The sequence below is a fragment of the Camarhynchus parvulus genome, chromosome 21 (assembly GCF_901933205.1).
Source record: "Camarhynchus parvulus chromosome 21, STF_HiC, whole genome shotgun sequence".
NCBI lineage: Eukaryota > Metazoa > Chordata > Aves > Passeriformes > Thraupidae > Camarhynchus > Camarhynchus parvulus.
This window is the reverse complement of record NC_044591.1, coordinates 5,626,932-5,769,944: the sequence shown is the minus strand read 5'-3', so window position 1 is coordinate 5,769,944 and position 143,013 is coordinate 5,626,932. Positions and strand designations below refer to the sequence as shown.

The window sequence follows — 143,013 nt, the reverse complement described above, 5'->3', positions numbered from 1 at the left end:
GGAAGGCAGAGTGTAGAATAGGATCTGTTCTTGGGCTTGCCCCTTTGCACAAGACGATATTTTCTGTTTCCTCCACTGCATGGAAATCCTATTGCTTCTTGCTTGATTTTGGGTCTTGCTAATTTAATAATTAGAATGTTTAGTGGTCGTAGGGAAAAAGTTCTCCTAGAAATGCAGAAAGTAGTCTTTATCATAATCAGCCTTGACTGGATTTGAGCCAGTGGTCAAGGGATTTGAGCTTGTGGAAGCCAGAATGCTCCTACAGATTATCTGCAGGGATTTCCTTGTAAATGGAGTGCCAGCGTGTGTAGTTATCTCTTCCCCGTTGAGTCTCATCAAGCTGCACACGCTTAATCTTTACTTACATGGTCCCTGATTCTTGCTGTAAAGTGGGCCTCAGTTTTAACTTTTGCTCTCAGGAAGAAGGGCCTATTATAACAAATTCTAATCCTTTTGCAGTTCCACAATCACTAAAGCCTATAAATTGCCTGCCAAACAAACCAAGTGATCTTTTCCTGGGCTGAGGGAAAGAGGAGAGTGTAAAACGCAGGTGCCAGCATTTGCTGGGGAAGAACTGGTACATTATCAACTAATCCGCCTTCTGCTATTTCTGATTTCCTCCCCAACAGCTGCAGCATTGAATGAGAGCTTCTGCATTTGGGAAGAATTAGAAAGCTTGGTAATGCAGGGTCTCTATTACAGATACAACAGCTCACAGACAGGGAGGAGATTTTTGCTGCCGGTGTAGAATTTGGAGTGCTAGGCATTTTATAGCCTGGAAAAATTGTAATTTTCAGCTGTTGTTATGGAGTAATCAATGAAGAAGAGATGCCACAGTTTCTGCTGGGTTTCTCTCAGAGCCTGATGTCATTGCATGCAGGAGCTATTATTTTTTTTAATGTGCCACTTTGAGGCTGAAGCACATACAGTTTTTATTAAAACTTGTTTTTTTATGACGACTGATGCTCGCTGATAGTTTTAGACCTTCTGAAATATCATTTCTTCTGTAGTGATAGCTCCAGTATCAGATAAAAATGTTCAGAAGAAATTGTTCCTTGCTAGACCATTGAAATATTATTATATTTTAATTATTTTATCTAACCAATGCTTAGCTTGGGAGTACATGTTGATAATTTTTTGTCCTTGTCAAATACTCTGTGACTTCACTCAAGGATGAGCGTGGCCATTCTGCTAAATGTAATAAAGGACAATGTCCCCAAAGAGATCACAGTGTGCAGAGCAGAGCAGCAGGGAAAGCTGCTGCAGCAAATGTCCCACAGCTAAAATGCTCCACTCTAATGTCACAGTGTGTCCCCTAAATAGCCAGTGGCAGCAATTGCAGCCCTGGAAAGAGTAACTCAGCAAACTGACCCGCTCAGTCCAGTGCTAATCACTGGCTGTGGTGAAATGGGAAAGTCTGACTCTTTACATTAATGTGATGTGTTACAGTTAAACCACAAAATGAGGAGAGCTGGGTAAGACTGGCTTAGTCAGGAGAATAAAATGACGTGCATTTCAGTTTGGGAAGTGCAGGCTCATTGCTGCTTCCAGAGAAAGTCAGTTGAGTGGAGACAGTTTTGAGGGTTCTCCTTAATTTTAGTTGCAGGAGACATTCTCTTCCCCACAAAAAGTCACTGCCTTTGAAACCTGCTCCCTCTGGTAGCACACCAGAGCTGAATTTGCCAACGTGCAGCACCCAGTGCACGACTCATCCCTTCAATTCAGCTTTTCCAAATGCAAGGACAGATCAGCACCTGTGTGGCTGGAGATGGAAAACCCAGCCTTGTGACATTTATATGCCAAGATGGGAAGACCTAAAAAGAGGACTAGGGAGACTAGCATGGCATTTGCGGGTACCAGGTTGCCAAGGAGGCATATTGTATTGAAACAGTTGCCTGGGAAACATTTAAAAATACATTGAATGGAAAAGCATATGTGATGTGCCCACAAGTGTTCTGTGTGAATGAAATGCCATGGCTGATGATGGCACCAAGAGACTGTTACTATTACATGTAAAAATGCTGCAAGTGATGTGTGGTTTTTTCCCTTTTGTGGTGTTTTCCTACCCTGTTTGCAGGAGGTGCACCGAGGGAAGGTTGTTTTGCTCTTGGCTGATGGATTAATGTGAATGTGGGGAAGGTGGAACACACAGGCAGCAGCAGCAGCTGGGGGATGGCAAGAGCAATTTGGCTTCATTTAGGCAACCTAAACCAATTGACAAGGAGCCTGCACAATTCCCCCTCAAAAGTAATAACAGCACTGCTCAAACTCCTACAGAATAAAGATAAATGGTTCTCTGAGCATTGCTCTTTAATTGGTGCTAAAATGGGTATTGGGAAGCTCTGATGTCATTGCAGTGGGACTTATATGTAAACATCATGGAAAATGCAGGGAGTTTGATCAAAGGTTGGACAACATATATGAAAAAGTCTCTCACTGACCTTATATTTGTTTAGGGCACTAAAATAGAGGGAGATGATAGGATAAAGTTTTGAAAGACAGTTACCTGCTCTAGTCCTTCCTCAGATTAGAGGCAATTACTGAGGGATGGTGCTAAAAAAAAAGAATTATGTCACTAGAACCAAAACAAACAATCATATTCACTGTTTGTCTCACAGAAAAACCCTCTTATTTTCCTATGCAGCCAAGAAACAAGGGACCTAGGAACTGTAATCTTTGATACCCTACCTTGGACAAAGAGGTTCATCTGCTAGCAACTTCCAGATACTAAAATGTGTCTCTCCTTGACTAAGAATGAGTGACAGGTGTGAGGCTGGTTAGGATTATGGCCACCCTGCCTAATCCTCCTTTGGAGATTTAGAAACAAATATCCTACTCTTGATTTGCTAGAGGCTTAGGAAGCCTGTTTGGGAGCCAGCAGATTTAGCTTGGTCCAGGCTTTATGTGGTACAGTAAATTTTTTGGATGACAGATGCAGTGGAGAGGAGTTCAGTTGGAAGAAGGAAGGTCTGGAGGCATTTTTGTTGGTGGTAGCTGTGCAAAGAGGGCACCAGGGCCTTGGTTCCTGGGAGATGTTGCCTGTTTGGGGCTGAGAGGTTGCTGCCTGTCTGGTGAGTGCAGTTCTCCAGGGAGGAGGAGACTCTGCTGACTCTGCTGTCAGTTTGGCCAGTGAGGAGAAGCTTTTTGGCATTCTGGTTATCTCTTCATTTCAGCACAATCTGCTCAGGAGTCTGAGGTGATGCAATGATCACGTTGGAAAGCCATGAATCAGATGAAGTCTCCCTGGTGTCAGTCAAGTCCCAGGATCACTCATCATTTTTCTGGCCCAGTGTGTGTTTGGTTAAATCAAGTCCTGCTGTTTCTAGGCCCTGGGGTTAGTGTAAGAGAGGAGGAGAATCTGCCTTTCATCCTCTCAGAATTTTGCAATGTGACTGAAAACTTGGAGAGAATGTGTCAGATCTCAAACAAAGATTAGGTTTGATGGCATGGAGCCGTGGGTTCTGCAACCCAGCCCAGAATTCTGCTGAGGGAGTTGTATCATCTCCCCATACTTTAAAGGATTTGGACTCTGAGTTTAGGATGAAATATGGCTTGAAGTTTTCATAATTATTTCTTGCTTGCTTTCTTAGTTCTTGGGTTGGTTTTTGTTGTTTTTTTATTTAATTCCAAATATATCTCACAAATTATAGCCAATAGAAGTCTGAGTTCCTCTTCTTTGCTTCATTTGAAATCAACATACTAAGGAGCTCCACAAAAAAAAAAATCCATAAATCACTTGTTTATGGGCATGAAACCACAAAACAGTGGGACAAAATTACCCTACTAGTTAATGTGGTGTGATTTTATCCATAACTGCAATGGTGTATAAAATCAACATAAAATAGAATGTAATTCAACAGATGAGTATGTCTTTATTGCTTCAATAAATGTGGGTAGTAGGTTTAGTTAGTTTTGCAATTTTTTTAAGGCCTGACTAGTGTTTTAGAAGGAAAATAGGGTAAGTCTGAAGGAATAATCCAAGTTATGGAGGCAAATAGAAATCTTTTCACTGAGGGGGGTGTATTTTCGTATTCATCCTCCCTTTGTCATTAATGCTTTGATAAAAGAAATATAAAATGTCATTAATTTAGACTCCTGACAGTAAAATACAGGAGAGCTCTAGTTTCTTTTTTTCCAGGTGTCATTTATTTAATTGTATCAGACATGGGCTGAGTTTGGTTTATTTACATTTTCTTGGGCTGATTTTGGAGGATTTTCCCCAGCAGAACCTCTCCTGCTCCCCAAATCCATTCTGCTGTTTCTTCAATCCCACTGTCCTGCTCTCATAGAAATATTTGGTTGTTCCCTTTTGATCAGTGGGAAGTGCTCTGAGGGAGATGTGTGGTAGCTAAACCAAGATATTGTGGTGCTGGCTGAGGACAGGAAACATGTTCAGTTAGCTGAAGTGCTTGCTCTGGTTTGTACCACAGTCTGGTTCCATCATTAGCCGTTTTTATGAGTCTGTCCTCCCATACTGGAATCAGATGTTTTATCAGAGCACTCTGAGGAAAAGCAGCAGCCTCACAGCTCTCCGTGACTGTGCTGTACCCTGCAGAAAATGAGTTGTTTAACTTAAAGCCACATCCCACCAGGGAAGAGGCAACATCACAAAGAGCTGCAAAAATATTCGCACCATCAAAACTCAGTATCAAAGGAAGAGATGAATCCGGGTCTTCCAAGAAGCTGTTTGGGCCTAATTGGGTTGGCTGGGCATGATGAGATGCAATCTATGACCAGTGCAGCTTTGTAAGCAGAAATGTCAAATATAGATGCATTTAAGTGAGAGCTGCCTCCTATTCCCTGTCCAGGCAAATGAGATTTGGAGGAGCCTGCTCACTGCAGGGTTCACAGGACAGCAGGGATCAGCAGGGAATTGTCGTCAGTGTTTCTGGGACTGGGGTTTGGGTTTTGCAATTACAGAGAAACGAGAATTGACATCCTCATTTGCTGGTCCCATTATTTAGTAAGGGATGGTTGTTTTTCTGAAATGTTTACCTGTTCAGTGATGATTTAATTTAGGAATTAATTTGGGGAATTTCTACTGCCTGTAGTGTGGTGCAGTAAGTCAGAATACTTAATTATGACGTGCCCTCTGCCTTAAAGTAGCCCTTTCTTACCTAATTTCATGTTGGTGCCTGTTTATGAGATGGAACACGGGTGCACAAAAATTGGGGACATTGCCTGTGGTAACACAAGACCTGGGAACTGAACTCTGGCCTGATCACTGGGTCTTTCACAGGCATAAGACTGATCTTCCTTTCAAGCCTTGTTTTACTCCCAAGGGCTTCCAACACAGCATCTTTCATCAGCTTTGAGTTCACTGGAAAGAAATAAAAAGCTGGGACATCTTTCTGAAAGTCTCTGCCTAATGGCTTGTGTTTTCCAGGGTATTGATAAACCCCAGTGCAAATCCTGAGCCTCCCCTGCCCCAGAAACGTGCTTTGGCTTCAGTACCACATTTAATGACAAACAGTCACCTAGTTTACCATATGCATTCTTTTATCTTAGCTTCTCTCCGTGCATACTAGGAGATTTATTTCTCCTCATAATGCATTTCATGTGTGTTAGTTGTAAATATTGTGCTCATAAATCAGCCTGGAGCATCCAGCCCCGAGGATGGAGACAGCTCACAATAGGTCTGTCTGCTTCACATTGTGAGCCTGAGCTGCCTCTCTGCTTTTTCCATTGCTGGGCTCTGCAAGTGGCGTGTTGCCAGTCTCCTGCCTCACATTAACAGGAATACTGTATATTTCTAAATTCAAAGTGTTTTTCCTTCAGGACTAGGAGAATGTAATGGAGCATGCATCTGGCAGCAGGACACCGTGGCTGTGCAGGGATCACCCCCAGGGCTCCCTGCTTCAGTCACCAGGGCTGGGGACACCTTATGGCAGGGGCTGCATGCAGATAGATGCAATGTGTCATGAAAAACTGATTCTTCTCCCTTCCCGGAGCCAGATTCTCTAAATTCAATACCACAAAATTAGCAAGTCTGGTGTGTAATCCCCAGAACTCCATTTTTTATGCCACTCTAGAGCCAGCTCCATCTGTATTCACACCTACTGACCTCACTTTTTTCATCTAGGAGATGGGAACTTTTTTTCTTGTTTCATAAGAAGTTGTTGTGAGAATGAATTAGTGTGTTCTGTGTATGCATGAGGACACGCCAGTGCTACAGAGGTGCATACCAAACTGCCCCAAAACTGGGGTTGTTACTCCCTATTTTTGGGTAATGTCATTTGGCTTCCTCTCCATCTGTCCTTTTTATTGGGAAGTTTGTCTGCCTGGTGGAACTGCAAGTACTTTGTGCAGTGCTCCTGATAAATTACTGCCCTTTTACTGATTTTAAGGATGTTGTGCTCTCAAAATTCCTGTGTTTACATGAACCAAGGCTACGTTACATTGCATGGTCTAAAGCAATTAATATTCTGTAAGCTTTTGGTGTTTTAATTGGCTTGTATTTGGAAGTCTGAGATGGGCTGAGCTGCAGGACTAAAACTAAACAGAGTCTGTCACACCAAAAATACTCTGAAGGAGTGTATTTCTTCATGGTAGTGCAGCTGAAAACACCCCGTTTACTGTAATTAGTTCATCTCACTCTTGTGACTAGGCTTCCCACCTAATTTATACATATTCAAATATGTTTCTAGGTATCTGATTCTTGGAGACCATGTTAAACCAGTGCCTTCTGTTGGTTATTCTGATCTAGGGAGATTTTGATTTGCCTCATTCAGCACATCCCAGAACTATAACCCTTGGTTTGCCTCACCCAGTACATCCCACAACTCTGACCCTACATGCAGAAACTGTTCCCCAGAACAGTCTGTAACCATGATGCTCATCTCATGATGCATTTCAGGAGAGCAGGAGAGGAGAATGGTGTCATCACCTGAGGGGAAACACAAAGCAGAAAGAAACGAGGAGGGGAAATTTCGGTGCTTATTTTTAGACTCCGTGGGTGAGTATTATTTTCAGCCTTATCTCTATTAATTTCTGCAGAACATGGTGTTAACGTGTGATTAGAAGAAAGTATTGTAGTTTCTAGCTCAGGCTAAAGTAATCCCTCCCTGGCAATCCCTGGAGAGTCAATACACCCCTTTGTACCAAGGTAAGGCAGCAAAGACATGGCTGCAGGCATGGATGTGTCTGAGACAGCTCTAAGCTGTTGAGAAATAAACCTTACATGTGCATTTATGCTTAGTGAACTCACAGAATTGTCCCTGACACTGGGTCAGTCCTCCCTGTAGCTGCAAACACTCTGTTAGGGAGTTGGTTTAAAGCTAAATTTCAGTACGTTGACGGGGAGCTGTTCTCACACTCATCATCACATACCTTCAGCATCTTCTGTATTTAGCACAAGACTACACACTCATACGTTTCATTGAAGAACATGCTGCCTGTTAATCAGCACTTTATTGTCTCAGTATGCTTAAAATAAGCATTTTGTCACTTTCAAGAAGAAGGAACTTTATTGGTTTGCATTCTGGCACTGTGCTCCATGTTGTCAAGTGCTGTCAGTTGGCTTCTTTCTGTAACTTATGAGATTGAAACATTCTGGTAACAATTTTCACCAGATACATATTGGATGTGTTACAGAAGTATCTCTAATGTTCCAGAGAAAAGAGATTTAGTGGGTAACAGTTTGATCTGGAGTGCCAGAGGTCCCCTTTAGAGCCTCTGATTGCTGTATGGGACAGGGAACACAAAACTGAAATTCCCCTGTTGATCAGAGAATGCAGTGAGAGGAAGGAAAGAAGATAACATCTTATCAAGGGATCTTCTTGTTTCCTTTATGAACAGCTAAAAAGCAGCATTAGCCCTTCCCTCACTCAGTATTAAGCAGAGGACCTTTGAGGGAATAGTGGCTGCCAGGCTACCAAAATTCAGCTTGACTGTCTGAGACTGTGTCTGGAGTCTGAGGAGCACTAAAAACTCATACTGCCTTCAAGCCAGATGTTTTGAGTTAGGCTGCAGTGCTGTCTTTTCATTTGGTGTAGAGGCAGAAAAGTACAATGGGGTCTGATGTGTGCTTTGAGAGACCTGTCAGTAGCCCTGAGCCTTTCAGCCAGCTCTGAGCCATTCCAGCTCTGCAGCACTCCCAGTCCAGCACCAGCACGAGGAGCAGGGTTGTTCTTGACACAAAGAATCTTATTTGAGAAGATTAGATATCGCTGTCATTAAATTTAATAATTTGCAGAATTGTCCATTTCTGGTTTATATTCTAAGTGGAGCATCAGAAAAGGCAGCAGACTGAATGGAGACAGGGAGAGCCAACCCCTGAAATTATAAACTCATAATGCCCAAACCAGTCTGTGGGACCATAAAGCATATGAATTCCTAAATTCCAATAATCTGTGAAAACTTTTGAGGCTTGACTGTGGCAAAATAGCCCAAAAGTTTGGGAAGAATTGAGTTGAGCAATGTCCTGTGCAGAAGGCCACAAATAGCTTTAGAAAAAGACTTGTGTAAGCCTATTAAATCTGGATATTTCCTGTTGTAAATAGATATGCTTGGGGCCCTTATTCAAGGCTATATGTAAGAGAGTTTAATTATGGTTATATCTTTTTAGCCTGTTACAAAACTTTGCAGCTCTTTTTGAGAAAAAAACCCAAAAAACCAAAGCAAAGTTTCTTAGGGCACATGAACACAAAAGAAATACATGAGATTTTTGTCTTGGAAATTGCAGCAGATTGCAGCTAACCTTGAACTCTCTTATTAGGAAGAAAAGCTGTGAGAACTTAACAAAATGCTATAATTATCCATGTTTCTAATGGGGTTTTTGGGTTATTAATTGAGTTTTATTGTGCAGCAGCTTTTCCAGAAATCGTGGGGGCCAGGAGCATACCATTAAAGTCTTGTTTTGAATCACCCAACTAAGAAAAAAAAGTCTAGAAAAAATAAGTTCTTTGGATTACAAAATGTAAGAAGCATATTGATATAATTATCCTTAAAAGGAGATACTGTAGGAAATAGGATGGATTGAGTTATTACAAACATTCATGGAGTAAAAACACTATTAAAGCATTACAAGATTCAGACAACCAGTGAACCAAAAGTGTAAAAACAATGCTTTGGAAATTAATATTTTCCCAAGAAATGTTTCCAGTAAGAACCTGGGAAACTGCACTTTCTCTTGTGGGTGAAAAAAGTCACATTCTGACTTTAAAGGGACAGTGCTTCTGGAGAGTTTAGACATTCAGGATGTTCTCCAGCTCCATAAAACTGTGAAAAAAGAAATTTAAGGGCATCTTCTGGGGTTTTTTTCCCAGTGTGTACTCATCAGTCTTTTTGTGTGTTTTTCCATGTGGACGGTAAAAGTAGAAGGGACAATTTCACAACTGCTTCCATTTCTTTTTCTGACTCCTGGGTACTTGTGGCATTGCTGCTAGTGGAAAATACTAATAAAATCCCTCTGGGGAGCAGAGTGCCCAGCATATTTTGGTGACATTTATGGTGCCCCGGGTAACCCTTTCCCTCCCCCAGCTCTGTGAGCCTGCTCTCAGGGAGAGCTGCTGTGCTTTGCTCACAGGCTCTCTGCTAAGGAAACCAGAAACTTTGATTGCATTTCAAATCCAGTCCGTGCCAGTAGCAATTCCCTGGTTGTTTTCCATAGGGTTATTTTCAAGTGGCCCATAAATAAACAGGGACATGGTCCCCGATGTGTTCTGGCCTAAATGATGAACAGGATTGATCTTAATTGGTTTCCTTGGTAGTTCTCAGAAAGAGCTCTCGAAAGAGAGAACCTTGACTGGTTATTTAGCCTCAATATTGCTCATTCCTGACTTTTGCTGGTGGTTCCTGGAAATTTCTCAAGGCATTGTTGATTGAAATATACTGCTGAAACAGTGTCCAAGTGAAGTCCCAGCCTCCTGCTGTCAGAACTGGACCTTTTGTGGAGACAAAGGACTGCAGACTCCAGGGCTGTCATGTCTGATATCCTTCACTGGGAACAAATGCACAGGGAAAGGGAGAGAGCAGAGGCAGACCCTGCTTCAGCTCCCTTCTGTGTGGAGGCACAGACTTGTAACATGTACTGTGAAGCATAAATACATATATTTATATCTGTATTTTTAACTGTGTACTGCTGGCTGTGCAGCTGAGAGTGTGGAAGGATTCAGGAATGATGGGATATTTGTATGGTGCAAAACCCCCAGATTTGTTTCAGTAATGATCTTTAAAAAAAAAAAAACAGCAGAGAGGGGACAAGAGAACCCTTTTAACTCTTACTGGTGAAGGGTGGAGTTCTTTTTTTTTTTGATTGATACCTCTTGAAGTGTCTTAAAGTTTTGTGTGAAGCAGCTTTTCGTGGCCAGTGTCAGGGAAAGGATAGTGGGCACTGCATGGGATCCATTGCAGCAATTCCACTGCTGAAAATAACATCAACAGCAGTTTAGTGTCAAGAAACAAAGGCTTTGTCCCAAAATTATTATAGATCAGAGGAGTAAGCTTTGGAGAATGGAATGAAAAAAAAAAGAAAAATAAGGCCTGATTAAAGACTTTTAAAAATGCTTATTCCTGTGGGATTTTTGACAGTGTCATTCTAGCAGCATAAATTCATTTTAATCCAGCAGTGGCCATCCTCCTCGCCGCCTCTTTTCTTCTTCTTTTTTTTTTTTTTTTGTTATTTTGGCTTAGCTAACTGTACAAATTACTCAGTTTTCCTGTGTAGAAATTCAAACACAGAAAAAATAATCCAATCCCTGGATTTCTAAATTCAAGCAGCTTTCAAATCAGAAATAGTTTTGAGGCAAGAACAATAATCTTTCTGGTAGTGGGTGGCATAAAAAGACTGTTTTTTTCCATTCATGGCTTTTTCTTTTAAATGTATTTGATTTAGATTGATTTAGCCTGGTGTGGGAATTGAAAGTCTGACTGAAACTTCCTGTTCTGAGTTGTGGCTTGAGTGAGTTGCTGGGTGAAGGTGTCGGAGCAGCCCTGTATCCTCTCTCTTGCATAATGATCCTTGGTTCTGGTGAGTTTCCATCACCTGCGTGGGCTTGATGAGGCAGAGCCCTCTTGACTGGTTAAAAGCACAGGAAATCTGTGCTTCTCTCCAGACCTGCTCTGGTTTTTGAGAAAATTGCTTCATTCCTTTCTCTTGTCTCAGTTTGTCAGTACAGTGTAACTTTTCTAAGTGCTCTGAAACGCTGTGGAGGACTTGTTGAAGTCCTGGGGTGGAGGTTACACATGATAGTTCTTTACTGAGGTGCTAAATAACCTCAGCCCTGTCAGTGGAAATAGTCCAACTTGCCTTTTCTTCCTAGAAGCCACTTCCCTGTACTTTCAGTGAATTGCTACTTTTCCTGTTTGTTGTAGGATGTGTGTGGCAGCTCAGACCTTGTCCTGCACTGAGACCCGAGCAGGTTGGCACCAGAGGTTTCCTCTGAGTTAAGGCACATGGGAAGCAGTTCTGTCCTTCCAGGCTGTGCAGGGAAAGCCTTTAAGTTACAGCAACACCTACAGATGTTTCCCCTCTTCTGAGTACTCCAGTCAACAGGAAATGGCCAATAAGCAGAGTGGCTTCCAAACTGCAGACTCCTGCAAGAGGTACAGACTGCGGTGGAAGTGCTGGTTCTCTCCAGCTCAGGGAGAGGTTCCTGGGCTCAGGAGCTTTGTGAGATATTTATGGTGCCCACTGACCTTGAGCAGGGTTTTTTTTTGGTGTTGTGAGCCACAGCCCATTCCCACAGGGCATTTTATGCTCAGCCATCCTGATCTGGAGGTGGGTCACTTGATGTACTGGGGCATGAAACACTCCCCCAGAACAGCTCAGACCTTTTGGGGTGGCAGCACAGACCTGTGCTCAGGATCTGAAATATAGGGGAAAACAGGTAGTTTGTGTTGATTGTACGATCCCATTCACAACAGGTTGTGTATTGAAGCCCATGCCCTAAACACTTGTAGGTTTTTTTAAATGCTCAACTGATTCCTTACTTACACTGAACAGTTACTACTTTCTTATGTTTTTTTGGAAATTTTCCCCTTCTTTCCCTGCATCAATTAATATAAACTAGAGGTCAGAGCAGCTCTTCATTATGAAAATGTGCTAGTTTTAATCTGTTCTGTGACTCATTTTTCGTGAAGAAAATCAAGAAGGAAAGAGTCTTTGAATCTTTTAGTGTGATGAAAAGTACATAAAAATGATTCCTTTATGTGCTCAAGTGTATGATGTTTTCAAGGTTCTGTTTTTGAAGAAAATTTTCAGAATCTTACTGATCATGTTGACCTGCTGGATTTCTTTCTGCACTTCACATTTCTAGGGAGTGATACGTGGGAGCACTAAGTTGAAATCATCTGAGGCAAATCTTTATGCTTTTCAAAGAGTACAACTTGCTATCCAAATCCAGTGTCTGAGAAACACCATCATAAAAATTCAAATGTCAGTGAAGACAATTAGCATGGGTTTAGTGAGTACAAAACTGAACTTTGGAAGATAAAGGAGATAACCTTTGACTTACTACAGAGCATCAGCCACAGAGCCTCTGCTGAGATTTGAGTTCTTGGTGCTCAAGCACTGATGTGTGTGTGGTTGGCTGTTCTGTGTCCAGTTTGGCACCACCTCTGTGCAGTGCCACCCTTGCAGAGATTGTACATTCCCTCTGAGTATGTGGTGCCCAACCAGCCAATTGTTTTTCTCCTTAGTCCCCCTTCCATGGCTGTGAAATATTTGCAGGACCTGTATTTCATGACTGGCCCAGTTACTGATTTATCTGCTGTACTGTTTATCCCACTGGGACCATGTTATTTTTTTCAGAGCTGACCTCCCTTGCTCACAAACCACAGCTAATTTAGGTTTATTTTCCTCCCTGCCCCCTCCTCCTGGCATGCTAACAGTCATTCCAACTGGCTGTTGACTTCCACTCAGGAATTGTCACCAGATCTTTCCAAGTTAAATCTTGCAAATGAAAATCACAATATGCTTGGCACTGCCTTCACTTGGAGGTGCAGTCTGCCCTTAGGAGGTGATGGTCATTACCAAATGTCAGCTCTGGGGAGAACCAACAGATGGCAATGCTCTGGTTTACATGAACTGCCCATGTATTTTGTTTAGACAGATTCAGGGGCATTTCTGATGCCTTTGGAAGCCAGAATTTCAGTGCAAACACTGGAAAGGAAGGGAAACATGGAGATGGAAGGAAGTGCTTGAGGTGCACATAAAATGCTTTCAAGTAAGATTTTGCAATTGCACAAACAGTGCATACTCCTATTTGTTTAAACAGTGTGTCAGCAAAATCCATTAAAAATAAATCTGGATGGGCATTCCCTCAGGTGGCTGAGACCCATGCACAGAGCTCAGCTCATGGCCCACCTCTGGGCACCAGAACAACCTCCTGGACACCAGGAACAGACCTGAACACCAGGAACAACCTCCTGGCCACCCCATTATTGACAGATGTCTGTGGGAACCAAGTGTCAGCAACAGTAGCTGAAGCTTTTTAGAAGCAATCTTTTCTTGCTTGCTTTTCCTAGAACTAAAATAAAATGAGAACAGAATCTGTGGCCTGGCCTATCTCCAGAGAAATTTCATGGACTTTATTAATCAATTATGTAAGGAAGATCATTGGGCAATGGGCAGAAATGACAAAGCATCTCTGTGAACTTGCTGAGTTTTTCTAAGCAGCCCTTTTTAGGACCTCATTGTTTGTCCTGCTGAGGGAGAAGAGTCTCTCTTCACAGAGGCAATTTAAGGCAATAGCTCCTTGTGATCAGAAGGAATGGAAACATGGCATGAAAAGTTGGGTTTGGTAGGTAACACAGCAGGTCATGACAAAATTTTCTCATTCCTGGTGCTAAACATGACCCTCTCCACTGTTTGCTCTCGTAACACACTGCTCTTGGTATAGCCCATGTACAGCTCTGCTAAAGGAAATCGTGCTGGTTTGACTTGTTAAAAATGGCCTTTCCAACCTGGGGAGTAACCAGGGATTCAGTTCTGAACTTACACAAATCCATCATTCCACGTGACTTTGTAATTGTAACTGATCAAAATGTCAATGATCTGTGTAGAGTAAGCAGGCAAGCAGGGCATGGAAAAGATTGAATATGGATAAACTGCAGGTGAATTCTAAACATACACAACTCCAGTGTGGGTAAGACTGAACATCTAAAAGAAACATTAGTGGTATCATTAGTCACGGAGCTTTTCTAGGTATGAGCAAAAATGAAAGGCAGCACAAATCTGTGTCACACACCTCTTATTTGCATGTCTTCTTTAACCTGGATGTGTTCCCCATGGAGCTTCTGTAGACTAGCCCAAAATAATCTGCATGGATCCAAACAGTCTTAATTTTCTGTGTGTAAGGAGACTCAACTTGGCATTTCTGAATCTTACTAAGCTTTTCTTTTTAGGCTTAAACACAGGAAAGACTTCAAACCTCATTTCTCAGCTTATCGTGCAAATAATATTCTGAATCTTGCAGGATCATAACTTTTTGTATAAAGCTTTCCAGCTGTTTTCTGTTGATAAAAGACTTTAGCTGGGCACCAGGAGATAAGACTGTGGGACTGAGAAATTGCTGACTTAGTCTTGTAATCTTCCAGCAGGGCATTCCCACAGGGAAGTTATGGATAGGTGTAACTCTGCACAAGTTAATGTTCTAATCCTTGAATCCCACTGAATGGCTCAGTCACTGATTTTAATGGAAATTCTGGGCACCTGACACATTTCAGTTTTATACAGAGACTTTCAATTCCTGGCAGATTGTCAGTGTGGAGCTCAAACTGATTCCCTTGGGGCTGTTCCTCTGGATTTGAGGATGTCATTTTCTGAGAGCAAACCTGGCTGGGAACTTCAGTGACACCCTTTGGAAGGACTGTGAACTTCCAGGCTCCAGATCAGGAAAAACTGTCAGGATCAAACATGATTTAAAGCATGAAGAACTTTATTTATTGCCAGCAGAGAATGGCAGTGGAGTTTGGAATAGCTTAGAGCTTATGTTCTTTGCTTCTGATAGCAAATAGACTGTCCATCCCTCCGCTGGGACAAAGGCTTGTCTTGGTGTTCCAGATATCTCTAATTATATAGACAGGGAGATAAAAGTAAGACAAATAAACTGAAGATGGAAAATTAGTTAGACAAATGGAAAAAATGCATGCAGATGGTTAGGAACACCTAAAATCCCACATGGTGCAGTGACTGCTAAGTCAGCCAACAATTTTTTATGAATGAGAAATCTAATAAGGAGGGGAAACCAGTTAAAATTTACCCCTGGAGCAATTGTAACTTCTACACCTCTTTTTTTGGTTCATAAACACCTCTGTTGCCTGCAAAAATACTTGTGAAGATGCTTTTTAATATGGTTTGCTAAGTTTTGTTGCTTGACTTCATTGTTCCTGCAAATCAGCAAATGAATTCCATTCACAGTTCGATTTTTTTCCTAAGACAAGGAATGTTCATGCCAGATTGCTGTTCCTACATTTTCCCTCCAAGCTCACACAGCACTGGAGCTCTGTGTGGTGCAGGAATACACAAGTGTGGGATCCATGTGCAAAGAGCCAGACTATGCCAGGTATTTTGCAGTGCTAATCCATTAAGTAACTGGAGCCATACATTGAATGGCACTTTTATCTCACATTTAATGGGTAAATACAGGCAGTGAAGTTGTTGGCTGTGTGTCACAGTCCCTTTGTCTCAGCTTCACATGGCAATCATTCTCTTCATTTCACTTGAGCTGTCCTGCAGCTGATTTATCCCCAGCCCAGCAGATAAGACACTCAGAGAGTGATTGGAGTCAAATCATTCCAGTCTGATACCGATGCAAGACAAAGCTTTGTTTGAAATCAGATTGACAAATGTTTGAAATCAGATTTTTCCTTAGAGTAAGGAAGCAGAGAAGGTGTTCTCAGCTGAGGCAGCTGGGGGGCTGCTTTGTTTGCTTGTTTATTCAGAAGTTTGTGACTTTTTAATATTCCACTCTGTAGAAGACAGTGCTGATTCAAAGTACATAAAGAAAATAAAAAGTCTAAAGTAGAAAAATCAGAGAAGGCTTTGGAGCTGGTGAGAAAATGAGAGGTGACATGAGAACAGGAAGGAAAGGGGAAGGTTATGTCATTAGAGGCTGGAATTCAATGTTTTGATGAAACTCCATGGATACAGGAAGGAGCAGGGCGGGTAAAAATAGCCAAATGAAAATGGTATGAGTTCCAAGAATTCAACTCTGAAAAGAAAAAAAGAAATATACTTTCTTGCTCAAAACCAGGTGGAAAAAGTTATGTATTCTTATGAAGCATTATAAAGGGTGAAGCAAAATTTGCTGTCTGCAATTTTATTTTTTTCCTCCAACAAAAACTTGAAATTTTGTGTTATTATATACATCTCTTCCAAATCCTCAGTGGCCTGGTTCCCAGGAGAGGGAACACTTTGTCAGAAAAGTCATCTCATCAGAAGCCCTTGGATGCAGTTCAGATCCGAGGAGTTTTGGGGCTGAGCACATGCAAATGCTTACAGCCACAGGAATTGTCTCCCTCCCTGAGTGGTAGGAACACTCCTGATGGCTGCAGGAGGAAATGGCCCTCACTGGGAGCACAGTTTACTTTGCAGGACGTTGATTTGCGCACAGCCAGCAGACAATTACACTGCAGTCTCTATTTTCTTGTACTGAACTCCATGTGCTTACAGTTCCCCTTGGAGATTCACTCTTATCTGCAGAACAGAAAGCTCTTACTACAAGAAAAAGAAAGAAAGAAAATCAACCCATTTGCTTACTTTGATTTTGTTTTTGTTAATTTCTGAACAGATGGTAACATACCACAATGGAAGTTTTATAAAAATTTCCATCTTTTAACTGAGTGCAGGCCTGAAATTTTTCCCTGGTGAAAAAGCGGAGTGTGAGTCATTAAACAGGCTCTGTGCTATCTGCCTGGGATTTTCACTCTGCAGTCAGAGGAGGCAGAAAGCCCTTCCATTACAGTAACTACCTTTTTTTTCCCCCTTCACCTGGGCAAATGGCCAATTCCATCATCTCAGGCTCAGTAGGAACAAGGAAGGTACAGTCTGAGGAGGGATGTAATGCACAGACAAGGGGAGAGCCATTGCCACAGGCCAAGAGCAGGAGTCCAGTTCTAGAGCTCACACAATTGTCAGAAGGAGTGGCCTGATTTATGATTTCTTCAGTCCAGTCTGAATTCAGTAATTGAAAAGTTATGGGCTGGGTTTACAAGGGAGATGTTCTGTTGCCTGCAGAGTGCTCAGCACCTACTGAGTTTTGGCCCCAAATTATCATTATGGAGATAGAGAGTCTAAACCTAATGTTTGTTTGGACTCCGTTTGAAATTTGGCACTGATTGCTGTGGGACAAATAAGGCCCAGAGATGCTGAGTGTTCTTTTCTGCAGGTCTTCTGATATGACCTTGGAGAGCTGGAGGAGTCCAAACTCTCTGGTCTCCAGTGCTGTTCATTTTAGTGAAGTTACAGAACTTTGCTGAGAGGGGTTGGAAATAAAAACGGATTTTTACACTGAGGCTTTAGGGCTTTTGTAAAATCCTTTGTGTCTTCCCAGGGCCCTGAATGCAGGCTCTGGTGCCCAGTCCTCACACACAGCATCTCCCTGAGCAGTGCAGCCCTCACCAATTTGTTCCTTTTCTCCTTTGTAGTGCCTGTAGAGTAAAATTACTTCAGAAAAATCAAACCAGGGTCTGAAATTTGCATTTTGGACTTTCCTCTGTATCACATTGAGGTGGTGCCTTCATCAGCTTTGGAGTGGAGATGTGACAAAGTTCCTGACAATTTATGGGTGTGTTAGAAATGCAGAAGGATGGATGGATGGATGGATGGATGGATGGATGGATATATCAACCTTCAAGGGCTCTGTCATTCAGGTAAAGATGAGTTAATCCTTCTCAGTCTGTGTGACACTTAATGACATATACAAAGGAGGTGAATGGCATCTTGTTGCATAGCAAGGGTAATATAGAACACAATTTCCCCTGAAGAAATAGCTCACATACCTTATATAATGAATGAGCTCATTTTGCCTGTGTTTGCCAGAAACAATAAAAGTTAGAAAATGTCCCAGTAATTAAAATAAAGTGTTACCCAGATTTATGGTGAGAAATGTGAAATGTCAGGCAATTGAGTGCAGCTCCACACTCACAAATAAGCTTCACATTGGTTAGAACAGGTTGCATTCATTAGGAGGAACAGTGTGGGTCCAGGGCTGGCCCCAGAAGGCCAGGAATGGTTTCTCCTGCCCAGGGAAGGAAAGCAGAGGGGAGGGAAAAGGTGCCAGCTGGCACATCCCTGGTGGATCCTGGTCCTAGTGGTGATGCTGCAGCAGGCAGGGACAGACAGGATCAGCTTCAAGATGGGCTTGGATGACATGATGGATGGGAGGGGGAGAGGAGAGAGTCCCACTGTCAGCCTGCCACGTGCAGGAAAGAAATCTAATAAAAATTTTTGAAGGGTGGAGATGAAAAAGGGAATCTAAGCATGGCCAGCCTTTCCTGCAGTCCTTCCTCTCACAGTCTCTGTTCATTATTTTAATACAAATGCTGTACCCAGGAATAGTTCAGCAGTTTACTAGGTATGAGCTCATCTCTTGCTTAAAATAATCTGAAACCCTAATTATTTTTTCTATGCACCATTCTTTGTCAGAGGGCCACGTAAGTGAAGTGGGTTTAATCTACATAAATACCAGGGAACCCTGAAAGTGCAGAACTGCTGGAGACAGGAGTGGAGCTCTCTGAAAGTCTGGTGGAAGCTCATTTGAGCAGGTCCTGCTGGAACATCCCCAGTGCTCTGTGCAGCTGGAGGAGGGCAGGCTGTGGAAATGTCCTGCTGGGACACAGGGACACTGGGAACCTGCTGCCCCAATGCCTCCTGTCACCAGCTTTTGTGCTCCTCTCTTCTGACACAGCTAATTAAAAATTGAAGAGGCTTGAAATGAAAATGCTTTACATAAAAGCAAGTCTGACAGTTGATGCTGTCTAGAAATGAAAACGTTCAGTGCCTTTTTCCTGGAAAAGAGAACAGGGCAATGTTAAATCAGACACTTCAGTAAATACAGATCTAGTGGGGGACTCTCACTACCTCCTTCTACCAGACTGAAGTGTCTGGTCCAAAACATAGCCTGTCTTGTCCAATGAAATATGGAACCAAAAAAAAAAATTAAACAGCCCCAGTCCTCTTTGTCTTTCAGTGTTGGATTCTGTTATTGCATAGTTTTGATCTAGGAGTAGTTCTAGGAATATCATGGAGTTTTGTCAGGAAAAAACCCAGTCATGAAGCTAAAAGCCATTGATGCTAACTTGGTAAAAGATTTGGATTGTGATAAAGATCTGCAGGGTGGCCTTAAGTCAGTTGTGTATCTTCTCTGTTCTGCAGTTCCACATCTGTAAAATGACAGAATGAATTTGTTTCGTTTTCATTACATGCTTGTAGGAAAAATCTCACTATGCTAATGAGGTGTGCATATGCTTTAATCACAGGTTCATTCAGAAAGCCCATAAATGAAATAAATATGAGATCAAGGCATAAGAATTGTGAGAAAGGAGTAGAAATGTGGGATTTTTAGGACAGCAAGTTCTGAATGAGTGAAGTGATGATGCAAGCACTGATCTCCACAGAGTGCCTGGTGCTCTGTGTGTTATTTATAGGAGGCACAGGCCTCTACAATAAATTGCAGGTTCACCTGTCAGACCAGCAGACAGGGGATCACTTTACAACAAGAGGGAAGAGGTCATAAATTTCAAGCAGTCATTCCCTGCCATGATTTTGGATGTTGAGCTGCTGTAAGGGATGTACCAAAGGACCTGAGGAGGGACACCAGGATCAGAAGCTGAGGTGATAAAAGCCCAGCGAGCAGATCAGGAGATCTGACAGAGTCTTTGTAGCAAAGGTGCAGTAAGTGTATCAATATTATTTGCAAAATACAGATACCATGATGATGAGAAATGATCTCAAAGATGGAGAGATTATGGAGGAGAGAGGTGAATTCCCTGGATGCAGTCAGCATTCCCAGAGCCTCTCCTCATGGCAGAGTGTGTGTGGGAGGGCAGGGAGGGCAGGTCACCCACCTTGTGTGCTGCAGCTTGGGTTTTGCTGATCAGGAGCTCCTGTACGGCAAGGCTGGCACGCTGCCTTTACTATGGATTGCTTGGGATAAGCTGTGAGAGAGAGTTGCTTCAACCCAGGCTTAACTTTGTCTGAAATGGTTGATTTTTCTTCTCTGGAATGGTGATGGTGGCTCTGGGAGGACCTGCTGAGGGGGAACAGACAGTTCAGGGCACTATTGACAGGGACAAGGCTTTGGCTTGGTGTTCCTGTCCCTGCCTCTGCTGGATGTGGGGCTCTGCCTTGTTTGCTCATTGCTGGCTATGCTGAGAAATGAAAGATTTGCTGTTCATGTAAATGGCAAAAAGTCTGTGCAGCCTGACTCCCTACAGGACTATTCTCTGAGCTCCTTTGGGAATCCCAGGAGTTCCAGCTTTATTCCCTTCTCTGACTCTGATTTTTCCCAGTGAATTCATTTTTTTATTGGAGATAGCAAGCATGTTTTTTGGATTTTTTAAAATGAGGTGTTTGGCAGCCTCCACTGGGACATGTAGGTGCAGAGTGTGTGAGGGAGGGAGGGGCAGCCCTGAGCAACATACCAGGCAACCTGGGATGAAAAAAATCCAAAAAATGGAGAGCTCTTTCATGTGCTTTTAACAACCCCTCACCTCCCATACTTCCTAGGATGCCTGATGATTTCCTGCAAATTAAATATGAATTTTAGGTGAGAGCAAGTCATGTGTTAAGCAGGTCATGTGTTCATTCCATGTATTCATCATGGATATATGGCCAGTGGGCCATGACCAAGAGGTTCTGTACTTGGGAAAAGATAGAAAAGATACAGGAGGCAGGCCATGGAGCTGAGCTGAACAAAAGGAAAAGAGTTAAGGAAATAATGATGAGTTCTGAATCCATGAGGTTCTCTAGGAGAAGCTGCTGTGAATCTGGTAAAATAAAATCAGTGAGTTGGACCAAAGCCCTGAAGCACAGCCTTGCTGCTATTGCTGAAAAGTCCCAGCCACCTCACTGAGCTCTTTGTCCTGAAAGGTGTGCTGTAAATAGTTGACTTTTCCATTAATTAAAAAAAGAAGACTATTTTAGTTGTTATGAGTTTATTGCTGACCTCAGACAATGAAAATTTTTGTTTGTTCATCTTAGCTCTGACTGATTCTTGAAACTTTTTTGGTGACTTTTTAGATGGCTTAAATTCACTTATTTCAGTGCATATCTCAGAGAAATATGTACAAAAAGAAGTGGTGTCTTTAATAAAAATGTTTCAGAATTAATTTTGGCTGAAAAGATAATCTACATCACATTTGTGAAATAATTTTCTGTAACTGGATATGCGTGTTGATGAAAAATTGAAAGATTTGAATGAAAAAGACCACCTGGCTCTCAGATAATCCTTTCCAACAGAGAGTTTGAAACCTTATTCCTCAGGTTCTGGATAGTTTGGCATTCCCCAGTTTCACTGTAATTGATCAGTTAAAATCATGAGTTTGATAAATGATAATCTCTAAAGGAAAAGAGGGAAGGAAATATCCTGGCCATGCAGAAATTGTTTTACTTGTGTCACAATTAGCAATGAATATGTACAGTACAAGCATGGAGCAAGTGGAAATTGGCTGCTCCAAGGGCTGTGCTGTCTAATGTGAGCTGCAGCAGGAATTTTGACGTGTCGCATTCGCACCCACGCTCCCCCCCTTCCTTCTTCACAATCTTCACAATAGGCCCTTCCCAAACGTTTTGTCAAATAGCTGCAATATGCAGCACAGCCCTTGCTAATCCCCAGCTCTCCCCGAGCAGGCAGGCAGTGAGAAGCAGAGGGGGCTGGGGGGAGCACACTTCTCCTGTGTGTGTACAAACACAGCACAAACATCCCCCCAGCCCGGGGGACGTGCAGAAGGTGGGACCCGGTGCTGGGGAGAGGCACCGAGTGAAGGCGATGGGGAGGGAAGAGAAGTGCCTGTTAAATATGGAAAATGGAGTCTGCTTTTTGTTCTGGGCCTTTGGAATCTGTGGGTGGATTGGAACTGGCAGGCAGGGAGCAAACACCCACCCACCATAGGGCTGTGTGGTTCAGAAGTTTACAAGAGTGTTTGTGTTCCAGGAGCTGTTGGCCTTGAAGCCAATGGAGAGGGGGAGGAGAAGAGGGAGAGAGTGAGAAAAACACTGTGGTGTTAGGGCCCTTCCTCGGAGATATTTTTCCCCTCTCCTTTCTCCAGCTCCAGGGCTCTGGAACTGGAGCAAGACTGACTGGGGGACAGATTAATCTGATTTTAAGATGCAGCACTCACAGTCCGTCATGGAGAGGCAGAGAATTGAGAAGCCACTGCCACTTAATGCCACATGACGGCTCCCTTGGCTCCCCCTTCTCCTGCCCTGCTGCTCTTTGGTTCTGCAGAGACTGTGGGATGTAAAGACGTGGAAGTTTTCTGCGTTGTTACTGCAGGAGTTGAAGCTTGGTTTCTGTCCCATCATGGCTTTTGGTTTGGAAGCTGCCACTCCAATTGCTCACTGTCTGAGTATTGCAGATACAGAAACTGAGGCACAGAGAGACTGAGCAACTTGCCCAAGGCAACAGGAAATCTGTGGGAGATCTGGAATAGACCCCAGATGTCCTGAGTTTTCTGTCTTAACCACAAGACCATCCTTCCTGTCTCTTTGGTAGTCCCCTCTGCTTCAGGAATTCCATTTACAAATTCCACCCAGAAACAATCTGTTGCATGATCCAGTGATTTACTTGCATTAAAAAGTCATTTGGAAGAGAAAATGGCACCTCTCTGAAAATGAACTGCAGCTACTGCTTGCTGTCCTTTCTTTCTAGGGGATGAAGGAGAAGGAGTGAAAAAAACAAACCCCAGCTTCCAGAGCTGAGAAGCTTTTCCATTGCTATCCAAACTTGCTGCAGGCATTAGTTTGGTTCTTTAAAAGAATCAGGAACTCCATATGTGATGTTTGAGTTTATCTGGCCATTTATATTTTAGTGGATTATAAAAAGGCCTGAAACTGCACTAAATCCATGTAGGGAGTGATCCTGCTGCTGGTCCCCATTGTATCCGGGTGTCTCTGGTGACAGTCTGGTCAACTGCCACAGCCCTGGGGGAATTCACTGTGTGTCTGCTGCTTCTCCCTTGTCACAGTCACAGTCAGAGCTTCTCTAAGAGGAGGCTGAATGCTGGGAGGGGTTTTCATTCTACCAAAGCACACCCTTCAGTTTGGAAACGGTGCAGTGGATGGATGTCCCTCATATTAACAAAAGGTACTATATGTACCTTCTGAAGAATATAATTTAAAAATTATTCTTGACTAAAACCTTTTAGATTATCCTATTACTCAGTGAGGAATATTCCTAGCCCTGCTTTCTCTTAGCATAAGGAATCAACAAGGACTGTATGGCCTAGATTGTTAAATCCCATCTTTAGACCTTGGTACTCTGGTAATATCTAAAAATCCCACTCATGGATCACCAAATCCTTGTGGGATGGATTGTATACGCAGAAACTTCAAAGGTTCTCCTTGCTACCAGTGGCTCTCTATGAAAGCAGTTTGGTGGAGAACCTCCAAGGATCTTCTCTGAAGACACAGCTGCTGACCTGGACCAATGTGTTTGGTTCCTGCCTCTTCTGAAGCCATTTAGCACTTTGAGGGTTGATGTCCAAGTTGGGTATGTGAGAGTGGGTTCCTCTCTGGGGAAATGCTGACTTAGGAGCAAGGTCAAAGCTCTTAGACAACTCTTACACCTTTTCCCTTTATTCCGAATGGGATTTAGGAATATAAAAGTACAAATAAAACACAAGAGCTTGGTGTGTGTCCTGCCCCATTACAATGAGTCTGAGTAAATCACAGTGGGTTTGTTTTCCAATTGCTCTTTTAAGCACCGTTTGGATATTTGTCTGTTTGCCCCTCCTCTTTTGTCCCAATATGTTTTCTTCTGCTGTTCCACTGCCATGAACTCTTCCAGAGGAGACTGTCCAAAATTCAATGTCTGTGTCCCTCAGTCACACTCTATGGATGAGCAGGGCTTAAAGTCCTTGTTGCAATACAAACACTATTAACAATTGTGCTGGTGTGAAAGTGCTCCCCAGCCCTTTTTGGCATGCAGTTGACAGAGCTATGAGATAACAGTGGAAACCTTTTCAGCTTGTTCCTTAATGGTGATGCTAAGTGCTGATTGAAATGTTTGTTAGAATTCTGGGTGTGCAGTCCATGGAAAATGGGAGAAGACACAGGTTTTTTTTGCTTTGAAATTTGATATTAATAGAAAGTAAGAGCATCTCGCTCCTGACCTGAATAATAAATCCATAATGGAGTTGGCAGTGCTGCTGGGCAGTGGGTGCCTGTGCCCTGGGCACTGGATGTCGGTGCCATGGGCAGTGGGTGTCTGTGCTATGGTCACTTGCTGTCCATGCCCTGGGTGTTTGTGCCATGGTTACTGTATGTCCATGCTATGGGGAGGAGGGATCTGTGCCATGACCAGTGAGTGTCCTTGCGATGGTCAGTGGTAAGTGGTGTCCATGCCATGGTCAATGACTATGCCATGGTCAGTGTGTGTGTCCGTGCCCCAAGCAGTAGGTGTCTGTGCCCTGGTCAGTGATGTCCGTGACCTGGTCAGCGCTGTCCGTGCCCGGTCGCGGTTGTGCGGGGCGGTCGCGGTGATCTCTCATCGGTCGGTAGAGGGCGCCCGTCCCCGCCGTGCGGGGGGCGCTCGGTGCCCCGGACACTCCGGACAGTCCCGGACACACCGGACAGTCCCGGCGCCGCGGGTGGGAGCCCAGGAGCCGACCCGCCTGTGTGCCAGCAGCGTGGCCTTAGTGCTGCCTCTGCCTTCCTGCTCCAGCGAGGGCTCGGACAGCCCCAGCCCCTGCCCCAGCCCCTGCCCACCCGCGCTGCGGTTGCGCCTCGCGCTCCTTCCACGCGTTGAGCGTCGCCTGTGGGTGGAAGGAGCGTGTGACGTGTGCGGGAGCGGGGAACACATGTGTGTCGGAGCAAGGGAGCACACGTGTGTTGAGACAGGGCAGCACACGTGTGTCGCTCGCCTGTAGCGCTCGGTGGCTTGGGGGCTCCGGTGTCCCGTGGCGCCCCGAGGATGCGCTCTCGTCCCGCGCGGTTGTCGCCCATCAGTTGCGCTCTCACGCCTGTGATTGCTGTCGGCGCGGGGCGTGTGCCCGCAGTTGACGCCGGGCAGGGCGCCGTGGGCGCTCACACACGCTCCGTGCCCGTGCGAGCGCGACCAGCGCCGCTCCCCGCGCCTGTTCCATTTCACCGCTGCCAGAAATCCAGCGGCGAGAGGGAAAAAGCCCTCGCCCTACCGCCCCTCCTTGGCGGCGCGGCAGTCCGTGAACCCAGCAGTTTATCCTCCCCCCGTTCCCTCCCTCCCTCGCCGGCGCTGCCGCCGGGGCCGCGCCGCGCGCCCGCCCGTGCAGCGGCTCGGCTCGGTTCGGCTGAGCTCGGCACGGTTCGGCTTGGCTCGGCACGGCTCGGTTTGGTTCGGCACCACTCAGCACAGCTCGGCTCGGTTCAGTTCGGTTCGGCTTGGCTGGACTCGGCACATCCCCAGCTCGGTTCGGCTCGGCTCGGCAGCTGGGCTTGGATCAGCTCGGTTGTGCTCGGCGCCGCCGGGCTCGGTTGGACCGGCTCGGCTCGGCTGCTCCCGGCACATCCCGGCCGGTCTGGGCGCAGCGCGAAGGGGGAGGCGGGCGCTGTTCCTGGAAGAGCCCGGCCCGGGGAGTTGGTCACATTCTTGGCCGGGATTCAATGACTGAGGCAGACACCAACAAACAGAGGGGGGGAGGCGGAGGGCGGGAGGCTGAGCCCGCCTGCATTAGCTCAGCTCTCAGGCACTCTCAGTCACTGCTGGAAAGAGGAGCTGGGAGGATGTGCGCGCTCTCACCGCGGCTCCCCACGGCACAACGAGAGCACCGGCAGAAATAAGGGAAGGAAGGCGAACCCAGAGCCGAGGAGCCCTCCCAGGCCGAGCAGAGGGACCACGAGAGGCAGCGGAGCCGCTCTTTGCCCGTGCGGAGCCCCCGCGCCGCTTTGGCAGTGCCGGAGATCTGGGCCTTTTCTCCTGCGTTGTTCCTTCCACAGAGCGAGCGTGCTGCCTCCTCCTGCTTTTTACTTTCCTCCCCCGCGCCTTCCCTCGGTGGATATGGACAGAAGGGGGATCACTGCAGAGAAGCAGCAGCCGCCAGAACATATTTGAGCCCCGGGTGCTCGGAGCGTGGCACAGACTTCTTGTGTTTCTGTGGGTGGTGTGTGTGTGTGTGTGTGTGTGTGTGTGTGTGTGTGTGTGTGTGTGAGTGAGTGTGTGTTGGAGGTGTGGGAGGAGGGATTGGTTTGCCTGGGGGTTGGCTGAGGGGGTGAGTGCTCGGATGAAGACCTCTTTTTGCCGTGATTCTGTGCTCCATCGGGGCAGCTTGGAGACTTGGAGGGTTTGAAATTGTAACGCGAAGCAAGAGAAAAGAAAGAAGAGAGAGACACGCATACAAAAGGATTTATTTCCTCTCCGTTAGTGGATTGCTGAGTGAGAAGGAGGAAAAACACAAGGGTGGGTTGTTTTATTTTGTTAATATTTTTTCCTTAAAAAATCCCTTAAGTGGATTTGCACCAGGGTGGAAGATAATTGGGGATTTTTGCTGTTTGTTTTGGGAATAGAAACTAAAAAATGGAGACTGTAAGTAGAAGCAGCTTCCAGCCTCATCCAGGACTGCAGAAGACCTTGGAACAGTTTCATCTGAGCTCTATGAGCTCCCTGGGTGGCCCTGCTGCTTTCTCAGCACGATGGGCACAGGAGATGTACAAGAAAGACAATGGCAAAGACCCAGCGGAACCTGTACTGCATCTGCCCCCGATCCAGCCTCCTCCGGTCATGCCTGGTCCCTTCTTCATGCCCTCGGACAGATCCACGGAGAGGTGCGAGACCATCCTGGAAGGGGAAACCATCTCCTGCTTCGTGGTGGGCGGAGAGAAGCGGCTTTGCTTGCCCCAGATCCTGAACTCGGTGCTCAGGGACTTCTCCCTGCAGCAGATTAATTCGGTGTGTGATGAGCTACATATTTACTGCTCCAGATGCACTGCTGACCAGCTGGAAATCCTCAAAGTCATGGGCATCCTGCCCTTCTCCGCTCCTTCCTGCGGGCTCATCACGAAAACTGATGCTGAGAGGCTTTGTAACGCCTTGCTTTATGGTGGCACCTATCCTCCCCACTGCAAGAAGGAATTCTCTAGCACAATTGAGCTGGAGCTCACGGAGAAGAGCTTCAAGGTGTATCATGAGTGCTTTGGGAAGTGTAAGGGACTCCTGGTGCCAGAGCTTTACAGTAACCCCAGCGCAGCCTGCATCCAGTGCTTGGACTGCAGGCTCATGTACCCACCTCACAAATTTGTGGTCCACTCTCACAAATCGCTGGAAAACAGGACTTGCCACTGGGGCTTTGACTCTGCAAACTGGAGATCCTATATCCTCCTCAGCCAGGATTATACTGGGAAAGAGGAGAAAGCTAGACTGGGCCAGCTCTTAGATGAAATGAAAGAAAAATTTGACTATAACAACAAATACAAGAGGAAAGCCCCCCGGGTAAGTGGTGTCTGTAATTTTAAAGGGGGCGGGGGGAATTTCGGTAACATTTATCGATATACCCGAATTGTTACCAGCTGCTTTTCCTTGGAGTCATTTTGCGATTTTAATCGTGTTCTCCATTCTCCCCACGTTTGTGTCACTGTGGAGGAGCAGTGCTCGAGATGGCACCTTTATTTCTCTGGTTGTGTTCTGACCACGGTGGTTGGAGTTTGTTTAAATTACGTACGTGTATTTGTATATTTTACTATGTGTGGACCTTGATCTTTGAAGCCCATCACACTGCCCCAGACTTTATCTGGCAGTGCGTGATTTCGGGTCTTTAAGGGCTTCTTCACTCAGGGGTCAAGGCAAGGAAGAAGGCAGAAAAAGGGAGCAGGTACTGATGGCTCCAGATACAAGTCCATGCACTTTTCTGGCGGATGGAGTGTCGCCAGGGATGGAGGTGCGGGCTGAATGCTCTCACTGCTTGTATGGAAATAAAATGTGCCTGTTAAGAAAAAAAAATTATGCCGGTAGTGCAGGTTACTGGTTTATAGATGAAGTGTTCAGAACGTGAATGGAGAAGTTCCTGCTTCTAAAGTATCCCTGCAGAGCCTAAATTTCCCCAGCAGACAGGCTTTTGTATATTGGATTATGTATACATCCAGCAAATGACTCTGTCTAGGGCCAGCTGCAGCAGCTCCTTAAGGTGTTCCATGCCGTGCTGTGCTGAGCCAGACAGCTCAGGCACATTTTTTTTTTTAGGTGCCACTTGTTTTTCTTTCAGTCTGAGCTGCCTTTAGATCCCAGAATCCCTGGTGTGTGGGTGGGAGGCTGCCTTGGCATCTGGCAGCGGTCCTGCTCCCTGGGCAGCAGTGCCACAAGGCCTTGGGGACTCACAGACACCGGGATGTCTGTCTGGCTCCTGCCACGGTGCCACTGGCTGGGGATGAGCAATTCTGCTTCCTGCTCCTTCCCCCCGGTGCGAGGGCAAAACAAACTCCTGCCTCCCGAGTTCTCCCCTGCAGGTTTGTTATTCGGGCTCTGCCTCACTGTCAGAGATTTCCAAACTTTGGGGTTTTGTGACTGGAGTGGAAGGGCAATACACAAGCCTGGAAAAGAGAAGAAGTTTAAATCCCACTGTGAAAATTTTGAATTCACTTACCAAATACCTGTTTAAAGGGGCAGATATACACTCTGACTAAGGTAGCGCTTTTATTTATAAAAAAAGTGCAACAAAAATACCCAAGCAAACCCCAGATTAAAAAAAAAAAAATGCTGTGCAAAGAATTCAGTAATTCCACAAGCAGTGTAGGAGGCCTAGTGAGCCCATCTGACCGGGCTGCACACTTCTGGATTAAGGAGCAGAGTCTGACTCTTCCAGTTTCTCTCCTGGCCCCCGGCTCAGTCCTTGTCCTCACCCCTCCTCTTCCTCCCCGGAGTGTCAGGACGCTGTGACAAGGCTGGGCTGTAATGAGGCACATTATCCCCGTGGTTGGAGGTGGATGTGTTTTTAATGGCTTGTCTATTCTCCGTCAGTCATGTGCCGAGATGGAATGGTGGGATAGATCTACATGGATGTGAGAGGAGAATATGGCTCTCAAAGTGGAGACATTTTCATGCTAGGAAAGGAATTTTCTAGGGCATGCTTCGTTTGGGAAGTAAAATGAAGAAATCTCCACATTCTTGTTGTTTTAAGGTCCTGTTCCCCTAGCTTGGTCATTTCCAGAGTCTAAAATGAATGTTAGTAGAGAAGTGCTTTCCTTTTCTTGCAAGGCTTTTTCAATGTTCTCTTCAGCTGCATCATCTATCCAACACCCCAGGCGAGGCTGCAGAAGGAGAACAAGCAAAGGTTACTAAACCTTGGCCGTGCCTCAGTTTTTTTGGGGACCCTTTCAGAGGTCCTAGATCAGAACATGAGAAACACTCTTCCCTCGCCCTCCAAAATCTGCCTGGAGTGCAGAGTGAATTGAAGATACCTAATAGTGAACACCAAAAACTGTGCAAGGAAATGGTGGCCATCTATTTTCTGGAAAATTTTGCCACAAATCTATCATGAAATGCTAAGTCTCTGCATAAATTTATTTGGAAGGTGGCAAGGAGTGAGGTGGGGAAGAATAGAGCAATGTGTGCTCAGACTATGGGGTAGGAAAACCAGAATGTTTTATCTCATATTAAGTTTCATGGCCTTCAGGACTCTTGTATTAAAGCAGTGCAGTCCTGAGGAGACCCTGACGATGCTGGCAGAGTTTTGTACTCTTATCCTTCCTTTTCCTGAAGTCTTTTTCCATTGGGCTTAGCCAACGGATATCATATGCTAAGGTCATTTGTGTTGTAGCAGTGTGTGTGGATAATTACGGAGAGATTTAATCAGGCTCTAAGATTGGTAGGCTGTGGCCAGGGGCAAGTAACATTGGAGTAAAGTTTAGATGCCTGGTGAGGAAATGATAGGATGGTCCCATTCTGTGTGTGTAAGATCCTCTGTGGGTTTTGTGTGTCTGTGGGGCTCTGGCTGTCTGGGGATGAAAGGGTGAAGCACATGTGTCTTTGTGGTGGGCTTCCTTTTTGATGTAGATCTCAGCTTTGCTTTGTTCTGTTTCATACAGAGGTGTTCTGTGCCATAAGCTGCTGTGTCAGATATTGGGTTTTCTGCTTTCAGGAGTGACCTTTTTTTTCAGTTTCTCAATTTATTTATTTCTCTGTGTGTGTACACACATTGCTTTGTGTGGTGTGTTTTCCCTGGGGCTCTGGTAGTATGTTGGTGGCATGGGATACATATGACCAATTTTATGCTGTTTAGGCAGCAGTGAGTGTTTTGACCTTTTCATGTGTCTCCATGAGGTTTCTGTGATGAGGTCTGGAGATTTCTGCCAGCACAGCTCTGCCTTTTAAGGGTCTGACTTAAATGGAGGAGCTGGGTTGGCACAAGCCCCTGGTGCAGATTCAGCGTAGTGGCAGAACTGCCGTTTTTTCCTCCCTCTTTTTTTTTTTTCCTTTTCATTTTTTTTCCTTGGCGTGGTTTTAAAGCTTTGCTACAAGGCGTAGCTTTTCCTAGATATTTCATTCCCAGTGCATAATTCTCTCTACATCAAGTATCTGTAGTGATATCCATCCTTGTGTAGGAGATGGATGTGTAGATGCAGAGATCTCTCTGTCACCCGTATTGGTTGAACAAGACTCCTGTTGCCTGGTCTTGCCACTTGCAGAAGAACCCTTTGTCCAGACCTGTGTGAAGTCAACAAAGGGTCCTAACCAAAAGCTGGAGGGAGTTGTGACAGCTGGGGCTCCCCACTAGAGCAGGGACCATAAAGGCCTCAGTCACATTCCTTATACTATTCTAAAATTTTGGTTTTTATATCCTCCTTGTTCATGCTTGGATGAGTAACTGACCTCCCATAGGGTCTGTCACCTTGATGCCACTTCCCAAAGCTCTTTCTTCTCTTGAGCTGTATAACTTCTCCATTTTACTTCCCATGCAGGGTTTGTTGTGCTTTGCTTTCTCTGTGCACCAACACGGCTTTTACTTGGGTAGGTGTCCTATTTCCCTGCTTTTCCCATCTCATCCACCGTTATTGCTGTGGAGCCACAACCAAGAGAAATTCTGGGGTATTTCTAGAAATTAAAAATGTGAATAACCTGATGGGGTTGCAAAACAGGGTCCTAGAAATCCAGCATGAGTGCCAAAGCCTTTTCTTGGGCTCAGCTCCTGGTGCCTGGTGCGTGCTCTCCTGTGGGACCGAGGTGGCCTCGGTGTGTCTGTGGCACTGCTCTCCACTCGCTCCTGTGTGACAGACAGCTCCCTGCTTGCCTCACATCAGGATGCTCCACTCACACAGAATTAGTTCAGACGCAGCCCTGAAGGCTTTGTTGGTTGCTATTTCCAGAAGAGGAGGGTGGGTTCAGCTGTGTCTATTTCGAGCCCTTTTTCTCCAATACTGAACTGAGCAACGTTTGACGGTGCTTTGAGATTCCCCACCTGTGTGCCAGACGTGTACCCTGAGCAGGACTGGCTGTGAGCAGGGCCCAGGAGAGGCAGAGCTGTCCTTGCACGCGTGTGAGCACACCCACACACCCAGCGCTGCTGTGTTCCCACGGTTCAAGTCCCAGCAGCACTTCTATGAAGTAGCTGGAAGCCAGAAGCAGCATTCTGGGTACTGACACACAAATGAGCACATGAGGCCTCCCACTTTATTTCACAATGCCTCCCAACCCAGTGCTGCCACAACATGCAGCTCGCTCAGCTGGAGGAAGGTTTAGCCAGGTCAAGTGTGCAGCAGAATCAAAGAACCCAAATTGCTGCGAGCGGAGCAGCCGCGGGTGGAGGGAGGACGTGGGCTTTTAGGTGCTGCCCAGTGCTTGCTGTGCTGTGCTTTATGGCCACCTGAAAGGCTGCAGGAGTAGAGCTGGAATTTGTGTCTTATCCTAAAGTCCTGCCTTCTGGCAGTAGGAACCTTTATTTGTTAATGGGTATGTCCTGTGGTGGGTGTAGCAGAGCGATTCTGAGTTTATTCCCTGGCAGTGGTGTTCAGACTGCAGGATGGATTTATTCCTCTTGGTAGAAACTGATGTGAAAAATACTGTTGCAAAATTTTTGCCTGACAACTGGGAGTTCAGTTGTTTTCCCATGAAATGTTGAAGTCCTGTGTTCTATCTGGTGTTCAAGAATTGTTTTAGAGATTCTCCAGTAAAAATTTAGAAGTCTCTAAAACAAAAACATTGCTGTCTTGGGACAGTAGTTTAGTTCAGAAGTCTTTCAGAAACTTAAAAGTTGAACTTCAAAAGTGACACCAGCTTGACTGAAATCCCGTGTACCCAGGGAGAGGACAGTGTTTAGCAAACATCAGCAGTTTTTCCCAGGCGTGCAAACAGTTTTACAGATGTTGTAGATCGAGAACAAAGCAGCAGGTACGTGCATGTGTGTTAGACAAAGAGTTTGCTGCCAGTGATCTCATGGTGTTGAGTCAACCATGGCTCTCTCTTGCTCCAGAAGAGTTCCTAATTTCCTCAAGTCAGTTCTCTCGAATTAGGGTGGGAATTATATGCAATCTCTGCTTTTGAAAAAATATTTAAACCTCTGCCTCTCCCTCCATTGTCTGGGCTGTCTCGCTTGCCTCTCCATTTCTGTGGTTTCAGGCTTGGGCGTGTGTCCTGCCCAAACAGTAGCACGCTTTGAAGATGCGTGTAAACACCGCTTCATTTTTGGATGTGCTGGGAGCCTGACACCTGGTCCCTGGCAGGCTGTGAGCCTGGTTATCGCTGGCTGGGGCTGCCTGACCCGGGAGGGTGTGTTTGCACTTGCTGAGAGGCGCCTTTGCATTGGTGTTGTAAAAGCATCTGGAGGCGTCTGCGCCAGGCTGCTCCCAGCGTGTCCGGGCAGCGCAGCAGGGCTGGAGCCTCTCCTTGCTTATCTGCACCCCAGGCACCAGCACTGCCAGAGCAGGGGGCTCCAGGGCCACAGCCACGGCCTCTGGCTATCTGCAGTGTCCAGTCTGACAAAAAACTCACTTTGTGTTCATCTGCTGGCAGAGTCATTTCACCAAAGTGAAGGGTTTGAATGGCCCCAGTGCAGGAGGACTGGGCTGGCTCTTACTGGGGAGCACTGGTGATTGAACTCACATTGCTGGCTCAGCTGGCCAGACTGCTTTGCCATCACATGAGGAGCTGTCTCCATGTGTGCAGTATTAAGACACAGATTATTTTTTTATATTTGGCTTGGCTTGGTTGTTTTGGTTTAATTTTAAAGCACACTTTGGACTTGACTCTAATTCTTATTTAAGAGGGAACCATCATGGAAGAGTTACACCAAATCCAGTGGGGGGATCTTGGGAAAAAAGTAGACAAAAATGACTTATACTGGATTGTTGAGAATCTATTGATAGAATCCCTCAATTACTAGGCTGATGTGTTTTAGCTGAGTGGCCATAGAGCACTTAATTCAAATTGATCTTCACATACAGGAAGCTTTACTTTAAAATGTAGGAATATTGCATGTTTTTGTTTGAAATCTGTCAGTTAGAGCATGTGTGTTAATGATACATTTTATCAGATAATATCTACTTGGTGTATGTTTTGTGTATCTGGGTAATGTGTATTATGAATTAATGAATCAGCACCAAATTTTTAATGCTATTCCACTCTGTCTCTAATAAAGGCAGTGTATATTCTTGGAAAATAATTTCAGAAAAAATGTTCTCTGGTCCCTTCCCTCCTCCTTTACACCTTGTGCAGTCTTGTATGCCTGAAATTTCATGGTCGGCATAGAGAATCAGACTCAGATCATCCCTGAAATCACCTGCTCCAGGTCTTCTGGAACAGAGCAGGTTAATCCGAAGGTTTGGGGCTTTGGGGCCGGTTCTGCAGCTCCCACTCAAGAAATCAGCCCACAGTAATTGGAACCAGTTCACCCACAAACCACAGCAGACTCGTGTGTATCAGGCTCCTTCCTGTGTGCTGGCTGGCAGAGACCAGGGGCAGATCTGAACCAGAGTGTCCCAGTGCTCAGGCACAGTGGCTGCACTAAGTTTATGGCCTTAGCTGGATTTACAGGACTGTGCTGACTGTGACCCTGTAGTTCTGTTACTGCAGTGTTTTCATTTTGCTCATTAACAACGATTTGGTGTAGAAGACGTTTGGTGCTCTGATCCTGGTGGATCTCCTTGAATGGGACAACTGGGAGCTGGCTTCAGACTGAAACAGTCCTGTCCTGTTGGTCACTACATGCAAGATTTGGTTTTAAGGTTGTGCTAGAGATCTACCACAGAGATATTATCTTCCTGTATTTAGGATTTGTTAGTTATTGTTTTTTATTTTGTTTTTTATTAATGAATAAATATGTCTAAGGTTAGCATAAGGAGCAGCCTTTTCTGCTGATGCAAATTCAAGGACCACGAGCTTGGCCTCAGAGTCACATCAGGAGCAGGAGATTTGAGTGCAGCTTTCCTTGGCTTTGGGGAATCCTGCTGGCTGATGGAGGCTGGCCCCTCTGCACTGAGATAACGATTTTGCTTTGACTTTTGGTTGGATGAGGTGACGAAAACACTCATACTAATTTGAGCTCTGATCCTGTCAGTGTGTGATGGACAGAGCTCTTGTGGGAGCCAATGGGAATTCCCATGTGTGGAGCTGTTATCATCGCCTCCATCTATGGCTTGGTTGCTATCCTGTAAAATTAGGCTTCTCCAAGCAGTGGATGCATATTAACACACCCTGATAAGCTGCACAAACATATGTTCTGGGAAACAAGGCAGGTCCTGCCATCCTAACTCAGGCAGCCTTCTTCTAACAGTCCTGTTTAAAGTGTCAGGGAAAACGTCCATGAGGCTGGAGATTCTGTGTGTGTGTGTAAAAATTGCAGCATCATTCTGTATGCTGGAGGTAAACAGCAAAGGAGCTAATCAATAACCTGGGCTCTGGCTTTGTTGTTTATTGATTTATGTACAGTTACCTTTGCACATGCTTTGTAGAAAATGGGACTTGAATGTTTGGTTTTCTGTAGTTTTTTCTTAAAAAAAAAATGGAAGCTGTTTGTGTTTTGGTATGAGAATCAGTGCCACTGGAAGCACAAGGGCTGCTCAGGCTTTAAGGGTTAAAAGACAGCAGCAATATCCACAAGGTAATGTAGAGCCTGATGCTTGTCTTTTCCTGGGGAAGATTGCAGTGATGGATTCAGGGGCTGTGGTACCCTGTGCTTTGTTCCTCGCCGCTGTTCACTCAGTGGTATCGTTTTATAGAATAAGGTCATTGACTTGGATTGCTTCTTGGTTTCTCAACCCTTTTCACCAGCCAGTTTGTGTAATGTCTGTCTGAAACATTGAGTAAGGGCATTGAAATAGCAGACAGGATATCAAGTGTTCGGAAGTCTGGGTTAAGTATAACAGACAGTTCTGGCTGGCGAGAGGGGAGCAGCCCCTGGAGCTCCCTCACACTCAGGCTCTGTGCAAACACCAGAGCAGGGCTCTGCAGCCCTGCTCCAGCTCTTCCCCCCTGTTCCCTCCACACCCATATCATTAATCGTGTGTGGGTGCACCTCTTTTCTAGATATGCCTTCCTTGTTTCTTAGTGGCGCAGAATTGTATGTAATAATGTCTCTTTCTAAGGATTACATAAGTTGAAGATGATTTCTCCACTGGGAGAATTATGCAAGTTTAAACTGAAATGTATTTAGAAAGCTTTTATGTGTGTGTTTTCTGACTCGCAATGCAGAGGGTGATTTATTTGCATCCTTAATTGAACAACATCTGTTGGGCTTGGAAGAAAAACCATTTCATATCTTTTCACTGTCATATCCTGCATTTTTATGAAGTCCTCTACCCCCTCCACTTCTCACATTACCTGTGTTACAGGTGCTGATTTCCAGGTAGATCACTCATGTGGTGTGGGATGTTCTGGCCTCTGCAGCATTCTTGATGCATATCTGCTGCAGTGTTCACTTGTTGGATTTCACAGACTCACACAATCACTGAGGCTGGAAAAAACCTCTGAGATCCTGAGTCCAGCCCCTGATCACCACCTGAATGCTGTGTAATGCTGCTCTTGGTATGCTCTGACCATTTAGTGAGGAAGTTCCTGCTGCCCTTGAGCAAAATCAAGGTTTGTGTCCCAGGAGGAGAAAGCACTGCAGTCAAGAGCATTTATCGAACTTGAAGAGAGGGAAACAGCTCCTTGTTTCAGTGTGAATTTCTGTATGAAGCTCTTCCTGGCACCTGTACCCCTGCCAGAGGGTGCACAGGTCTGCAGAGCTGTTCCTGCAGTTCCAGTGCCTTTGGGAGAGTCACTTTCTTTCCCTCCCTGTGGAGTTCTGGAGTGCTGCACTCCTGGTGCTGGGAGCTGCTGTTTCCATGATCACAAAATTAATTCTGCTGAGTAATAAAAAATACAAGTTGCACAGGCATCCTGCTGCTTACCCACACAGAGGTTGCAGTAGTACCAATTAGAAGCAGTGAATTACTTTAAATAATTAAAAAACTAAGTATTAAATTTTTCTAGGTTCTGTATTTTTTCACTCTATAAAATCTTCAAGATTTTTCAGGTTTACCTGTTCATAGCATTAAAATAAGTTTTATAGCTTTTATACAGAGTACTGGGCTAAAAAAGGCAGAAAATGCCCAATATTAGGGCTAAAATATGGTTTGATTTCAGTAACAATCAATGGTGTAATAAATTTCAGACTTACACTTTTGCTATTAAGAATTATATGATAGACAGGCTTTTCTGAAGCACCATCATTCCACAGCTGGAAAACTTACCTGAGTTGAAAGATAACAGAATGTCATCAAAAAAAAAAAAAAAGCCATTTTTAACTCCCCACTGGCAGTTCCAGTTTATTCAGAGAATTATCTCACCTGTGCTGGTATAATTTAGAAATATTTCTTTGAAATAACTGTGTTTAGAGTGGTGCAGAGCTGCTGGGAGAAGTAAATCAACCTGACAGCAGCCCAGACTGCAGCATCAGGTCCATCATTGATATTTCTTTGTTCCCATTCAGTCACTAATAAGAAACATGGCATGCAAGGAGTCCTTGTCCTTAAATAGCCAAACATTTCGTTTTATTTGGCTTTTTGCCCTTTTTTTGCCACAACAGTGTAGTTTTTTGTAAAACCACTGGAGCCAAATAACCTTTGGGCCATTTTCAGTGGCAAACAGTGATAGAAGTGGAGTAAAGTGCTCTATTTTACTATCAGTGGATATGCAGAGCTACTACTCAAAGGCCTTGGCCCTCACAGTCTGCAAATTAAGTGCTCTTTTTCTAAAACCTTAATTTCTAAAAAGGTTTCTGCAAAAATCTTTTTTTATAATGGATTCATAGATCATTCTTTTGCCCTGTTGATTCTAGAGCAAAGGTATTATGTAGAGGACTACTGAGTTCTGAAAGAAAAATTATATTGTATTTTTATTCTTGTATAGTTTTATACTTTTATTATATAAATTTTTGAGTACAAAATGAAAGTAAATCAGTTATTTAGGGGATAACTGATTTATTTTGAGGGGAAGAAGAGGTAGAGAGAGTTGGCAGTGCCTTAACTACTCTTTGCTTGTATTTGTTGTATGACTTGCTTCATTATTTGTAGCATTAACTTGTTATTGTGTCCTTTAAGTAAATTTGATCTTTTTGCAGTTTTTGAGCAATTAACCTAGCTGTGATGAGGCTTGAAAGAATATCATCTGCACACCTGTTTAATGTTAAAGATGAGGCATTCAGTGCTTTGTGGCTTTAGCTTGAAATTCAAGTTGCTTTGAGTCATCCCTTTAGTCTTTTGTTTGGGTGGAAAAAAGGAGTGGCAGCAAAGGGCCTGCAGCTAAGAAATGAAAGAGCTGAATTAGGTTTTAGAAATGTTAGTCTTGGCATTTGGGCCATTTGCATTTGTGGAGATCGTCACGCTTGCCTTTAGCTGGGCTTGAGCAGTGTGGGGATGGAGAATGTTGCACGTGTCTGTCCCAGTTGCTGCTCAGGGGCACTGGGAGGAGCTGGGAGCTCTGGGCTCACCTTCCCACCACCTTTCCACCACGTTCCTCGTGGGGATTATTGCTCCACCTGGATTTCCATGCTGAGCTGCACAACTGCCGTGGTTTTTTCTAATTCTGTGACCCAGAGGGCTCTTCACTCTTAAATCACCAACTGAGTCACAAACATGGGACAGAGCTGCTATCAGAGAATCTCAGTGTTCTCTGCTTCCCTTATTTTGGGTTATTTTGGGTTATTTTATTTGGGTCGTTTGGGAATGATGGGAATGGCAGATAATTACAAATTTTCCTTGGCTGTGATTGATCTTAAAGAGTCAAAGTGTTTCCTTGTTGCTCCAGCCTGGAAGTTTGCTCACACCTTCCTTAAATTCACACTGAGTTTAGTGGTGGAGAGGGACAGACATTGATATTTTTCTCCTGTGGTTATTGAAATGAAGGAATTGGGGTTTTCCAAGTAGAAGTGGATTCTCTTGGAGGTAAACTCATTTTTTGTATAGATGAGCAGACAGTGATCATGGGTTAAATAGCGGGAAATGGAAGAGATATAAAACGTTTGCTGTAGTTCTGAATATTACTACTGGAGTAGTGACTGATTGCAGTGAGTTCTGTTCTCCTGTTCCTCACAAATCCCTGGGAATTGTGTGAGCAGCCCAGGCTGCTGTGCCACCACTGCGCTGCTGGTCCATGCACTCACACTGGTGTGCTCCTGGTGAGCTTTGTGAGAGAAAAGAGAAAATTCTAAATGTCCCTGTGGTCCAGACCTTGAAGGTTTGAGAGTCTTTCCTCAGTTCTTTGGCCTGGGATGCGGCCAGGATAATCTGTGTGATATCAGTGCTGTCAGGGAAACCCTGAAAGGGAAGAAATTGGAGCTTCCCTGCTCCAGACCCTGCCATGGAGCCCCCACTGCCCCAGTGCCTCACTCCAGCCTCTGTGGCTTGACTCCACTGAGATCACTGCACTTACTTCAGATTTATTAAAATGTAAAAATCACTCCCAAATGTGCCCAGGTTTTCCTCACTGGCAATGATTTGAGGCCCACATTCTGCTGAGATGTTACAAGTGAAAATTTCACTGGAGATTTTCTTTTCAGATGTCTATTTGAATTCTGCTCTTACAAATTTACATGCAAATTTATAATTGAGGTTTCAAAAAAAATTTTATCAAATTTGCCCTTGTTAGCTGGACTAATTTATTGGTGCAGTTTTCTCTTATTATAATATGATTTGATTTCAGTAGAGTCACACACAACTCCATATAGTCCTTTATTTCTAAGAGGGATGCTCATTCACGTGCTTGTAAAAGAGCAGCTGGATCCCATCTTGGCAGATGTGAAAAACCCTTACATTGAAATTGCTGTATTTTTTTGTATGTAGGTTTTTTCCCTTGAAAAAATCTCTTAATAATTAGATCCCCCTCACTTTTGAACTTTTTTGCTCCCTCAGCCAAAATCTTAAAGCCTCTGTGACATCAGAATTAACTGCTGCAGACAATTGTGATGTCACAAAGTCTCAGGGAGGAGAAATATGGAGACACACAAATCCTGCTCGAACCAATTCCTTAACTAAGAAAAGGTTACTTGGTTTTTGTTTCAATTTTAAAGCCAGAAACAAATTTACCTTAGATTATCATGACAAAGTAACAATTGGGTTGATCCAAATTCACTCTCAGCCGTCACGTAAAGGCTTCTCCAGTCTGTGATTCCTACTTGGACAGAGGGAACTGCAGCTCTCACTGTAGGGCCAAAGGAGAATTGCAGCCCTGAAAATTTTGGTAAAGACCAGCAGGGCAGAGCCATGTCCCAAAGGAGAAGTTTGCAGAAGTAAATTCATAATTACCAGCTCTGTTGCTCCTCTTCCTGCTGGTTTGGACACACTTGGTAGCTCTTCTTTTTTTTTGGGGGGGGGGGAGTGTGGCGGTGTTTTTGTTGTTAGGTTTGTTGGTTTGGGTTTCTTTCTCCAAGCTCCTTCTCTAGGCTCTGTGCCCGAGTGCATCTCGGGATTTCCCTTTTGCTGAATGAGCTGCTTGTTTGAGAGGGAGGAAGTGAGGTCCCTTCTGGATTAGGAGGGAATGGGGGTGGAGGGTGGGGAAATGTCCTGTTTCATATGCAAAGCACACTGAACTGAAAAAACCCCACATGAAAACCTTTTAACAAAACCATCCATGTCACAGACTGGCAGAGCAGCTGCTGGCTTTGTTAGGGAGAATATTAATGTTTCAAAGACTTACAGAACCTTTTAAAAATGAGATAAGGAATTGATTTTATTTATTTTAAGATACAAGCTGAGGCAAAAAAATTCTTATCAATATCTGTGAATGGAATGTGCAATCAACTGATGTGACACCAACTTCCACACAACATGGTGAGATGTTATGATCTACACTCTTCTTTTGGAGACTGGAATGGCCCTGATTCTCCAGGTGTCCATTGGTGTAAGAGCTCTCACTTGGAAAGCAGATTATTGAAAGGAACTCCTAGAACTGTTTTTTACCATGTGGGGAAGTTGTGTTCCTGACTCTGAGTCTTTACCCACTGTAAAAAACATCATCTGACCTCCTTGGAGCAGGGCTTCTGCACACTTTGGGTCTTTTGGGAATGATGGGAATTACAGATAATTACAAATTTTCCTTGGCTGTGATTGATCTTAAAGAGTCAAAGTGTTTCCTTGTTGCTCCAGCCTGGAAGTTTGCTCAAACCTTCCTTAAATTCACACTGAGTTTAGTGGTGGAGAGGGACAGACATTGATATTTTTTCTCCTGTGGTTATTGAAATGAAGGAATTGGGGTTTTCCAAGTAGAAGTGGATTCTCTTGGAGGTAAACTCATTTTTTGTATAGATGAGCAGACAGTGATGATGGGTTAAATAGCGGGAAATGGAAGAGATATAAAAAACATTTGCTGTAGTTCTGAATATTACTACTGGAGTAGTGACTGATTGCAGTGAGTTCTGTTCTCGTCTTCCTCACAAAATCATGTTGAAAATCTTTCCTGAAATTTCTATTTCATTCAGAAACTGGCATTGTTTCTGTCTTATAACTTAGTTTATGTTACTGAGCTGCCTTCCTGTACAAGGAAGTGCTTGTGTAATGCCCAAGCCATTCCCATTCCTCACTGAATGATATGCAAATCTAGTCAATTAAGCAGGGGGGATTTAATTAGCAGTTTAAGTTCATGTGTGAAGTGTCTTGCCTTAATTACTTAACAGTTTTGTTGCAAATTTGCTAAGGTTTTTTTTTTTCCCACAGAACTATCAAAACTGTGATTATATTTATTTATTTATTTTATTTTTTTTGGTAACATTTTCCAATCTTGAGCATTGTCCAGTGCCTTTAACCTCTGTGTGCATGTGTCCCCCTCCTTCTGCAGCTCTTTTCAAAACTGGGGGAGACAAAGCAGAACTATGGTTATTGTCTCAGAGCAGAACAACACATACAGAAAAACCTCAGGAATTTTGGAGTGAAAAGCCATTTATTTGTTGGTTTTTTTGCTGCTAGGTGACACCATTATAGTAGTATCAGTAGCAGCCTCATGTGGTTGTCATGATTCTGTTAAATGGTGGCTTTTACTCCATGTTCTGCCTGGCCAAGGTGCTTTTCTGCAGCCCTGCAGAAGCTCAGGCTGTGGCTGTGTCAGGGGCTGCAGTGCTGCAGGTCATTCAGTATTGATACAAACACGATTTCTGTGCTGATATCAGACCTGGTGAGTTTTTATTTCACATATATTCCATCTATTTTATTTCACAGATATTCCTGTGGAATACCTGGGTGGGTGAGGCTGGCTGGGGGATGTTCAGGTCCCTGCTGATGTGGTTTGTGTGTCCTTGTCTTTGGTGTAAGGGTGGGAAACTGCCATGGATTGATGTGGAATCACCTGCTCCTCTCTTACCACTCATATCTGCATCAAAACTCTGAAATCATGGGCTGCTGTAGCTTCATGCTTTGTTCCTGCTCTGTTTGACACCAACAGAGGGCTGGTGTGCGTTGGTGACCCGAGACCAGAGCAGCACCAGTGTGTTTGGGGCAGTGCAGGAGTGTCCCAGAACAGTCCCAGTGCCCAGGAGTGTGTGCCCCAGGCTTCTCAGGAGCCCCACTGCTCCTTCTGCAGCTGGAGATGCCCCAGGAGGAAACCTCAGGAGGAGAGGAGGAGATGTTGGATGTGAGGAGCTGTGTGAGAACCCAGAACATCCCTCTGGCTGTCCAGGATGGCCAGGACCCCTGCCAGGGGGCTCAGAAGCCCTGGCATGGAGCCCAAAACACCTGTGGGTTTGATTATGACCTGTGGAGCGAATTACCAACCTTCTATGAAGATCAACAAGCCCCAGCAGTTTAGGGAGAATAATAGTGGAGTTATCACGAGGTGGAAAAGTAGATTTTGGGGTTTCTGGCATGGGGGTTCAGGAGGCAAGATGGAAGGATCTGGATGTGTCCAGCCTTTCTCCTTCTTCTTCTTGGCCTCCATGTTCTGCTGTGATGTTGGCACTTTTGGATTGGTTTAGAGTAGAAGCTCACTGTCTAACACAGGTGATAGGTATTGGGAAGGAATTGTAAATACTGTACATGTAGTTTTTAGTATAAAAAGATAACACCAGTGTGCCTCTGTCTGTCCTGCTGAGAGGACCTCAGCAGGACAGGAGAAAGAATTTTATAGATAAGAAACAATAAACAACCTTGAGACCAAGAACTGAAGAGCTCTGGGAAAAGAAACTTTGGAACTCTTCTCAGGGTTGCTGTGAGCAGCAGAGATCCCGGCAGAGCTGGGCAGGGATTGCCTGGAGGAGCCCTCAGGACCGCGTCTGGTGCTCTGTGGCTTCCCAGAGATCCTTGCTGGGAGGGGATGGCTCTGTCTGGCCCAGGGGTTGGGTTGCAGCCTGACCCAGGCTGTGGGATGGAGCCATCCCGAGCTCTGCCCCCCTGAGGTCTCCATCTGTATCTCGTGGCAGTGTGGTCCTTTTACTGACTCTGGTTTTGGATCTGTGACGTCCATGTATGGAGGAGAGGCAGCTGAGGAACAGGAACAACACTTTAACATCCAGGGCACTGCACCAGATTAAAACAGTGATTGTTTTAAAGGGTCACTTCTCTAGGACTGACATAACTTCATGATTCCCCATCAGTACCTTGTGAAATTTTGTTTTCCACAATACACAAGCTGCCTTTAACTCTGTGTTGTTGGTGGTGTCATAGTGACATCCTGGGTTTAGAACTTTTAGACTTGAAAATGGGATTTCTACCAAGCAGGAGTTTGAGACACATGGGTAGGAAAGTGCTGCATTAGTTCTAGTGACTGATTCTCACATCTGGGCATCTTGTAGAGAACAGATTTTAAATAATTCAGTGCACAGATTGAATTGTCTGCAGTAGGAGGGTTGTTAGAATCACTTCACTCAGCAGACATCCAGTCTGGGCAAAAGGCTGGAGTGCTCATGTTACTTTCAGGTCCTTGGGTTAAAGGATTCTGTTTAAAGATTTACTGTAGCACCCTATGATGGGAAATTCACCCTATTAATAATTCTCTTTATGAAGACAGGAGTCCTCATTTCATGTAACTGCTCTTTGTAAATTGCTCTTGTGAAACAAAGCGATCAAAAAGAAAGAATAAAACCACTACACTTCTTACAAGCAGAGACTGAAATCCTGAGTTATCTCCACCACCCCAACCCCCAATATTAGTGGAAATGTCAAAGAATCCTATAATACAAAGCACTTCTCCCTCTCCACAGACTTGCAGCACATTTCAGATTGGCCTGTTCAGGTCTTCCTAAGCACAGTGTAAGGGGCTCAAGAAAGCAAAAGTTACCAAAAAGCATGGAGTGTCCTGACCTATTTGGTTTCCAAACAGAGGTGTAAATGCTGGGATTCAGAATTTTCATTTTGCTTTGAAATTTCATTCCACTTCTGAAAATAGAATAATATAAAATACTCACTTTTAATTGCATCTGTTTGTTCCTTGATTTTTTCCCTGTGCTTTCCCAAGCTACATTCTGGAGGCATTTTCTGCAAATTTATTATTATTACTAATCTTAGTAAGACCCTGCATTGGTGCCAGGATATTTTTAAAGAGAATTTCTTTCCAGTTCAGCCAGGGCAACCCCTTTGTTGAACCTTCTTTTGGATGGTGTTCCCATGTGCTGCAAAGGCGCTGACACATGACCTCGTTACACATAGAAAATCCTAAATGTCCTGCCCCTTGCCAAACCTATCACAAAACTACCCATCACCCCCTTTTCAGGATCCCAGATGGTAAATAGCAGCAGGAGGTGAAAGGGGAGCTTTGTCTCCATTCTGAGGCCTGTTTTAAGTATTCTGTGTCTGTCTGTATCCCTCTGCTTTTCCCACTCTGCCCATAAATTAGCAAGCCAGCTTTTCTGACGAGGGAAGACAAAATGTCCATAAGCTGCAGTAACATCACCTACTCAAGTGAATGTTTTTGAACAGTTCCATTTATTTGATTGTGATCTCTCTTCATTTTGGTAGAACCTCTGCCTGCCCTCCTCGCTGCAGCACTGAGGGAAAGGCTTTTCCCAAATACCAGACTGCAGTTTATAATTTCTGTGCCACATTGGAGTTTACCTACAAAAACAAAAAACCCAAACTCAGAAAAGAAAAACCCCACAAAGATCTGCTTGTCTGGTTGCAGTGTTTTTCTAAAGCCAAAGTGGCAGGAGGAGCAGCAGTTCCAGCTGGATGGGGAGTGCTGGGAGCAGCTGGGAGCTGAGTTAGGAGGGGATTTCTCAGGCAGGGATATGGGCAGGGGATTCAGCAGCAAATCTGGGACCATTTTGAGAAGCTGTGGGGATGCACCAAGCAGGATATTGTCTCTGCACACTTCCCATGGAGTTCCCCTCGCTGGCAACAATTTCCTGTCCTTAGTGCAGGAAAGAGGATGCTGACTTTTGTGCAGGGGGATGGTGTGGTGAGAGCTGGGCTGGCCTTGGAGCAGCCTTGGCTGTGTGGGGGCAATAGCTGGGGCTCACCTGGGTTTGGGCTGGCAGGGGTGAAGGATGTGTGGAATTCACACTTTGAGCATCTCTCCAGTATCAAGCTGACCTAAACATGCAGGAATAGGAGGCTCAGTGGTTTCTGTGCAGGTTTCACTGAGTGGCTCCAGTGGCTCCTGCTCAGTAACACTGATTTATGCTGCCCCAGTACATGTCCCTGTTTGTTGGCACAGGTTGTTTGTTTTTCCTTAATTAAGATACTGCATTCTACTTATTCTCCCTTATAATTCCCCAACCACCCTGCATTCATCTGAACCTGGAATCTGGCAGCTTTGTCAGGCTGAGATTAGTCTTTCCTCTGACCTGGGCTGGAGCTGAAGTAATGACTTTCCAGTTTCAGCTGACTGGAAATCAGAGGCTGGTGAACTGAAATACTGAAGGCTTAATGAATTCCCTGGATTCCCTGGTGGTTTTTTGGTACATCTTTATTTTAAACTGTTGAATATTAATAAGGAAAGGGGAGTGGGAGTGCAAGGCCTGTTTACTGTCTAGTACTTGAAAGGGATATTCTTTTTATTTGTTTGTTTCATTTTATGTTGCAAATATTGTTGTAGAAATGCTGTATGTTCGCCAAGTTCCTACCTAGTCTTAGGATGCCAAGTTGTTGTCAGCTGGGAAGCTGCTGGGAGGGATTTAAAGCAATATTACCTCTTTTGCAAATGTGGCTCTCAAACCAAGAGTGAGTCCACCTTTGACCATTTTTAATGAGACTTCATATTTAAGTTATGAGGAGAATTATGAAGAAGAGAGAGAAGAGCTCAGGTGTCAGTTGCTCCTTTTTTCTGGGTAAGATTACTCTGCTTTCCACACTGAAATTGATTAGCAAATTTTCCTCTTTTTTTCCTCCTCTGAGATCTCCTATGTTTCTCCTGACCTGTAATTTTATGTATAGTCATCAAGTAAACTCGATCTGATGGGCTCAGTTCTGACATGTTGTGTTTTGACAGCACATTTTGTTCATACTGACTCAATACTTTTGAAGCTGTAGTTGCTTGGTCACTTTAATTTGACATATACTTAGTTGCTGCCAAAACTCCTTTTGGCTTCTTCCCTAACACCAGCCTACTGTTCCTGTCACCTTCTTTGACTGTCACTGGTGCTTTTATGGCTGCACAATGTGCAACAACTCACCAGGGAATCAATCTGCCTGAAAATTAGTTGTTATATAAGGGAGAGTCACAAAAATTAACTGAACAAATGTGCTGTTGAGTGGCCAGCAGAAGCACTTTGGGGTTTTCTCACTGGGGTTGTGTGTTGCTGTTTGAGATTGCCAAAGGTGTTAGAGTTTCACTTAAAAGTAGGGTGTGTTCATGGTTTATCCTTTACTCTGAACCCAAAAAAAGATAAATAACAGATGAACAATGGTGGGAGTGGGGGTTAGAATCAAACAGTACTTCTGTAAGTAATCTGTAATTTGTTGAACTTTTGTGTAGTAGATATGGCTGCTAGAGCTTGGGTCAATGTCTTAAACACCTTATTAGGCTCTTGCTCTAAACCAGGAGCTTCTGGAAATGCATTTTTCAATTTTTTTTAGAAAGGCTTTTGATGGATGAAGCTGTAAAATGAATAGAAATAGTGTCTCCCTCTTCCTTTTTCCTCCTACTCAACGCTCACACACAGTCAGCCCTGGGGTCTTTTCTTTCTGTGTGGTTGGCAGAACAGAGGAAAAGAGAGAGAGCAGGAGACTGTCTGGGCCCCTGGTGCTGTCAGGAGAAGAATAGCCGTGCTGTTAGTGCTAAATCCAAAGGGACAGCCTGGGAGCTGTGTGCTGCAGCAGCCAGCGGGCTGAATTAGTGCCATTTAGGCACTGCTAAGAGGCTAATTGAGTCACTGGTACTTGCTGATTAAACCAGCAAATCCAATAATGTATGGATGTGCATGTTTGGGTTTGGTTCTGTGCTCCCTGGAAAATAGGCATGCTGGGTTTGCTGTAACTCCTTCCACTTTGGGCAGGTTGCTCAGGAGCTTAAGGAATATCAAAATGTCAAAATGAATGTTTTGGGGAGAGCTTGCCTGTATTCCATTCTCCTCCTCTTTGCAGTAGGATTGGATGAGAAGGCATTAAAACAGTTCCATTGCCAATGGCTGAACTCCACCAGTTTTAAAAACACTGCCTTAAGTGAGCCCCGGGTTTAATGTGGGATAATCCAAATTGGGAGGTGACAGAAGGTAAAGAACTGAAGCCATCCTTGGTGGGTGATATATCCGTGCCACGTGGGGATGACAAACAAAGCCTGTGTTGGAATTTTGGTTGGCAACCATCTCCAACCACCCCACCTTCTCAGAGGTGTGTTAGTAATGCACAGGTGGTGCTGGCACTGTGTAATAATGAGGATTAGAATGTGGGTAAAGAGAATTCTTGGTTTCAGTGGGTTAGAAGGGGAGTTCATCGAGAGTCTTTTAAGCTGACCTAAAGTTTATTACACCCTTGCCATGTATTTTCTAATCCATTTTCGCTCCTGAAATGTGCCCACAGGCAGGCTCTGCTTCACTTCTGCTCGCAGTGGTTGTTATAATGATTGTGGCTTGATTGACTTCAGCAGAATTATTCCTAATTTGCAGCACTCTGACTGGAGAGCAGAATTAGATTCTTGTGTTTTTCTTTGAAGTATGCAGAGCTCTCAGGGAGGCTGTTGTGCTGAGGGCATATTGCTTTCAGTGATTCTTTTTAATTTCGTTTTTAACATTTAAGAAGAATAAGACGCCTCTCAATCTAAACCAGAAGGACTTGTATGAAAAAATAGTGAGACTCAGAGGCGAATGGTGGGTTCAGAACCTTGTGAGTCACTGCGGGGAGATTGACAGTTTGGGAACATGAACGCGGAGGAGTGAGGATGGGATGCTCAGGGGCTGATGAGATAAGGGAGTCTATGGAGTGGCAGCACAGGGGTCAGCAGCAGCGTGCATCTCATTCCAGAGTTAAACTCAGGCATTGGGAAATGGCATTCCTTGATGGCAAACACAATCTGACAGTTCTCAGCTAGCTACAGTATTCACCTCCTCCTCCTCCCCCCAACTGCGGAGCAGTGGGTGCTTGGGAGATCGTGTCTGTTCTTGCCTTCAAAGCAGCAACAAGAAAATATTTAAAGCCACAAGCACACCTTGGAGGCTGAGCAGGGTAAGTCAGGTTAGAGAGACATTTCTGCACTATAAAAACTGTGTCCCTGTTGAGGCAGCTCTGTCCTTGGGGCAGTCAGTCTGGTTTAGCTCCTGCTCAGGGATTACAAACCCTTCACTTGATGTGGAGCACTTCACTTCTGTCTTTCTTCTTTGTCTTTCTTTCTTCTTTCTGTGTATGTGAAAGAATTTCCCTCTGTTCATGGGCAGGCCTGAACTAGATCAGCTCCTGGAATTAACTACATAGGAGTTCATTCATCCCTCCTCTGGAATTACTTGGTGTTTGCTAGGTATAACTTGTTCATGGGTGGTGTTATTGTTATTACCATAGGTGCAGGGAGGTAATGCTGCCTCAGTGGGTAGGGCAGAGGATTGAGGCAAGAGCAGGTTTTTAGAGTCCCAGCTCCTGACACCACTTAACTAGGTGACCTTGGGCAAGTTACTTCCCTGGCAAGTCACCTCACCTCTCTGTGAACAGGACTAACAATATTTACCTCCCTGCCCAACAAGGCTCTTAAGAGGAATTTTGTGAAGCATTTTACATATAGACAGGAGTGTGTTAGTGCTGAGAGTTGTTGTTTCTTGATGAATATGTATGAAAGGTGCCAAGACGTTACCTCACCTTGGCCTTCACACGTTACTCATTACAGGCTTGTGGTTGCTCTGAATTTAGGCAGTGGCAGAGACAGGGAGTGTTGTCCTCAGAAGCTGGTGACGTACTCAGAAGAGAAAGTGCCAAACAATTTCTCCTCTAATTAGCAGTGTGTTAAAAGAAAAATGTATTTATTGTGAATATGCAGTCCTTCTGGTGACATTTTAGGGATGGGGCCTAGGAAGGCTGCTGTCAAACTAAGTCTGTACTATTTTTCTGTAGAGCTTTTTATGAGATCCTACGATGGAACTCATACTGCTGAGGGAGGAGAAATAATGGTGAAACATTGTGCTGTAGTTTTATTTTTGATTCCTGACAACTGAGCTTTGACAGGGGAATCAAGAGCACAGCCCCACGAGGAGGTTGCACAAGCGCCGTCTCCAGGGTGTCACTCCTCTGGTGTCAAGGAAAACTTCCTCTTTTCATCAATTCTGCACTGCAGCTGCTCTGAAAGGGTGCTCAGAGCTGGGAGGGTTTCCAGTTTGTAAAGGAGAGACGTGATCCTCATCTCATTGGATCTTTTAGGCAGAGTGGGAAAAGGGCAGGAGCGCTGTAAGGGAAACCATCACAGATCTGGGATGGGGAGGAGAATATTCTTAGGCAGAAACTCAGGAACACGGCCTTGTGTAGGGGTGCTGGTGCCCATACAGCCAAACCCTGCTCATTTTATCATAAATGTGTGTTCTCAGATGTCACATGAAGAACGTGTGAATTCATTTTTAAGATTTTATGGATGTTATTCTTGAGCTCTGCCAGTATTTTGTTCCGTTTCTGTTGTGCTGTCTATGAAAAAAAAAGGAAGGAAAAGGAAGGAAAATTTTTGATGGTGTTGCCACAGGAGTCCATGTTTGGGTTGCAGCTGTTGAAAGGCAGACAGACCTGAGTACCAAGTGCTTTGTAATAACATCCCAGCCCTGCAGTCCAGAGGTCTTCTCAGGTGATGTGACTCAGTGGTGTAATGACAGCTCTCAGATAACATCTGTCCCTGCTCAGAGCCAGCAATCTTAGCTTTAGTCTGCTGTGTTGGCAAGGCAGGTTTAGGTCAAAGAGAAACCTGTCAAAACTCTGATCTGAATGGAGAACTGGGCTTCCTCCTCTTCTGACATCTTTGGGTTCTGTTTTTTGGCCAGGGCATTAACACTCATCTCTGGAAGCCCATGGTGTTCACTGCGCGTGGAGATAAAGAGTTAAAAAGTGAATGTGTGACACGAAGAAATATCGAAGGCTGTAGAGTCAGCTGTTGCTGTTGTTCTTAGCAGTCTGTAAGAAATTTCTGGAGTGCTACAGTCCACTCTTCCACAAGTCCTGTCAAGCTGAATGGTTCAAGAGATACAGTGGATTTTCACACATTTTAGGGGACGTCTGTGATAAATTAATTGGGGTTTATTCACTAGTAAAACATTTGGCGGCCGGTTTTCCCCCAGAAGACTCCCCAGTCCTTCCATGGCTGGATTTCTGTGCTGGCTGAGAGCACACACAGCTCAGTTTTGTGGGGTTCACACTTGCAGATGCAGCTTTTGTAAGTGTATGTGTGTTCTTATAAAATTCTGTATTGTTATGGTTAAAATGAAAATGCTTTACCTGGTAAGTGAATGAACTTGTAGGGTCAACTGTTTGTGAAGTGGAAAAAAATCTAAATCATTATGTGCAGTTTTGACCCCATATTCAGGTTATTGTCTGGAGTAAGAAAAGTTACTTTCAGTGGTGGAAGATGGAATGAAATTCAGACTTGTTGTTAAATGTTGGTTTTTGTTAATAGAGAACAGAACATGCCTTTTCCAGATTGCAAGCTAAGTGCTACATACAAAGTCTGGCTGATTTTCACTAGAGGCAGGAATTGCTGGCTGGATTGTGTCCATTGTAAGGTTTGGGAGGTTTTGTTGTTTGTCATGGCTCTTCTACCCCTGACACAACTCTGATCCTGGAGGGGCTGTGTGAGCACACTGGGGTGACCTGTATTAACCAGCCAGGTGTTGTGGCTGTTGGAAGGTTAAAAAATTTGGTGTGACCTGTTCCTTAGACCTTCCCCTCCTCCTACCTTGACTTGTTGATAGTTTGAAAATAACAGGCTTGAAAATTTTTATTTTTATCATTTTAAAATTACAGCATCAGGTAGAGGTCCGATGTAAATCAGAACTTTTCACAGTAGCAAAAAGGTTCCCATAAAGAAATACTTTGTTTCGTGGTTTGAAACACAAGTGCACTGATTGGCACTTCCTCCCTGTGCTTGTGGCTGACTTCACCTTGTCACACTGGGGAGATCTGTGACACTTAGCACCTGATTCTGCTGTGCAAAGGTCAGGCAGCTTTCACAGATGATCTTTTTGGGATGTACCAGAGATACTTTCCAATTTGCTTACACTCATTTCACGCACCTGTGCATTCCCTTCTATTCAGCTGACAAAGGCAGTTGAGTGTAAGTGAGAAATAGTTTGTACATTTACTAGGAGTAGTATTGCCTGGAAAGCACCAGTGGAACAGTGCAGATGCTTACTGGAAAGGTCTCCTGGTTTGAGGTTAGAATTCTTACCTTTGAAAGCAAGAGGGGAATTTAAATGTGGGCAATTACTTTATATTAAATGTGCTTTCTTAATTTGTAAAGTGCTTGAAGATGTACTGACACGAATGGCCCTATGAAAGGGTGAGTCCATGGCAATAAAAAAGGAATTTTGCAGATTTTTGTTCTGTGTGAGTGCTGATTTGACTGGATTTGATTTGTTTAGTTGAAATGGTTCTTGTTTGAGAAAATTAGAAGGGCTTCATTCCTGTCATAACAGAACTGGGTCACTGTATTTAACTGGGTCATAGGAGTTTCCAGCATGGGAGGCCTTTTACCATGTTGATGAGGGTAAAGTATTAAGCAGCCCAGTCCTGTTAACTCTTGGAAGGTGTTGAGCTTTCTGCCTGAAGTACTGAGAGAACCCATGTGCCCTCTGAAATGCCAGCTACTGCTTTACCCTGGTGGTTTGGTAGCTGAGCTGGGAGCCAGGGTTTGGCTTCTGCTGTGGCCTGAGGCTCTCCTGTATTTCACTGGGGGAGAGGGAAAATGCAAATGTAGGGAGCTGTGTGTGACCTGAGTGCTGTGGGCTCAGCTATTCCAAAGAACCCTGCTCTGAAATCACTGTTGTGAAGCACTGGTGAGTGTGGGAAGGCTTTAGGAGCAAACCCCCTCTCATTAGGGAGAGTCTCCCCGTTTGTCTGCGTGCTGTGAAAAGAGGCAGTGTCTGAAAACCCAAACAAAACCCCCGGAGCACAACAACTGGCCCTGTTCCATGAGCCAGCCCTGCTCCCAGGCTGTCCCTGCTCCAGGAGCCAGCCCTGCTCCCAGCACCAGGGGCACGGGCTGGCAGGCAGGGCCAGCGTGCCCATAAAACCCTGGGATTTGTGCTGGAGCCGGGAGGCTCCTCGGGTTCAGCTCGGCTGGAACACAATGTTCAAGACAATGCTGTGGGATCCAGCTGGAGCTTCAGCGTTAGTGCAGCGTCAGCCAGATGGAAATGAGGTGGAGAGGGCTGCACAGCGCTGGGGGATGGGGAATCCCTTCCCTTTCCTGGGAGGGGAAAACAATAGTGACTCTGAAATCCATATTCACATGTATATCTGCAGAGTTCAATGCGAGCTCTGATGGGCATGCTGGCAGTCAGCTCGTGCCAGCGAGATGTCACTTGTGCTTTGTGTAGGATTGAGGAAACAGGGCAGAGAGGAGAGGCTGTGCCACTGCACCAGGGCTGGATGGGCACCACAGAACCAGGGCATGTTCTGCCCTTTGCCGCTGAGCTCCAGCAGCCCCAGTGAGTTGGTGTGTGCAGCTGGACGTGCCCAGTGTTGACCAGCTTTTCAAAAAGTACCAGATGTATGCAATCTAAAATTGCCAATATTGAAAGGTACAAGCGCGTCTTTAGAAACTTTCATTTCTCGATGTGCCACGCAGCTGGTAAGCGGTGATTGCCCAAATTTGTCCTTTCTGCCACCTTTTATTTCTGCTGATGTGAAGGGATGTGCTAAAGGAGCACAGAGCAAGGTCCATCAAGTTTTTCTTCCCCGATTTACAGCATTGCTTTGTTCTTTGCAATGGCTGGGATGGGGTAAGGCATCATGTGTTTGAGTAAAATGATAGTGAAACGAAGCTCCCATCTCCTATTTGTGCACGTCGATGGAGTTGAGGTTTTAGATCTCTCTTTGCACTTGATGCCAAAATTTGATATGATGAAAGTAATTTCACATTAGTAGTTGCTTTGAAGAAAAATCTGTTCTGTTTCATCTCTCACTTGCTGTACAAGATTGGAAATTGTGAGCTCTACTGAGCCTGTGGAAAATCAGTGTGACTGTGGAGAAACTGGGAGTGTGGAGTTCATGTTTTCATGGAGAAGACAAGGTAACTTTAGTACTCCTTGTTCCTCAGTCACACCACCTTGTGCTGCTCTCCTGAGAGAAAACATGAAATTCAGCAACCTACTGTCCTTCATATCTTGCTTCAAATGAACCAAAATCCATGGAGTTCACCTAAGGATGGTTGAAGGAGCTTGCTAGGTGGCTTTTCACTGGAGCCATGGAAGTTCTTCATATGGTTTGTCTCTCCATTTTCTATCCATTTCCCATTTGAACTGAGCAAAAGCAGAGCTACCCGAATGCAGATTGAAAGAGCCAGTTCTGTTTTTACAGAAATAGGAAGAAGGAAGGATTCCTCCTTTACAAGAAGGAACCTCCTCTCTCCCTCTTTCATTGGTTCATTTTTCCTCTTTAAGGGTGGAGGTCAGCAGGTTCTAGTGAACTCTGCTTGAAAAGATTGAGAAATATTTTGTGGTGCATTCCTGTAAGCAGGCTTGGTTCAGCAGTGACTCTTAGAACATCCCTGAAAGTGCCCTGGGGCTCTAAACCATGGTTCAGGGCCCTTCTGAGTAACATCAAGCACTAATTTAACATCACAGAGCCTGGATGGCTGCAGCTGGATGGGCAATGGGGCAGCCTGGATTTTGGTCCTTTGAGGAACATCTTTGGGGAGAAAACATCTCCTTCATGTAATAAAGGAAACACTTCTAGAGTAAGAAGAAGAACAAGGAGAGGAAGCACAGAGATGTTGCACTTGTTGGCTTCAGTAGGCAAGAGGAGGTGCATTGTCTGTCCTGCAATATTCCGGGTTGTTCTCCAAGGAGCTGAAGACTTGCAGTATCAGAGTTGGCTGCAGTCATGTGTTGGACGCTGAACTGTTAATTAAATTATCCACAGCACAGGTCCCTGGCTAAAGCCTTTAGAAGTGTTCAGCACTCTTTGATCTGTGCCCGAGTATCTTCTGGGAGCAGCTTGCAATTACAGTGAGATCCTGATGAGAGCTGTGGAGGCTCTCGAGCAGGGCAGTGTTAGTGGTGGTAAAAAGGCAGCAAAGTCAGTGATTTACTGGTGGCAGGTCAGTGCTGGGAAAGCCCCTGCCCCTTCTTTAAAAGTCTCTTTTAAAATTCTCCCAAACCTGCTGTTCCCAGGCTCCCATTCACGACTCAGAGAGTGAATTCGTCTCTCTCCTCCTCTGCTGTGTGTTCCTGTGGTCCTGCAATCATAAGTTGTGTTGCTGTGCTCCATTTTCCCCTGCCTGTGGCTTCTGGGCTTTTGTGTGACTTCTTTAGAATTTCACAAGTACATCACAAGATGCTATTTTGGGTCTCTACAGGATAAAGAGTGTTTAAGATCTTCAGGATGCCCTTTGCCACTCTCCATTAAGACTGTGGAGATACTCAGAAAACGAAATGAATAAACCAAAACTCTTGGTAAATCTTGGTTCAGCCTGTTCACTTCTACTTGCATAGATGAGTTCAAAAGGTGTTACTGTTTAATTTTTTTCCCCGGGTTTATTTTGATCCGGGCACACAGTTTTCCAAATGCCTGAGTCAGAAGCATATGCTTAATGAGCCACAGAACTGGAGCGTGTCCCTCAGCCCCTCCAACACTTCTTACACACTGTCCTTGGACAAAGGAGCAGGAACAAACACGCTGCAGGTATTTATGTTCTGTCTGGGGGCTTCTCACCCCTCAGCTGAGGGACCCTGGGATGCATCTGAGCATCCACCAGGCTGTATTTCCTTCAGGTGTAACTCCTCAGCTCTCATACAGGAGAGGCTTCACTTCTCCATCAGACCTGTCCCTTCTTACATTTGTGTCTTGGGGCCAGGGTGCCCTGTGGGTGATGTGTAGCTGCTGAGGACAGAGTCCCTGCCCTGCAGGGGTGTTGGGGCAGCACCTGCCTGGAATCAGCTGCAGGAACCCTCTGGCCCCAGCGCCTCCTCCCTCCTGTGCCGCATTCCTGGCGGCTCCCACTCGGCCTTATGTAACTGTCTCCGAGGCAGAGAGGTCACTCCAGGTGCCTGTTTTGATCCTGTAGTGTCTCCTCTCCTCTCCTCGCCTCTCTAATGCTGTCTGGAAGGATTTGTTCGAGTCTTTTTTCAGCAGGAGAGGCCGGCCGTGCTCTTTGGCACATGCACACGGAGCTGCTGCGCTGGGATTTAAGGGCAAATGGAAGCCAGGGCTGTGACAGGAGGCGTGATTAGGAACACAATCCTTTCACAGCGCTCTGCTTTTGCATTTAAAGAGACCTGGGTGTGCTCAGCCTTCAGATGGCTGCCCCAGTGACATCCCAGCCTGGCAGGACCCACTTCCAGCAACACCCCCAGCAGTGCTTTCCTTCCCTGCTTCGTTTGCTGGAGACTGTTGGAACATTTACATATGTTAAACAGCCATTGTGTGACCCCGTGACAAAGAGTTTTATTTTACCCGCTCCTCGAAGAGTAAACTGAGATACAGAACACCCCATGGCTTGTCTGTGGCCACACAAGAAGTTTTCTGGTGGACCTGCAGTTAGAACCCTCCGGTCCAGGCTCTGCTGTGTTCCTGATGACCTGATGAGCTTTTCCTCCTGGCATGCAGCCTTTGCCTCCAGTGTGATGTTCTGACCTCCCTGTTGTATCTGCAGACCTGGATAAAAGCTGGGTGTCACAATTCCAGCCGTGTGGCCCATGAGGAGGATGTCCTGGCAACTCCCAGGGATCCCATGTAGCCTGGGATTAACTGAGGGGACATTGGGAGCTGCCCAATGGAGAAGATCCATGTGTTGCCTTTGGCCTGGTGAGCTCTTGGAAACATTTATTGTTGCCCTTTGTACACAGAAAAAACTAAGCAGGATCCTGTTTGGTAACATGGTGCCTCTTTGAAGAAGTAGAAAATCCAGAAACCAGCCTCAGTGCTGGAAAGATGAAAGTTTGGATGAATGTCAAAACGCCCTGAGCTGAATTCAAAGTAGAGTTTCTGACGAGTGTAAATAACGGGGGGGGGATTGCACAGCACCAGATTGACACATCTCAGTGTCCTTCCCATAAAATGCTGCCTTGTAAAATGGAAATCATGTTTAGCTCTGGTTTTCCCCTAAACTGTATTCCAGTTTTCTGTGGGAAAAGTTTCTGGATGGCAGTGCATGTTTGGAGAGCTTTCTGCAGAAACATGCTGTCCAAACCAGCATTGAATTCAGTGAAAAGTGAGATGTTACTGTATAGAGAAGATGCTGAAGGAGATACTGAACTATCTACCTAAACCTCTTAATGGTAACAAGAATTGACTGTAAATAAACTCAAACTTTACATGTCTTGCTTTATAGTGAACCTTGAATTCACGTCCCTTTCCTCTGGTTCTGCTGTACATAGTTGGACTGGCTCATGTCCTTTCTGGGTTGGGCTGGTTTTGGGATGATTTGCTAAAGAAAAATAAGGGTTATATGGGTGAATTCCTAATTTTTTAAGACTTCCAGTTGTATTCAGGCGCCACTATAAAAGGTATCCACATTCCACTTTCCCCTTTCTCAAAATGTTTTGCAGCCCTGAGTTAATTAATAAAAAACCCTCTTTTTTCCCCCGGTGTTAACTCATTTATAGGCGAAGTGCATGTTAAATTCAGTAAATAACTTCCTGCATTTTTGTAAGTATTTTAAGAGTAGCAGACTCTCTGGCAGTGTTGGAAGGATTCATGTGGTCTGTATTTAGTGTTGGGATGTGAGTTGCATGCATGCAGTAAAGAAGAGGGATGGATCAGCCCTTCTGCTGACCAGATGTTACATGAAAGGAAAAACAGAATACAAAATCCTAAACCAAAAATGGCAGAAAAAAAGGTGTGCAAAGAGTTTACCTCTCAATTTGGTGTAGGGAACTCAGTGTGACCAAAATAATGTATCCTGTGTCATAGGAGTGAGTAAGGAAAACTCCATCATGGGAACAGAATTAGAAACCCTCCCATTTATCTGGAAGTAGGGAAAGGGGAAGAGCCAACAAGGATGAAGCTGAATTTCCCAAAGAAATTCTCCCTTCCAGAACAATGTGTACTTCTAAAATCAGAGATTAAGTAAATTCATCCCCAAGTGGGACAGTTGGGAAACTGTGCTCATATTTTTTGTTCTCTTCATTGTGGAATATTGGACTACACTGACCATTATATTCATTACTTTTTGGGGCCTCATTAGTGAGTTATTTACAGTTTGAATTCTGTTGTATCAAACTTACAGAAAGGTGTTTGAAGTTGTCTGATGTGACATACACTGTGCACCTCTGTGGGTTGGGTTTTGTTCTGTGATGGGTTACCTGAGGATCCCTGCAAGCATTTGGGCTTGTTGTTTAGAAGGAGTCACATCAGGATCACGGGGAAAAGAAAAATAATGAGCATTGCAAATTCTTCTGGGTTTGTGTCTTTTTAGAAAATTTTATCAGAGCAGGATGAATCCGTACAAGAAAAATAATACCTAAGTGGTGATTGAGCCTGAACATTCCACTTGTAAATAAGAAATTCTCCCTAAAACAACCTGAAGTCCTCATTTTGCATGTGTGACCGTGGCTTCCTCCCAGTACTGGTGATTCTGTGCTGCTGTGATGAGATCTTGCTCTAAACCACACGAAAGACAACACCTAAGGGAGAAGAGGGAGCAATAAAATCCATCTGAAGTATGTGAGAGGAGAATCAATCCCCTAATTAAATCTAGGTGATAAAAATTAAGATACCTTCTGAGTTCCTGCCTGTGCATCTTCTAGTAAAGTTCAGCAGAAGTTAAAGTTGTTTGTAACTGAGAAGCACAGAGTTGAGGCTTTCTCTGGGTTTGAAAGGCTGAATTCTTTTCTTTTTCACTTTCTTTCTTTCTCCCCCTTCTCTGCTCATTAAAAAGGTGCTATTTGTGGTCATTAGGAGGCACCCAGAGCAATTAGGTCCAAGTGACCTTCGTGATAGCTATTCAAGACAGAAGCTGAAGTAGGATTGTATTGTAAACAACCCCAGAGAGGGGGTCGCACTAAACTTTATGGCTTGTTGGTATGTCGGGGGGAGATTAGAGGATGATGCAGTCACCATCCCTGTAAATCTTATTTATCACTGGTGTGGGGGAGGATGCCATATCTGAGGGGAATCCTAGGACAGTGAGGTTGTGAACTTTGGGGTTTTATCAGTTAAAATGGCAGAGGGAGGAATGGGAGGAGGGAATGAAAATAGAATAAGGCCAAGCGACTCAGCTCTGAGTGTGAACTGCTTGAGGACTGGAGTTAGAAGGAAAAAATGCTTTATCAGGAAAAAATGCTTTATCAGCTGTGTTGTGTGAGAGTGACCATCCTAGCCCAGTGCCCTGACTTGGAAAGTGGACAACTGAAGGAGGGAGATTGGGCTGAGCGTGCAGAGATGCTTTTCCCAGTATATATTCCCACCAGTCATGGGTGGCTTAAGGGTTTCCTGATTTGGGAAGTTTGTATTTAAGAACCTTAAGGGACTTCCCTCCCCTGAGTTTGTCAGCTCTCCATTTTGCCAGTGTTGTCTCCAGTGAGAAGCTAATTCTGATTGAGTACTGGAAAAGTGAAGTTACAGGCAAGCAGTCCCTAGCATTTGAGCTGCCTCAGGATCAGCAGGTGGGTGTGCACACTCCCAGCCTGGGAGAATGGGATCCTAAAACATATTTGCTTGTATGGCCCTCTGGCATTTGCAGTGGGACAGCAGATTAACTGCTGCAGTGCAGGTTCACTGGGACAGGAGTGCCTTTAGCTTCATAATCCTGTGGGAAGAACCTTTGGTGTCCAGGTTTTTTAGCAATAAAAATCTTTGCAGCTGAGTGTATTGAAAGAAGGTGGTTTACCCCAGCCCTTAAAGCAGAAGCAGCATGTGACACTGCTGAGGTGAGGAAATGGTCAGAGGAACGTGGTTAGGGTGTACCAATAACCAGATTTGCTACCATGGACTCATGGGTCGATCCACTGCCTCCCCAGTGGCAATTCCTACTTCTTTGGAAGATGAATCCATGAGATTTATTTTGGGTTTTGGTGGGAGGTTTTCTGGTTTTTTTGGTGTCCACTTGGGAGAGATGAAAAGGATCTCTGTAGTGCATTCACAAGTTGGATAGTTATGGAGATGGGGTAGAGCAAGAGGAAAAAAAGGATTCAGGGAAAAGAATCTGGACAGTTAAGGACAAACAGAAGAGTTGCCTGCAGTTGAAGTAGAAATGGGAACTGTGTTCCCTCCCTGCTCTGGGCTCTGTGGTGTTGCTCAGTCTTGGCTCAAGCAGGGGATGTTGGAAATCCAGATCTTGTCCATGTGGGGAAACTGAGGACAGTGGGCAAAAAAGTAAGAGGTCAGTCTTCCACAGCAGCTCCTTGCCTGGGATTCTGGGTCTGTAATAAATGTTGACTGTATTCCATAGCTCTGTCTGAAAACTCCCTGAGCACTATGGCATAAAATGCCTTTTATTTGGAGCAGTGTATGCACACGGGCCATTCTGGAATAGGTGTTGGGATATTTTTGTGCGTGTCCACAAGCCAGTATCATTAAATTAGGTTTTTTGCTTTCCTTGTGTGTGATTGTGTTCACTCATTGCACAGCAGTCAAGAGAAATGGTTGTGAAATGCTCATCCCCAAGACCATCTCTACCCCTTGTGTATGAGGTTTAAATCCCCTTCGAGGTTTAAATCCCTTTCTTGGGGCAAGGAGCTCAGCTGGTGTTCCCCTCCTGTGTACTTTTGTGTAGTGTAATGTTTTAGGAATGGCTGACCTGCTGCTGGCTCTAAACCCGGGTGTGAATTCCTTACACAGAATTGGAAACAACGTTGGTACAAATGGGGTCGGCTTCTTTAAGGTTTGGAGGTCTCGGCATCCTCTGTGTGGGATGGGTAGGGAAAGGCTTGGCCCCTTCCAGTTTTATGTGGGGTCAGGCAGTCACGGGGATGAAGAAGGCTCTCAGTAGAGTCCACCATCTGGCAATCATAAAACAAGTAATCAACATTTTTCTGAGGAGGATGGTGAGGAAACAAGCTGCAGACGATTGTCGTGAGATGCCGGCCCTGCACAGACACCTTTATGGCTCTGCTCTGTTCTGGTTGGGTGTCTGCGCTGCAGGTCAAAAGTTCAGCCTGTCCTCTCCCCCTTCTTTTTTCTTCCAAAGATGGGAATTAGGCAGCGGACTGGAATGCCGAGAGACTGTAAAATGGCTTGTCCTCGAGCCCCTCCTACCCCTTTCTCCCTGGGCTCGGTGCTGGGAGGAGGCTGGGCAGGGCAGGCTCACAGAGCCGGGGAAGGCAGGAGTCAAACTCAGCCTCAGCTGGGTCAGGGAATACAGGAATTAAACATGGCTTCAGCTGGGTCAGGGAATGCTGGAGTTAAACACAGCTTCAGCTATGTCAGGGAATTCAGGAGTTAAACATGGCCTCAACTGTGTCAGGGAATACAGGAATTAAACTCAGCCTCAATTTTGTCAGGGAATGCAGGAATCAAACTCAGCCTCAACTCTGCCAGGCTGTGCTCAGATGGGCAGGAGGCTCCCAAACAATGAGCTGGCAAGGGCAGGCTGGCTGGTTACTCTCCCTTTTTTTTTTTTTTCCTGAACACAATTAGTAGCTTATAAAAGTTGTTCTGCTGCAGCAGCAGACCTTGGAGGAAAATATGAACACAAAGATTTTGGGGTTTGGTGTTCAGAACAAGGCATGAAATCTTTCTGAAAGAGATGAGGTGTTGTCTCTGGAGCAGTTCTGGGCAGTGCTGACCCAGGAGGAGCACATGACATGAAGGGGGTAAACACATCAATGATTCAGCAGATCTGATACTTCTCTGAATTACACCAAAGAGAAGTAAAACTTGAAATAACTATATAAGGCTTCCTCTTCTGGTGACTTGCACGTTGTGTACAGTCCCAGCTCCTCCCACTGAGCTCCGTGGCCATCCCTGTGGCAGGGTGAAAGTTCCAGCTGCCCAGATGTGACAGGAGTAACATCTGACAGAGGCACTTTGTGCATTACCCAAATGCCACGGTGGTTTCACACTGAAACAGAGCAGGAGGCACTGCTGGGCAGGCAGCTCCATCCATGGCAGGGCAGGGCAGGAGGGGCTCAAGGTGTTCAAGCAACTCCAGCACAAGTCAGAGAGCAGTGTCTGAAAGCAGCAGCAAGAATAAAATACAAGGAAGGTTCAGCTGTGAACATGGAATGTTTTTAAATGATGGATGATAAAAGACTGATCTCCTTTTTCTAAAGAAAAGAAGCTGATTAATTTCTGTTTCTGAATAGTAAAGAGCATTTTAAAGCAGCCATACCTGGTTAATATGAATCATTCTATAAACTGCTTTTTCCTCCCACACAGCACAGAACCTCCAGATTAACAAATATGCTGGAATGCAGAAGGCACATCTGGTCTGCATTACTGCGGACCCGGCTGTAATCACATGAGAAAGCTACCTTGGGTTTTTATGTAGAAATGTTTGTATTATACAAACCCCTGTTGCCAAGCAATTTTTATTAAAACAGCCAGTTTATGCTCAATATAGTGTCCTGCTGAGGAGCTCGGAATGCCATGAAAATCTACTCCCAGCTTCACTCCCAGTGCTCGAGTTCCAGGGGCTGAGCGTCACCAGAGGAGGAGGTGATGGCTCTGGTAGCTGAGCTTTGTCTGAAATTCCAGTTTCCCTTTGGAATCTCCAGTTGTTGCTGCCATCCCCACAGCCTTGCCTTGTCACAGTCACAGTGGATTGCTAAGGAAGCTGGAATTGCAGCCACCATTTTGCCTGGTTATAATGACATGGAAATTAAAATATCACTACCTAGGCTAAGCTAGTACTCCAGGTGGGCCTGGATTCCAAAAGTGGGGAATTAAACCAAACCAGATTGTAGCCAAGGGGAGCATGGCAGGGTTGGTTTTGAGGGCCTGAGGGTTTCTAATGATGCATGGAAGATTAGAAATGCTTACTTTGAAATCCCAATTCTCAGGACATAATTTTAGAAGTTGCTTAGGATAATTCTCTTAGGGACTTAAAATGATTAAGATTTACCATGTGCTTTAAAGATGCTTCACATTAGAATACTGATCTGACCTGACTAGCAATGCTTCCCAGAACTTGAGTCTAAAAGTGTAACTGTAAATCCAGAAGTTTGGCAGGAGTGAAATTTAGGTAAATAAGTATCTGTGAAACTTCTCACACTCATGGCATGTTCATCTAGACATACTGGGGAGGTGTCTAGTAGTAGAAAGCTGGAAATAAATGCTACAAAATTATTTTCCTCTTATCCTGCAAGAGTCAGAACAGTTGGTACTTGTGGTAGATTAGGAAAACTTCCCCAGCATTTTTCAAGATCTGACACTTCTGAATTAAGAATGGTTTTTTTTTTTCTTTTTTTGCCTTTCCAACTCAGAATGTGTTCAGAAATGGTTACACACAGTAAACCTGAACAAGTGGCACTAAAGGTCATGAGACAGGAAGGGGAAGAAGGAGGTTTTTTTGGTTGTGTCAGTCACAACTGTCTGCAGGAAACCACAGAAACCTGCCCCAGTCTGGGGGATGTCCAGTCACAACACACGTTGTTGGCCAAGTGGTTCCTTCCTGTCCTACAATTCTGCATGTCCTCAAACTGGGAACTTTCTTCTCTTCCCCCCCCATCCAGGGGGAGAGCTGGGAGCTCTCACAGAGTGTGTGTGAGTTTATATCCTGCCCTAGCATAGATTGTCTTGCTTTAATTGTTTTAAAATGTTGTTGATGAACAAGCAAAGGCTGGTGGATAGAGGGGCTGCAGGTGCCTCATCCCCTTCCAGTGCCCTTTCCCACATTCCACAGCAGGGACATGGCACTTCCTTAGAAATTGAATGTGTTCTTTCAAATAAATGTGACAATCCTCGATGGTTTCTGCCTCCACAAAGTGGTGAGCAGTTTGTAGAATCAGGCCCTAAGATTTTACACATCTGGGATCCACTACATGCTGTGTCCACATGGAAAATCTGCATAATATTTAACCTAATGGGTGAATTTCAACTCCTGCAGCTAAGTCAGAGCAGCTGTACTTGGAATGTGTGCAAACAGATCTGATAAGAATGGTCTTTTTGTTTAGATTTGTCAGTTAGGAACATCTTAATTTTAAGTACAACACACAAAAAAATACGAGTCTGTTGCTGTTGACACCAGTTTAGTTAGAAACGGGTGCAGCTTTTCAGTGTAGGAATGATGTTGGTGTTCCTTTCCTCATGAGCAGTTTAATTGCTCTCCTTTAAAGAGAAGTTTAAATCTCCAAGGGAGTGTGTGCCAGACTCCTGACACGCATGACAATTGAACTGTGTCTTTTCCTGCCTGCTATTTAACAACACTATTGGCATATAAAATCACTTCACTTGAATGACTTGGCCTAGCTGAAAGTGGTGGTAGGTGCAGAGATAAAACTAAGGTAATGAAGTAGTGTTAGCATAAAACTGAATTTTGCCTTGATACTCTTACTACAGGGATTATTTAAAAAAACCCCAAACCACCATGCCTGTCCTGTAGCAGAACTTGTACAGCTTAATAAATCCATACACAGTCATGCAGTGAGGTGCCACTTTCCCTTATTTATACTGAACATGCTCATTATATTTAATTTTTTAGTGCAGGAGCCCTGTTAGAGCTATAGATGTACCACCTTTTTTGAACACATTTTCTTGGCACAAATTGGTGTGTTTTGTTGGTCTGTCACATCAAGCAATATCCTTGTCAGTGCCAACTAATTGCTATCAATCATCTGCTGAGCATGAAAGGCTGGTCTGAACGTTTATTAAAGCACGTTAGAAAGCACAGGACACACGATTCCTCCCCAAAGAGGAGCCTGGGAGGGTGGTTCTGGAGGAAACAGGCTGACACATCCCCGAGTTGTGTGGTGGGTGGGTAGATGGAGCAGGCGTGAGTGATTTATGGCAGGATTTAGTGCCTGTCACTTGAGAGCGAGTGTGAAAGTGGTCAGGAGGAAACCATTCCTCCCTGATTGCTGCAGGGACCATCAGGGACCATCTGCCTGCTCACACCCTGCTGCCAGAGCTGCTGCTGCTGCTGCTGTGGGGTGGTGCTGCAGGGCAGCAGGAGTGCAGGTGATGCTGCAGGAGCTGAAATAATCCACAGCATCCACTCTGGTCATTTAGGGCATCATTGACTCATCTGAAGTTCTCCCTCTTGTTAAATCATCTGTTTATTTCAGTGTGTGCTGCCTCTTGGATTGTCTTGGCATCCAACCTGATGTTTAAATTGTGTATAATTTATTAAGATAACAGTAGGTTGTCCAGAGCTGTTGCTTTTCCTGCCTCCCTTATTCCTGGGTCCAAACTCAGCATCCTCCAAAGCTTTGCAAGCCCTGGGTGAGGAGCTGTCCCTGCATTTCCCAGGTGTCCTCCAAAGGCTTTGCAAGGGTTGAGGAGCTGTCCCTGCATTTCCCAGGTGTCCTCCAAAGGATTTGCAAGGGTTGAGGAGCTGTCCCTGCATTTCCCAGGTGTCCTCCAAAGGATTTGCAAGGGTTGAGGAGCTGTCCCTGCATTTCCCAGGTGTCCTCCAAAGGATTTGCAAGGGTTGAGGAGCTGTCCCTGCATTTCCCAGGTGTCCTCCAAAGGATTTGCAAGGGGTGAGGAGCTGTCCCTGCATTTTCCAGGTGTCCTCTCCTGGAACAGCCGTGTCCAGGAGCTCCATGTGGATCCAAGGCCCAAAAGGTCAGAGCTCTTGTGGGTGTCAGTGTTTATTACCTTCCCATGGCTTCTCAGGAGTCCCATTTCATGACCATCATCAGTCCTGGCCCAGGGCACCAGGCAGGTCAGGGCTGTTGTCTCTTTTTTTATGGCTCTTGATGTTTTTTTAGGGGAAGCAGTCATTCCTTCTCTTTCTCACAAGCTCAACTGAAAATTTTAGAAATGGCTATCAAGGTTTGAAACATTTTTGTTTTTTAAGGGAAGCTAAGTGTTCACCTAAATTTTAAAACAAGACATAAACTTCAAAACCCAAAGCAATTGCAAGTCTTCACAGCTGTCTGGAATAACAGCCTGAATGGAGGAAAACGAGCAGGGTTGGAAATAAGGGAGAAACAGCTGTGCCTCATTTTGGCCTCTCTTTCCTAACAGCAGGAACCCTTTTCCCACTGAAGGACTTGGAGACTGCAGTTTACTGGTGCCCAGTACACTCATAAACCATTTCAAGGGCCCTTAGGATTTTTTTTTTCTCTTGAAAATGTGAAATATAATTCTGGAAAATGTGACTTGCTGTGACAGCAGGCACCAAACAAAAAAAAAAAACCAACAAAAACCCCACCTAAATTCTGAGGAGAAGTGAGCAGGTTTGGGGAGAAGGAGGAAGAATCACATTCCCCCTCCCCCCCCTTTTTAATCTGGTGGAGTTGGGTAAGTAATACATATTTTGTGTCTTGTATTTAAATTGTGGTGTTGGGTTTGGAAGAATTTTCCCAGAAAAATATCTTGTTTTCTGACTGGAAGATGGGTTTTGTTCCTACAGTTCTATTCTGGAATTCTGTTACCTGTCTTCTGTTGTTTCTCAAGGGATTCCTTGTGCTTTGGGAACTTATTATTTACTAGTAGTTTAGTTCTCCCTCTCCCCTTATTCATTTAAAATAAGCAAACAAACAAAAAGTGGACAAATTATCATTAAAACACTTGAACACCAGAGCAATGTATTATTCCTTCTTGTTAGAAGTCATTTATCTTACCATTCATACTCATTGTCATTAAACTACATTTTAATTTCCTTGTGAATGCTATAGGAAAATATTTTCCAAATGGATTTCTCGAGAGCTTTGCTGATAACAGGCAGTAAGGGCGCATTTTTCTGCAAAAGCACAGCAGAGCTGCCGTTCTATATCACAGAATTTGAATGTATCTTTGGAGAAATATCCAAGAGCACTGATTGCTTTGCCCAGGTGGACTGTTAGAGAAGTGCACGTTCCCCAGCTGCAGATCAGCTTTCATCATTCACTGGGATCTTTCCTAATCCATCACAGGCGCCTTCAGAGAAAGCCCCAGAGAAGTCTGCAGGAGACCTGGGCTTTTGTGGGGTAGCCTAAGTAACAGAACACAGTCAAAATATAGAAACAGGGCTTTAAATTTCCTATGCTGCTTTACAAACAGGCTAGTGTTTCAGGAAAGTGTTGGTTTTTTGTTTTGTTTTGTTTTTCTTAAAAATTAAGCAATACAAGGCTCAAAAAGAAACATTTACTTGTCAAAAGTGAAGGCTGTGAACAGGTAAAAAAAATGAAGATGTGTTTAATTAAGATAAGGATCTCCATAGGAAAAGGAGAGGGATTATAATGCACTTAAGGTCTTAATTTTTGTGTTCTCATACTTCCAAGGAAGCCTCAGTTGTCTTGACTGGGAGCATTAGGTTTCTTTTGCAGTGGAGCTGGGCTTTGCAGATGGTGCTGGATTGGAGGCTTTGCTGAGATGCTTTGGAAAGCAGTGCCAGGAGGGGAGAGGCACAGGCTGTGTCAGTGCAGGGTCACTGTGGAGTATTTGGGTTTGGCTTTGGAACCCATTTCCTTCAGGCATTGCTGGGCTTTGCCAGGTGAAGCTTTGTTTGCTGTCGGCTTAAATTTCATTTCTCAAGACATTAATTCAGAAATATTTGAAATATGCATTTTCCCCTTTTCCCCCCAGTTAAAATAAGATCAACCTGAAGTTTGTCAGCTCTTGACTTCTCTCCTGAAGCCTAAGCTGGACCTGTCCTGGAAGTTCCCAGTTGCAGCTTGGTGGTGTTTCAGTGCAACAAGTTGTTCACAATCAAAGTTCAGCACCTTGGCTGCTATTGAACTTTTCCCTTTTTGTCACAAAATATTGAAAGTGAGGAAGTGAGTATTTGTTTTTGGTTGTCCAAACCAAAACCACCTCAAAAAGGTTCAGGTTCTGGGAAGCAATGAGGCTTGTGTTGGTTTGCAGGTTTGTCATAGAGTGTTCCACAAAGTGTTATTCAATCACTGCCTGTATTTTTAGTCACAGTTTATTTGTATTATGGTAGAAATCGGAGGTAGTAAAAACACAATAGAGGTTCCCACTGCTGGGAAGTTCAGTACATAATCCCAGAGAACTGGGAAAACTCACTGGATGCAGTGGAAAAGTGGAGGAGGAAAACCCAACCCACCAATGTGCATTGGTAGATGTGTCCTAAAACCAACCCCAAATCCTCGCCAGATTCCATTGGCTTGGTTATCGGGCCAGAGCAATTTCTGAACTGCAAAAAGCAGGAATGCCATTGTGTCCCAGGAAATAATGATCCTGCAGCATTTACATCACACCAGATCTGCCTGTCACCGTTTGAATTGTGGAACAGATCTCATTCCCAGCTGCATTTCCAGAGGGAATCTGAAAAAGGCAGGGTCACAGGGAGGTGTCCCTGTTGGCTGTGGAACTGGTTACAAGAATATTTGCTTTTTTCTGGTGTACGCAGTGACAAGAGCCTGCTCTGTATTTGTACACAACTTGAAAGCAGAATGGTTTGCATTCGATGGCACGGACACAAGAACGGACATATGGATTGTTTTGAAGGAAGTGAAAGTTGTTTTGTTTCTGCAAACTGGAGCAGTTAAAAATACATTGTCAAAAAAATTTCTAAACCCACTTTTCCTTCAGGCAATTCAGTGAGAGCTTGTTTAGGGGTTAATATTGCATGCTTGAGTGACTTGAAGTTGTAAGAACCCTTGGAATGTGTAAAGAGGGGAAGGATTCTGGAGATAAGGCTGAACTCTGAACTCGGGGCACAATCCAGTTTACTGTTAATCTCCCCCCATAAAAGCAGCATCAGCTGTCAGACCCAGCCAGGACTCCACTCCTCCTCTTCACCTTGTCCAAATAAAGAAAGTAGGCTATTGCACCTGAGAGCAGGGCAGGGAAGGTGGATTCTGTGATTCCTGAGCTTTGAAGCACACAGAGCTGGAGTGGAAAAGAAGGAAAAGGGGAAGTGTTGTTCTGAGGTGGTTCAGTGTCATGGAAATGGAGTCCTCTCGCAGGGGAGTTGTTTTTTGTGGGGTTCATTTGGGTTTTTTTAATCCTAAGCCCATTGCTCTGACAGCCCATGATCCCCCAAGCCCTTTTCCATTCCTGGATGTCATTGGGAGCTCTCAGGGACTGCACTGTGCAGCTGTGGAAGCAACAAATTCAGAGTTACCTGTTAGTGTGCAAGCAGGGCACAGGGGGAGGAGAGACACCCACTGCAGCTGTGCTGTCATTCCCAAATGTTTCTGTTTCAAAATGGTGAAAATCTGGCATAGACATGATTCCAAGTCAAATATTTCAGCAGTAAAGGCCTGTTATTTAGTTTGCATCTCAATGTCCTTTCCTTTTTGGGATTGTTGTGGTTCCCTCCTAATTTCAGCCCTCAGTGAAGTTCTGAAGAAGTTGCCCATGTAGGAAAAGATGGGAGTGAGCAGATTTGTGTGAATCTTATGTTCTTACTTTGATTCTGTGGCAATCAGTCTTGTTCATGTGTTTAATCTTAGGTATTTTATGGGAGGGTAAACCTCTTTAAGTTGATTCTAGAACACACAGAAATAGTTTGTGATTATAAACAGAAGTAGGATGAGATTATTGTTGGATCATACCTGCATCTTGATGATAATGGTCAGCTTGAGGGTATTTGAAATGTGGACTTAGCAGCTGTTGAAAAATCTGCAAGGGGAAAAAAGCACATAAACTTTAAATCCAGGAATTTGCATTCTTTGGCAAAAGCTGATTGTGAATTTGCATCCACTGCCCAAGTAATGACTGGGCAGCTGGTGACAATTAGATCTCTTTATCTTGATTTTAGCACCTGATGTGCATTGACCTTCTCTCTTGCTCCTCCAGAAATGAAGGGATGTGAAATCATAATTTGTTTCCAAAATCTTAAACCAGTCCCACAGGCAGAAAAAACTCCTATTTGAGTTTGTTCTATCTGGAGCAACAATTTGTGACCTTACTAAAATCAGGAGGTTGCTGTGTCATTCTCACTCTCATTTCCTCAATATTTTCCCTTTCTACATCATTCCAGCTGATTTTCTGACCTAGGACGTGATTAATTTTCTCACAATCAGGGTGTATGGTGGCATTAAGAACTGGGCATGGGTGTGAAGGTCAGGGAGTTGGTTTCTATTTTTGCTGCTGAGTGATGGGCTCAAAATCCTTGTCTCTGTTAACCTGCCTGCAAAAATGGAGATAATGCTGCTTATAGACTTATATGAAGCACTTAGAGGGTTATCTTTTTTGATAGGCTGCTTGTTAGGGAAGGATAAAACGGCTTGAGAGCTTGTGCCAAAACTAGACTGCACTGAACATTTGGAGAAATTGATTTTAATTTAAATTTTCACTCTTGCTGCTGGTGGAAGCCAGAAGGGAAGGAGCACTTCAAAAAGCAAGTCTCGCTGGCTTTTTTTTTCTTTTTGGGCTCTTTTTGGAAGGTAGGAGTGCAGCAGTTCCTAAAGAAGAGGTGCAACCCATGTTTTTAATGACTGAGGCTGGGGGATCACTGATGAGGCTGAGTTCTTATTTAAGCTAAGTTTCAAGCCCAGCTACTTGTGCTGAAGAACACAGTCCTGTGAGGTGCAAAAAAATACCCTGTTCTGCCATTCCTTTTCAAATAGGGTCCTGCTAATGCGTGCAGAGGCTCTTGCTTGGGAGATTGCTAAGGAAAGGACTGGACCTTTGAAATGGAGACAATAGCAGAAAAAACACCCATAGGACTCTCAATGGTACCTCCAAAGTGTGTAGGGCAGGGATGGCAAAGCCTTGGGAAAGTCATTATGAAGAGATCATTACTGGGAGTGCCAGCTTCTTTTCAGTGCCAGGCTTGGTGGTGGTGGTAAGGATTCACTATTCCCAGTACAAATGACATATTTGAGAGAAGCCTCCTGTGTCCCACTGGGATTGCCAGGATTCCCGTGTCCCACTGGGATTGCTGGGATTCCCGTGTCCCACTGGGATTGCTGGTGTTCCAAGAGGCTGTTTGGCTCTTCCTGTGCCCTTTGGAGCTCCTGCAGCCACCTGGGCTTGGAGAGGGGCATGGAGAGGTGAGGGAGTGTCTGCTTGGCTGGCCCTTATCACCTGCCACCACTTCTTCAAAGGTTGCTCAAGGTTTAAAGTTCTGGCTTTGAGTAATTGGCCCAGGAGGACCTTCCAGAGGGAAACAAAGGCTGAATACAGAGCTGTAAATGCTGTCACCAAGGAAGTGACTGGGTTTGTCTGAATTTACAACCTTCTGAGAGAACCCAAAATGCTCTGCTTACATTCTGCCTTTGAAAGAAAAGTGTCCTTTTGGCTGTTTTTTTCAGCCCACTTTCTGTCCCCCTCCCCCTTATTTTTTTAAGCCACCATTTTCTTCCTATGCTTGTTCTCTAGGTTTTTTTTTTTGTCATTATATCATGTTTCTCAGTGGAGATGCTTTTTTTTCTTAAAAAAAAAAAGAAAGAAAAGCAGCCTCTCATCAGAGGAATGTGCAAGCAGAGTACATTTAAGAGCCACATTCTGTGCTGCCATGGCAACCAGAGTTTTAAAAATGATACCGTCGGTGTTCCAAAATGATGCAACCTACAATGAACATCAGGAATAATTAAGAAAAGTCGTGTGTGCTCTATGCTCAGGAGAAGAAATGATGAGAGGACCATTTCTGTTTGATTTTTTCCCCCTCCAAGTGACGTGTGCTGCTGTTTGGGGTGGGTTTTTGCACCAGCAATACTCTCACAGGGGTCAGTGGCAGGGTTGTGAGGAACCTCCTCGTTTTTTCCTGAGGGGTTTTCTAAGGTTTTCCCCTGCTGAATCTATTTATTTATTGATTTCAGTAACTGCAGAGCTGGGCTGTAGCTTTGGGATGCCCCATGTTTGCCTTCTTCCAGGGACTTCCATTCCAGCCCCTGCTGGTATCCACAGCCAGGAATTCTTGTCCCAACATACAGCCTGTGGCATAATATAAAAGCTCTGCATTTATTATTGTCCCTCCTTCAGCTTCATTTCCATCTCTCCTGCCAGTACTGGAGAGGGAGCAGTAAAACCTGGAAGTCCCAGGGGTGGATGCTGGTGCGTGGGGGAGTCAGGAGGGCTTGGAAATGGCAAAGGTCACAGGTTAAGACCCTTCAGTGAGGAGCACAGGAGTCTGAACTTGTTAATGAAATGACTGGGATTTTTAGCTGGGTCAGGAAAGGGAGGAGGTTGGGAAGGAATAGCAGCCCCAGCTTTTGGGAAGCCTCATGAAGCTTAATTGTGAATATTGCTGCTAATCCCATGAACTGGATACCTTCTCCTTCCTCATTTTTTTCCAAACAAAAAATTAGCTTTTTTCCAAATTAACTGCTCAGTCTATTTAGGAGAATGAGACTGAATCCTGCTGTTTGCCAGACATCTAAGTAGAAATTATATCTGCTAATTAAATTAGTACAATCCAAATAGCCATGCAAGTTCCAAACAGGATTGCTGTGCTGGGGGAACTCAGTGCATTTCCAGTTGGAGGAGAAACATTTCTTTAGTGGACATGGAAGGTTCTGCTCTTTTGCTGATTCCTCAGATCTTCCTTACCAGCCAAACAAAATATTTCAGACATAGGCTTGTGCATGAAGATAGTGTAAAACACCAAAATTACTTCTGAACTCCACCTCCTGAAAAGCTGTTAAGTTTGTCTTTCCTTTTCCTGCTCTGCATGTGTGTGTTTTTTGTGCCCAAACACAGACGAGTCTCGAGAAACAGGTTCTGTATCCCTTCAAGGTTGTTTCACGAGGACCTTAAACAACAACGATAATAAAAGAAAAAACCCAAACCAATACCCAGAGCAGCGAATGGTCCAAGGCCAGCTCACTCCCATCTGTTCCAGCAGGGTGAGATTGCACATCCCAGCAGTGTAATTGCCACCCACAGCTGCACCTCCACACCCCCACGCTCCCTTCCCCCTCCTCCCAGCATCCCCACCCGGAAAGCGAGACAGAAACAGCTCTGTGGTAACGTGGGGTTTCTTCTTCTTCATTGTTCAGGGTGAATCCGTACAAGAACGCGGAGTTCATGCCCCAACCACTTCCCTAGGGTCTGGTATTATAAGAATCTGATTTCTTTCCTCTTTTGCTGACGAGACAGATTGAAAGTGTGTTTTACGGGCACACCCTTTCAGGTTTCTCTATCTCCTCTCTTGCATTAATTTTTAATCACTTCCTCCAGTTGACATGCAACAACGCCTCTGAGGACTGGCTGGATTTATTCTCAGGCAAGCACTGCTCAGCCTTTATCAAAAAAATCTAAGGTGATGTGACCTTAAAAAAGGGATTCTAATTTCAGACAGGCTGGTGTGCATTGGCTTCAGGGGAGCAACACGAGGCTCCTGGAGATGGGAATCACAAAAACACCCCTTGCACTGGAGAGCAAATTTCCTGGGCTATCACGTGTGCCTGCTAGCAGAGGATTCCTTGTGCAATTATGGAATTATGGAAGTGCTGCCCAGTTTTCAGGCAAGAGAGAAAGGTCCTGCTGGTTCATTAACCCTCTTGTTCTGAAGTTTTAAACTCAACAAGGGAAGTGAATACTTGGGAGGATCCTTATGTGTATGGATACGTATTCAAAGGGTCTGTATGAAATACTCCATAGATGATTAAAGATGCAGTTTCACTTCCCAGGTGATGTGCCAAATTCATTCCAATTAACTAGAAAAACAACTTGGGGGGAGGGGGATTTATATATTTAGTGTGAGTTAACCTTCTCACATTTTTAGAAGCATCCAGCACTGCATCTATGGGATCCCAAAATGTTAATACTCAGTTCCCAGGCACTATGGGGGCAGATTTTAGTGCTGGACCTTTGCTGTCTGTCTGGCAGCCTTTGCCGCTCGTTCATGGGCTGAGAATTTGGGTCAGAAACCCGAAAGGAGCCGCAGGTGGGTTCGGGGAGGAGCCCCTGACACCTGCACAGCCTGCAGTGGGGAGCAGCAGCTCAGCCCATGCAGGTGCTCCTTTAAGCCCCTGCTCAGGGTTGCCTGTCCTGGAGGCACGAGAGGAAGTCATGCGGTGCTGCTGAATGGATTTGCCTTGGACACAGTCCCAGCCAGGGAAATTGTGTGACAATTTTAGGGCAAAGGTTCCCCTTGGGTGACATTCGACAGTATTTCAAATATCCCGTGTGCGTTCCCCGGCCCTGCCCTCCTCCGCCTCGAGACAAATCAGGCCACGGAGAATTAATGAGCGGCTGGCTGGGCTGCCCCGCGCGTCCCGGGGTGACAGAGGGTGACAAAAGGTGACAGAGGGTGACAAAGCAGCGGTGGCTGCGGGCCGGACCGGACAGGCGGCTCTGCGGAGCCCGTGTGCGGTACCCGCACGGAGCCGAGCGCTGGGAAAGGCCAGGGCACATCCCCCAGCGGGATGTCGTGAGGAAAACCAGCCAGGGATAAAGGAGCAGAGGGCGGCAGGGAGCCCAGGCTGCCCCGGCTCCTCCAGGGCCGCAGAGGCCGGCAGGGAGCCCAGGCTGCCCCGGCTCCTCCAGGGATGCCTGCGGGATGCGTCAGCGGCGGCAGCCGGGGCGGGCGGGCGCGGGGCGGAACAGCCGCAGTCTGGGCTCCAGCCTCCTGGCTAGACTGGAGAAACTTCTAATTGAGTTCCTGAGCCTCCCCTCCCCTCCCTGCAGCTCAGCTGAAAAACACCCTGGCTCCCAGCCATGCCCTTTCGCAGTGACCTTGCCTGCAAATAGCGCGCAGGAATTTTTACAGGCGCTGTGCACTTGGAAAAAGGGCTGGGGGGGTGACAGCAGGGAGCTGGGGAGGGGGTGCTGATCCCTCGGCTTTAAAAGCCAAATCCATCAGCTTCCCTTGTCAACCTCCTCCCCCTTTCCCCCCAAAAAAACCCACTGAGCCCATGAATTGCAAATTTCGATTCATTGTGCTTTCTCCTTTTTTTACAATGCTATAGATTAATTTCTCTCTCTGATGGTATGACAAATTTTAAGACTCTAAAGATTGATGTAACTGATTGGTTTAAAGGGAATTGTTTTGTGTAGTGGCAGGACGATACACTGTGTGCTCAGGTTCCTTGCACACAGAATTATCCTTTGACATGTATGTAAAAAAAATGTACTTAAAATGTAGGGAGAGTGTGTGTGTATGGACCTATAAAAATGTTCCTGCATCCAGTTATGCATGAACATAATGTAAAACGATCCTGGTAATGGCTGTCTCCTTAGTGTATATACATAAAAAGCAGCAGCAACCACTGGCTAAAAATAACCCCAAATTCTTCTCTCAGATTACATCAATTAAACTTAGAACATTTAATGCAAAAAGTTGGGCTGGTAGATTCTGGGTAAGAATCCCTGGTTCTGGGATACTGGGATGTGGAAATCCCCGGGGCAGGGACAGAGGAGCCACCCGTGGCTGTGGCTGTGCCCGACGGCTCCTGCACGTCCTGTCAGCAGCACTAAGTCAAAATTATGGGCTTTTCTGGGAGGGACGAGTATGACCCGTGTCAGCAGAGGTGTCAGAAGGGATATTCCTGCTGGAGCTGCGTGGTGCAGCCTCTTGGATCTGGGGATGTTCAGCACTTTGCAGGATCCTGCTGTTCACACGTTGCCACCTTGTTCTCAGTCCCCGAATCGCCTTGTGTAACGTGTCACTGGTATCACACTCTTCAGGCGTATGTATGTTCAAACTTCACGGTACAAAAGGGAAAATTGATAATCTGGAAGTGGCTTTAATTAAAACTTGTTTTTCTTGTTCCTTCTCCCGTGTTTGTCTGGGGCAGCCCCACTCCCTGTAGTCAGCGAGCTGCTTTTCCCTGCTCTCAGAAGTTCAACTGTTGCAATCAAAGGTAATTTTGTTTGTGCAAGATACTCATCTCCAAAGGAAGGGCCAAGAATAGGGGTGAAAGAGAGGACAGCAGGCTGATGACTTAAGTGTTCCTGTCAGGCCTTTCTGACAACCCCAATAATTCTTTAATGGCTTCCTAATAAAGGGTAACATCATTATGTCTGAGAGGTTTTTTGGATCGCTTTTCTACTCATTTGCTAAAGGGAATGAATAAGAAGTGGTCAAAACCAGCAGACTTCTGTGCCTCCATGCTGTGTTGAGAAGATGCTTCAACAGTGTCCAAGTTCTTTTTAGCTTTTACACAAAAAAGGACTTATAGACTAAATTTTGTTGCACGTAAATTCAGCTGCAAGATTCACCAGTACACATTTTGCTCCTGGCACTTTTTGAGTAAGCACCCCAGAGTCTCCCCAGAGGGTTCTGATACCTGAGGGATCCAAAAGGAAAAAAAAAAAAAAAAGATTCTTCTGTTGCAAGATAGAATTTGCTTAGTGTGACTTTCTCTGAGACATATGGTGCAGCAGCACCTGTTTTGTAAGTATGATCTCAGTGCAGAGAGAGCAGATCCTCGAGAATAGAGGAAATTTCTGCTCTCCTTCCCATAATTCCACCTGGCTGCCACCTGCTCCCACATTTAATTGGCCTTAGTCCCTTGGCTTCCCACTCCGACCGCAGGGTAGGCAGGAGGAAGCGGAGACAGACAGTGAGTGTGCAAAGTGTTGTGGGGAAACAAAAGGGACTTGGAAAGAGCAGCTCAGGGAGAAGCTGGGCTGCTTTGTGTGAGCCTCATCATCCCTGGGGACACAGCACAGCTTCTTGGCAACCTGGGCCAAATAATCTGTGCACTTCTACATCATCCACTGCTCCTGGTGGTTCTGGAGTTCCCACCTTTCAGGTTTGGAGCACAAGGGAGTGGTGATAACAGCTGGGAGGATCCAAGTGTAGCTGGCAGTGATGGAGCCACACACCAGGGATAAACATCCTGACAAAACTGAAGTGTTTATTTGCATGTGGATGTCACTGCTTGGTAAATCCCAACACATCTGGTTGCCACCACTGAGATTTGCCAGTAAAAAGGAGGGTGTTTTGCCTCGTTTTTCCCAGAACAAAGTGAGCGTGGTTGCTCATGGAGAGGAGCTTCGAGAAGCTGATACCTAACAGATTTCATTCCTCCTTGGCCGTGTTCACGCCACCCCTACGGAGTTCAACCACCTTTTTTCACTTACTTAGTATGACCACAGATATTTAACCACGGATTCTTAACTCAACCTAACCACACTGGTAGCCGTGGTGAAGACGAGCAGCTTCGGAAGGAAAAGGTGGTAGTGACACACAAACCTGTGGGGATCTGTCTGCAGAGATGAGCACTGCTTGAAACCCTTCTTGTCTCTCTGTTATATGTGTACCCTGGACAGCAAGCTGGAGTTAGAGGCTCAGAGCACTTGAAATCAGGACTTTTGTGTGAGGTGGGCCCTGAGTTACAGGCAGAGCTGGGATGGATCAAAGCAATTCTTGGTAAAGCCAGGATTCCCATCAGTGTTGTGCTGTAAAGTCAGCGAGCTTTCCCATTCTGAGTGAGGCCTGCAGTTGCTTACTGTCTTACAGCACATTCTGAAGTGTTCTCCATCCATTTTCTGCTGCTGAAAATACTCAGGTCTGAACTATTCTGAGTTCCCGAAGCCCAGAATTTCACTGACACGTGTTAGGAGATGCTTCTCAAATAGCTCTGGGAAGCCTTTTTCCATCCTAAGGTTTTGCTTTTGCTGTGCAGTGGAGCTGGGGATTTCATTTCAGCACCTGGCTTGGGGGTCAGTGCGTGGACAGCTTCTCCCTCCCTCTGAGCATGCAGGAAGAGGGAGGAGAAGGACATCCGGAGGAACCAAGGGGCTTAGGAGGTGTCCAGACTGTCTGCAGAGTGTGCTGGATAATCTGGGGCCACGAGACACTCCCAGGCAGTGTGAGGTGGCACTTGCTGATCTGCAGCATTAATTTAAGGTTCTTTCTATGTTAGTGCACTTTCACTTCCTTTTCTAGAAAAACAGCAAACTGTAGCTGAATGCTCCTGTTACTGCCCTGTAGGCCCCTTGTGCAGCAGTGGGGAGAGTCTGTGGAGAGAGGAGATAAGAAAACTACCTCACTTGAATGAGAATTAATCGCTTTTGCCTTGGTTCTGGAACATTCCTAAGCATAAGACTATAATGGTTACTTTAATATGTAGAGCAATATATGAAATTGTCTTTTTTTCTCCGAGAGCCTTTGAGTTTTCTTTAACTGCTGCCTACATGAGAGGTCAGAAAGTGCAGGAAGCAGAGCTGATTGAGCTTTCACTGCTTACATGGAGGCATATGTGCCCTGTTCTTCAGGTCCAGTGCCCAGTTTTCAGTGTCTGGGACACTGTTGGATTTAGTAGAGGAAGGAAGAGACCAGGATGACCCTTGTTTAGCTCTCCCTCAGTGATCTGGCTTATAGCTTTTGCCCCTCGCCCCTCAGTTCTTAATGGATTTTAAGAGAGTTTAAATAGTTGGATGATGATGGATGTGGGGGCTCACATGTCTGCACGTGTGGAGAAGTGGGCATCCACAGGCAGTGTCCACAGCAGACATTCCAAGGTGAGCTGTCTTTTTTTTGGTCAATTAGAACTTCAGAACAGTCCTGCTCTGTCTCACAGTTCCTGGCTATAGACGTGACCAGGGAGGCTGCAAACACACACACACAGTGCATTGTTACACCCGTGCTGGGGCTGAAACAGAACTTGCACCATTACAGAAACCATTTCTATAAAATCTGTTCTTACAGGGCATTTTTGTTTAGCTTGAGGCTGCTTTATGCTGCTGGAAGGAGAGTTTAGTGCAGTTCAGTCCATCACCAGCCTCCAGGCACACAAATGGGAACATTCCCAGCTGTTTCCCAGTGAAGCTGATTTGCCCACCTCTGCCCCTGTCACAGAGCACAGAGGTGAGAGTGAAATGCAGTAGCAGAGCAGCAGGAGCTGCCCCTAAATCATCTGGCAGTCAGGCAGCAGAGCAGCGCCGGTGCCAAGTGCGCCTTATCGGCGGGGCAGATAAGGGAAGGTCAGTGCCCTCAGAGCTGTGTTTGCAGAGGTGTCTGCACAGTCAACACAGCATCTGCTTCTCTGCCTCTCCTTCAGATTTCAGGTAGAGAACACCTCTGACTGCTCAGAGGCAGCCAGGCAGTGCTGAGCATCTCGAGTTCCATGTGCTCCGTGGAATATCGTAGTGAGGAGTCTCGCAGCCAGCTCCAGTGGAAGCTGAGACTAAGGATATGTAAATTTAATTCCTTTGCCACATAAATCCTCTGTAAGTATGATCTAAATCGTGTTAATCCAGATCTGCAAAAAGGGGCCTTTCTTTTCCTTTTCTTTGGATTTAAACTCCTTGGAACAGGAATTGCTTGTAAATGCGTGTGCTCACAGCGCTGTGCTCTTGTCAGAGGTCTGTAAAAACTTCTGCAGGGTCCCTGCTGAAAGAATGGGATCCATTGGAAGGTTTTGGAGAGAGTGCAAGGTCTTACTGAGCTGAGAATTCTTCCGTCTGCCAAGGAGGAAGCGAGGGCAGAGATAGCCTGGTGCTGTTTGATTGCAGAACAAAGAAGGAAGTCATTAGGCCACACCCTTTATGTGTTCCCTTCCCCTGCACGGATGTGAATTTCGGACTGAGACTTAAAGAATCCTGAAGGTAGGGGTGTGTTTGTGCCCTAGAAAAACCAGACTGGATGGTACAGAGTCCTCACGAGCTGCTGTGCACCCACTGAATCTGGGTTTGCTGCCAGCTGAAACAAGAAGTTACGTATGATTCTGTTTTTCTCCTTTCCATATTTCTTTTTTCCATTAGCTTTAGAGTCAGTTAATGTTTATACAGACTGAGTCACTCATCCCTACCCAGCCACCAAAGAATGCATTTAATTCACAGCTCAAGAAGCAAACTGAATGTTTAAATTGACTCAACCTTTGTGGAGGCTTTGATCCATTCTGGAGCAGAGTGACTAAGTGAAACCAGGGGAAGTCAGATTGCAGTACCCAGCTCACGACTGTTGCTGTGGGATCATTTTCACAAAGAACCCTGAATGTTACAGCACTTTGGGAGTGGCACTGGGGGTTCTGGGACAATGGCTGCTTTCTGCAGGGCACCACAGTGCAAAATGACTGGGCAGCAGCCAGCTCCTGCAGACCTTTGGGGCTCTGCTTTTAGAAATGCCAGCCCCTTCCAGGCCTTGGATTTGGATACCTTGGAGGGATTTAATTTTCACAAAGTGCTGAATACACACGCTCTGAAAAACAGAGGTGCTGGAAACTTGTCCTGTGCAAAGCCTTGCTTGGTGCCTTTCAGAGTGTGCTGTTAAAAAAGTCAGTCAGATGTGGCCAGAGGCACAAAGCATTAAAAGAAGTCTTTTCTCTGTCATCCCCATCTCATCTTCTGTCCTCAATCCTTCTCCCCCATTATTCCTTCCACTTCTGGAGCACTGAAGGATTTTAATGCAGCTGGATTTGAGGTGTAAATAACTAAGCTGTGTGTGGCTGGTTGTGGGAAGTGTCAGGATCTCTCCTCCAGGGACTCTGCAGGATCTGGAACGTGTCCTGGCCAGGCTGCAGTGCCATGCTCCTGTCTCTGACCACCATTCCATACTGAACCAAGGGCTCCAGAGCCTTGCAGAAAGGGGGCAAATTGTCTCTTTTGAGCCCTGCAATTCCTGTTGTACGTTTTCTGGGGAGCAGCCAGAAATCCCTGCACACTGCCTCTCTCTTCTCCCTCTTATGCACACTTTGTCTCTCTAGCTTTTCCCTTGCCTTTTGTGCCAAGAATGTGGTGGGGGAAGGGGGAACCGCACAGGAAATGCCTCTTCTTTTCTCTAACGACATTTCCAGCTGCATTTGGATGGGAGAATTCGAGGAGGGGGAAAGCATCAAATCAGTGGAAAGTTGTTCAGCTGCCAAGTCAAACTGGTACATTTTAGCTCTGGAGACAGTAGAGCCTTTTCTCCTGAATTTTGGCCCATTTTTAAAGTTCCGTTTTTGGAAAAGCAGGGGGAAAAGAAGTTAGTGACATCAGTGCTCCTGGTTTTTATTTATATACGTATTTTTTTCAGCAAAAATGAAGCTAAATTGCAGCTTTACTTCTAAAGGTTGAAAGTGCAATGGGGTTTAGGAAAGCTTGAGCAGGGTGATGCCTTTTTCTTTCATAGCAAGGAGTGCCTGCCTGCCTCTCCATCTTTTATCATCTTTTATTATCTTTTATCCATCCAGCCACCCACGTGCAGAGCCAGAACCTCCTGCTCTCATCTTCTCCTCGGTGTTGTTGTTCAGTAACTCTCCCGTCACACCTGGGGCATGGGCTGAAGCAACACCCTGCAATGCAGGCTCAGCCCTTTTCCAGCAGCTGGGGATGGATCCTGCAGGGGTGGCCTCGCAATTTATGAGGTGCCAAGGACGCAGAGGGGGCAGCTGCAAAGTGGAGATGTAGATAGGACAGGAGATGAAAGGTGTTCCAGCCAGACAACAGCATTTCTTCTCTTCATCTCGGTCCAACGAGGAGGAGGAGTTCTCCCAGAGTTGTCTGAAGTGTTGCAGGAGATGGGCTTTGCCTGTGGCAGGCTAAATTTGGAGTTTATCTCTCTCCTTGGTTTGGTGCCCAGCATCCTGAAATCTTTTGTTCAACTCATGTTCAAACAATATTCTTTTTGTGGCCTGTGAGAGTAAAACTTGTGGTGGACCTGACAGAAGTGGCAGGCAAGCACCAGGATCATTCCAGTGGTGCCTGTTACAGCTTTAACAGCTCGAGTGCTGTGGATTTTGCAATTGTTTGCCATATAAACTCTGTTTCTTTGAGTAAGGTGCAGTGAGACATCAAAGCTCTGCAGCAGTTTTACCTTGTGAAAAAAATATATAAAAGGAGGAGGAAAGAAAAGGGGAGGGGGGGGAAAGCAGTTTGTTATTAGCAGCCTGGTTGTCTGCATTTAGAAAACCTATTAAAAATGCATCATGCTGAGGAGACAGTCTGCACAGTGTGTAAAAAAGATGGGTTGCAATAATTCTGTCTCGGTGTTTTGAACCACAGCCTCAGACAACATACACAGGATGGGGAAGGGGGGTTGGGAATAGAATTCTAAGAAAAGTTGTTTATTGCAGTGCAGTCGTATCCTGGACTGGAACCAAAGGCGTGACTGTGCCAGGGTCAGGAGGAGCTGCAGAGGAGAGAGGAAAAGGGCAGCAGGATGGTGGGGGGCAGGAGGAGAGCTCCCCTGAGCTGGGGTGATACTCTGGGAAGGTGCAGCAGAGCTGGAGTTGAGCTCAGCTGGATTGATCCCAATCTCTCTTGAGCTGGGGTAAATCAAAGCTGGATTTCTGGAAGTCACATGGCTCTACATTGATGGGAATCTCCAGTATGACTTAACTGAAACACAGGAGTTGTTTGATTCCTCTTCTCTCTGCAGTTGTTAAGGTTAACAGGGGAGCACAGAGGGAGCAGAATGTCTGGAGGAAGTGGGGGAGAGCAGAAAATCCAGTGTGTGAATTCTGTGTTTGAGGGAGTGTGCTCTGCTCTGGATGCTGGTGAATGGCCTGGCTCAGAGTTTCAGGTCACCACCAGCAGGGAAGGTGAATCAGTCACCTGCACGAGCATCATCTCCGTGCCCACGAGGGCTCTGATGCTGCCAGGGTCACACATTGTGTGTTCAGAGTGTGCCACAGGCCTGGGCTCAGTGATCTGAAAGGTCTTTTCCAAGCCCAACCCAGTGATTGTGGGATTCTGGTGGGGTCACAGGCAGGGTGTGCAGCATCCCACACAGCCCAGCTGCTGGCCCAGGGCTTTTCCCCCCAAACCTGCAGTTGCTGATAAGTTTATTCTTTCCCTGGCAGCTCAGAGGAGCAGATGGGTGTAGTGCAATGCCAGCTTCTCTGGAGATGCTCTGCAGCCTCCTGTCTCTGTACTTCGAGAGAGGAGAGGGAGGGAGTGTTGGAGCTTCATCCTTTCCAGGGGTGAATCCCCATTTCCCCACAAAAGCCAGAGGCACTGAATTTCCCTGTTTCCACAGCCTTGAGGAGGGTGGATGTCCTAACTGTGAGCAGTCTCTGCTCTTTTCCCTCTCCCCTCCGAAAATGCTGGGTTCCTTTATCTCCCTGCTCCCAAGCCCCGTTGTCCCTTTCTGCTCTCCAGAGGCACAGGGGAGGTCACCGAGTGCCCAGGGTGGGCTGGGCTGGTGTTTCCTGCAGATTGGGAGGGAAGGAGCAGTGAGGGAGCTTGGAGCCTGCCCCTGCTGATAGCAGGAATTGTTTTCACTTGGCATTTCCATACTGTAGCTGTGCTGTTCTTACCTAACATTGCAGCAGAATAATTGTAATATAGCAGGGCTGGGAGTTCACTTTCTCTGGTGGTTTTTAAACCTTTTTATTCAAAGGGTTGAAGCTTCTTGTGTTGAAAGGCAACAGAAATACTGCAGAAAGCCCTAAATTGCGATAAATAATTTCTTCCATTTATTACTTTGTTGCTCTCTCTTTGCTTCAGTTTTTTGTACTAAGATCTTTATGAAAATGCACTAAAGGAGCACATCAGTGTCCAGCAAGGTATTTTCTCACAGCCCCTCCACTCAAAACTTCATTTTAACATTGGGAACAGTCTCCTGCTCTAGCAAGCATAAATTCCTTTGGCTGAGATAAGGGAGAGCTGTCTGATGGCCACATGTGGCCTTGGGCACACAGCTGAGCAGTTCTGCTCCTGCACAACAGGTTAGGGCACAGATCTGAATTGCAGAAGAACTGGGGTTTGTTCTTGTATTTGCTTTTTGTGGCAAATTATTGTGTCCTCTACATGTGTTTCTCCAGCTGCAGAAAGTCAGTTATAAACCTGTTTAATTTGTGTGCACTTTGGTGTCTGCAGAGTCACACACCAGTGAGGTGCGGGGTGATATTGTGACAAACGGCTGCTTCTTTAGTGCCATTCTGGGCACATTATTCCTTCTGCTCTGCTTGATTCATTATGTGATGGGTGCTGTTTCACAGTGTCATTATTTGATAAATGCTGGAGGAGTTGATTGTGCTGCCTTCCTGAACAGACCTCACTGGACAGACAGACTGTGCCTTTATCCTGAGCAATACCTTGAAGGATCAGATGTGCTTGGCAGCCTGAGGGTATCCTGGACATTTCTTTCCATGTCTCTGTGTTTCTCTTGAGTCTGCCCTGGGCCAGGCTGTGTTTGTGGAGCTGGAGTCTGGCTCAAACTCGCTGTTATGTCGGTTTCTATGGAGGAAAAAAAAACACACGGCCTGCCAGACCTGGAAGAGTATTAAAAAAGGAGAAGAAGGAAGTGGAGGGAGGGTGGTGAGGGGAGTGTGGGGTGGAGAAGAAATGTGATCCTCTTGTGCTCTGAAAGTAGAATCTTGATTTCACCCCTCTCTCCCCATTTTTGAATTGTGAGGGGTGGGTTTTGCCTTCCCAGGCAGACCGAAATCTGGGTGTCTTTAACTGAGGGCTGTTTCCAGCAGGGAAGAATCCTGACCATGAAGTGAATTCATGGTGGCTGAACCCAGCTGGGGTGGGAAACACGTTGGGGTTCACCAGCACAGAGATGATTTCTGCAGAGCCTCAGGGTGAGCTGCAGAACTGGGGGGTCATGGAGTGTTTCATGCACGTGCTTCAAACCCTCCCTGGCCTTCCTCAGGTTTTTCAGTCAGTCTCGACAAAGCTCTGCTTTTTTAGGATCGTTTCAAACTGGTTTTTTAGGAGTAGTTTCAAACTGCTCTCTTCCCATCCACACCGTGGTTACATTTCTGTAGGTGAGTTTTCAAGTGGCTCAGTAGCCACCTCTGGCATCAGATAAAAGCCCCTACACCCATTGCTGCTAATGGCAGTGAGGGAGTTTTATCATCTCCTCTCCATCTGCCTGGTGCAGGAGCCATCTCTGAAAATCCTGACTGCAGGGAGTTGTTGGAGGTTCCTGTAAAGCAGCGAGGTCTGACGTGTGCTGGGCAGGCTGCAGGGGAACCACAGCCCAGCAATGAGAAATCACCTGCCCCACACTCATCCTTGGCCCCCAGCCTCCTGACACGTGTCCACTTTGAAATGTCTTCAGAGCTGTGTTCTGGGATGATGCCTGAAATTGTTTTGGATAGGTTTGTAGCTTTGTGTTGCTGTATCCCTAGAGGAGAGACCCCCCAACCTCATTTCACTCATCAAAACAGCCCTAAAGGAGAGCTGGTGGTGTCTGCAGGCTCCCAAACCTCAGACTAGAAGGAAATCCTGGGGTCTTTGGGTGTCATTATAATAATTCAGACTTGGACTGAGGTGGTTGAGAGTTGGAAGCTTGTTTTGTGACCAGGCTTGGAGCTGGCTTCCAGGGAAGCTGGGAGCAATTTATGGTTTTGTGCACAAACCAGACAGAATTTCTGTGGTTTTTTTTCCTCCTGAGTTTTGGTTTTATTGGCTTCAGAAATAGTCACAGGACATATACAGGCATCTATAGCTGAAGTGAAAAAACCCTCAGTGTAGTTTCTCACGGCTGCCTATTCAGTTGTTCCTCATTATAGGGAATATTCCCTCCTTTAAGACTTTAAGGTACATCTCTCAGAAATGCTGACTCATAGAACTTTGGTATCTTTGCCTCTAAAAGAAATCCCCAGCTCTGGTTTGTGTAAACTTTCAGATGCTCATAAAAGTGTGTCACATTTGAGGCTCTTCTTGCTTCCATATTTTATATTCAAAATCAAGACAAATCAAGGAACAACTCCTATACTCTATGGGCATAATTATTTGCACCTTAGGGCTCAGTATAATTGCTTTTACAGGTAGATCATATTCTCAGAAATATTCAAAAAGCATGCTCTATTGCCTTTACAGAGAGAAGATTATTTAAAAAAAAAAGATAAAGAATCCATCAGAATATTGCACTTTATTCGTAAGATAAATGTATATTTGCTCCAAGCAGCCCAGTGTGTCTTTTCCTTTTCACTAAAGAGAGGTAATTTTATTTTCAAACAGTGTTGCACCTGCTTGTTGAATGTTGAATGTATTTTTAGCTGGGAAAAGAAGGGTGAAAGCCCAGGACAAGGCACAGACACAGCCAGGGGACCCTCAGGCAGTGGGAGGGAGTTCTGTGCTAAGAAAAAAGTGGATGAGCTCACCTGGGATTTTATTGTTGATGTTGTTTGAGGGGTCCACGCATCTAATTTAGAATCTTGGGTGGCCTGCAGGATGTCCTGACATTTCTGAGCAGTGTCACTGTGAGCAGCACTGAGAAGATCCTGGGAAATGTGCAGCTCCTCCATATAATCGTTGGGTTTAGAACAAAGCCTGGAACACTTAACCACATTTCCCCTTTTATTTTGACAGTTCAGACACTGACCACAGGAAAGGCAGTTCCAAACATCTTTAATTGCAGCCTGGGCTGGAGGAAGAGGCATTTCTGTTTAAATCCTCCTCATTGCAGCAGTTCTGGACTGGTGAGGGAAGGTGTGGTGGGATGTTTGGAGCTGAGGTGGGACCCAAACAGAGTCCAGAGGCTCTTCAATGCACCCTTGTGTGTGAGCACAGTGAATATGACATTTGTAAAAACTCTGCTGTGGCTGGAAAAGTTTGATAAGGAAGGGAAAAGCAGCCGTGGGTTCAATTTGCCTGCTCAGAAATGGTTTGTGGGGCAGGGGGGCACAGCCTGGGAGGCTCCTGGAACTACTCCACCTGAAAATCTCTGTGGTTCTGAGCATTCCCCTCAGCAAACATTGGCCTCAGCTGGCAGCTGAAGCAGGGCAAGAGTTTATTTTTATTTCTTGGAATTCGGTAGACCTGAAATCTCTGTTAAATGTTAACTTTCAAAAGGCACATGCATCAGCATTCTGAGCCACCGCTGGTAGGAAAAAAGAACAGATTATAGAGAACATAAATTAAGTCAGATTTTGGCCTTTCTCAGCCTGCTGTCTTCCTTCTCCTCTCTCTCCATGCTCGTCTGCATTACCTGAAGAACAACCTGCAGACAACTGTTCACATCTAATAACTACTATGGTTTGCTTTTAATTTGATCACAGAAGAAACTGTGCTGGCAAGGATCTAACCCCATCCCCTCTCTTCTTTATTTTTTTCAGAATGTTTTCATTTAAGTGAGTATGGTGGTTGCCATAGGAAGAACTCAGCAGTTCAGAGTCAGTTGTTGGAGTGTTGACTCATAGATCGAGTGCTAAAGAGGTGTTTGAGTCTGAGGAGCTGTTATCAGAAATGGCACAAAATGTCTCTCTTGACTCAGTTTGTAAACTGCATGTGCATATATAATGAACAAAGGGACCTTGTTAAATAGACAGTTTTGACCTCAGAAAGGGAAAAACCCCAAAAAACTATCTGGAATTTTAGCTTAAGTTAAAGCAGTTTCTCATTCAGATTAAGCTTCATTCTGTAAAGACCCCAGAGAAGAAATGTCTCCCTCCTGCATTAATTTGGTACTTTTAGGGATTTCATCTAGTAATATTAAGGGTTTTTTAAAGTTTTTCTTCCCAACAACAATTTGGAATTATTCCAGATTTATGTCAAACTGGATGACAATTGAAAGAATTATATATATAATGAATCTTCTCCCACTTCTGAGTATTTGTGGCTAGGGACAGTAACCTGTGCAAGGGGATGGTCTGAATTATTCAGACCAAGTTTCAGGTTTTATTTTCTATGACAGTTGTGTAAATCTGGACTGATTCCAATTGACATCATCTTGGCATTCATTTGTTGACTTTTGTTTCTCTCTATGCTAATAGTAGTACGTCCCTCTCTGATCTCACGCTGTGATTACAGGCTCCATTTCACTGTAACACCAACACCAGATTCATTATTATTCCTGCTGTAGTAGAGGCTGGAAACCAGAGTCATGACCTTCTGTGCTTCATGCTCTGTAAATGCATCGAGAGGCACTGACTTCCTTCTTGAAATCTAATTTAGCAGAAAATGAAGCAAATGAATGAGAGTGTTGAGAGGAGGACAAAGGTAATGAGTAGGTGTAGCAGAGTCGAGGTGGCTGTTGTGCAACCTGATTGTTTTATCATAATACTAAATATATGGATATAAATGTAATCCACACCAACTCCCTTCACCCAGCACAGCCTTTCAGTGTGCTTGAAATCAGAATAGGAATGAGAGCAGGGAAGTGTTCTAAATAGAGGAGTGTAGGGGTTTCAGGGGTAAACTCTTGCAGGCAAAGATGGCACGTGCCCGTCCCTCAGCTTCTGCAAAGGGCCTGCCACAGACTGGGAGAATAACTAGGAATAACTTCATTTCACAAAATACCTGTGCTGTAACAGGTATTTTGTGAAATAAAATTATTCCTATTTGGGACAAAAGTGAGGGAGAATCTGAGTTTTTTGGAGTTTGGGTTTTTTGCTGCTGGTTGTTTTAAGGATGAATTCCAAAGCACCTCAGCTATGTAGTAAAAATAATAATATCTACTTTGCCCTCTCTCAGTTCCCATGTGAGCTGTGCACTCCTTCCTTCCAGCTGCTCACATTAAACTGGGGCAAAAACATTTGCTTCTCCCAAAGCTTGTTTAGACTAAAGGCATTTGCTGCCTTACTGTAATTCTGAAGGGGGACGGGAAACCATTGACAGAATCTAACTGGTCCCAGCTGTGTGGGGTGAGCAGATCTCTGGGGCTCTGCTGGGATGTTTATAGTGCATCCTGGAATCTCAAGTGAGGCTCCTCTGGCTCCAAGTATCCTTTTAATTTACACAGATGTTTCTTCATCATCTATTCTTTTCGGGCTGTTGGAATGATCAACAATTTAGTCTAATTGTGCAGGCTGTTTGGGTTGTGGGGCTGTTTATTTTGTCTGTGTGTCTGGAACAGTCACTCTTTCAAGGACTCTGCTCCCCAGACCGCCCATGATTTAAAGAGGAATGGGCTGTGTTGGCTAAAACCTCAGAGATGATGTGCCCAAGCCTGGTCCAGGTTCTGTCCTGGCCCTGCTCCATGGCATTCACTCCTCGTTGTGTGCAGGTGGGAAAGGGCAGTGCTGGCCATGATTTCTTTGCAGTGCTGGTCCTGATTCCCTGGTCATGTTCTCTCTTGCCTCATTGCATTCTCATCTCAGTGTTGTTGGTGCTGCCAGGTGGGGCAGTGCTGCCTGTTCCTTTGCATTCTCCTGCCATGGTTCCTGCGTTGCGCCATGTTCCCTGGTGTGGCCATGGTCCCTGGCGTTGGTCCCGGCATGCTGGCCATTCCTGGGTGCTCTGCTGCGCTGCTATAGCCGCAAGGGATAGGAAAGGGCTGCTCTGCTCACACAGAATCATTTCCCTTTTCTGGAGATGCCTGTGGTCAATCCCTCCACTGATGTGTCTGATTCTAGCATCTGGAATTATCTGTGTGACCTTGGAACAGCACTGGCAAAGATGATGTGGCAGAGCATCCAGCACCCCCAGCCTGTGCCAGCCTGGGCTCCAGGGCCATTCCAGTTCTGGGAGATCCTGCCCTGTGCGGTGGCTGCAGTTTCTCATTGAGTTTGTATTGTCTGATATAACAGAGGTGGTTTATCTTTTAAAATAATAAACTTTACATTACTGGTAGTGTGTTTTCTCTGTAATTAAGGTATTGATTGTAAGTCAACATTTATGACGGGTCCCAAAGCAGGAGGTTTCTTTTTGGAGAATTCATCCCAGCACACCTTAGTGACTGGAGTAAGTGCAGGAGATGCTGTGATCCCTGATAAAAATGAATGTTCTTGTAACTGAGGGAGATGAAGAGAAACTAGAAAAGCAATAGAGTAATTGTTCCCTTTTTAACAAATCTGATGGATCTTTAATAGCTGTAGTCAAACAACCTTTCTTCACCTCCCGTGATCATGATAGATAATCAATTGTCTAGGACAATTGATGTGTAATAAAATACCAGTTAGTGCAAGAAAACCCAATGTGTGGAGAAAGAAAGAGCCTTTAATGACTATAAGACTATTATTTAATCCCAGGATGTTCCTTGGAGAGTTCTTGAGTTTATAGAGGTGTCCCGGCCTACAACACATTAGGCTTGCAATTAATGGCTGGTTTTCACTGATGAAAAGTATTTATAAAGTGACTCAAGTATTGCTTTTTAACACAGGCAGTAAATTTAGATGTGTGTGGCATCAGGTGTTCTTGCCATGGAGTTGTTGGTGTCTGGAGTGTGCACTCAGTTACTCTGGGGGAGGTGAGCAAAATGTACTTTCTTTTTTTAATCTTGAACTTCTCCCTTAGACACTGTGACTTTATTCAGGAAAAGTGTTCATTTTCCTTATTACCAAGAATAATAACTTGAAAGCCTGCAGACCACCTGATGGAGGCCATTTATTAAGCAACATTTGAAATACATAAAGTTGGTGGCTTGGTTTGTCACTTACTGCATTTTTCCACAGCCAGCTGTGGGACCTGGGGAGTTTTTGGGAAGACTGGGAATGTGTCTGTGTGTGTGTCTGTGCTTTCCAGCCCACAGCTGGTCAGTGCTTGCATGTTTTCTGAGTTATTTTCAGTATGAATGCATTCGTTTGGTTTATGTTTTAGTCCTGAGCAGCACTTAGATGGAATTTTCCTGGTAATTTTGTGGTTGTGATTGCTGGTTCTGCAGGTGTCACTCAGGTCTGGTGGCTGGAGCACAAGGGCAGTTTATATTTTATATTTTATATTTTATATTTTATATTTACTGTTGGAACCTGGGGGGCTCGAAGCCAAGGTAAGCAGGGAACATCAAGAGTGACCAGAAATGAGACCTGGTCTTTTCAGGACTAAACATTAGAGCCAAAAATTAATTCCAAGATTTGCAGCTCAGGACTGCAGGTCACTGATGATGGGAGTGTGTGTCCATATTCCTGGGCAATAGTAGCCAATAATCCCAGTGTTAGCAATGCTTTTGTGGCATTCCAGTGTCAGCTGTGGATTTTGGGACCTGCCAGCTGCTGTTGGCTTTTCCCATTTTGTGAACTGTCCCATGAACTGATTTGGGTTTTAGGTAAAAGTCCATTGAACAAAAGCATGAAACCATTTTGAAGACAAGCTGTAAAAATGGGGTTTACCCCTTCACTGATGCATTTTGTTCTTTCCTGAGGGTGAGGTGGACACTGGAGTGTCAGAGCTGCCTTCTCAAAGTTCTTCTGGTTGGGTTAATGGCCCACCTTAGTGACCACGGTGACATTGCTGGGTGGCTCTGAATCTCTTCTTGCATGGATGGATCAAAATTCCCATAGCTGGGGCACATTCCTTTGTTTCAGGGGCCTTTTACAGCAAGCTGGTCTGTGGAAGAGGAGAGGATGGGTACTGAAATTGGGGGTTTTGTCTCATACTGAGGGTTACTTCACTTTGCAAATTGTGGTTTGGTCAGGAAGTCATGACAGGGGCTTCCCCAGGGGTCCCAAACCAGCAGGATGGGATTTCTCCCTGTCACATTGTCAGTAACTTGCAGTGTGAGCAAGGCTTGGGGTGAAATGCGATGTCTTAACTGAGGGCTGGTATTGCACCTCTGAAATATTTCTTTCCCTGTTCTCCTTTATTTTGTTTTTTTCCCTAAAACTGTGAGCAGTGGCACGTCCACTTTTGAAAAGTTCCTTGAGTTCCCTTCCCTTTTCTTGTTGCTTTACCTGATGTTTTCTTCCTTCAATTCATCATTCTGTGCCAAACCAGGAATCTTTTGCATGGGGAGAGGGGAGAAAGAAATGAGAGGAAATAAAAGGTTTTATTTTGCATGGAAACTTGGCAGAGTTTGATGCCAGCTCCCAGACACAACCAGTGCTGGGCCTGCCTTGCACAGGGGGTGATTTAAAGAAATCCTTTCTTGCTAGACATCCTAGAACTTGTTTTCTTCTTGCTTTGTCACCTTGGAAATGCTGTGCTTTGCACCAGATTACTTTTCCTGACATTCCTCTCCCAAGCCTTTAAGGCTAATAGCTGCTGGAAAGAGCTCTTTCCTGTCTGCAAATAGTGACAGTGCTTTGCAATTCTGTCCCTGGGTCTGGCGACACTTGGCAAAGATGTGGTAATGACAGGCTCCCCCTGGGTGCTTTTCAATGCTGCAGGGAGCTGGGAAATTCATGCCTGGATTTAAACCCTGTCCCCTGTGCTGGGACCCTCACACTGAGGGGCTGGAGCCCCAGGAGAGGCTGAGAGAGCTCAAGTTTTCAGAATTATTTTCAGTGTGAATGCATTGGTTTGTGTTTTAGTCCTGACTAGCCCTTGGATGGAATTTTCCTGGTAATATTGTGATGGTTCTGCAGGTGTCAGGGAAAGGGGCTCAGCCTGGAGAAAAGCAGGCTCAGGAGGGACCTTGTGGCTCTGTACAATTCCCTGACAGGAGGGGACAGCCCCAGGTCGGGCTGTGCTCCAGGGAACAGGGACAGGAGGAGAGGGAATGGGAATTTCCCCATGGAAAGGGTGCTCAGGCCCTGAACTGCCCAGGGATGTTTGGAGTGCCAACCCTGGAGGTGTCCAAGGAAAGCCTGGATGTGGCTCTGTGTGACAAGGTGGGCATTGGGCACAGCTTGGACTCTGATTTCCACCCTAAATGATTCCACCATTCTCTGATTCATAGTCCAGGACTATTCAGTACCCAGAATTTGCCCTCTTGTTGTGAGTTGCTGCTGAAGTCAGAAATGTTCGTGCACAGTTGAACTGGTACCTCTGCATGGAGCCTGTCAGTGTCAGCATTCCATGGAAATGTGGCCAGCTGTCCTGAGGCACTGCCAGCCCTCAGGAGGAATGGTGTTTTAACATGCATAATGTCACTTTTCTGATTCTTGAGATGCTCTAGTAGAAAATCAGCATACTGGGGATTTAGATATTTCTGATTTTCTCTGTTGGTCTCCCAGAACTCTGAACTGACTTGGGTTAACAATGTTTTGTAGGCCCCTTGTGTATTTGATTTCATTGAAGGTGGGAAAATGTCCAGCCAGTGATTGATGGGTTTTTGGAACTTGTTCAGCCCTTTTACTTTAGGGTTCTTACCCTGGAATCGGATCCAGCCTTCCTGTGCTGCAAGGCTCCTGCTGGCTTCCCACTGACTTTTCTTAAATTTATAAAGAAAAGAGAGAGGGGAAAAGCAGCAAAAAGTAGAGCAAGCCTGAAGTATTTCAGTTGGTTCTGTGTTGAGGATGAAATTTTAAATTTCAGAACAGACAGGTCTGTACTTCCTGCTTCCTTTTTTCCCCCTGTCTTGTTGCCCTGCCAGGGCTCCTGTGTTTGCTGAGATTTTCATCTGGAGCCAAAATCCAGCTGATCAGGTGAATTAAATACAAGCAGCCAGTGTTTGAGGACTGTTCCTTGTGTGAAGTTTTCAGTGAAAGTTAAAAAACTTCCCAAGTTTAGGATTTTTGAGGACCCTGATAAGTGCTGAAAGCTAAGCCTGAACTGGGGCCTCACTGCAGGAAAAGGAGATGTGAGCATCCCTGGGGGAGCTTGGGACAGGTGGGTCCCAAAAGGAGCAGATTTTCAACAGCACAGCAAAAATTATATCAAAACCCCTCCTGATCTCTCTCCATAAAGGGGTTTGGAGAACTGAAAACTGACTTAGAAGGCAGGCCTGGCGCATCCTTAACGCTGGAGCAGCTTTCAAGCAGCTCTGTAATTTGGAATGTGAGTGACGTCAGTTCTTCTGGCCATCTGCTTAGAAAATCTAGTTGTAACTGAAAATATCCAGCCCTTTTTTCTCCATTGCTAGGTGGTGACTACACACTTATGTAATTTAACAGCTCAAATTCTTTTCCATTCTGGTGATCTCTTCATGAAGCTGGAGCAGGGAGGATGCTGCAGGGAGGGATCAGGGATTCTTCAGGTCCCTGCCCCGGGGGGAAACCCAGGGCTGGGGGTTGGAAAATGGGATCCTACTTCTTCTGGGGCTGTTTGCTGGGTGACCTTGGACAAGAACGTTCTCTTTTTTTCCCTACCTCAGTTTCCCTTATTAAACAGTGATAATGACACTTCCTATCTCCCAGGCATTGTTAGGATCTAATGAGTCATGCTATGGAACACTCAGCAAGGCACAAGGTATTGTTATAATTACTGCCTGTGCTCTTCTGCTCAGTCCCTGCCTCTCCCCCCCTCTTTTTTCCTGCTTGGCACATCCAAACATCCCATTTTAATGCTGTTCTTTAAATACCTGTCGAGCTGCACTGCTCCTCCTGCACAGGTTGTAACTGGATTATAAAATTGTATTGATGGAAAATACATATATATGAAAATGCACCCTGTGATAGTGCCTGAAAAATAAAGGGAGCAGAGCTGTCAGCCATTTCCTAAAGCCTTTTTAATGGCAAAACTTATAAGAGCACAAGAACAGGTTGTAAACCTAGAAACTGTAGGCATTGCCATGCAACCTAATGTTCAGATAAAATATTTCTTTTTTAATTATTATTTACGCATTCCTGGTAAATAAAATTTCCAAGCAGAATAACGACAACGCTCTGTGATTCATTTTTGTTGAGCATTTCCTCTAATTCTTGGTGAAAAAGTGAAATCTTTCTGCATTCCTGATCTTTAATGCCAGCACAGTCCTGGATCGAGCATCCCTTTAGTTCCCTCCCTTTCACCAGTGACCATGACAAAGAGCTGATATCACTGGGGACAGGAATGAGAGAGAATTTGCCAGGGATGAGCTGAAGTTTTAGGATGTAGGGGAAAAAAAAAAAAAGACTTTCTGCATATTCTTTATAGCTGCTCAGGTCATGCATATTAAAATTCAGCTTGGAACAGGAGGAACTACTCTAGTTTATTATTCCGAAGGAGAAAAACTAATGATAAATAAAATAGAAACCAACTTGCTCAGTGGAGGTAGGAACTGATGTCAGTGTTCTGCCCCCTCCCCTTTTTTAAAAGCAAACATATTACTCCATAAAATGGGGTTTGGATTTGCCTTACAGGAGCTACTTTGATAAAAGACTTTTAGCTCCTGTAAATACATAAATAGTGGTGAAGGGGAAGCTGAATCACTGAATGCAGAGCTGCCCTGGCCTTACAGGAATATATGTCTGGGCTGTATATTTGCTCCCTGACATATTTGCTTATGTGCCACCACTCCTGTGCTCTTAGGAAATAAATTAGGAAATAAATCAGTTGTCAGTGAATAAATAACAGTGAAAAAAAAAAAAAACCCAGCCTAAAGGAAGGCTGTGATAGGCAGGAAATGCTCTCATTTGTATAATATCAGAACCAGTCACTATACAATAATTTATTTTTTTTCCCTGAAAGCTTTTCCACCTGTCATGCATAGCTGAAAACTTTAAATGACCGTTCAGCTGGCTCCAGCGCCAGCTCTGGGAAACAGTAAATCTTTGTGCTGCATCTCCTGTTACAATGCACCATTTTGGTACATTAATACTGACTTGGAGCTCTAGAGCTTACATTTATTTTCCTAAAGCACTAGAAAGAATGATTTCATATTAGAGGGGGGGAAAAAAAGAGGAGTGGGAATTACTCAGTAGTTAGGTTTAATTGTTCTGAATCCTTCCAGTGCTTCATGAGAGAATGTACTGAGGAGATGTGCAGTATAGTGGGAAATGTGATGGAAAGGTATAATTTGACCACCTACCAGTAGCAGCTGAAAAGCAATTCCATGTCTATCAGGATTAATCACTGGCTCATTATTGAAAATCCCTTCGTGCTCACTCCTGAATCCTCCTTCAGGACAGCTCCAGCTCAGCCCTTCCCTCCCCGGAGCTCCAGCCCAGCTCTGTGCTGGGGTTGCACAAGAGCACCTTTTGTTTGGTGCAGTTTTGGAGCTTTTTGCTGTGGAAATTGCCTGGCTGGAAGGGCAGGGCAGCCCCCCCAGAGCAGCAGCATCTCCAGACAGTTTATGGCCCCCCTGTCTGGTCATTTACCTCCAGCTGAACTCTGCCGGTGGACGTGGCCAAGTATTTCATTTGGACAAGAAAAAAAAAGAGCATTATTGAAAGGGACTGACCTTTCCATCACCCTGTTCTGTCGTCATGGTGCTTTTATAGCATTTCTCTCGACCAACCCCTTCCCTTTTCTCAACCACAATCATTCCCCTCCTCCTCTCCAGTCCGTCCTCCCTGGAGACTTGGTGGTTTCTCTGGTTCCTCAGACACCTGCCCTGCTGCCCTCATCCCTGGAGCTCCTGGCAGAGGCTGAAATGATCATTTGGTCCAGCAGCAGAGCTGGGAGATGCTGGATTTCCCTCTGGGCTGGCTGAGGAGAGAGCCCAGGACAGGAGCCTTGGGAATGGATTTCATCTTCTGCTCTGGGAGCAGGAGCTGAGGGATTTCATGGCACTTGCGCTCCTGGAGCATTTATTTTATAGGGAGAGTGGCTGTTCCTTTGTGCAGCAGGGAGTTCAGTGCCTCTCCTGAGCTGAAATCCTTATGGGAGTGGGAAATAATGCCATGGAGCCCCTGAGTGGGGCTGTGCTGGAGCCCAAGGCTGTGGCACTGAGGGAACAATTCAGGCAGAGAGATCCACACTGGACACTGGCTGAGAGATGGGGACAGAACCTGTGCCCATGGGGAATTTGTGTCATCTCAGGGAAGAGTCCAGCCTGAAAATGAGATTACTGATTTTCCCTGAGCACACAGGAAACACCAACATCTGTGTCGGTGCAGTGGGAACAGTGAAAATGGCAATTTATTATATTGCATTTTTATTTTCCTTACAGAAGTTCCTGGCCAATCCAGAATTGTTTAAAATTACAGGTTTACAAAATATTGGCAAAGGTGGGATGTTTGCACAAATTTGTTTTGATAAACACAAAGTATCAAATTGCTCAAAGCCATTTTCAGGGGAAACTGAGATGCTTTTGAGGTGATTTACACTGAAGAGTTTTGGTTGCCACTGCATTCCTGGGATTACTTGATATTCTGCATGGAAAAATTCCACCTGTCCTGCTTCAGCGTATTACACACAATTTTGGGGCCTTTTGTTCTGTCTGTTGAGGTCACCTGGACTGTACCTACAGGAATCATAATTCCAGGTGATCCCTTCTATTGCTGCTGTTATTACTGGACATTCAGTGTTTACTGTGGGCATAACTTTTGGAGATTTTTCTTCTAGATGCAGCTCCCTTCCACTGATTCTTAAATCTCACATGATTTTAGGGTGGCATCCAAACTTTACATTTCCCACAAGATTCAAGTCAAGCACAGTATCAGAGAGGTGAATGTTTAAATACTGATCACGTATTTCTGCTTCAAAACATGGCAGAATATCTGTGATATTTCAATGAAAGCTTTAATACATGGCAGGATACCTGTGGTATTTCAATGAAAGCATTGCACTTGTGCATTCCTTAACCAAAGACTCATCTCTGTGTGCTTGGACAGGTAAAACCTGGATTTTCCTCCAATTTCTAATGAATTTCATTTCAGTAATGCAGAGCAGACAGTGCACTTGGGCTGGAATGAACTCACAGTTCTGTACAGGCTCTGTTTGGGCATTTGAACCATTTTGATTGAAATCCAAGTGTGATGCTGGAATCCTGAGGAGGGGTCAATGTGAGACCTGGACAGGTGAGACAGCCCAGGCCTCACCCAGGTTGTGTTCCTGCTATTTTTGTTTTGCACCTCTGCAAATGTTAATCTTTGTAGTGCTCCCTGTGCCTGAGCAGGAGGTTTGAGGAGGAGGAAGGCAGAGTGCTGCTGGGCTGTTCCAGCTGCCAGGTCCTGGCAGATTGATGGAGCATGGGCTGGGAGCCAGGATTCCCTGGCCTCTCCCACTTCTGGGGGATGGAGCAGGGGGGCCCTGGCACGGGGTGGGGAAGGGCCAGACAGAAACATTGATATCCTCCCTTTAATGTCAGCTGACATCAGAGAAAGTGGAAGCAGAGAACACAGAGGGAAAACTGCAAGCTCAGTGCTCCATTAGATCTGTGGGATGGAGTGGTGGCCTGGCTCTCCTGAGATGAGTTTGTGGGATCCTTTCCAGGGAAAAACAAGGAGTGTGTAGCTCACTTGCTCAATGTCCCACTAGGGCCGTGTGTACATTAGTCAGACCCTTGATGATTCCAGCAGAATTAATGATGCTGTCAATAAACCCATCAGAAAGGGTAAAATCTCAGTAAAATGATTCAGGTATGTGGTTGGAGTGGTAAAAACCTTCCAAACAATGTAACCTGAGTATGATGGCTCAGCCACCTTTACACAGGGATAACTTGCTTTATTTGTAATCTGCTTTTTGGGTGCAGTTTCAGGCATTTGCAAGTAAAACATCTTTGCCCACAAGAAGGGAGTTGCCTTTCACTCTCTTCTTCCTACCCCGGGCCTTTCTGTATATGGGGACAAATGTACCTTGGTTTTCTTGTGGGTCTGGACCAGCTCACTTCTGTTCTACTGAAAAATGGAATCATTAAAAGAGAACCATTCATTAAAATAATTCTTTAGGCTTGTTGTTTCATGTGGAGGAGAAAACACCACAAAAATAAATCTGACTTATGCATGAGGCATAAAAGTGTTGTCTAAGATGTTAACAGATCTCAGTCAGCTGACATGAGGGAGCTGGGAGAAAAGATGCTTAAATATTGCCCCTCTACAGAGGGACCAGTCTTGTTGCAGGGGTTTTGAGCAGGTCTTTGAGGATATTTAGACATTCATTTCTCTGTGCAGAGTGTTGTCCATGAACCTGGATAAACTCAGGACTAAGTTACTGGTTGGCTCCAGCCTAGGTGTCTAAGTCAGTGCTAGCTGATGGATTATCTGCAGGTTTTAAAGCATCTCCTTCAGGGTGAATTGCAGTCCAAAAGTGCTTTTCTGATGTCTGCAAGAAATCTGAACAGCCCCATGTAAACATCTTTAAGCAGAGGGTACCTGTGGTGAACCCAATTCTAAATAATCCTATTTTACATATCAGTGCTTGGGTTTGAACTCAGTGTTGGAGAACATAATGAGCAGGAATTCACAGGGATGTGTGAGAGGTGTCTGGAAAAGGAGCAAAAAAAGAGCAACTCTTGTGGAGTGTCCAGTTTTGGAGGATTTTATCATAGACTAACTTAAATCTTCTTTTCTGTTGAACTCCATGCTTTTATTTAGAAAGATGAACTGAGCCCTTTTGAGTTGTTGGGAGTTTCCACAACTGGATCCGGCAGCAGTTCTCTGCAGCTATTGGCAAATTGCAGTCAAAGGTTGGAAAACTGAATGTTCAACATCTACCAGACAAAACTCATGAGCTGCACCTTGAATTGTTTCCCAGCTGGAATTAATGGTGTTTAACCCTATTAAAGAATTAGGAAAAGGAGGTTCTTTGGGGTTTGTCTTGTTTCTGTAGTGCCTTCTGCTGGAAAATACCAAATTCCTTCAGAAACTGGGATGCTGTTTACATTTTTAATGTTTATGTTTTATTTACCTAAAGCCATTTAAATAATGTCAGTGGCAAAGCCAGGAATAAAACCCAGTGCTGCTGACCTCCAGGCTGTGTAACTCTCAGTCCTGCCCTAAAGCTGATGGACAGATCATTCTCCACATGTCACAAAGGAGTTTAATATTTTTTCTGGGAAAACAAGGAAGAGTTATTGGAAATAGCCAAGAGAAGGGCATTAAAGTAGGTAAAACCAGTGAGTTTTGCACAAACCCCAAGTCTGTGACCCCAGATTTCAAGCACACGTGTCTGCTTTGGGCTGTTGGCATTTATTTGTTCTGTGTCCTCACTCCCAGCACTGCTTGAGGACAACTTCATCTCCTTGTTTTGGGTTTAGACTGATATGCAAACTAAAGAAATTGGCTTCAAATGGAGTGAAGTTGAGTTTTGGGGGTTTTGGTGGGATTTTTGTCCAGCTTTAATTCTATTTAAAAAGGAGAAGGAAGCACAAACTGCGACTGCTTTCCCAGCCATCTGAAGCTGCCTCAACTTGCATTCCACGTGGGTCCTGCTGGCTCTACAATGTCTGCTGCTGACAGCACATGATTTTAGTATCTAATTCTATTAGTCATGACCCAAATCAGCTTTAAAATGGTTAAACACATAGAAGAGGAGTAGGAGTAGAGTGTCAAGAATAGCTTGGAAGAAGATGTTATCCCACATACCCAGGAGCTGGTATCTCAAAGGTGTCACAGTGATGGAAGTGAGGAGAGGGCTGAGCTGCCAACTTGGTGTAACAAATAAATATTGACTCCCAATGGAACGTGCACTTCTCCATCAATTCAGAATATCCCGTGGCACTCCTGGAGCAGAGCTACCAGAGTTCAGCTTCTTGTGCTGCACCTTTGGGCACAATTCCCATCCAGCCTGGTGGGGAACAGGAGCAGGAGCCAGAACCAGCAGCCTTCATGCTCAGCTGCTGAGTGAGTCACTTGGCCTGTTTTTGTTGTGCAGGAGGAAGCTGGGATGGGGCTCCTGGATCTGATGGCACAGCTCCTTGGCTCTTCATGCAGGTCATGATGTAAAATTAGGCCTCATTTCTGAACTAATTGTCACTAAAAAGGCGTTTTTGGCCTTTATGTTTGGGTTGCTCTGGTTTACTGTGTGTAGAGCTGTTGAAATGCTGCTCCATTTACATTTTTTATAATCCTATTTCTCACCACTCCCAACATGCTATCGTGCTGTCTTTGGATGGATGAAAGGAACCACAGACCTACAAAGCAGCAAGTGGAAAACTGTAGGAAAGAATGTCAGGAGCACTGACAGGGTCTGAGGGAGCTGTGCTGGAAGTTTACAGTGGATGTGTTGGAGTGAAGGGAGTGTCAGCAAACCCACCTTCCAGGGTGTCTCGGTGGTGTTAATGCATTCACATTAACTGCAGCCCTTAATTCATTTGCATTTCTTCATTTCTTGCTACTTGCCAGGAGCTTCGCACCCTATCGAGAGGAAAGGTGACCTAGAAGCAGCAAAAATCCAGGATTCTTAAAAAGCATGCATTTGCCAGAGATAGATATTGCTGCTTCTTGGATTTTAAAGGGGGAGAGCTCAGTTGGAGCTCAGTGTTGGAGCTCTCCCTTTAAGGCTTGTGGTTATAGTCCATGTTTTAATCACTGCTTTGATCTGATTAAATCCTCAGCCACAGAGAAATCAGCTTAGAGAAGCATGTCTCCTGTTGAACCTGAGAGCAGCAGCAGTTCAGAAAACCAAGCCAAATATCATTTGAAAAAAAATGAAGTTTTAGGTGTCATCAAGAGTCTGTGATGTGGTGAATCACTGGCACTGCTTCCTGCAGGGTGCTCCAGCCTGCTCCTGGGGATGTCCAAACTCCCCTGTGCCTTCATCTCCTGTGCAAACACATCAAACCTGGCCCAGAAGGGAAACCTGGAATTGGTTGGGTTTTTATTCTTGTGCCTTCTGCCTCTTAGCAGTGTTGGGATCAGGTGTGTGTAGCACAGGGAGGAGTTACTGTGCTTTGCTTGGGAGTTGGGGATCAAATGAGTTTTAATCTTCTTTCAATCTGTCTGCCACCTTATTACTCTCAATCTCCTTTCAAGATGTTATTCAAATCCACATGTGGGTCTCTTTACCAAGATTATAACACAAGAAGTATCCCATTAAACAATTCCGGTGGCACCCTACAACAATCCTTAGCCTGTGGATCAATATTAAAGTTGGATGGAGAAAAAAAGGGGGGAAACACCACTTAAAACAAGAAATGTGTTTTCTCTGATCTCAGATTTACCCTATTATTACTCACAGTGCAGCTTTCAGCAGGCTCTGTGTTCATCCCTACTGGTACAGGCAGTCTGACTGCTAATCTTAAATTAAATATTTTATGTTTCACCTGATCTTTTGAGCCAGCAGGACTACAACAGTTTCATCCTAGAGTGAAAATCAAGACCTGTTTCTCTCCAAACTCACACGAAGTAGCAGTCAGGATATGGGACCCTTGGTTGTAAAAGTCAGTCTCTTCTGTCCGTGCCTTTATCTGAAATCCCAAGGAAGCAGCGAAGTCCTTGTTTACACTCTCACTTCAGCTCCACTAAGCCAGACCAGTTAGACTCCACCATTGTGTAAGAATTGCCGTTTTAAAGCTCTTCTGCAATGGGATCAGGTTTGCAGCATTCCTGGGGCACAGCAGCCCTGGTGGATCAGGGTTCAATGCCTTGCCCAAGGTCAGGCAGAGCTGCAGTGAGAGGCAGGACAAGAATCATGTTTTATCTACTCTGGTGGCCAAAATCTTGGCAAACCAATTCTTTGGCCATTTTTTTTTTTACTAAACTTTGTGACCTGTTAACAGACCCTGTTTTAGCCCTCTGGGTGCTACAAGCTCTATATCAAACAGCAGTGTCTCCACTCCCCTCTGGAGCAGCATTCCCGGCCCAGGAAAATCTGGGATTCTCACAGGTTTGTCCCAGTGTCCTGCAGCATGGCATTAGCTTTGTCCTGGGAGAGAAATTCAGCTGAGGAGAGGGGTCAGACAAAATAAATGTCATGGGACTGAGTCTGTTTTGAGCTTTTTTCTACCCCTTGCTAAAGCTGAAACCTCCCCCTGCCTCCCTGGTCAGTGCTGGGGAGCCAGGCACACAAATGGGGAGGATGGAGGTGTCACTTTTCCTTTTAAATTGTGGAGCTGCAGGGGAGAAAAGGCCTGTCCAGACCCAGCCCCTGAGCTGCCCTGAGTGCAGCCAGCTATTCTGGGAAGGCAGCAGCTCACAAAAGCCATGAGAAAGGCAAGAAGACAGAGGGCCCCAACCTATTGTTTCCCCTGTTCATTCCAAATAATCGTGACTCCCGTGACCTCCTGGCTCCTTCCCTGCAGTGAGGATTTGGGGGCAGCTGCTGCCCTGGACAGCTGAGCCCAGCATTATCTGCCTGCTTCCCTGCAGCTCCTTGCTCCCACCCCAGCAGAGCAGCAGTGGCCATGATCACCTCCTCTGCCACAAAATTCATCTGTCCTCATTAATGAGGGTTTGGGATTCTGCTTGGTGTTTCAGTGCTTGTTCTCTCCCTTCCCCTGAGATTTGCTGCTTCAGCCCCATTCCCTGTTCCATGTGCAGTTGCTGCTGTACAGCTCAGCCTGTTTCTTAGGGAAGTTGGCTGAACTTGGCCTTGTTGAGAGCAGGATTGGGATTTTTGTCAGAGAGAGTTCAATTTGCAGCCTGGTTCAGTTCTTTTCCCTCCAAAGCAGAAGTTTTCTTCTCCTGGTTGGAGGAACCTGCCTGTATTTCTTGGACAATAATTCTCAAGCTGTATATGAACAGCTTTGATGGTCGCAAAGGATTTTTGCCTTAATGTGTTTGAGGCCTTTGAAGCTTTTGGCTGTTGCACCACTTAAATTAGGTTTATATCTACCTAAAGGTGATAGTTTTTGTTTCCTTTAGTGGCTGGCAAAACTCTTCTTGAGGTGAGCTTTGATTTTCTCAGCCTCACTTGTGTTTAGGTGAATTGTCAGCTTCCCTGTGCTTCAGGCTAAATGCATTTCACAGCCTCTGTGTTTGTACCAGCAGGTTGTTGGGTTTTTCCTTGGGGAGACAAAAATCCATCCTGGCTGGAGCCATTCCCCCATCAAACCCATCTTGTCCCCTTCTCCTTGGTTTGTGGGGTTCATCACCCCCTCCAGCCTCCTCCTGCCATGCATGGAGAGAGAAGGGATTTTCAGGCAGTGAGTGGCACTTTGGGAAAGGGACCAGTGAGATCCTTCACTGCTCTCTCCATGCAGCCCTCGGGCTTCACCTGACACAGGTATATTCTGTTAAACCTTCAAGTTAACCTGCTTGGGGTTTTTAAATAATCTCAGAAAACTGGGACAGAGAGATCTGTAATGTGAGGCAGGTAAAGGTTTAGGGGTTGTTGGCACAGTGTCATGGTAAAGCAGGCAATGAATTAAATACAAAGCTTTAATTGGAACATCTCCTGATCTAACAGTAACATCTGATCCATTTATTTCTCTGTCCAGGCTCTCCTTTTCTCTTGGATTGCACAAGTGAACCAGGGGATCAGTCTAATTTCAGATTTTTCTTTCATGCTTGACTTGTGCACCTTTTTCCTTTGGTGTTTCTGTGAAGGAGACCCCTCAGTGAATGGTGATTTGCAGCTATGTGAAATCCTTACAGCACTTTATTCTTGGAGTTTTGTGCTTCTTTAGACATCCTTTAAAGCAAGCAAAGCTGTGGCAGTGTAAGAATGGTTAAATTATCCTTATGGGGAACTCCAGAGATCAAAGCAAACCTTGGATTACCCATCTCCCAGGACTGCATTGTTGTTGGATTCTTCACTGGGATGTGACTGATTGTGCTGGCATGATGAGTGACACTGGCATGGATGTTTTGCTGGTCCTTCTGGGAAGATGTCAGGGCATTTTTCCACACAGACATCTTCCTGGTGTTCATCCCTGTCTCTCTGTGCAGCCTGCTCTGGAATATGTGGTGCACACACACAGATGGAGTAGCCCAGGAGTACCCGGTGCAGGGAGCAGCAGCACAGGACCTTGTGCCAAATCTGTCCTCTGGAAAATGGCTGGGAGCTCTCTTCTTCCTCCCAGGAGCAAGGCACTCTGTGTCTGACTGCAGATCTCTGACATTTCTGTTGTCACCCCACAGATCTGAGCCCTTCACCCATTTTACCACAATTTCCTGCAAACTCAGCCCATGGTTACTGAGTCCCTTCTGTGCATGATCCACCCTCCCTTCAGCTCCTGGCATTAGACAGAGATTTCCTGTCCCTGTTCTAGATGGATACACACCACCTCCTTCCCTGATTTGTTATTTATTTACCATTCCTTGTGTGCTGGATGTATGAAAACAGCCCTGAAATGCAGAGCCTGTGAACCTTCAGTGTCCCAGAGCAGTGACATTGTGCAGCTCCCCTGATGTGACAGCGATGCTCTCGTGCAGTCAGGGCCTGAGTCAGGCTTTTCCTTGACCTGAGACCTTCAGGTCAGGCTTTACTGCCAATTTATATCACTCCTGTGGCCAAAACACATCACAGAGGATGGGACAGCACAAACCTCTGCTGTCTGTAAGGTCTGGCTTCATCTGGGCTCAGCTGCTCACCATGGTTTTAACCTCCAGTGCTTCTCAAAGCCTTGTGTGTGTCATCACTGCATTAGAGGCTGCCTTAGAAAAGTTCAACCCAAGTGGGTTTGAGGCTTCCAAGTATCAGACACAAGAAGAAAATCAAATATGAAGCCTGGAGTTCAGCTGCGTGTTGGTTCCCGTGCTGGGTTTGGGGCAGTGTCAGTGTTGTGAGAGCAGAATTCCATGAGCAGAAAGACAGAAAGAAAGGCCTTGGATTGATATTTTGGAAATCTTGCTTACTGTGCAGTTTGGAAGTTGGTCGTGTTGACAATAATAAGAAAAAAGTTCACCCCGTGGTTTAAGCAGAGGAAAGTGGGGGAAGGGATGTTGGCTCCAAACTTTCCCTCACCCCTTTCCTTGTGTTCCTGATCATGGGCTGCAGTCCAGGCTCCGTGGTGGTTTGTAATTAAACCCAAAGCTTGAAGGTTCTGGGGAGTTCTTGTTGCCTACCAGGTCAAACTGAATCTGGTTTCTATCATGGAATATTTCAGTTCAGTTACCCCTTGAGGAAGTCTGGGAACAGACAGGCCATTCATATTGAACAGATGACCTAGGCTTAAAAAAACCCTTTTTGTCTGTTAATCTTATGGCTAAGATATTATAAAAACTGCTTAATAATGTGCCCTAACATTTATACCACACTATTTTCTTACTTTAATTTTCCAGGCAATTAAAAATAATTGAAAGTTACTGCCAAACCCCCTGAAGATATACTTTTTCTTTCAAATAAGCTTATTTTCATACTTGTGAGGTCACCAGATATTTATTTGACCATCTTTATAGGGGTCAGGCCCGTTGCACACACAGAAGGGGGATGTGGAATAGAACTTGCATTGTGAGAGCAAAGTGAGAGCCAAGTGGTGAGGGGCCGTGTTTATTGCTGGGGCACCACAAACAGGACTTGTACATCCACCAACCCAGGCCTAAACTCTGCAGTTCAGCACTAAAAAAATCTGTGTTTAAAGCCTGTTAATTCTGAATAGAGGCAAACAGAGCTTGTTGAGGGCTTGGTGAGGATGAGCTGGGGCCAGGCAGTGCCTCGGGGCGCTCTCAGTGGAAGGGTTTGGTTTGGGTGGCACTGGAGCCCTTTTGGGGGCTGTGGGCATTCTGAGCCCCACACTGTCGCTGTGGCCATGAGGGGGGATGCAGTGGGGAGGGAAAGGAGGAGTTCTGTTGGGGGATGTGGAGTGTGCACAGTCAAACCTCCCTCTATGCTCTCCTATTAATAGAGTTGTAGCAGACACAACCCATGTGGCTGTGCAGTCACGCTGCTCTCAATATTGCTCAGCCAGTTCTCCCCTAAAGGCTTCAAATCCATCATGTTATACAAGAACTGAAAGCCTTCTTGGAGCGTCCCAGATTTCCCCCTCCTGCCCATCCTATTCCCCTTCCGTTTTTCCCTTCAAATTATCTTTGGCTGCCTCATCTGATGTTACACAAAGTAGGTTTTGTTAAATGTTGTGTCTTTCTTCATATTCACACACATGGGGCATTTCCTCTTACCTGTAGTCAAAAGGGGAGTTTATGTTGGGAAAAAGGAGAGAAACAGGTGGGCTTTTTGTCAGAATTCTGTCTATTGGACAAGACAATGTGCTAAAGGCATCGTCTTCAGTGATGGTGTTCAAGCTGAACATCCCAATGTAGGGAATAATATTTTTACAGAATATCCTGAGCTGGAAGGGACCCAAAAAAATCATCCCAGTCCAACTGCTGGCCCTGCACAGGACACCCCAGCAATCCCACCAGGTGATTTTGCTCAGTTATTTTAATTTTTTGGTAACTATTGGAAGTGTTTCTCTTCTCTCAAGGTGACCAAAGGATAAAAATCCTTTTGTGAGTGCATCACCCCAGTGTTGTGGCTAAAATTAATTCTGATTAGACAAATCACTCACTGGAACATGGAAAGGTTCCTCCAAAGCAAACCCTTCCTGACACAGCAGAGCTGCTCTGGCACAAAGAGCACACTCAAGGGCTCTCTCCTCTCCTCTCCTTCATTCATCCTCCTCCTCCTCCTCCTCCCTCCCCTCTTAAACCACCCCTAACCCTCCTTAACTCCATGTCTGGTGGAAAGAGCATGTGATGCTTCTTTCTAAAGGCAGCAAAATAAGCTTTGGAAGTCTAAGACTGTAATTGGTTGTCTGCCTTTATCCTGGGAGCTCTGGGAGGTTCAGGAGTAATAAATGTTACTTAAAGTGGATGAGCTCCTTGTGCTTTCCTAGAACTGCAGAGCACCGAGCTTGTCTGGTGCTTAGGGAAGCATCTGCCTGTCTGCAGCTTTCAAAACATTTTGTAAGCAAAAGAATTTAGGTTTTCCCTCTCTTCTGAGTGTGGAGAAGTTGCTCAGTGTGTTCTTGCAGTGCTTTACTGAAAACTGAGTTCCTTTGGAGGATATTAAATTTGCTCAGGAACTTAAAGCCATTGCTTAAAATACTTGTAACTTAAAAATAGTTACCTTAATTACCTAAAATATCTATAACTGTATTGTTGCTCCTCTTCTTGAGTCATCTTCTGATGGAAGGACTCAAGGTGTGAGGTTTTAGGTATCTGAGGCCTTGCTCTGTTTTTTTTTCCCACTGGGACTGGGGGTTTTCCATGGCAGTGCCTTGTAACCTTAATAGGATTTGTAACTATTAATCCATGGCCCATGTATTGACTTTCACTGATATTTATGTAAAGCAGTCTTGGGTTTAAAAACTGCACTGGGTGCTGGGTGGAGCAGAAAATTCAAATTCTGTGGTGATGTTACAGTGACTTTGTGAAGGTGTTGGGGGTGATTGCAGGTGTTTCCCTACACCTCATTGTGCTGGGGCTGCAGAGCAGAGCCTGGCTCTGTGTCCTGTCATTCCACACAGAATGCTCTGAAGCTTTCCCTGTGGTCATCTCAAGTAAATGAAATTCAGTGAAAAATAAATGTGGGGCAGTGCTGCCTTTGTGCAGCCTGAAGATCCCAGTTGTTTTGTACAGTTTTTATTCTGTATGACCAAAAAACGACCCAGATGTGCTGCTAAAATACTAAAATGCATTTTCCTGCAGTGGGATGCAGAGCATCTTGTAAATAATGTAAATAATGCAGGTGAGTGTGGGCAGACAGTGGGGACTGTGCTTGCTGTGCTCCACTGGCTCCTCAGCCTTTGAGGTCATTCCTGGGGATGTCCTCAGGCTCCTGGCCCAGCTTAGGCTGCCAGGGTGCTGTCCCCTGCCCTCAGCAGCAGTGTCACACCCTCACACATGTGTGCCAGCCCAGGAGAGCCAGCCTGGCACTAATGCCAGCCATGGGGCTGGGAGGGTGAGGGCTGACAGTGAATCCTTCAGCTGGACTGCGAGAATTGTTCAGTCAAGGTCGGGTACTGACTTGGCTTTTCCTCCCAGAATTAAAAAGGTTGGGTGCTTCAGGGGCAGATTTGTGCTCCAGGAGCTCTGCAAGGGAGTTGGGGACACCCAAATGAGGGCACTCTGGAGCTTGGCAGCTCCATCCCCAGGTACCACAGAGAAATTTGACAAAAGAGCATCAAAAGCCCATCAGTTTTATCAGTTTTAGAGTTCTCTCTCTCCTCTCTTGGCTTCCTAAACTGTGCTGGAATTGGTGGAAGTCACAAGGGGAATACTGGTCCTTTTATGTAACATTGGAGACCCAACTGAGGTTCTGGCTGGCAGAGTGGACTTGTCTCCACAACCCAGGAGCAGATGGAGCTGGAACTTGAGTCAGTTACAGCAACAGAGCCTGCTTGCATGGCAGAGAAAATGTGAGGAGAAAATTCTATTCACAAAGGGCTTTTTAATTACCAGACCTGTGACCCCACAAACTGAGCACAGAGGAAATTCTGCTTTTCCTTGCTGAACCTGATGGCATCCCTTGGTTCTTTCCCAGTGCCAGAAGTGTTTTCTGGGCCAGCCCTCCCTGTGTGTGCAGCACAGATCCCTGGCCACGTTCCCCTCCCTTGGTCACTCTCCTTCCCCTGCTCCTGTCAGGGCATCCCAGAGTTCCCAGGAGCTGCTGCCAAGAAAAGCAGCCAGAGGAAAAGGGGCCCTGCCCTGTGCTCAGCCCCTCTGACCTGCTCTGGGCTCCAGCCTGGCTCTGCCCAGCCAGGCCAAGGGGACTGGAGCTGTTTTGTTTTGATTCAAACCACAGGGCAGGGAATTCTTTTCAAGCTGTAACTTTTAGTTTCCACTGGAAAGGCAAAACAGCCTCTTAGCCAGTGGAAAAGGCTTCCAGGTGCGTCAGCCAAGAGGCAAAAGGCAAGCACATCATGTAACAAATGATCAGCTCTTTGCAGAGGGTTTTTTACCAGAAAAATCAACAAATCAGGGGTGCTTCATTGGAGGATTTAACACTGAGGTAGCCACATTCTCACATGGCTTTTCCTTTTTTTTCTGGCTTATTTCAGTGTTCCCATCTAGGCTGAGGGTATCACCCCACAATGGGTTTGTGCTCTGCCCATGGCAGAGGGATTTCTGCAGGAATCAAAATCACTCTGAATGGGAAATACTGATTTTGTGAGCAAAGGTTCAGAGAATTTTGGGATGAAGAGAATGGCTATTAAGAAGTCATTATTTGTAGAAGATTTGAAGAGTTATAGATCCATATTTATATCAAAGAGTAGTTCCACGTGTTGGATGTAGCAGGAGAACAATAAATTAAAAGCATAATTGTAGAGAACAGGGATTAAACAGCCAGGTGAGCTGGCTGAGCATTTTTATCAATGCAGGTGTCCAGGTAGACTCTTCATCATGTCCAAGCTTCATGGAACTTGGGAAAAAGTTCCTAAATTGCAGTGGCCCAAAGAATCCCAGCAGCTTCACCAGGGGGTGAGAATTAGGAAAGATTTGCCTTTTCTCTCTGCATCTGAGACTGAAGTTTGTGGCTCTGGGTGTGCCTGGGAGGTGCTTGCTGGGTTTGCTGGAGCACAGCCTGCTAGAAATGCCTTGTGTTTGCTCCCAAGGATAAGTGCAATCAGCAGATGTCATCTGGCCTAATTTTCGTGCTAAAGGAATAAAAGGAAAGAAATGTTGAGACAGGAGAGAAAATGTTTTTTTTTTTTTTTTCTTTCTTTTATGCTAGCCAAGAAGCTTTGAAAATGGATGATGACTTATGCCAGGGGCTATGTAGAGTGTTCTAGAAAATAATTTAAATTTGCCTTTACAAAATGAATTCATCAAAGGGTACTTGCTGGACTTTGCTTTAAACTGTGTGAAATAAAACAGCCCAGTCCCTTTTCACTTGTGCTGTTGTAAATTCTGGAGATGTTTCCATAGAAATTAAAGATTTTTGCACAGGTGTGAGAAAAACTCAGTTCCCAGGTTTTTTTAGGTGAACCTCCCAATGCACCAAACCATCTCCTCTTCAATCCAGTTCTTCCAGCCCAGCTGGGGAGGTGTGTGCATGGAAAATCAGCCCTGTGCACAGCCAGGGAGGACACAGAACCGCCAGGGGCAGGGAGAGCAGGGCAGTGCAGGAGGGATTTTTGCTCAGCTCCTTCCCTGCCTGTGCCTGGCAGTTGTGGTTGGTGGAGATTCCCCCCAGGTCACCCCTGGGGGACACCCTGGCAGCCAGGGTGTGCTGGGAAGGCAGGAATAGAAAGCAAATACTTGCCATAATCACACGTCCCAAAATGACAGGGGAAAGGAGTCCTTGTGCTTCCACCAGAGAGCAAAAAAAAAAAAAAGGAGGATGGAAAGTCTGGATTCCTGCCCAATGAAACCTAAATTGTAAAAAAAATAGAAAGAAAAATAAAACAAATGCTCCATACGCTCCCTGGAACTGACACTGCAGTGTGGTAGGTTTTTTCTCTTTTAAATATCTCCAGTAGACAAGCAGTAAATCTTCTTACAGCTCCGTGGCACAGCTTTATTTTTAGCTTTTTTTATTATGGAGACAACCCTCCCCAGCTTTCAATCTGTACCTGAATATATTTATTCCTCTAATCCACGTGAAAGTGCAGTCCTTACAAAGACCTCTAATACCTCATTAATCACTTCTGGACCACGTCACAAAGAGGCTTTAGCAAGAAGTGTTCTGGCCATGGGCAACGTGCTCCTGGAGGCTTAAAGGATGTGGATAAAGGGCCCTTTTCCCACATGGCAGAAACCTCCAGTGGGCATTTTAGAATTTGATTTGAACTGGAAATTTGAAAGAAGCTGTCAGAGCCCTCTCCCTTCTCATGTGGTTCAGGCTGTTCTTAGGGAGACTCAGGCCTGTGATTTGTGAGAGCAGCGCGTGGAAAATTCCAAGTTCAGCTCCCAGGTGTGGGAATTGTGGTCTCAGTAACCTCCAGAAGCAGATTTGAATCCTTGTCACTGGTCAAGGTACATTCCTTCTGAAATGCCATTTACACACAGGGGAACTTCTTAATCCCTGTGCCAGCAGGAGCCTGAAAAACGTGTCCTGGGAGGAGGAGTGGCCACGCAGAGCCAGCACTTCCCTGGGCTTAAAATAAAACTCTGCATCCTTCTGTTCCAAGTAAAAGCAGGAGATAAATGTCATGGCACCCTTTCAAAATGGGTCAGTGGTGTTACCCGTTTTCTGTCTGCTGCTCAGCTGGGTGTGACTGCCCTGTGCTCACACAAGTGACCCAGGAAAGGCACCTAGAACAGACCCTGGAAATTCTCTTTCTCACTTCCACTTGCATTTCTCACTGTGCCCTTTGTGGAGCAGGAACAGGGCTCAGACACTGCTTGCTCAGATATTCTCTGGAGTTCAGAGCAGCACGAAACCCAGAGATTTGTGCTCCTGGGGGGCACAGGCTGCTCCCTGTTGGCTCAGGGCTGCTCTGCTGTGGTTTTACCCCGTGCTGCCTGACATGTTCACCCCAGCAGAGCCTGCCTGCCTTTCTCTGGGTTTCAGCAGCCCGGCCCTGGTGGTTGCTGCCCTGCTGAGAACGGGGCTGAGCCTCTGTGCCCAGGCAGGGACAGGAAGCTCCACCCGGCCTGGGCTGTGACTGACGGAGCTCCCGGGTGAGAACGGGCAGAGCCTGGCACACTGAGAGGACACTGCACATTTACAGCCCAGGTTTTATTTTCTCTGCTTATCCCTGCTTTTCCAGCTGGCTTTTCCAGTGGAATTGTCTCTGATTTACACCTGCCTTAAGGATACAAAATGGAATTCTGCAGCCTTGCAGTATTTTGTCAATTAATTTTTGTTTTTTCTGAATGCAGATTTCTCTGGGTTGGGATAGCTCAGGAGCTTTGGGGATATGAAATCTTTTATTTCTAAAGATGCCACACGATGTGCCAGGATTCCTGCTGGGCTGGGCCCCACATTTCCCATCCCTGTTCTGAAGGAGGGGACACGCCAAGGGATGGATTCCCCAGTGGAAGCAGCACAAAGTGCAGTCACACCTGGCTGGGAAGGGTGACCAGCTCACACAAACCTGTGCCACTGCCCTGCTTTACCACATCTCTGTCTTTAACAGGATTTGGGATTTATTGCCCAACTCAGACCCAGGTTGGGGAGATTTTATCAGCAGAGGGTAGGCGAGGATTTGGAGCATGGGCTGATTTTTGAAGGTACATTTCCAAGCTAAAAATTCACAGGTGTGGAGGCCTCCTAAGTGTTTCCCATTTGTTGATGTTTTCATTCTTAACAAGGCAAAAGCAGCCCCGTTTTCAGTACCACGTGTTGTGGGTTTGGGGCAGAGAAGCAAAGGATGAGGTGGGAGCAAAAGCCAGTCCAGATGTGTGACACTGGGATAGAGCAGGGGGAGAAAAAGTGAATTATTCAGGAAATGTATTTTGGTAGACACTAGAGCACCAAGAATCATACCTGTGAGCACTCCCACATCTTCAAATACAAGATTTTTTCTGGACTTATTTTCTATTGCCTTTGTAGCAAAAGGTGTTGTTGAGGTGCCTGACCTGCAGCTGCTGCTCCTGGTACCGAGCTCCAGGGAAGGTTTGTCTTCCTGAGACGGAGAGGGTCAAAAATTCTTTCCACTGGTCTCAGGGTTTGTTACTGTAATATTTAATTGAAGTAGAAAATTTGATCTGACATGTCAAATGTGGCCCTGGCTGGCTGCAGGCCAAGCTGAGCCGCCTCATTTCGGTTTGCCTTAAAATGGCTGGCAAAGTTCACAGGCCCAAATTTCCCTTTGGAATGCACCTCTGAAAGCTTTTTTTAGTGACTGTATAAATCTTTCTGTATCTATTTTCCCCCTAAAATTTGCTTCAGAAACCAACAGTCCCAAAGCTTAAGTAAATGTTTCACGTAAGCATTTCTGGGCCCACTTTGTATCCTGAAGTTTCTTCCATCTGTGGATTGGAGAAAATGTTTATTAACAAGTGGCTGTGTCCAGCCAAAGCCCATTTGACAGCAGATTATTAAATTGCCTCCAATGGAAATAAAAATGAATAGGAAATAAGGAAATATTTATTTCAGTCTTCTCGAGTTTTTGTTTGAGTGTTTCATAAATCGTTTATGAAGATGGCAGAAAAGCTAGATCAGATTTTCAGTATTTCTTTTGCAACTTGGTGTGTGTTTCATTATTTGGCACAGAGGAGAAAATGAAATCAAATCAAATCATCTCCATTTGAAGCAGTCCCAAGGTTTGTTGGCTGCTGTGGCTGGGCTGGAAGTGTCAGAGTGGGGTATCTTGGTGCCTGGAATGTGTCCTGCAGTGGGATGTAATGGCTGAGTCACATGGGGAGCAGATTTGGTGCTCAGTGTCTCTCTTGTTCCACATCTGAGTCTCTTCCTGTAGTAGAAACTACTGGAATTGGTGCATTTTTACATTGTTAAACTGAAACCTAAATCCAAGGTGGGTTTTTTAAAGCATCTGCCAAGAGGCAATTCTGCCTTAAACATGGAATGATCCATGGAATCCAGGTGGGACAGGGATTGGAGGAGGGAGCACAGCAGCTCCCAAACCTCGCTCACAGCACCCTGAGTCCCTGGGGTGCTGCTCCAGCTCTGGGTTCCCAGCAGTGCCCGGGGTGGGAGATGAGTTCAGGGCAGAAAAACCTCAGCACCTCTTCTGTGCCCCTGCCCATCCCTCTGGGGGAGGACAGCCCTGGTTTCCCCTGCACACCTCTCCTTTGCTGCTTGTTTCCAGTGCACCCCATGTTCCCAGATGAGCTCCTGGGCAGGGAATTGGAGCAGCATTTCCCAGGTGTGCTCAGCCCCTCCTGTCGTGGGGGTCAGGCCTGACCTGAAGGCAAAAGAAGGGGGACGGTGGAGAAAGATTGAGAGAATTCCTCTAAAAATGCAAAGAAGATCATTCTGCTGAAACATCTCCCCCAGCCTTTGTAGGGCTGTCCCTGCTCCCCATTTCCAGAGCTGGGGGTGCCTGGGGTGCTGCTCTGGGCCCGGCCTGGGGCCCGTCCTGTTCCTGCCTGGACAGAATGTTCAGGACAGACGGACGGACAGGGGGAGGGACGGCTTCCATGCTGAGTCTTGCCACCTGTTGCCTTTTTCATTCCAAGCCCCCCTTCCTCCCCAGCCTGCAGGCTGAGTCCCCTCCCCACACAGCTCCCCGTCCCCGGTGGGTCAGGCTGGGATCAGCAGGCCCTGCCAAATGCCTTTCCCATGCTGTCACTGATGCTGCACAGGCAGCATCTCCCAGAGCAAAACCGAACCTTTTCCAAGTGCATTGTGCTGTGTTTTCTAGAGAAGGGCTCAGCAATGCCTTTTGCTGGTTGGGTCTGAGGGGAGGGCCCGTGCCCTGGCTGGGCAGGAGGCAGCCCTGGGGAAGCCTGAAGCTGTGCCCAGAGAATCTGCTGCAAATCCCATGGAGCTGGAATTTGGCACTGGCATGGGCTAATTTTGTCCTGGGGGTTGCACACACACCCCCACACCCCTCCCATGTCATCTTCCTTCATCTGCTGTGGATGGAAAGCTGCCCCAGGCTCCCAGTGCCAGGGAATGTTGTGCTGAGCCCTCCAGGCCTGGCTGGGTGACGTTGCTGGGCACTCTGGGCTGGCAGGGGCTGCACCATGATCTGCCCTGCTCCTGTGGGATCAGCAGCTCTGCATGGACTGAGGCTGTAACTTTCTCCTATCAGGGCACTTAATGGGCTTGGGTAGGGAGGCCTGAGAAGGGCAGTTGGACAATTCTGCAGGTGCTTTTCAGGTAAATCATTTAAATCACAGTGCTCAGGGTTCAGTATCAGCTGGAGAAGGAGCCTCTGAGTTCCCAGCTGAAGGTGCCTTGAGGGGACTGATTTTCAGAACACAGGACATTGGCAAATGAGGTCCTTTCTGTCACTGGGCTGGAGCATTTCAGGCTCCCAGGATATTGCCAGCCCCAGATTCTCCAGACACACCTGGATCAAGACTTGTTTGCCCACAAAAATCACAGTGAAGTGAAAGGATGAAACAAATGAATGCAAATATGAGCAATTATTAATGACTGCAGGGTGGCTCTGCCACCCTTCTGGGAGCCAGGCTGAGTGGGAATGGGGAAAGGTGGAGAGTGCAGAACTGCAAAAAGACACAAAAGGAATAGAAACAGGGCTGGGATGTTTCTTTTATTGTTTCTGGTCATGATGCAGCACAAGGTCCAGAACCTTCTCCCTCCCTGCTGTGAGAGGTGTTTGTACTGGCAACTCTTCCAGCTGGTATCCCCAGTGCACCAGTTAAACCAGTAGTTACCAATTTTTTTGCAAGCCACGCTGGGACTATAGGAATTTTATTCCCTCACAGTGTTGAAGGAAAGGGATTTTGCTTGCCAAAGGGCTTTCTTATGCTTGAGGATGATTTATGGGCCAAGCTGAGCCACTTGTGGAAAAGGCAAAGCAGCTCTTGGCAGCACCCCCAGAATCCACTGCAGCTGTGGGGTAGTGAAGTCATCGGCATAACAACCACTGCAAACAGAATAACAAAGTCTGTTCTGTTCTCGTTTAAAATAATCTTTCCAGTTCAGCAACCACATTAAACTTACCTTTCTGCATGCAAAAATCATAAAAGGCTGATAGTTCTCCTCAGCTTGGAGCGAGTGTCTCCCTTTGATCACTGCCCATCTCTCCTGTGCCATGCACACTTGACCTGAGTGTCTCCCATGGAGGAGTGAAGTGTGTTATGTCACAGTCTGTGTCTGCCCCTTGTTTGCACTCCTTTGTTTGGCCTTACATTTGAGAAAAGAAGAAAAACACCCAGAATTTCTTCCTTCTAAATAACAAAATTTGCTTTTGCTTTATAACTTGTTTCTAAGCTGATTGTAAAATGAGGAATCTGACTTTGATTTTTCCTGCCTTTGTTTCAGGTCTCTTCAGATCCTCCTGCTTCCAAAAAGCCCAAAATAGATGACTCTGCTTCCCAATCTCCAGCTTCTTCTGAGAAGGAAAAACAGTCCAGCTGGTTACGGTCCTTATCCAGTTCATCTAATAAGGTGATTGTTGAATATTTTGTCATCAAGAGAGATCAAAATGGCACAAAGCATCACTCTACTGAGACCAGAAGAGAAAATGAGGGGAAGAACATGCTCAGGGTTTCTAAATTAGTAACATTTCCATCCTTTTCCTAGGATTAAGCTACACAATCCCCCCAGATTCCTTGCCACCCTCCAGTGCTCATTGACCTGGATTGTGCCAGGGAAGTAAGGAATTCCCTTGTGCCTTTGAGGTACAGGAATCCTGCAAGGCTCAGGATTTGTTTGTAGCTCTTTGTGTGAGTTTGTAGCTCTTTGTGATCCCTCCAAACTACACAGAGCTCGTTGGCCAGCAAAACCCACGAAGGCCAGCAGAACCCCTGAGCAAGGCGGTCATGGCCAATAGGGAGCAGCTGTGGGGGTGACTGAGGGTGCCCTGGGCAGCCCCAGGTCCCCTCTGGGGGGGATTGATGCTTTCAGAGGTTATTGGGGTCACTCATGTCCTGCCTGTCCCCAGAGCATCGGCTGTGTGCACCCCCGGCAGCGCCTCTCCGCCTTCCGGCCCTGGTCCCCCGCGGTGTCAGCCGGCGAGAAGGAGCTCTCCAGCCACCTGCCCGCCCTCATCCGGGACAGGTAAGGACACAGGGACAGGCACAGGGCGTGCCAGCTGCCCCCGGCTTTGTCCCTGTGCTCACTCAGAGCGTTTGCAGGAAGGAAACACAAAAAGTGTTGCTGGTTTGTGTGTGAAGGGGTTAAAGGTGGCACCTGCCATGAAAGTGTCAGGTGGAGGCTGCTGAGAAGGGGTGGTCACCTGGGGGTGCAGTCACTGAAGGTCCTGGGCAGGGCTCAGGGAGGTGCAGCCCCTGCCAGGCCCCTGTCCGTGGTAGCAGCTCCTGTCCCAGCCCAGCTCCATCCTCTCCCCTCCCACCGTGCCAGGGAGGCCGAAGGGCAGCAGAGATTTCCCCAACCCCTCTGTGTGCCCTGGCCCTGGGGGGTCCTGGCTCCTCAGCCTGTCAGACCTGTCCAGACACTGACCAGGCTCTGCTCTTGCAGAGGAGCAGCCCTGAGTGAGTCACCACAGCAGGTGGGACCTTGGTGTCCCACTGAGAGCAGAGAGTGTCAGGGCAGTTCGACATCCTTGTGCCAGACTGGAGCTGTGCAGCCTGAAAAAGCTCCGAGCCAGGTTTCTGCCTGAGGGTGATGATTTCTTTGGAAAGTTTGACTTAAGTGACCAGGTGTTTTTAGGGAATATTATGGAGAACATATTGTGCTGCCCTTATGAACAAGTTTCGTAGAAGCTGTGCGCTTGGTTAAAACAACAGTGCCATGAGGAGCAGAGGAAACAGCTTTAGGCCTTTTAGGCTCTGGGAGGTCTCGTCTCCTTGGTGCTCTTAGGACATGTGGCCTTTGGGATGGGATCCCTGGGTTTAAGAGGGCAGAACACTGAACAGTGCCCTGGGCAGGTTCTCAGCTGGTGGAAATCAGTGGGATTCACTGTGGGTGTCTGCAGTGTAACTCTGGAGTGGGAAGCTCTCCAAAGCCAGGATTGTGACCATTTTCTCCTCCTTCTGCCCCCCCTCCCAAACCAGCTTTTACTCCTACAAGAGCTTTGAGAGCGCCGTGGCCCCCAACGTGGCCCTGGCCCCTCCAGCCCAGCAGAAGATGGTGAGCAACCCCCCCTGTGCCACGGTGGTGTCCCGGGGCAGCGAGGCCCTGGGCTCAGGGCAGCCCAGGAAGAGGAAACACGGCCCAGAGCACTCGGCTGTCCCCGAGGCCGCTGCCACCACAGCCACCACCGCGGCCAGCACGGCCCCCGAGGAGGACAAGGAGTCAGAAGCAGAGATTGAAGTAGAAACCAGGGAAGAATGTAAGTGACACTTGTGGCTGCCTTTATTTGGGCTGGGGTTTTTGCAGGGGTTCCTGTGCAGTTTCGGTGGGGTTTAAATGGAGTTGTGGAAGCCCAGTGCCTCCATGGTACCTTTGTGACATGAGTTGCACAGTCACAGTTCACACAAATTGAACTCAGTCCCTTAAGTCAAGGTTGCATTTTCATCATTTTTCAAGTATCAAAGTATAAAATGAGTACGTTTTTAATTTCCTTTCCTATTTAAAATTGATTATCAAGTGTCTCTGTACAAAAGGGCCTCAGCACATTTGGAGCTGTATAATATATATACGAGCTGTATATAATTATGTCTTAATTATTGACATTTTAAAATTAATTTTCAATGTTCCTTTTTTCCAGTCACCTCCTCCTTATCCTCGCTCTCCTCCCCATCCTTCACCTCCTCCAGCTCTGCCAAGGACATGAGCTCCCCTGGGATGCAGCCCCCAGCCCCCGTCAACAGCTCCTACGAGGTGGCTGCACACCCTGACCCCCACAGCAGCGGGCTGGAGGCTGAGCTGGAGCACCTCAGGCAGGCCCTGGACAGTGGCTTGGACACAAAAGAAGCCAAAGAGAAGTTCCTGCACGAGGTGGTGAAGATGAGGGTGAAGCAGGAGGAGAAGCTGAACGCGGCCCTGCAGGCCAAGCGCAGCCTGCACCAGGTGAGCCTGCCCTGCCGCCCTGCCAGGTACAGCCCAGCAGGGAGCTCTGAAAAAGGAATTGCCTCATTTTTCCCAAATAGCAACAGCCTTTGCTGGGGCTCTGTTTGGAAATCCAGCCGGGAAACCAAAGCACAGGAACCAGTCTTATGTTTTTAAGCTTGACACCTGTTTTTCCTTGGGTTATAAATCCATGGTTACCAAAATCAACATCTTTTCATTACTGAAAAAATCTTCTACTCCAGCAGAGTTTATTTTGTTTTCATTTCACTGAACAGGAAACATTTCTGGAGGCTTTAGCTGGAGTTTTAAAGGCTCTGTGAGGGAGGGTGTTCCTGGGACACGGCCACAGCTGAAGTAAGGGCTTTGTCAGGCATCCCACTGGCCACACTGCTGAGCTTCAGGCAGGGAAGCAGCTCCTTATTTCTGGAATTCCTGGATCCATCAGTGTGTCCATGGTCAGGCAGGGCTGCAGGGCAGGCCTGAGCTCAGTGATGGGGGAGCTGCCTTTTATTTGAGCTGGGGTAAAGGAGTGCAGAGAAATAGAAGGGGGAGCCAGCGTGGAAGATTTGTGTGTCCTCTTTGAATATTTGGTGTGGAGCTGTTCCCAAGCTGGGGCTGGAATCCATGGGATGGAGTAAATAAGGGCCTGGTTTGAGACACAAAACCTGCAGTGATGCTCTCTTTTTTAGTTACCCTGGGCAAATTGATTATTTGCTTTGTGTTCCAGTAAATCTGTGCTTTATTTAAGTAAACATTTATGCATAAGATGTGTGTGTGTGTGTGTATTTCCAGAGGTTGTGTGTGTATTTTCAGGGGTTGTAGGTACTTCCAGGGGCTGTCTGTGTATTTCTAGAGGTATGGCCAAGCTAACTTCCAGCCTGGCTGGGAAGTGAGATTGTCAAAAGAGTGAATTTCCCATGACCCTGCAGTGCAACTTCACAGCAACCAGGGCTGGAGGGTTTGACTCGGACAGGGAGGAAATGCTGCTTCTGGGGGAAAAAATAGATCTTTAGTTTCTGATTTAACCATTTAGGAAACGTGAGCCACATCTCTGTGCTTGCTGTGAACATGTATTTTAACAACTGTGGGGTTTCTTCCTTTGTACCTTGAAGGTTCCTTATCATTATCACTTCAGTTAATGGTTCCCTCATGCATTTGAGATTCCAAGGCAGCAGCTCCCAGCCTGGACAGGGGGAGTGGCAGTTCCCAGAGCAAAATGTGGTTTCCATTCAGCTTCAGGTTTTAGCCTAGAGATTCCCAGCTCTTGTGACAGAGCAGTCCCTGAGCTGGTTGTCAGGAGTCTTGGGGCTCACCCCAGTCACCTACAGCACCCCAGAGCTAGAAAAGACAGAGTTTGTGTTCTGTCCTTGCCTTGAGTGGGTTTTTGAGGGGAGCTTGATAAAATGGAGCTGATTTCTGATGTCCTGTTGAGCTTTGCTGTACACAAAGGACACTCAGAACTGCACTTTTCCACGTTGTGCATCTTCAGAGCCTTCAGCTCCAGCCCAGGCACTGCAGTCGGGTGGTTTGGAACGTGGAGCTGGTGCTGGAGCTCTCTCCAACTGCAGTTCATCTTTATTCAGGCCCAGATGGTCGCAGCTATTCTGCTTGACAAAGCAAAATGGGGCTGTAGCGCTGAGCTTTTTGTTATCCTGGGCTTCAGGGTAGCTGGAGAGCAGGAACTCCACAGGATTTAAAGGAGAAGGGCTCGTGCAGAGTTCAGAGTGGGGTTTAGCCTCGGTCACAAGCAGCAGGAGGTGGGAATGTGGTTTGGATGGCTTCCCTCGCACTCACTCCTCACCTGCCTCTGTGTCCCAGGAGCTGGAGTTCCTCAGAGTGGCCAAGAAGGAGAAGCTGAGGGAAGCAACAGAGGCCAAGCGCAACCTGCGGAAGGAGATCGAGCGCCTGCGGGCCGAGAACGAGAAGAAGATGAAGGAGGCGAACGAGTCGCGGATCCGGCTGAAGCGGGAGCTGGAGCAGGCGCGGCAGATCCGCGTGTGTGACAAGGGCTGCGAGGCCGGCAGGCTCCGCGCCAAGTACTCAGCACAGGTGAGGCCCTGCAGGGCTGGAGCAGCTCCTCAGCTCCCTCCTGCTGCCCCCGGCCAGGCTCCTGAGCTGGGACAGGCATCAGCAGAGGGCAGGAGAGCAAAAAATGGGGCCTGAATTTAACCTCATTCCATGCACCTGCCACAGAGGTGCCCCTTTAGCTCCCTCAAACATAGTCCTCAAAAGCTTCTGTTTAACAAACTTTAATTTGTGTGCATTTATATGTACTTCAAATACTTTACATAGTTTAACACAGCCCTGTAAAGCTCGTGGCAGAGGGAGCCTGTGGTGAGACACAGGTGCTCCTGGAGGTGGGAGCTGCAGGGCCCTGGCGTGGTGGCTTTAAGGGAGGAGGGGAAGAGCAGAAGCCAAGCTCACAATCTCCAGGGCTCTGATAAGGGGAAGGGGAGTGGCCGCCTGCTCCCGCTGAGACACGTCTGGCCAGGAGCAGGAAATGATGTGGGGCTTCCTCTCGGCATCACAGGATGTCTCACTGATAAGGGGTGTCCAGACTAAACAGAGCCTCCCTGGGGCTGCTGCGCTGGGCGTTCCCCCCAGGGCCCTGGGGAGCAGCACCAGGGCAGCTGAACACGGCCTGGGCTGGGCCTGGGGGTGACTCTGTGACACTGGGCATTTTCAGTCTCTTAATGCATTCCCTCCTTTAAGTTTAAAGGCTAAAAATCACCTCAAAAAGAACTTCAAGCAGCCAATTATTCCTCTTTTCTGAGGCCAGGCCTGGCAGGTTGGCAGTGTCCCCTGCAGCAGCCCCCTGTCACAGCCACCCCTGAGCCCCCTGTCCCTGGGCAAAGGGCACGAGGCAGCTCTTGTTTTGTGCCTGGCACAGCTGGTAACAAAACTCCTGTGAGTAACTCACTCCCAGGGCTGAATTTTATATGATGTCATTTTAACTTAAGAACAAGTCTTGAGAAAATTTAAAATAAAGCTTTATACACCCTTGTAGCTACAGCTTGGGGTGCAAGAGGAAGTTGGTCACATACTATTTTTGAGGAAACCGCAGTTCTCTAGACAGGCTCAGTCTGACAGAAACAGCATCAGGCCAGGGTGGAAATGCCTCTGTGTAGGCTTAAAGTATTACATGCTTAATGCCCATTGAGGAGCTGTGGTTTATACCTTCCCTTTGCTTACCTTGATAGTGAAATCCAAACATGGATGGGGGAGGTTTACCTGCATTTTAGCCCAAAACATTGGAGGTTTCCCTTCCTTGTTAAATGGCAATCTTTGCTGACTGCTGACATTTCCTTTCTCGCTGGGCGCTGTTTCTGGTATTTGCACCTTCCGGTCCTGGGGGTTTTCTCTGCCTTTTCTGTCAAAAAGTACCAAACAGGGAGGTCAGGGAGGCCAAGGGCAGCTGCAGGTGCTGCTGGGAGCAGAGTGGGGACACTGCAGGGCTTTAATCCATAGCTGGGGAGGCCTGGCCCATCAGCACCCAAAGCCCTTTCTGGTCACTTCCATTAACAATTGTTGTAAAAGAGCTGAAAGTGAATCCCCTGTGTCAACACCTGGGGTTTGCTTTGCTGAGCTGCTGTCACTGCCTAAAGAAATAACAGCCATGCTTGATTTGAAGAAGTGACCAGATTCCGTGGCACTAAGGAAATCTTGAAGTGTTTCTTAACCTTCCTTTCTGGAGCTGGAGTCACTGGGAATGACTCCAAAGCTAAGCAGGCACTGTACTGCAGCAGTGTATGGAAAAAAGGAACAGGGAATTCCTTCCTCAATCTTGATAATCCTATGCCTGGAGTAGACATTGTTTGCTCCCCTGGCCCTGTGCAAGGTCTGTGGGAGGCCCAGGCTCTGTCCCACAGCCCTGTCTGTCTGTCCCACAGATCGAGGACCTGCAGGTGAAGCTGCAGCACGCCGAGGCCGACCGGGAGCAGCTGCGCGCCGACCTCCTGCACGAGCGGGAGGCCCGGGAGCACCTGGAGAAGGTGGTCAAGGAACTTCAGGAACAACTGTGGCCTAAAGCCAGCAGCCAGCCCAGCAGTGAGAGCACCTCGAGCCCCATGGAGAACTGACCCCTCATCCCCCAGCACAGGGAGGGAGAGAGTGGGACTGGGAGTGCACGTGTGAGTAGTGGTGTCCTGGCACACACTTTAGGAATATGGATTCTCAGTAGCTGGAAGGCAAATGTTGTTACTCTCTAGAACAGAAGCACTGAATTCAGCCTCTTTTTTTTTCCCAATCCATATAGCACAACATCTTACTGTGCCTAGAAAACACAAAGTGTTTGTAAACAAAATACTTTTAAGTCCACAGCAAATTTTCTACTGGCAAACTCTAAGCAAAGCAGTGTGGTCCAGCTAAACCCGGAGTCCAAGGTGAGCAAGGCAGTGGCTTTGTGTTCTCCTGCCTGTTGGAACATTTTGGAATTTCAAAACAAACCGACTTTTCTTATAAGCTATTTAAAAGAATTCATTACACAGACTTGGTATTAAAAAAAAAAATTAACAAGATTTTTATAATGAACCTTTAAAAGCAAAACAAAAAAAAAAAGACAAAAAATAAAAAACCTTCGATGCACAATTTTTAATGACTTTATAGGCTTTGGGATTCTTTGTGCAGAAGCCCCTCTTGGTGATGATGCCATCCATGTCAGGAGCAGTTTTCCAGCCATCTCAGAAGCCATCGCGGTTCCATCCCGTCACGTGGGTGTAGGAGAAGTTCAGAGAGCTTTTCCAAGTTGATTTTTTTCCTTAGAATGAATTATGTCCATTTCCTGCCCTGGACACAGGCAGAAGGGAAGCTGCAGGAGTGTGCAGGGGATGAGGGGAGCAGAAGGGGTTGGGTTGAGAGCCCCAGCCCAGCCCCACAGACCCCGCTGTGTTCAGAGACTTCACCCAGGAGCACGTCAGCCTTGGGAAAAGAAAGAGAGAAAGGAAGAAAGGAAGGAAATGGATGATCAGTTGGTAGAGGAACAAAGCAGAGACATCTGTGTGTTGAAGTCATTCTGAAATCTTCAGCTTTCAGTTTTCTGGAAAACTCATCTTGTTGCACCATCTTACCATGAATTCAGTATTTCCCTGCTTCCATTCCGAACTGTCAGTCAGGATTTCTGTGCCCAAGGAGAGTCCAACGTTGCAGTGTCGGATACTACAGAACAGAAAACCAACATTTTTGCTGCTGTGAATAAGCCTACATCTTTTTTTAAAAAACTTTTTGGTTTTTAAAAAGAGAAATTACTTTAATTTTGGGATCCAAGCCGCAGCCCCGGGATACAATGCAGCAAACCATCACTGCCTTGGGGGTAGTGCTGAGGTTTTTTTATATATATTTTTTTTTAAACCTGCACTTTTTCAGAATCTTACTCTGCATTTTATTCCCTGTTTCTAAGATGTACATGTCAAGCATTTGAGATTCTGCCCTAACAGCTGTGCAAACCATGAACCCAATCTGCCACCACTGACACCTCCCATCAGCATCCGTGTAAGCAAAGGAGGATCCAGCAGGTCCAGAGTCCCCAGAGCAGGAATTCCCCCTGTGCTGCTGGTTCAGTTAGAACCTGGTTTTGTGGCTGTGTATGACCCAAGCTGGGGAGCAGCAGAGATGCTCCCAAAAGTGCTTAACAAATAAAGCTGGTGCTTTACTGATCAGGAGAAAATTAATTTTCACCCATAAACACTCACCTCTGACACGCTCAAGCAAGTGAAAATGTGATCTGGGGCTGCAGATGTGCCTTCCAGCTCATTTTTCCTCTCAGCATCTTCTCTAGGCAATGCTGACACTTTTTTACCTTAAAGAATAATAATAAAAAAAAAGAAAAAAGGAAAAAAAAAAGAGAACCCCCTATGCATCATCATACCCAGAGTTATTCTAAAAGAAGAAACATATTTCCAGTAATCTTTATTTGCTTTTGGACATTAATGCAAACTATGTAAGCTTCAAAATTATTTCCCAGTAGACAGAAAGCGGCTTCCAATCCTAAAATTATGGTATTTACTTACAGTACATTAGAGAGATTTTTTTTTTTTAAACAAGAGCTGTTTGCTTGAAACCATTATAGTAACCATTATAGTAACTGTGAGCATTAACAAAGAAGTTCATATATATGTTTTAGGTACAAAAAAGAAGAAATATGAAAGGAGTGGAATTACTGGGACAATGTAAAACTGTTGGGAGCAAGAAACAGTCACACCAAGTCAATGACCTGAACCTGTCTGTGGATACAGGGGTTGGCCCTTGTGTGTTTGGGATACTGGAGACTGGCTCTAGGTGCAGCTCTCCTTCTAAAGTGCAATGCAAAAGGAATTTTGATTATGCTTGAGCAGGTTTTGTTTTTGTTTTTTTAATGTGGGGTTTTATTTTCTTTGTATGTTTTTTTTTCTGCGATTATTAAATCATATGCATGGATTAAACTCTGCCATATAGTCATTAATGGGCATTATTACTGTCTTATGTAAAGGGGTTCTTTTGTTATGCAGTATGCAGAAAAATGTTCTCAGCCTTATGATTTCCAGATCTGTATTATCCACTTATTTCTTCAAGGGAAACTAAACAACTGTAGCTGTAGCTGATCATTTATGTGCATTTCAAGTCTCTTGTGCTCTGCTTTACTGCCGTGTTGGGAACCACACAGAGAACAGACCCCGCTCCTGTGGCGGCTTATGGAAGCCTGGCTTTGGAAATTTTGCTTTTTTGGGTTTTTCCCCCTGATCTATGATGGTTTCTCTCCCTTTATAACCCCCCAAAAAATAGCAACATGTCCACGTCCAGCTGTTGTCTCCCAAGAAAAGCCACTCATCGGAGCACATCATGAGTTTTCCTTTGTGTCCAGGGAAATGCACTCACTCACTGGGCATGAGGCTCCCACACTTCTGAAGGAGGAAATCTGCAGGATTTTCAAAGGAAAAGAGCAGAACAGTAAAATATTCAATCAGCACCAAGCAGCCTCACTGTGCTGCACAGGTGAAGGGTCCCAGGGCAGCACAGAGTGTCCAAAGCAGAATTACAGCTGGGGCTTTCCTCTGCCCCACTCCCAGCACTCCATGCAGGGCCATACCTGCAGTGAACTCACCCCAAAACTCCCCAGGATTTGCTCCTTGGGAGTGAAAAGCCATTTCTATCAATTAATATTTAAAATCATGAAGAGAAACAAGGTGCAAGAAGAGCAGGAACAAACATTCTCCAGCAGCAGCCACTGCCCAGGAGGGGCTTGGCAGGGCTGGCTTTAAGCACTGGGCATTTCCTGGCCATGTTTAACAATCAGAGTTCACTCTGCAGAGCAGGTGAGTTATTTCTGCAGAGTGTGGGATTGATTTGGAATTCAGAGCCATCAGCAGTGTCTGTCCCAGCCCCAGGGGCCGATTCTCACCAGGGGGCTCTGCAGAGCAGCCCCCCCGTGTGAAGGTGCTCGGAGCTCTGGGGTCATTCCTGTGCCTGCAACACCTCAGTAAAGCTGTGAGAGCCTGGTCCATGGAATTCCTTCCTTCCTTCCTTCCTGCAGCCCCCACTCCCTGCTGCATTCCCAGGGAGAGGGGCTGCCCCTCCATCCCCCCATCTTCTGTGCTTTAGTTTCCTTTAAGAAGTTCCAAGGGAGAAGAGGTGTTTCATACAGGCTGTTGACTCTCCCTGTACCTACCAATATATTACTACTTGTATATTCAGTTTAATTACTCCTTGTTTCTATTACTGAACGAAGACTTAACGAAGGGAAAAAAAAAACCAACAGCAATAACATTCATATCTATGGAGCAGCTAACTCTATACATAATATTCTGCTTTTCAAACAGAACTAGCCAATGTAAAAAAAAACATTAAAAGTAAATTCAACATGTAAATACTTTTTTTCATTTTACACTGTTGTATTATAAGTGTATATGGTGTTTACTTTTTCAAAACTCTTTCTTACCTGGTAGTTGTCTTGTTTTATGAGTTGTGTTTTTAACTGAGAAGAACCTTTGCTGTCTGTTAGGAAAAAAACAAAACAAAATCTTTTTGCAAGTTTTCAATGTGGGTTATAACCTTTTCTCTATCATTTGCATTTTAGTTGTCCTTATTTTCACTGTAAAGTATTTTATTACCAAAAGGTTGGTTTTTGTTCCATTCTGCCCTCTCAGCAGTCCATGTGTTTTAGAGAGAAGTTTTTTTTTGTTGGCTTGGTTGTTGTTTTTTTTTTTTTTTTTTGGTTTTGTTTTGTTTTTTTTTAATTGAAAGAACTCACAGAAATGACATTTTTTCAATTGAAGAAAAATAAATCTTTACATTTATAATAGCCAATAGCATTTCAGCACATTTTTGTTATCCTGGTCTCTCCTATGCTGCTGCTAATGACAATATTATGACTTACTCTACTATTCTAGAACTATTTTTATGTAAGTAATGTATGCTTTCTTGTTTATAAATGCCTGATTTAAAAAAAAAATAAGAAAAAAGCTTGGCATATTTATCTATTTCGCTGTGTACCTTGATAGTCCTTTTCCAGCCCCTTTTCCACATCCCTTCCCCCTGATGCAGATAATATTGTAAAATAAAGGACTTTATGAGATTATGTATGAAAATAGCTATGCTTATATACCACAGTGACTGAATGTACAGTGTATAGACGCATTACCGAAAATAAAATTGTTTGTCCAGAAAAAAATAAAGAGCTCTGGGATGTTTTTGGAGTTCTCTGTGCTTTGCTGAGGTGCTGCTCCCCCTTTCATGATGATCCCACAGCACCTGGTCCCTGATTTCCTGAGGGCCCAGGAGAAGGACCCTCCCTGAGGTACAATTTAACACAAAACACTGCTAATAAATAATAATATATAATAATTTAAATAATAAAAACATTTAGCATGGACACTGCTGGAAGGAGACTGGGATTTAACTGGGATCACAGCATTCCACTGCATGGGGAAAATCCAACACTCCAGTGAAATTTCTTTGGAATAGTGAGAATTGTAAGCATGGAGAAGTTTGTTTTAGGTCAAAGAAAAAGAAACACAAGAGGGGAAAATGCAAAAAGCAGGAGATGGAAACATATGTCAGAATAATTCTCTCATGGTTTTCTGAGAAGTGGCTGCAGAATTTCCACAGCTCTGGGACATTTCTGAAATGCCTTTCAGAAAGCAGTGGAAAAGCTGGAGAATGAGCAAAGAGCTTAAAAAATAAATCTTTTCTTATTTGAGACTCCTCCAGCTTTCCAAGGGGTGGGTTTGTGTCCCAAATGCAGCTCCACATCCTTGGGGAGGGATCCTGTGCCCCATATCCCAACCACATCCCTGTCCTTCCACCTGCACAGCCTTACTGGCACTTGGGGTCCTGAAATTAAAAGTTCAAATACCATTCCTCCTGCTGTTCCTTCTCAGAGAGACTTGTCAGGGTATTCCTGTTCCAAAGTAAATAGCAAACTAGATTTGGCTTGATAAGGTTTGGTACCAGAGGCTGAAAAATTAAATATTCTGTCTCCAAGGACCTCTGAGTGCAACAACACAGACTGGTAAAGCCCAGTTAAGCTGTCTTGTGTTTCTGGCTAAGGGGTAACTAGTTAGGTTTGAAAATTCTGGTTCTGCTGACAAAATAACTTCAGTTTACTAGGAATGAGACACATTAGGAATGAGACCTGAACCTGCTCAATAACCAAGTGAGCTGAACTGACCCAAATTTAAGTAGCTGAAAGAAATAGAAATAGAAATAAAAATCCAATTTCCTGAGGCCTGGAGTAAAAACTTTTCATGATTTACTCAAGAGCTTGTGTTACCCAGCCATCAGAAAACACCACTGAAAACCCAAACACGGGGTGCACGTGGCAAATCCAAACCTTGTGTGGGACACAGCTGAAAGAAAGGGCCACAAAATCCCACAAATGGGGATAAACAGAGCTCCTCAGTGCTTCCCAATGTCCTGTGAGCAGCCCCCTGATCCCAGCCTGGCAGATGGAGCACAGGGAAGCTCAACACACACAGAGCAGGGAGAGGCCTGAGGGATTTTGGGGAGAAAGGAGGAAATTCCTTGTTACTGCTCAAGGGATCCAAAGCAGAGCTTTTAGGTGCTCCCACCTTCAATTGCTGAAAAGACATTAAAGAAACACATCCTGCAGGGAAGGGATCCAATGTGGGGAAAATGACAGGAATCTGGGAAGCAGCAGAAGCCCAGGAATGGCAGAGTTAATGGAGATCTGAGCTCCAAGGCACTGTCAGAAGAAGAGCACAGCTCTAATAAAACCCAGCTGTGTGACGTACACAGCACTGGAATTTTTATGAGATGGTTTATGTGCACTTTAAGTGTTACCTGACTGCAATGCAAATTCCCACACACTTTTATTTGGGAGGGAAAAAAGTTTCCACAGCTCTCTGGGCTGGACTGGTTGAGCCCAACTGTTCTGCACAGCATCTGTGGGGTTTCTGGCTCATCGTTTTGGATTTACCTTTGTATTTGTTTCTGTTGAGTCAGCTCAACCTGGAACCTTGAGAATTTCACCCTTATAAAACTGCCCCAGAGCCACCCTGGCCCAGCCATCCCAGTCCTCTGGCGCTTCCACCACAGCTCTTCCACCTCCCATACCTATGCAGTTGAGGAAGATTCCAAGGAACAAGAGGACGCCTGCACAGGTCAAAAGAAAATGAGGTTTCACTGCTTCAAAGGTCAGATTTGCTCCAAAACCTCATTTCTGTAAACACCATAAGGACCATAAACTTGAGTGACCATGAGCTTGGGAAGGAAGTTTACAAAGAGCCCTTTAGAAACCCTCTTTATATACAATGTTTTGGGTTGCTCCGTGTGCTCAGTTCCAGCCCTGGAACAAGAAATTCCTTTATTGTCTGGTTGTCAGAAAAGGTCATTAAACCCTTCCCTTTATGTGGCCAAGGATCAGCCAGGTGCATGAAGAGAGCATGAGCAGCTCATGAACACAGCCCACGAGTGAAACACTCCAGGCAGCACAGATGGATTCCCTGTGCAGCATCCCGAGTGCCAGGGCCCTGCTGTGCCTCCCTGCAGCCCCACTCCTGCTGCTCATGGTCCCAGCAGGGAGCACCCCCAGACACCTCCTGGGCACTGCCAACTGCAGGCCAGCAGGGCAGAGTGTCCCCTCCCTGAATCCAGCTCCTGGATTTCCAGCACTGCTTTGCAGAGTTAAGTGACCAGTCAGACACAGAGAAGTCCAATTCCCTTCAGTTACCTTTCCAACCCACAAGGTGAGTGGAGCAGCAGAGGAAGGCACAGCACCAAACCTTCCATGTTCCATTCCCTGGCATGTTGAACTCCCCCACGAACCCTCTGCCCCGAATTCCAGCCCCTGTGCCTGGCAGCAGCTCCCAGCTCAGGATTACACTGCAGTGCCAAGGGATTTGACACACGCAGCATTTTTCAGCAATAGAGGTTTCCTAGGCCTGCAATTACTGCATCTTTGCTGATGTCAGCCCTGCTGCTTTCCCTCCAACGCTCTGCATGGAAAATCTGGGATGGGACTTTGGCTCCACCAAAAAAAGAACTCAGGATGGGATTGTACATCAGGAGTGTGAACAGACACAAGGACCTGCTGCTGTGGGCTTGGAGGTTCTGCATGGGAATTTCTGACCTCCTTGTGCCCACCCAAGCCCTGCTGGCGTTGGTGGATGCCCGGGAAGCTGCCAGGGAGCAGCAAGCCAGGGCAGCTGCCACCATCCCTGCCCAGCTCTGAGCACACCACCCGCAGCTCCCATGCAGGGATCCCGTGCTGCTTAATTCAATTTGGCAGATAACACTGGGGAAGGCATCGATTTCCTCCCCTCGCTCCCTCCTTCCCTTCCATCAATTTTCCCAGATAAGCAGCCTGTGGCTCGGGTCCTGCTGGTGACGGATGCCTTGTAATTGCTCTGAATGGATTATCCCCAGACATGGAGCAGGCATTTACAGTGCACAGCTGTAATCAGAAACACTCGCACCCAGGAGAGGGGCTCTGAGGAGCAGACAGCTGCCTCTGGCCTCTGCCTTGTCTCTCTGCTCTTATATTAAGCCTAACTTTATGCATTTGTATTTCTAATACAGTAATATCCAGGCCATCCACTGAAATTAGGGTCCAGATGGGCTCAGTGCCACCCCGACCCTCAGAACTGATTTCTGCTTCTCAGGCTACAAAGGGAGCCTGAGATTGTCCACCCTGCTCAAATCTTTCTAAAGATCTTGCAAATTATTATTTGGCTAAATCAGAATCCACCCACTTGAATGGGTAACATCACCCCAAACTTAGGAAATCCATGCAGACATACTCTGTCCCGGCAATTACTGGCTAAAAGACATTAGATCAGACAGTTCTCACCTCAGTTTATTGCTGCTTTTCTCCCTCTGCCCAGACTAAATTGTCAGCACTTTGTTTATCAAGATCCCAGTGACTTTCTAATTTGTATGTCTGGGAGGAGAAAACCCATGAATAACTAAGTGTGAGACAGACTGTTACACAGGAACAAAACACGGCAATTTGAGCCACTGAATTTTAATTTTGTGCAATTAACCACAGCAGCCCAGTATCAAGGGGCAGCAGATCCACGACCAGGATGCTTAGGCTGAAAATCTGATCAACATCAAAGTGTTTTTTGCCCTGCAAACTTTCATTGAGGTCACTTAATGAATGAAGGAAAGCAGCAGAACAGCACCCAGCAAGGAAAAGCTGATCCTGTTCTACCTTCCCTGTTGCTGGAAGCTCTCTCACACTGGGGTTTCCTCCTCCAGCACTGGTTTTCCCCGAGGATCCCTACATTAAACAACAGATCAAGGATTGTGCGGGGGGGAAGCAGGATTCAGGTGCTCTCATCCCCTTTGGTTTGGTGTTTGTGCCACCCTGGTTTTCACTCTCTGTTTGGTCACCCTGAGCAGGACAGGGACAATGGCAGCTCCACAGGAAAGGTTTTGTGCTCAGTATGAGCAGTACAAACTTCACTGCTCCAACCTTTAACCAAAAACCAATCCTACTCTGAAACAAAGTCCGCCTAACCCCACGTTCCAGCTCCCTCTGCCATCTGGGAAAGCGACAGGAATTCTTTCCTGGAGGAGTTGAGGCCTTGCTGCTGGTTTGGTGCTGGAATTGGGAATCCTTCCCTGCACACCCCCCCCCTCCCTGGCCAGCACAGCCCTGCAGGGCCTGCCCTGAAGTGGGGCCCATTTCCCAGAACTCCAGCGAGTGACACCTTAGAATGTTTCACACTGATTTATTAAACGCGCAGAAATCAACTACTTGGGAAAAAAAGCTTTGTTTAAAAAAAGCTTTGTTAAAAAAATCGCACAGCACAAAGCCCTTTCCCATTTTTGCCCCCCAGAAGCAGCCTGCAGGCAGGGGCAGAGGGGACAGTGGCTTTGGGACCACACGTGCACAGCCTGGCTCGTGCAGCTGGCAGATAATGGGGCTTTGCAGGTCACTGGCTCTTGAGCACTGTTATCTCTGTGTAACATACACCTTGTTGTGTCTTACTGCTTAATTACAGCTGATACACAGGCCATAATATTGCTTATCATTAGCCAGAGGATGACAATTACCATTTAAGATTAAACAGCTTGCTTTCTTCAGCCAAGTCTCCATGTGACACTTCCTTGCCCAAGAAAAGATTTGCACATGCAGAACAAATCCCCAGACTAATTGGAGATGTGCCCCTCATAAGGAGGAGGAATTTTGGAAGCACACATTGCAGGTGAACATCACCAACAGTCACTGCAGGGTTCAGCAGAACCCTGAATTTGAGGTGAAAAGAGTGTTTCATAGAATTTCTGAACTCTCTTGGCTTTATCAGGGCTCTTGTTTCTGAAATGGACACAGTGAACAGAGAGTTGGAAGCAGTTGGAAAGCCTGGGCTATTAAAGGATCAGCCAAACTGCTGAGGCTGCACAAGCTGAGCTGTCATTAAGTAGCTTCACCCTTTCCACAAAACACAGATGTGTTCCTGTGCACAAGCATGGTTTTGTCTTACTGTGCACACACAACACCAAAACTGCTGGGAAATATTCTGCACTGAAACCCACCCAGGCCTGAGAGGAGATTTCACTTCTGAACACGACAAAAAAAAAACAGAAGGTCTGAGTGGGAACCACATCCCTGCACCTCAGCTGAGCATTTCTGAGATTCCCTCAGAGCAAAGCCTTTCCCTCCAGAACATCAATGTGATAACATACAGTTGTGATGACTGGTAATGTCACAGGTCAAGGGTTTAAATCTCGTGTCCTGTATTTTGTCAGCTCCCATTTATCCCACCCAGCACAGCACAAGGGTACCACACATAAATCTTCCAAAAATGTGTTCTGATCTTTCACCTACAGTAGATCAAAAATAGCCTGGAGCAAGAGCTTTTAGCATTTTGTCATAGCAATTTCTCCATCACGTAAGATGGATGGCCAGCTCCACGGGGAGGGAATGAACCCACCCTGAGATCAGAGCATGGAAAAGGCTGAGTTCCACCTCCAAGGAGCAGGAGTTGTGCCCTGGGTGGAAATCCCTGCTGAGCTTCCCCTGCTGAGCCCCGTTGCAGCACAGAACATCCAGGGAGGCTTTTCTTCCCTCCCTGCACACTTTTCATTTCAGCCCCAAAACAGTTTGGGGAGCTCAGGCAAAAGTCTCAGGTCCTGGTTTGGATTTTGAAATCCTCCAGCATGACTTTGGGCACAACTCCCATTTCAGGTTTCATTTTAAAAAGTATTATCTGAAGACAGGTGCTAATTTTGGCTATCCAATATAATTATTAGAGCTCAAGACACTCAAATTGTCTGAAAACCTAAAGGCCTGAAAGTGAATAGCCACAACAAAACATCTTCCTCTCATAATTCTGATGAATTATTCTGTTATTAAACCTTGTTATTTCTTAGGGTCTTGTGTGATCTTGCAGCAGTGAGATGCACATCACCACCATGAAAACACAGAACACCTTTTCACTATTTCTACAACCCAATCTTGACAAAAACCTCTCCTGATCCATTCATGTCTGCTGGGCATTAATGGTTCCCTTTCAAAACTTCAAGACTCAACTGCCTGAAAGTGAATCCACCTTTCTGATATCAGCTGGTTTGATAAAAGGTCCAGCCTACTGCAGCAACTGGGCTTTACTTGTGTCTTTATCTCCCCACAGCCACCGTTGCCAAAGTGGAATAGATGTCCAAAGAATTTATTCAGGAAACTAAAGCTTGCAAAGCTGCAGCTGCTTCCACATGAATTCAGGGATGCAGAGTTTCCCAGCAGCTCACAGACACTGCAACATCTGTTTACCAGACACCTTTATGACATTCTACCTCAGTGTGCTGAGATCTCAAGAGTTATCACATTAAATCTTGCAGAGGTGCTAAATAAACTGCACTCAAAAAAGCCACCAAAATGAAACCAAAACAAACAAACAAACAAAAATTCCAAACAAAAACAAAACAGCACAGTCTTGCTCATAACCGAGAAAAACCTGAGAAACTGAGAATTTGTACCCTCTGCCACAATTCAGGGCCCAACTTTCAGGTTTTCCAAAGAGGCTGCCCTTTTATTTCAGGCTGATTGCAGATCCCACTATCTTACATAATATTGTGTATTTTTATATATATATATATATATATATATATATATATATAAACAAGAAAACCAGCACCTGTAACAGAGATGTGCAGCTCTCACTATTCAAGTTATCAATGAGCACTTTCAGCACCATGTGAGAGAAACTGGAGCATCACCTGTGAGTCAGAACTGGGTAAAACCTACAGAATTTACCCAGTATTTCCCATTGGTTCCCCTTTTCTAAAACACATTCTCAGTTTAATCAGATTTTACTTTTCCATCAGGGAAACAGTCTCTGCTTTGCTCTCCACTGTCACAGCTGGAACAACCTCTCACATCAGAGATTTCCACACTTTTCTATTGGGATGCTCATCAAGAAAAGAGCCTTCACCTTCCTTCCTCTCAAGCCCACACTGCAGCTCTTGGATTAGAGCAGAAAACATGGGGGAAAAAGCACATTTAGGGTTTGGACTAGATGATCTTTAAATCTCCTTTCCAACACAAACCATTCTGTGATTCTATGACACTTGTGGTATTTGTGTTTATGGTTTTCCATAGGTTTTTTTAACAGACCTCAGGGAACCATTTGTGGGGCCCAAGTAATGTGGATTCACATGATCCCATCACACGTTCCTGTTGGTTTTGATGCCAGGATCAAGAGGAGAGATCCTGTGTTATTTTTCTGCTTCTGTTACATTGATGTTATTTTAGCCTCATTAATGGGCCTGTTGAAGGGGAAGGGCCCATGAAAAACACACACAAATGCCAGGACATTGGGTTAATTCAGATTTAAGTGAACTTTAAAGTATCCTCAGAGCTCCCTTTGGGGTTTGGGGAGTGGGGCAGGGGGGCACAGGCTCTTCAGTGACAACAGGGCAGATTCCATCTCTTGGACACTGCAGTGTTCTCTGGCTACTGAGTCATGTAGGAAACCCTGACACACAAAAATCTGCAATTTCATATTCTGCAACAGTGAGAGAAGACAGAAAACAAAGGTACAGCTGCTAAACTTCCCACCAGAAGCCAATCCAAATGGAGAGAACAGGGTGAGTCAAGCAGGGCCAACAGCATCCTTAAAGGGAAGATAAAAAATAAAGGAAAACATGTTCATCACAGTTATATTTGTGATTTTTATCACTCATCTTTCGGTGTCCTGTGGATTGTTTACATTTGGAGGATGGAGGTGAGCAGGAGATTCAGCCCCAGCCCCAGATTTGTGACACACAGATAAGGAAGGGCCTGACTCTCCCAACCCCAGGCAGTGATGGAAAGAAACATCTCCCAGAGCCAGCCAGTCCCTCCCAGCCCTGAATCAGGCTGCATTTCCCTTTTCTGCCAGCTGTCAGTCATCATAATACCTTCTCATCTGCATCCTCACCATAGATCCTGGATGCATTAGAGCCCAAAGGGCTCTGACAATTCCAGCTAAGGTACACTCAAAGGGGGACATTTCCTTCTCTGCAGGGTCTCACATCCCTCCAGTGGCAGGAGGATCCTGGAGCTCAGCAACAGAGGCCCAACACTGCCCTCTCTGCCCCTGCCCTTGGTCCCACACCATGCTAATTTTCCATTTACAAGCAGTTTATATGGAGGCAATAAACTATTCTCAGGTGTTATAAACATTTTACAGGCTGGGGCACTGCACACGCTGGGGTGAACAATTATTTACTAAAGCAGCCACTAATCATTTACAAAAAGGGTATGAACTGAGGTTGGGTGTAATCCCCTGCTCTGTGCAGTGCCTCTTATCTTGGCTGCCCCACTGGGACTGGCCAAGGATCCCCACAGTTCAAAGATTAACCAAACACCTCAGGGTAGGAGCAGCCAAGATTCCCAACAGGGAGCTGTGACAGGCTCACACCTACCACAGGTTGGAGTAACAAAAGTACAATAAATACAGGAAAGTTCACTAAACCTCCTTATCATATGACCCAAATTTCTCAGCCCTGATTTTTCGTTATCTGCAGTTTCACCACCTGTTTGTAGGGATATAAAGGATTGTGCCAAAGTTCCTGGATATGGTGCTGCAATCTTTACACCCCCTGAATTTTAGGTGTCCTGATATGACGGGTGCTTTTCTTGACCACCTGGGAGTGTTTCCTGTCCACTCTGGAAGGATACAAAGAAATAGCTTTATTTCTTTGGCATTTTTAGTGGCATGAGTCAGAGAGTCGTGAGCTCAAACTGCTGAACATACTGGTATTTTCAGACACTTCAAATGCTTCTATGACACAAGAACATTATGAAATATAAAACATTTCTTTACTGTCAAACCAACATTGCCTTGTCCTGCCAACAACCTGCCTGCTGATTGGGGTTTCTGTGGATTTCTTTCTCCTCAGCATGAGTTCAAATCCTGTGCACTTCTGCCATATTTCAATTATCCATTACATAAGTGATCTTCTTGCATTAAATCTGATTTAGGATGAGTTCACAATACAGGGCATCTGCACAACAGCACTCCCTTCAGCAAGCCAGCTTCCTCTGGCAGTATTTTTCATGCTCCAAAACGACTTGTGAACCAGCAGAACTGAAAGTATCTCCTCCTGCAACAGGTGTGTGTTTTCCACATGGAATTATGCAGCAGAACCTATTTCCCCCCTGACCATTACAGTCTGCTCCTGCTCAGAGGCTGAATTAGATGATAAATCAGCCACCCCCAAGCTCTAATCTGAGGAAATGTTTAAGCAGATCCCTGCCAAAGCCAAAGGGAGCTGCACAGCCACTGAGTGGGACTGTCTGCTTGCTCAAGCACATGCTTGAGCACTTTCCTGAATGGAGACTGTGAAGCCAAGGGCAGCCCCAGTGTAACCCTGGAGATACAACAAGTGTCCAGGCTGCTCTGTGAGCCTGATAAGCTCTAATCTGATAAAGACTTCACCACCCCAGCTGCGTCAGAGCCACGCTGCAGCGACGGGATATTGCAAGGGTGCTGCTTATCTGGCTGAGAACAAATGGAAACTCATTCAAAGAGCTCAATGCCTTGGAGATAAAGCTGGGGAGGCCTTGTAGGGCGGGCATGAGGAGATGAGGTTATCACAGAGACAGACAGGCCTGAAAAACCCCACCTCTTCATTACAGTGGCAATTAAAAGATAAAAGTCACAGACCTTCAAAAGCTGTAGAGGTGTCTCATTCCAATTTAAATCACTGGACGTGAAGCACTTATGAGCTTTGAAAATTTGGATCGTATTGGCACTGATTTTAAAGGGCAATCAAATTTATATTACATTTTCTAAAAAGACCTGTCTGTCCCCATTCATTCTTCACGAGTCATTGGAACAAATTAATCTGCAAATTTAGGTTCAAAAGGGAAAAATCCTTAAGGGAAGCATATTCCATATTTCATATTGTCCTCTGTGATGGAATACCAATTCCAAGGAGGATCCCAGCACCAAAAATGAGCCCTTCAATTTGGGGCAGGACAACAATTAGACATTTTTGTATGATGAACACCTGTGTACCATTCTAGTTGACTCAGTGACAGCTACAGGAACACAATGCCTTCAAAAATAATGCTCAATAACTCCCTAAATTAGGCCACTGATGATTTGCACTGAAATTTCAAACAAAAGTATTTCCCCTCTCAAGACAGGCCAGGGCTAAAGGAAACTTTAAATAACTCTTTTTTTTCTTCCTATATCTTGAAAACCACTGTAAGAAAGCCAAACCCTACGGCATGGGCTGTTTTCTCACCCAGTGAAACAGAGCACTGGCCAGTTTCATTTCCCCAGCACTGAAATGCTTAAATTCCCTGCTTTACTGAAGAATTGCAGCTCTGAGCTCCACTCCGTGCACTGTTTCAGTTCTCAGGAGGTTTGTTTCCCACAGCTGCTCTTCAGCCAAGCTGTGAATGAACCTGAAAATTCATTTGAAAACCCCTCTATGGTTTCTCATGCTTTCACAATTACAGTATAGCTTTCCTCAACATTTACACCACCCCCTGCAGGGAATTCCCCCGGCACAGGGCTAAAATTTACCAGGAAGGCTTGTAAACCCTGATAAGCGTTTCATCTCAAAGAAGGCAAAACCTTGGTATCAAGTGAGTCTGGGAAATGTTCTTTTGCAGTGATTGTGCTGTGGAAGTTTGGCCTTTCAGAGCTCTGTGATCCGGCTCTGGAGCCCTCGGAGGCGGCTGGGAGGACTCTCATTAATGGGAGCGTTCAAAGCGCTGCTGTCTGTCACTTGGGCTGTGACTCAGGAGGGAAGTACCCGAGCTGCGGTTGGGGACAGCCCTCCCTGCGCTGAGCTGAGCTGACGTGGAGCCTGGGGGACTTTGTGGGAAATGGCACAGGAGCCACTGCCCGGGGGCTGCGGCTTCTGCCCTTCCAGCAGACAACAACAGGAGTGTGAGGATGGGAGTGTGCGAGGATGGGAGTGTGCAGAATAAGGGTGTGCAAGGATTGGGGTGTGCAGAATAAAGGTGTGCATGGATCAGGGTGTGCAAGGATCAGGGTGTGCAAGGATTGGGGTGTGCAGAATAAGGGTGTGCAAGGATTGGGGTGTGTGAGAATTGGAGTGTGTGCAAGAATAGGGGTGTGTGAGGATTGGAGTGTGCAGAATAAGGGTGTGCAAGGATTAGGGTGTGGAAGGATCAAGGTGTGTGAAGATTGGAGTGTGAAGAATTAGGGTGTGCAAGATTTGGGGTGTGTGAGGATCAGGGTGTGCAAGGATTGAAAAGTGCAGAATAAGGGTGTGGAAGGATCAAGGTGTGTGAGGATTGCAGTGTGCAGAATAAGGGTGTGCAAGGATTGGGGTGTGCAAGATTCAGGATCTGCAAGGATTGAGATGTGCAAGGATCAGGGTGTGCAAGGATCAGAGTGTGCAAGGAGCAGGGTGTGCAAGAATTGGGGTGTGCAAGAATTGGGGTGTGCAGAATAAGGGTGTACAAGAATTGGGGTGTGCAGAATCAGGGTGTGCAAGGATCAGGGTGAGCAAGATTCAGGATCTGCGAGGATCAGGGTGTGCAAGGATTGGAGTGGGCAGAATCAGGGGTGGAAGGATCAGGGTGTGCAAGAATTGGGGTGGGCAGAATAAGGGTGTGGAAGGATCAAGGTGTGCAGAATAAGGGTGTGCAAGCATCAAGGTGTGCAAGATTCAGGATCTGTGAGGATCAATGTGTGCAAGGATCAGAGTGTGCAAGGATCAGGGTGACAGGTCAGACCCAGCTCTTCACCAATTTCAATTAGTGATCACTGAGGTCACAGTTCACACATCAGGGTGACAGTCACCATGGAAACCTCTGGAAACATCTGCTTGATGTTGTAAAGAGCTGGGGAGCTGCTTGCCCTGCACAGGAAAGGCTCCTGTCAGAGAGCAGCTCCCAGCACTGATTTCCTCCATGGCTCAGTCACACCCTCACATCCCAGCCCCGTTCCTGGCACATCCCAGGCTCCAAACACACCAGGTGCTCCAGGCTCCCTGGGGCACTGCCACTGCTTTGGTCCTGGGGTGAGATTGTGCCATAACCTAACAGAGCCAGTCCTCAGATTCACACCCCAGAGTCCCATCAGAAGCTCTCATTTTTAATTCATACTGACAAATCAAACAGATTGCAAATTCTTCAGAATATGTTTGCAAAACATTGATGGTCATCATCTTATTATAACATGCTATATATAAATGTATCTTACTTATAATCTAGCTACTTAAAATCAAGGTAATAATTAAACAGAGCCTTGTAAAATGAATATCCACAGTAGGGGTTAGTTTCTGATAAACCCAGACCAAAAAAAGATGCCTCCATTTGATACATTGAGCCCATATCTATTTCATTTTTACAATTTATATGTGACTAGATTTTACACTGGCCACTACCCTGCTTTTCCTAGACCTTTAAATAGACAAAGAGGTGAACCTGGGACACTTGTTCTGTGGATTAGCTCTTGAAACTGTGGTGGTTTGGGGACAGAAACTTCCTACAATGTACGAGCATAGCTCTAGTAATAAATCTTTGATCTTTCCTTTTAGCCAGCACATCACAAAACAATTAATATTGTTCAGTAGTGTCTTACATATTCAAAATATGCTCCTGCATAAAGTTCATGCCCGTGAACCCCATTTTAAATCAGTACTTGTGACTGATCAAAGGAAATCACTGACACAGAGGCAGCTACAATGACACTTGCTGGAGCATAATTTAAATAAACACCATGTAAACAACCTCCTGAGACACGTTCACGTTCTCTGGGAAGCAAAGGTGACATGAAAGGCAGCAGGGGGAGGGGTTTAGGCAGATTTTCACTTCAAGTAGCAGATATTGGTACCAGCACATGAAATATGCACAGGAATGTGCCCAAACATTGAGGGCAGCTGACACAGAACAGCCCGTGCTGGGATTGGAAACCTCTCAGCTCTCTGAATCCGAGTGACTGCATCAAAACCACTTCTTGGGAATGGTCTCCAGCTTCAAACCCTACCTGGGAACAGTTGAGACAAATACCAGCCTGCGCAGGCCAAAATTCTGCCAAGCAACATTCCAGCACTTCACTAGTACAGTATCATGTTCCACACTTGAGGAACATTCCTGGGAACATTCCCAGGCATCCTTGGTTTTACTAGCATGGACACAGCCTAAGATTTCCAGATGCTCACCAGAATAAAGTTTTGTACTTGGACAGTGTCATCTGAACAGAGAAACCAGGCAAACAAAAAATGAAAAAAAAAAAAAAAAAAAAGAAAAAAAGAAGGCTTTATTATGGCAGACAGGATTAGAGTTAACATTTCCTAGGAGGGATTCCAGGTCCAGTGGAGCACTTGCCAGAGAGCTGTGTGCTCATCAGACCCTCACTCTGCCCTGGAACACTCTGGCAGATCCCACCCCAGCCCCACTGGCCCATCTTCCCTTTGGAATTAAAAAGGGATCTCCAAGCAGAAGCCCACCCCAGCTGTGAAGTGAAATCACAAGTGCGAAAGCCCACACAAAACACAGGTTCCTGCCCACGAGCTGAGGTTTCCCTTGTCACCTCCTTCCCCCTCCAAGTCCCCTTTGATCAGTACAAAATCGGTGTCACTTTAGCCCAGAGAAACCAGCGCCAGCTGCTGCGCAGATGCACCTTCAGGCTGGGACAAAAAATTCCAGAAAAACACAAAAATACTCCAGGATAGGTTAAGGAAGGCAAACAGTGGGAAGAATCACTGGAAACGGAAAACAGAGAGCATTTCTTTGTCCCCAGGTAAATCTATGGGTATGCCCATATTTGGGTCCAGTACTGACCTTTTCTCCATTTCTTAAAATGAAAATTGAACTGGAAAAGGCACAGAAAATGGAGGGAAGGATTATAATAATTAATCCGACTGGGCAACACGTTTTCTATAGAAGTATTTTTTAAATGGTTTAAAAATTTCAGGAATTACTTGAAACAAAATAAATTTCATTAGCTTACTTTGATTTCTAATTCCTGATGTTATTGGATCACATTTTCTTGAGTTTTTCCCCCTCTAACTTCAAAAGCCACAGAAACCCAGCTTTTTAAACACAAAACCAAGAGTCCTATGGCAGGAATCCTGAGGTGGGCTTGACAAAAGCTCCCAAGTATCACAATGTTAAAAACCAAAGAGTTGGCAAAATACCTCAAATTTAAGGAGGTGAAGAAATATGAGTGGCACTAGACGGACTTGAACAGCTGTACATATTTCAGCCCAAGATTTTAAAATTTCTGTCAAAATATTGCAGTGAAAAACCAACATTCTCCACAGAAAGCAGCTATTTTCAGTGAAAATGCTATTTTATCAAAACTCTATTTTCCATTAAACACAGTTTTGACAGAAATTTTTCAACTATCCTTATTCAGTGTTATGCTCTGTAGTTGGAAATGTTAGCAGTTTTTAGGCTGTCTCTACAACTGCAAAGATTTATAGGAACTTGGCAAAGATGGAAAACACACCAAAAAAAAACTGATTTAAGACTCATCTCTGTCCTTCTATGTTACACTCATCCCTGGAAATTATTTTTCAGAAGTTTAATAAAATACAAGACAGTGACACAGCACAGCAAAACTTTAAAACCATTAATATTTTCCTGATTTTTGTTCCCCCCCTAAAAATTATGGGCAAAGGATCTTTCCCTCTATTAGCTCTGGATAATTCCTTTTTGGCTTAACAAACTACAGGGGCACTTTTCCCCTAGGCAAGCCCTGGTACCTCTGGTCAGTGTGCTGATTTCAGGGCTCTGTAGGTGGAGCTGCCCCATGCTGTCCTTTGGGATTTGTGGACTGTGCAGAATTCCCTGCTGGAATTACGCAGGGCTCCCAGGCTGGCTGCTGCTCCCTGGGTGTCTCACATTACAGCCCAGTCTGAATTAAAACTGGGAGAGAACAGGGAATCAGAGGGTGCAAAACAGGTATTTGGAAAATCAGAAAGCCACTGCTATAGAGGAGAAAGAAACTCAGAGAACTTTTGAGTATTGTGTGATAAGCAGAACTTTTTTTAAGCTTTCCAAAATGTATTTACAGGGGTTTGGGGCTCTGCAGCCTCCCCACTGTGTGCTGAACTCTGGCCAAGCCAGCAAATCCTCGGGAACAGGATCCCACCAGTGAAAAGGGGAAGGAGAAGCCACAGCCATGACCTTCACCCAGCCCAGCCCTGGCCTCTGCCTGAGCCTGCAAAGGGACTGCAGAGTCTGGAGCAGTCCCCCACCCTTCCTGCTCCTGGGGATGCCTGTCCCACAGGAACACTGTTGGGATATCAGCAGCTGGAAATCAGGGTCTCTCCACTCTGGGCCACATTCAGAGCTGCCACAAACCAGTGACACGTTGGGGTCACACAGTGTTACTGAAAAGAGGACCTGGATTTTGTTGGCACTGTTAAAAGATTTTTATCCTGTTCCTCCTTCATCTTGCTCAGAACTCACAGTCACCATCATCAGCCAAGGTCCCTGAGCTTGCAGTCAGGGATGAGAGGCAGTCTGAAAGAGCTTTTAAACCCACAATTACACACAGAGCCCATCTGCACACACCAGCCAAAGTCAGGCAGAACCCAGGCACAGAACACCTTGGACCTAAGGGAATGGGCCAAAAAGAAAACCAAGCCTGAAGCAGATCCAAGAGAAGGATCTTGGATTCAACATCCATACATGGTATCTTCCATACAATATCCCCACCTGACTAGAGAAGGATGCAGGGAACAACAGGCTGTTTCCAAATCAGAGACGTGTACACACGTACACTCACAGAGTTTCTGCTAATTGTCTCTGTGGAACCCCTAAATATCCAAAATATCATTATAAATCCTTCCTTCCTGCAAGCCAGCATTCCCCAGCCCGTTCCATCTCTCACTTCCCCCACAAAAATGACAGACTGACTCTAAGCTCCCACCTGCATAAATCTCCTACAGACAACCACAAATATTTTAGCTATGCTGATTTATGGAAGCACAAGCAAGACTAAACCAGGAGATCTATCCTCCATGCATGGTGACTGATGGCTCGCTGCAAATCTTTCCCTTTAAAGCACTGTCACTTTTGCAGTTCCATAGAGAGAGAGAGAAAAGAGGAATAAAATGACCTGCAGTAATGCAACTTATGGCAGCTCCAGGGGAAAAAACCCCAAACATTTGTGCAACCAGATTTCTTCCAAGTTTTCCTGCATAAGATCCTTGCTACTAATTGAAAAAATTCTCTTTGAGAGAGAATGTGAAAACAGCTGCAAGACCCCTCAAGTCCTCCTCCTCTCCTTATTCCATTTTCTAACTTTGACCACAGCAATTCTGATTTACAGCCTATGGGAAGCTGGCTTTTTGACCAGTGTTTTGAGGCTGATGCTTTAGTACCTGTGGATTGTAAGAAGGAATGAAGATGGGGATTCCCTTCTCAAATTTAACTCTATCAGTAAACAGGCTGCAGCAGAGTTAACAGGAAAGGGTGGAAGAAGCTTTGGAGGCCACTAGGCCCAGGCAACTCCCCTTGACCTTGGGGAACACCCCCCACAGATGGGATCAGTGTGACAGGAAGGAGACCAGAATGGCTGAGTTTGCTCATGGGAGATAAACAAAGGAGACAAAGGGTGCCC

General features: G+C 45.6%; 1 protein-coding gene across 1 annotated transcript; it reads left to right on the top strand.

Moving 5' to 3' along the window:
• Positions 1-25,425: 25,425 nt before the first annotated feature.
• SKI (SKI proto-oncogene) lies at positions 25,426-126,173 on the top strand. Its single transcript, XM_030963972.1, has 8 exons — positions 25,426-26,537; positions 26,645-27,566; positions 114,881-115,006; positions 115,503-115,618; positions 116,575-116,852; positions 117,231-117,532; positions 119,351-119,581; positions 121,423-126,173. The coding sequence occupies exons 2-8, from the start codon at positions 26,655-26,657 to the stop codon at positions 121,609-121,611; spliced, it is 2,154 nt and encodes a 717-aa protein (XP_030819832.1). The 5' UTR covers positions 25,426-26,537; positions 26,645-26,654; the 3' UTR covers positions 121,612-126,173.
• The last annotated feature ends 16,840 nt before the right edge of the window (positions 126,174-143,013 follow it).

Excerpts from the sequence above, each read along its gene's own strand:
- SKI (XM_030963972.1), top strand. The coding sequence starts at position 26,655 with ATGGAGACTGTAAGTAGAAGCAGCTTCCAGCCTCATCCAGGACTGCAG. Across the intron at positions 27,567-114,880 it reads ACAAGAGGAAAGCCCCCCGG|GTCTCTTCAGATCCTCCTGC; the intron begins GTAAGTGGTGTC and ends CCTTTGTTTCAG. Across the intron at positions 115,619-116,574 it reads CCCGCCCTCATCCGGGACAG|CTTTTACTCCTACAAGAGCT; the intron begins GTAAGGACACAG and ends CTCCCAAACCAG.